This window comes from Coregonus lavaretus (assembly GCF_964263955.1).
Source record: "Coregonus lavaretus genome assembly, chromosome: 4".
NCBI lineage: Eukaryota > Metazoa > Chordata > Actinopteri > Salmoniformes > Salmonidae > Coregonus > Coregonus lavaretus.
The window spans coordinates 25,838,993-25,968,992 of NC_139991.1; the positions used below are offsets into that span (position 1 = coordinate 25,838,993).

Consider the following 130,000-nt stretch of genomic DNA (forward strand, 5'->3'; position numbering starts at 1 on the left):
CCCCCCCCCCTTGGCATATATACCTGGAATTAAATTTGATTTTGGGGGGGGTTTGTACACAACATGCCTACCACTTTGAAGATGCAAAATATTTTTTCTCGTGAAACAAAACAAGAAATAAGAGAAAAAAACAGAACTCTTGAGCGTGCATAACTATTCAACCCCCCAAAGTCAATACTTTGTAGAGCCACCTTTTGCAGCAATTACAGCTGCAAGTCTCTTGGGGTATGTCTCTATAAGCTTGGCACATCTAGCCACTGGGATTTTTGCCCATTCTTCAAGGCAAAACTGCTCCAGCTCCTTCAAGTTGGATGGGTTCCACTGGTGTACAGCAATCTTTAAGTCATACCACAGATTCTCAATTGGATTGAGATCTGGGCATTCCAAGACATTTAAATGTTTCCCCTTAAACCACTCGAGTGTTGCTTTAGCAGTATGCTTAGGGTCATTGTCCTGCTGGAAGGTGAACCTCCGTCCCAGTCTCAAATCTCTGGAAGACTGAAACAGGTTTCCCTCAAGAATTTCCCTGTATTTAGCGCCATCCATCATTCCTTCAATTCTGACCAGTTTCCCAGTCCCTGCCAATGAAAAACAAGGTGTTCTCGGGGTGATGAGAGGTGTTGGGTTTGCGCCAGACATAGCGTTTTCCTTGATGGCCAAAAAGCTAAATTTTAGTCTCATCTGACCAGAGTACCTTCTTCCATATGTTTGGGGAGTCTCCCACATGCCTTTTTTTTTTCTTTAAGCAATGGCTTTTTTTCTGGCCACTCTTTCGTAAAGCCGAGCTCTGTGGAGTGTACAGCTTAAAGTGGTCCTATGGACAGATACTCCAATCTCCACTGTGGAGCTTTGCAGCTCCTTCAGGGTTATCTTTGGTCTCTTTGTTGCCTCTCTGATTAATGCCCTCCTTGCCTGGTCCGTGAGTTTTGGTGGGCGGCCCTCTCTTGGCAGGTTTGTTGTGGTGCCATATTCTTTCCATTTATTAATAATGGATTTAATGGTGCTCCGGGGGATGTTCAAGGTTTCGGATATTTTTTTATAACCCAACCCTGATCTGTACTTCTCCACAACTTTGTCCCTGACCTGTTTGGAGAGCTCCTTGGTCTTCATGGTGCCGCTTGCTTGGTTGTGCCCCTTGCTTAGTGGTGTTGCAGACTCTGGGGCCATTCAGAACAGGTGTATATATACTGAGATCATGTGACAGATCATGTGACACTTAGATTGCACACAGGTGGACTTTATTTAACCAATTATGTGACTTCTGAAGATAATTGGTTGCACCAGATCTTATTTAGGGGCTTCATAGCATAGGGGCTGAATACATATGCACACACCACTTTTCCGTTATTTATTTTATTTTGTATAATTTTTTGAAACAAGTTATTTTTTTCATTTCACTTCACCAATTTGGACTATTTTGTGTATGTTCATTACATGAAATCCAAATAAAAATCCATTTAAATTACAGGTTGTAATGCAACAAAATAGGAAAAATGCCAAGGGGGATGAATACTTTTGCAAGGCACTATATTGTGCTCCCCACAGGTTATAGAAAAGAGCAGAAGCACTGAACTACCCATTCGCACTCCAGTCCTACCTGCCTACAGGTTATGGAAAATTTGCTCTTTTAGTATTTGTCCAGTAGATTGTCAAATATATTTAAACAAAAACACTATAAAAAAAACAGTAATTGCTATAGTATTACAATACTTTTTATAGTATACTATAGTATTTTTTAATATGTGTTGAGTTAGGAACAGCTGCAGGAAGAGAGGTGCATGCCACCAGACAGTACTTTAGGGCCTCAAACAACTTCTCCAACGCAACAGTAACAGCGCCAATGTGCATATCTTATAGACTATGATGAGTTCTAGAAATGTTATCTAATCTGGACACTTGGTATTCCAGTTTACAGAGCAAATAATATCTACACACTAAGTACATTAACTACTGTACTTCAACAAATTATATTGCCTCAAGTCATACGTTCTCATGCAGTATTCAAGTATGCACTAATATGAAATGTAGTGGTGAGCTATATCCTCACAAACTGATTTATGACCAAATCATCTAAACTATCCCTCAATGGTAACATAAAAACTGGAAAAGCCCATTGGTCATTCTGTCTTTCCACTTACCTGAGTATGTTGTTTTTAGGTGAAGGGACTCAGTCACGAGGCCAGGAAACTCAACCAGATCAGAGACTTGGTGCAACTAAGCTGGCTGCTTTGAGATTCATGAGGAAAGCAACACTTTGTTCCAGTGTACAGCCATGTCATAACCCCTCCCATTGCACCTTGGTGTCTTTGTTTCCTTCTCTCCTCCTCTTTTTTCTCATTCTCCTCCTCTCTACTTCCTCCTTTTCCTCTCCTCCTTCTCTTTCTCCTCCTTCTCCCACATAACTCACTCAATTAAAGAAAACAAGTGTTGTTAACCTAATTTTCTGAATGTTTGTCTATATTTTATAGTTTTATCTGTGAATGTCTTAGGCCTTATAGCCTATTTGAATTGTATGTTTACATATTAGACCAATGTATGTATTTGATTGATTATTACCGATGTAGGATCTTAATTTGAGCCAGTTTGCTACAGCAGGAAAATAATCTTGCAGCAACAGGAAATTATAATTTTTATCTGGATTTTAATTAATGGATATTTTTGTAGGGGTTGATACATTTTTCGTAAGGGAAAATCAAGTCTGACATTTTTAAGTGGAAATTACAAACTTCAGAAGCCTTTTTAAACCTCAAATATACTACATGTTTTAAATGTCCTGCATTGCAAGAAAGTTTTCCTGCAACAGGGTGATCAAATTAAAATCCAACATCTGTATGGCTTTTGTTTCAACATAATGTTGAAATTATATTGTGCCTTTTTATTTGACAGTATACTGCAGTTCGGTGTGGCTTCACACAGTCAATGTTATCCTTTGTATAATAAACACAATCCAGGCATTACACTGATCTCACTTCTAATATTGTGGTCTTAATTAGCATGCCTATGTGATGTCTATTCCTTCTCCTCTCATTAATTCCGATAATAGAGTGTTTAACTATAGGCTCTTCAATTACCATAGAAAACATGCACCAAATCTGTCAGTACAATTCATATCACAACTGAATATCTTATTTTCACACCACTCAGACTGAGATGTCATGTTTTTATTTATTTTTCAAGTTCACCCTATCAGCGACCTCATCCGTCTGATATTCCAGACATGCGCATTACAAACTGCAATCTGACCACAAAATCGGGAGAGAACTACAGAGCAGGCAGGACCGCAATGGGACGAGGGTGATTTTATCAAATCTATCAAAAATCGCTGACAAGATGTCCGACGCGAGTAGAAACCCCCAATCGATACGCATCTGGACTTATTGAAGTGGATCCGATACACACAGAACCTGCAGAACTCCCAAAAGTCAATACTTTTTCCAAGGGGAGGAAGTTTGTTGTGTCGAAGGAAATATAATAGCCCGGTAAGGCAGGGAGAGACGGCGGAAAGCGGCCAGAACAGGGGACAGTCAGAATACAAACCCAACCACCCAGTCAGCCATGGAGGAGTTTGGGTCAGCGTTGGAGAAGAATGTGGCCGATTTAACAGTTATGGACGTGTATGACATAGCCGCGGTGGTGGGTCAGGAGTTTGAGCGGATCATTGATCAGTATGGATGTGAGGCTCTGTCCAGGCTCATGCCAAAAGTGGTGCGGGTGCTGGAGATCCTGGAGGTGATGGTCAGTAGGAACAGCGTCAGCCCGGAGACCGAGGAGTTGAGGCTGGAGCTGGACAAACTACGGCTGGAGCGGATGGACCGGATGGAGAAAGAGAAGAAACACAAGAAGGTCATAATTAGCTTACATGATAAGATAAATAATAGGCCTAGTTGTAACCAAACATAATTGATAACAGTAGGCCAAATGATAGGCATCCTAATAGGCTATTATTGGCCTAATAGCCTAATAATGTATGGTGAAGATATGGCAATAATGGTAACAAAAATAGAAAAGTTTAAGAGAATAAGAAGACAACTAATTTGCCATGCCATCATGAAAAGAATGCAATGAGATTATTATAACAATTACTTTGAAAAGTGTACTAGGCATTTTGAAAATATAACTGATATCCCCAAATAAAATAGGACTCTGACATGAATGACACTTGATTGACTGAGGATAGGCTACATTGTTATAATTAGGCCTACCTCCTTGTACCGCTGCTATGCCCGTGCAATGTAGCAGAAATCACTTAAAGATGCTTTGGAGATAGAAAAATGCTCTTATTGAATATATGGTGTCACAACACAACTGTTCCCTTGACTAGTGTATGACAGTGCACAAAAAGGCATAGTAGGGCTATAACGTCTTTACATGAAGGCATGTGCCTCCGCGACAGTCAGTTGGTGCACTAAAAAGAAAAATGTCGTTGCTGGTCTGGTGACAGTGACATGGGGGGAGTTAAACTGGCCTGTCATTGGTTGACTGAGATGTGTCTCCTGACTCAAATAAAGTGTGTCAACGACATAAATGACACTTAGGCCCAGAGAGCCATCTATATTATGGCCCCTGGAAATGCTTAGGATGATATGTTTAAACTTAAAGTTCAAATAAATGCTTTGGAAATGTTCAGTAGAAAGTTTAAGTAAGCCAGAGAAAGTACACACAAAAAATAAATTGGGTTCCTCAAGCATTCTTTGGGAAGGGTGATAGTTCTATGTGGAACCATACTGACCCAAAGAAAAGTCCAGTGTAGCTCAGTTGGTAGAGCATGGCGCTTGCAACGCCAGGGTTGTGGGTTCGATTCCCACGGGGGACCAGTACGAAAATGTATGCACTCACTAACTGTAAGTCGCTCTGGATAAGAGCGTCTGCTAAATGATTAAAATGTAAGAACCCTTTGAGCCCTTCAACGGTTATTTGCAGTTCAAAAAAGGGGTCTTTCCTCATTTATTGATAATTAAATTGTAGTGGCGGTGGCTCATTATAATTTTTTGGGGCGTGGTTTGTTCACAGCTCTTGATGTGCATCCAAGAGTGAGAGTGTCATTCCAGTTTATCTAATCTGTTGTGTTAACGCTATTGTAGCACATGGGGATGTGTGAAACTAACTAAGAGCTTCAGCACTCGGCGCTCCCCTTCTGTGAGTTTGCGTGGCCTACGACTTTGTGGCTGAGCCGTTGTTGCGCCTAGACGTTTCCACTTCACAATAACAGCACTTACAGTTGACCGGGGCAGCTCTAGCAGGGCAGAAATTTGATGAACTGACTTGTTGGAGGAAAGGTGAGATCCTATGACAGTGCCACGTTGAAAGTCACTGAGCTCTTCAGTAAGGCCATTCTACTGCCAATGTTTGTCTATGGAGATTGCATTGCTGTGTGTTCGATTTTATACACCTGTCAGCAACGTGTGTGTTTGAAATAGCCGAATCCACTAATTTGAAGGGGTGTCCACATACTTTTGTATATATAGTGTATATATTACCATGGCCAGTGACAGTGTCTCGTGAAAGACTCGTATGGCCTTGTATCAATTAAGAACGGTTGACAAATAAGTAAGTAGTTCTCAATTCTCTCCTCAGGGACCCCCAGCCGTTCCAGAGCTAGCACACCTGATTCAGCTTGTTAATTAACACAATAATAAAATCTATGGAATTTTTCAATATAATATGGCTATTAAACTAGAATAAAAAACCCTGGATGGTTCTACAAAGAACCTTTGAGATTTAGAAAGATTCTTTATAGAACCATTCTCAATAAAGGTTCTATAAAGAACCATTTATAAGGGTTTTATATAGCCCCAAAAATGGTTGTAAACATAGCAGAACCCTTTTTTTGGTGCTATATAGAACCTTAGGAAAGGGTTCTTTATAGCACCATACAGGTTCCATTTAGAACCTTATGAGCAAAGGCTCCATATACAGTTGAAGTCGGAAGTTTACATACACCTTAGCCAAATACATTTAAACTCAGTTTTTCACAATTCCTGACATTTAATCCTAGTAAAAATTCCCTGTCTTAGGTCAGTTAGGATCACCACTTTATTTTAAGAATGTGAAATGTCAGAATAATAGTAGAGTGAATGATTTATTTCAGCTTTTATTTCTTTCATCACATTCCCAGTGGGTCAGAAGTTTACATACACTCAATTTGTATTTGGTAGCATTGCCTTTAAATTGTTTAACTTGGGTCAAACGTTTCAGGTAGCCTTCCACAAGCTTCCCACAATAAATTGGGTGAATTTTGGCCCATTCCTCCTGACAGAGATGGTGTAACTGAGTCAGGTTTGTAGGCCTCCTTGCTCGCAGACACTTTTTCAGTTCTGCCCACACATTTTCTATAGGATTTGGAAGACCCATTTGCGACCAAGCTTTAACTTCCTGACTGATGTCTTGAGATATTGCTTCAATATATCCACATAATTTTCCTTCCTCATGATGCCATCTATTTTGTGAAGCGCACCAGTCCCTCCTGCAGCAAAGCACCCCCACAGCATGATGCTGCCACCCCCGTGCTTCACGGTTGGGATGGTGTTCTTCGGCTTGCAAACAACCCCCTTTTTCCTCCAAACATAACGATGGTCATTATGGCCAAACAGTTCTATTTTTGTTTCATCAGACCAGAGTACATTTCTCCAAAAAGTACGATCTTTGTCCCCATGTGCAGTTGGAAACCGTAGTCTGGCTTTTTTATGGCGGTTTTGGAGCAGTGGCTTCTTCCTTGCTGAGCGGCCTTTCAGTATATGTCGATATAGGACTCGTTTTACTGTGGATATAGATACTTTTGTACCTGTTTCCTCCAGCATCTTCACAAGGTCCTTTGCTGTTGTTCTGGGATTGATTTGCACTTTTCGCACCAAAGTACGTTCATCTCTAGGAGACAGAACGCGTCTCCTTCCTGAGCGGTATGACGGCTGCGTGGTCCCATGGTGTTTATACTTGCGTACTATTGTTTGTACAGATGAACGTGGTACCTTCAGGCGTTTGGAAATTGCTCCCAAGGATGAACCAGACTTGTGGAGGTCTACAATTTTTTTTCTGAGGTCTTGGCTGATTTCTTTTGATTTTCCCATGATGTCAAGCAAAGAGGCACTGAGTTTGAAGGTAGGCCTTGAAATACATCCGCAGGTACACCTCCAATTGACTCAAATTATGTCAATTATCAGAAGCTTCTAAAGCCATGACATCATTTTCTGGAATTTTCCAAGCTGTTTAAAGGCATAGTCAACTTAGTTTATGTAAACTTCTGACCCACTGGAATTGTGATACAGTGAATTATAAGTTAAATAATCTGTCTGTAAACAATTGTTGTAAAAATTACTTGTGTCATGGACAAAGTAGATGTCCTAACCGACTTGCCAAAAGTATAGTTTGTTAACAAGAAATTTGTGGAGTGGTTGAAAAACAAGTTTTAATGACTCCAACCTAAGTGTATGTAAACTTCCGACTTCAACTGTAGCACCAAAAAGGGTTCTGCTATGGTTATAAGCCAAATAACCCTTATTTTCAACTATATAGAACCATTTGTTTTTAGTGTGTAGGCTATGCAAACAACAGTAAAGCCAGACTATAGTCTATAAGACCAACTATCTTTCAACGTCACGAGGATGAAGACATTCATTGACAGACAGGAGAAAGCAATCGTAAAAGTTCAGGTTGAAAACAAAACTGATGCCTTTCATATAGTCTACCAATGCACATGTTGTAGAAAAAAAGGTGCTATCTAAAAGGGTTATTCGGCTGTCCCCATAGGATAACCCTTTCAAGAAGCCTTTTTGGTTATGTGGAAAGGGTTCTACCTGGAACCACAAAGGGTTATACCTGGAACCAAAAAGGGTTCTCTTATGGGGACAGCCGAAGAAGCCTTTTGGAACCCTTTTTTCTAAGAGTGTACTTACTCAAACAAACCATGGCTCAGTCGTATGTCTGTGGCCAAGTCCTAATATTAGCCCATATGGCTTCTTTTCCTTGTGTGCTTTAAAACCATTGTCCAGAGAGGGCTGAATTGGTTAAAGCAAGCTGGTGGAAACCCCACATTTTAAGGATGTGTTTGTGGCGGGGCTGTGAGCAGACATGTACGGAGAGGAGAGGAGTGTGTGTTTGGAGTGTGTGCGTGCAGACAGGATGTATGGAGTGTTTAACTCTGTGTGTGTGTGTGTGTGTTTGGGTGTGTAGGAGTTGGAGCTGGTAGAGGATGTATGGAGAGGGGAGGCCCAGGACCTTTTGTCTCAAATCGCTCAGCTTCAGGAAGAGAACAAGACACTCCTCACTAACATGTCCATCAAAGACCCCATGAGTGAAGAGGACCTACAGAGGCACGAAGGTACTAAACCCCGAATCCTAAACCCTTTACTCTACACCATACACTCTAAACCCATACACACACACACAATGACAATATTACTTAATTGCCTCTTTGAAAGAATGTTACACATACATATACACTGTATACACGCTGACTCTCTCGCGCTCTCTCTCTCTCTCTGTCGCTCGCTCTCTCTCTCTCAACACACACACACACACACAAAGGAGGCCTTCTTTGTGTTTGAGGCTGAGCCAGGCTCATCACTGCATGAGTGGCTCTGTCGTGATGTCACAGAGGGGCTACAGTCCCCCTGACACACACACACACATGAGGATGAGCACAGAGACAGACCACCCTCAGTGTTTCATACACCTGCTAGACTAGGGATGGACATTTGACATTTTTTGACTGTTCAGGACTCGCATGTTTTTTAATTGAGTACTCCAATAGAAAAAAATAAAATGTTTAGAACAAAAGGCCCGCACTGGAAAACAAATATGTGCGCATTTATCTATATGCTATCAGTGCGAAACAATGCCTAATTTATCATAGCCATTACCGATAACCAATCCTAATTGCTAAATTCAGAAACTATTCACACCCCTTGACTTTTTCAACATTTTGTTGTGTTACAGCCTGAATTTGAAATTGATTAAATTGGGATTTTGTGTCACTGGCCTACATACAATACCCCATAATGTCAAACTGGAATTACGTTTTTTACAAATTAATTAAAAATGAAAAGCTGAAATGTCTTGAGTCAATAAGTATTCAATGCCTTTGTTATGGCAAGCATAAATAAGTTCAGGAGTAAAAATGTGCCTAACAAGTCACAATAAGTTGCATGGGCTCACTCTGTGTGCAATAATAGTGTTTAACATGATTTTTGAATAACTACCTCATCTCTGTACCCCGCACATACAATTATCTGTAAGGTCCCTCTGTCGAGCAGTGAATTTCAAACACAGATTCAACCACAAAGACCAGGGAGGTTTTCCAATGCCTCGCAAAGAAGGGCCTATTGGTAGATGGGAAGAAAAAAAATGCAGACATTGAATATCCCTTTGAGCATGGTGTATTAATTACACTTTGGATGCTGTATCAATACACTCAGTCACTACAAAGATACAGGCATCCTTCCTAACTCAGTTGCCGGAGAGGAAGGAAACCGCTCAGGGGTTTCACCATGAGGCCAACAGTTACAGAGTTTAATGGCTGTGATAGGAGAAAACTGAAGATGGATCAACAACATTGTAGTTACTCCACAATATATACCTAATTGACAGAGTGAAAAGAAGGAAGCATGTACAGAATAAACATATTCCAAAACATGCAGCCTGTTTGCAACAAGGCACTAAAGTAATACTGCAATAAATGTGGCACAGCAATTAACCTTTTGTCCTGCATACAAAGTGTTATGTTTGGGGCAAACACAACACATTACTGAGTACCACTCTCCATATTTTCAAGCATAGTGGTGACTGCATCATGTTATGGGTATGCTTGTAATCGTTTTTCAGGATAAAAAAGAAACGGAATGGAGGCAAAAATGCACAGGCAAATTCCTAGAGGAAAACCTGGTTCAGTCTGCTTTCAACCAGGGAGATGAATTCACCTTTCAACAGGACAATAACCTTAAACACAAGGCTAAATCTACACTCGAGTTTCTTAACAAGAAGACAGTGAATGTTCCTGAGTGGCCGGATTACAGTTTTGACTTAAATCTGCTTGAAAATCTATGGCAAGACCTGAAAATAGTTGTCTAACAATGATCAACAACCAATTTGACAGAGCTTGAAGAAATTTGAGAAGAATAATGGGGCAAATGTTGCACAATCCAGGTGTGCAAAGCTCTTAGAGACTTACCCAGAACAACTTACATCTGTAATCGCTGCCAAAGGTGCTTCTACAAAGTATTGACTCAGGTGTGAATACTTATCTAAATCAGATATTTTGGTATTTAATTTTCAATACATTTGCAAAGATTTCTAAAAACATGTTTTCACTTTGTCATTATGGCGCATTGCGTGTAGATGGGTGAGAGAAAAAATATAATTAATACATTTTGAATTCAGGCTGTAACACAACAGAATGTGGAATAAGTCAAGGGGTATGAATACTTTCACTCAGTCAATAAAAAAAGAAGTGCCATTTTAAGATTAATTTTTGAAACCGCCATATCAACTGGTTATATTAGCCTTTATCGTGGAACACAATCTTCAAAAAGGTAGTAACCTCAGCAGTGGCACTTGCTTGTAGAAGCCTATGGCTGTGCAATGGCATAGCCTTGTTTTGTTAATTTACCAGACAAGACACTTATTTCTCAAGCCCTTATCACAGTCAAGACACACTTATTTTATACTAAAAAAACATGATGTAATATAACAGAATCAAATATAACAAAATCTTTAAAAAGTTGCCAGTGCAAGGTGATGATGATAATGATGTTTTTATTGTCACATACATCGGATAGGTGCAGTGAAATGTGTTGTTTTAGAGAGTCAGCCATAGTGATGCGCATCTCGCATCTGGAACAGTTATTCTCAAAGAGGGATCATTTGAAAGGGGGCTCAATTTGGCGTGTTGAAAGACCATTTTTTTCAGGTATACAAACCAAAATCTATATTTTTTTCGATATAGATGTGAGATTTAGTTTATTCTGCCTGTTCTCTGGAATTTTCTAAATGGATGAACAAGTCCACATTGAACACTGCATGCTGATGAATTGAGGCCATGACATCTGTTTGTTGAGTAGGCCTATAGGCTTAATGATTTTGATGAAAATACGCTTTTTTTCTTTATCATATTTTCAGTGTGGAACCTGCCTATGTTTAGGGGGGTTATAGCCTAGGGCCTAGGCTAACCAATTCTAAATGGCACTAGCAGTTCGCAAGGTAGCCTAAGCGGAAAATAGACGGGATTATTCCAAAAATTATTCTACTTAAATTAAAAACTCAATTTTTTATTTGTGGTAAAACTGTTGTCATTTGGCAAGGAATGTAGCTTGTGTATCCAATCAGTTACAGTGCCTTCAGAAAGTATTCACACCCCTTGGCTTTTTCCATATTTTGTTGTGTTACAAAGTTCGATTAAAATTGATTTAATTGTTATTTTTTGGTCAACGATCTACACAAAATACTCTGTATTGTCAAAGTATTTTTTTTATATTATTTTTTGACAAATAAAACACAAGTACTTTATCTTGATTAGATAAGTATTCAACCCCCTGAGTCAATCAATACATGTTAGAATAACCTTTGGCAGTGATTACAGCTGTGAGTCATTATGGGTAAGTCTCTAAGAGCTTTCCACACCTGGATTGTGCAACATTTGCCCTTTATTCTTTTCTAAATTCTTCAAGCTCTGTCAAATTGGATGTTGATCATTGCCAGACAACCATTTTCAGGTCTTGCCATAGATTTTCAAGCAGATTTAAGTCAAGACTGTAACCTGGCCACTCAGGAACATTCACTGTCTTCTTGGTAAGCAACTCCATTGTAGATTTGGCCTTGTGTTTTAGGTTATTGTCCTGCTGAAAGGTGAATTAATCTCCCAGTGTCTGGTGGAAAGCAGACTGAACCAGGCTTTCCTGTAGGATTTTGCCTTTGCTTAGCTCCATTCCGTTAATTTTTTTATCCTGAAAAACTCCCCAGTCCTTAACATGATGCAGCCACCACTATGCTTGAAAATATGGAGAGTGGTACTCAGTAATATGTCTGGGGCAAATCCAATACAACACAACACTTTGTATTCAGGAAAAAAAGTGAATTGCTTTGCCACATTTTTTGAAGTATTATTTTAGTGCCTTGTTGCAAACAGGATGCATGTTTTGGATTATTTTATTCTGTACAGGCTTCCTTCTTTTCACTCTGTCAATTAGGTTAATATTGTGGAGTAACTACAATGTTGTTGTCCATCTTCAGTTTTCTCCTATCACAGCCATTAAACTCTGTAACTGTTTTAAAGTCACCAGTGGCCAAATGGTGAAATCCCTGAGTGGTTTCCTTCCTCTCTGGCAACTGAATTAGGAAGGACACCTGTATCTTTGTAGTGACTGGGTGTATTGATACACCATCCAAAGTGTAATTAATAACTTCACCATGCTCAAAGGGATATTCAATGTCTGCTTTTTTTTTCTTCCCATCTACCAATAGGCCCTTCTTTGCAAGGCATTGGAAAACCTCCCTGGTCTTTGTGGTTGAATCTGTATTTGAAATTCACTGCTCGACTGAGGGACCTTACAGATAATTGTATGTGTGGGGTACAGAGATGAGGTAGTCATAAAAAAAAAGAATGTTAAACACTATAAATGGACACAGAGTGAGTCCATGCAATTTATTATGTGACTTGTTAGGCTTGCCATAACAAAGGGGTTGAATACTTATTGACTCAAGACATTTCAGCTTCTCATTTTTAATTAAAAAATTGATTTTTTATAGAAAAACATAATTCCACTGACATTATTGGGTATTGTGTGTAGGCCAGTGACCAAAAATATTGATTGAATCCATTTTAAATTCAGGCTGTAACACACCTCTTGACCTTTTCCACATTTTGTGACTGAGGTTTTAAAGTCTGGCTTCCTCCATTGCTGATATTCAGGGCTGTGTGTCAGCCACGGGTACGCCGTTTCTGTGTCAGAGATATCAAGTATGTGTGTGTGCTTGTGAGCCTATTTGCTATTTTAAACCTAGCTAGTCGGGCTCACAGACAGAAACTCTGTTGCTGTGCTCATAATCACTTGATTTATTCTCTAATGCAGTACAAAAGGTGTACAAATAATGCACACACTCACACAGAGTATTCATGTTGTTCTAACTTGGCTCCTTTCTCCTGTGTCTTGGCTGCCAGGTATTTATATTGTTCATCCGTACTTAGTTAACACTCTCTGCTCTGCCATGTTTTCTCTGTTGCGTTGCCAGGTATGTCGGAGCGGGAGCGTCAGGTGATGAAGAAGCTGAAGGAGGTGGTGGACAAGCAGAGAGACGAGATCCGAGCCAAAGACCGTGAGCTCACGCTCAAGAACGAGGACGTTGAGGCAGTAAGGACAGCAGGATGGGTGCTTGCTTGGGGTAGAACTTGTCCCTTTGCACAGACCTAAGATCAACTAACCCTTCCCTAATCCCAACCTTAACCATTAGGAGGTAGAACACAAAGCTGTCCTTAGATCAGTTTCAAGGGGAGACTGGGTTAGGGGTCAGGGGTCAGGGACTGCTTGTAGGCTATGGGGGAATCTGTTTTATTTATTCAAGTGTATTGATTTGACGGATCAATGACCTGAATCTCTCTCTTTCTCTGTTTCCCTCTCTGTTTCATCCCCCTGTACTTCTTCCCTCTCTCTCTTCTCTCTTCCCGACTCACTCTACCACCGTCTCTTCTTGTTTCTACCCCCCTCTTTACCTCCACCCCATCCATCCATTTCCCTCCCTGAATTTCCCTTCCCCTCCACCCCTCCATCTCTCTCTAGCTCCAGCAGCAGCAGTCTCGTCTGATGAAGATAAACCATGACCTGCGCCATAAGATCTCCGTGGTGGAAGCTCAGGGGAAAGCCCTCATCGAGCAGAAGGTTCGAAGCCTTAGGATGTGTAATACATATTTTATTACCCACAGTATTTGCAAAACAAAGTAGTTCAGAAGTACTTCAACAATGTATACTGAACAAAAATATAAACGCAACATGCAACATTTTCAAATATTTTATTGAGTTACAGTTCATATAAGGAAATCAGTCAACTGAAATAAATTCATTACATGCTGGCCATTGGGGAGCCAGGCCCAGCCAATCAGAATGAGTTTTTCCCCACAAAAGAGCTTTATTACAGACAGAAATACTCCTCAGTTTCATCAGCTGTCCGGGTGGCTGGTCTCAGATGATCCCGCAGGTGAAGAAGCCAGAAGTGGAGGGCTGGCGTGGTTACACGTGGTCTGCGGTTTTGAGACCGGTTGGACGTACTGCCAAATTCTCTAAAATGACGTTGCAGGTGGCTTATGGTAGAGAAATTAACATTCAGTTCTCTTGCAACAGCTCTTGTGGACATTCCTGCAGTCAGCATGCGAATTGCACACTCTGCACATTTTAAAGTGGCCTTTTATTGTCCACAGCACAAGGTGCACCTGTGTAATGATCATGCTGTTTAATCAGCTTCTTGATATGCCACACCTGTCAGGTGGATTGATTATCTTGGCAAAGGAGAAATGCTCACTAACAGGGATGTAAACATATTTGTGCACAACATTTGAGAGAAATAAGCTTTTTGTGCGTATGGAAAATATCTGGGATCTTTTATTTCAGCTCATGCAATATGGGACCAACACTTTACATGTTGCGTTATATTTTTGTTCAGTATATTATTATATTTGTATCTTAAGGTGGAACTGGAGGCGGGAGCTCAGGCACGTGTACAGGAAATGGGAGCACTCCGGCAGGAAGTGACACGTTTAAGGGAGCGCCTGCAAGGAGACACGCCTCAGGGTCTAGAGGAGCCTCCTCCCCAGCCCCCCTCCCCCGCACAGGTAATAACAACACCTCCCAAGGCCCCCCTTCCCCGCACAGGTAATAACAACACCTCCCAAGGCCCCCCTTCCCCGCACAGGTAATAACAACACCTCCCAAGCTCCCCTCCCCTGCACAGGTAATAACAACACCTTCTCAGGTCGGCAGAACCAGCCAGGCACACCTGCACAGGTAACTACACAGTTATTACAGGTAGACTTGCCCCCAGCAGCCCTATGTGCTCCATTATAACCCTGGCGGCCGCTGGCAGAGTCACACACACAGTGTGCTGGTATTATCTTTTCTTTCTATGAGAGAATCTTTGCAGCCTGAGTCAGTTTACAGCAGTCTGACTCACAGCCTCCTCGGAAAACATGACCTGGCTATCATATGAGGGGTGGGAGGTGGAGTGGAGTGGAGGGGAGGGGAGGGGCAGGACGGAAATAGCCCCCCTCTCTACCTCTCCACAGCCAGCTAGCCAGCCAAGCACCATGCAAGCCAGAGAGATGTAGAGAGAGACAGAGAGGTAGCCAGACAATTCACAGCTAGCCAGCCAAGCACCATGCAAGCCAGAGAGATGTAGAGAGAGACAGAGAGGTAGCCAGACAATTCAGGACAGCTAAAAGTGACCTGGCAATTACCTTTGTAGTAACTTGTACACCAAACTGATTTTTCATAGACTTCATACAGCAAGTGTAACACATATCACCCACAGTACTCTGCAGCACCATTTATGTTGTCACTTTTCTTTTACAATGACTAACCTCGATAAATAAAGGTACAATAAAAAACTGATCTCCCCCCTACAGCCTGGTAGCCCCTGCTCCTCAGAGGTGGGGGCTCAGGGTGTGGGCTGGCCAGAACCAGACAGACACTACCACCCTGAGCTGCTGTTGGGGGGGTACGATCCCGCCCCGCGCCTCCCGTCCCTGGATGACGATGATGAGGATGTAGAGGAAGAGGCAGTGTTGCTATGGGTAACACCGTTGTGCTAGCTAGCCGCCCCCAGAATGGTGTGTTTGCCGTGACCTCTAACCTTTGCTCCGCCACTGTCCCCCTAAACAGTGTTCTATTGATGCTGGTATCGCTAGAGCACAGAGTTGAGATGCTGCCTCATTCACCTGTACGCGTGTGGGATTGTGATGTTTGATTGCATTTCAAGGACTGTGTTTTTGATTCAGCCAACCTTGAGTCAGTGAACCCTTTTCCCTAACTTTACCACATGATTGTGTGTTTGAGAGAAAGAGGAAGAGTGAGGTTTTGTGTATGCATACAGTGTGTGTGTGTCGGGGTGTGTTTATAAACATGCACAGTGTGTATGTGGGAGTGTGTGTGTGTGTGTGCTCCTGCCTGCAGTTCTACTACCCCAGTGTGAACACCCTAACTGTTGATTTTGACGGCACAGAGCATGTGTGAGTTAAGTATCCCTGTGCCAACTATGTCAGACTGTGTGTGTGTGCGTGAGTGTGAGAATCAACTGTCCCTACACCCACTGGGTCAGACCTTACCACTGCAGCTGTCACCTCTAAACATAGACTGCTCTGACACCCCTGTAACAGCACATGGACTAGTCCAGTACCTTCCCTTTCCCCTGCAACACACATAGCAGAGTATGTAGTTTGCACCAACAGAACTCGGAACACAAGCTCAGCCAGTTACGATTATAGAATGACTGTTCTTAATGCCTCTTTTTTCACACGTAATTTGCTACAGAGTGACTTAAGACTGTTTGCTGCATGACTGACCTCTGTTGGTTGCATGCAGTGAGTTAGTCTGAAGTATCTCAATTTGAGGTGCACTTCTGGCTGTAGGGAATGAAGGAAGGAAGGAGAGAAGGGTGCATTTCTTAAGTATTGGAACAGGGCCCAGTGTCTGACCTACAGTTCTCTTCCTGTGCCACTAGGAGGCGATGTGTGATGAGGACACACCTGCTCTGTTCCAACACTTTACCAAGGTATCCCTCCTTCCTGCCTATCCTCTATTCCTTCCTTTCCTTTCTTCCTTCGTCCCATGGTGTAATGTGGCTGTACCCCACTAGGAGGCGCTATGTGATGAGGAGGGGGGAGGCCTGGACCAGAAGGATCCCAACAGGCCCCGGTTCACACTGCAGGAGCTGAGAGACGTTCTGCATGAGAGGAACGAGCTTAAGGCCAAAGTGTTCATGCTGCAGGAGGAGATCGCCTACTACAAAAGGCAGCCATCTTTATTTTCACCATACAAACAGAACATGTTTAAAAAAAACATAATCAATAAAATGAGATTAACACAAGTTGTCAGGTTAAATTTAAGAAGTTAAAAATTAACAATATTGAAGTCAACAATATTTGACAATGATGATGGTGGAGTGATGACTCTTCTTCCTCTCTCTCCAGTGAAGAAGAGGCGGAGGATGAGACCGGCCCCCCTACTCCTTCCCCTTCTCCCGAACAACTGAGGGCACAGCCCCGACTCAATGCACAGCCCGAGTCAGGAATCAAACGCCTGTACGTACCACACACCCACAGATATGCTCGATTCTGATCTACACTAAACAAAGTGTGGTTTAGAGTAACCACCAGCTGGCAACACACCAGTAACATAGCTACATCTCACAGCAGATGGAAATAAATCAAATGGGCTGTGTTTGATGTGGTCCCTCTCTTCCATCTCCCTTTTTCTCTATCTCTGCTTGTCTGTGCCTTTCTGTGAATGTGTGTGTGTGTGTGTGTGTGTGTGTGTGTGTGTGGGTATATGTGTGTCTATACCTGTGTGTGTGTGTGTGTACCTCTGTGTGACAGGATCTTCACAGCCATAATGCCGATGGTGGCAGCTGGGTTGATTTCAGATGACCCCACTTTACAGCCAATCAGACATCTCATATCCCTTGTACGACACCCGTCATTGGTTGGCCTCTGTGTCACTCACTGTCTTAGCTAACACCTTCTGCCCCCTGTATGTGGTATTGGTGGGGCCAGGAGCTTTTCCTGACTTTGTGATCTGACCAGTAAAAACTCTGGGCCCTGGTTATCGCACCTGCATGGACCCTCCCATCCCCTGTATATGTTTTTATTCTGATTGGCTGACTGTGGGGCTATCTAAATCACTATCCAATGGAAAGGTGGTAGATCATTAGAATCAGCCAGTCAGAATAGGATGTGTATTCACTTCCTGACCCGTTTCCGATTCCCTAACCGATTTTTATAACTATTGCTTTTCCTCTGCTCCTGTTGCTTTGTGCATATAACACTAACCCTGATGCACTTTGTGTCATCTCAGAACTCACTATGTAGAAATGCATCTACATTTTAACCGTTATAACCACAGGACTCTAAAGTCATCAGTCTAAGGAATATGTCTGGAGGACATAAGGCAACAATGACGCTGGGTAGTGAAGTCCACTTTTTTGTCTCTCTTTTCTCTGTCCTCTACTTTTCCATCCTCTCTTCCTCTTCTCTCTCAGGTTTAGCTTCTTCTCTCGCGACAAGAGGCGGATCTCCCAGCGGAATGCACAGTTTGATGACAGCTTCAGCTCGTGGGCGGGGAAGGATGAGGTGTACACAGAACAGGCCCAGGAGGCTTTGCAGCACATATAGGGCACGTTCCTCTGACCAGGCGTTGTTGACGCCTGCCAGATCTTACAAGGCCTGGATAGGTATTTTAGGTATCAGCTAACTACATCATATGTTATAGCAATCTGTCAGGCGATTAAATAGTCAATGACGTGGTACGCAACCATTGGTTGATGCATGCAACGTCTTAGCAGGAGAAAGTGACCGTAGTGATTGGACAGCGCTTTATGATGAGGTCACTCAGAACCATCTCACTGTAACGCCCCGCCCATGCCCACCATGTGAGCTGCAGCAGCACTTAAGGGACAGTTCTAAATTTACTGGGGTGGGGAGTTGGTCCAAAATAGGGGAGGGTTGTCAAACTTATTTATTTGCTTTGGGGAGGGTTGTGTGATTGTTTTATTGGGCACAGGGGAGGGTAGTGTATATTTTCCCTGGTTTACATTCCCCATTTAGCAGGTTTTACTATATAATTTCTTCCATATAGCCACATTTCCTCATCTGCTTGCGTGCACCGCCTCTCTCAAGGTGTTTTGGTACTTCCCTTATGCACTACACTTTTCTGCACGCTTGCTATACAGTCAACTCTATCCTGCCCTCTATACATAGTGACAATAGTGGTAGGTGGATCTGCAATAAGTTAACTAGCAATCATACCACACATCAAATCATTCAAATCTGCATCAATTTTCAATATAAAGAACATAAGAACATAAAGGAATAGCTGATGGGTAGTGGAGAGGCCAGGTGCGTCATTGCGCATGAAAGAACAGTCAAGACATGATATACACAGCTCATAAAGCTCTCCTATTCATCTTGTTTAGGCCATACACATTTTATTTATTAAACAACGGATTCCCCTCTTTACATTTCTAAAAATAGTAAAACATTTAATGAAATAGTGATTCATTTTATTCATATGAATCGATTATTTTTAATCGATTATTTTTGACTAACTGAACGATGTGCTTTGCCATTGTAGTAGTTGGGGTTCAATCGCGGTGAATCGAATCATGGGAATCAAAATAATCATTTGTGAATCGCAAATAGTAAAAGGAAACAATTTAGCTGTAGCCTTCCTTTCGAATTGTGTCGATGCAAAACTCATTTTGTAGATACTTTAAGTTGATTTGGACATTCAATTAATGGGACGTTGCAACTCAATAGATACTAGTAGTCAGCCTGCAATAAACACTTCTAAAGGTAAGATATATAGCCTATCGGCTCTATAAAATCTGCGGTGCATGCTGAAACAGTCATTTTCAACGTTATTCCCCAAAAAACTTCTCAGTTAAACGTTGACTGCAAAGTAGGCCTTCCTGGCAGAATGATATCATGAAGATTTGTATCAATCGGGTGCACATCTGTTTTGCATGCTCTGCCATCACATGTGCAGTACACAAACCTGACAGAAACACCGCTAGCCTAACACAAATATACTGTGAGTAAAACTCAGCTGGGACATGCTTTCAATGATGCTCTCCAACACCTGACACCAACATAGTGGATTAAGGGGGGTACCCTGAGTGGGACTCAAACCCTGGTCCCTGTGACTGTCATTCCAAAACCATTTTACTGTCACAATCCTCGCTATATGAGCCATGATACAATTCCTACCAAGTGGGTTAACCCTATTGGCCCGATGCATAGGGTGTTTGCTTTTCACGCTAGTGACCGGGTTTCACTTCCTTGTCCTGCTGTTTGCTACATTAGTGTCAGAATTGGGAATACCAAGAGGCTAAAATCTCTTGGTGAGGCCGCTAGGTCTTGTACTAAGTTTTTTTTGTATTAATTAAAGGGGTAAAACTTTTATTATATTTTTTACGCGTCACGTAAAAAAATTAATACATCCATTATTCAGGTAATTACATTTGTATGGCCTTGGGGACAATACTATTATCCTACCTAGACTAGCCTACAACAACATAATGCAATGAATATTACATTATTGTTTTCAAGTGAGTACAATTGAGTACAATTCTACTCTAGGCTGTAAACTGCAGTGAAAATGTCATTTGAATAATGGCGCAAAAGCCCTGTTATTTCAATGTTTCATTCCATTTGGATCAGTTGTGGGTCTACTCTCAACAGATCATAAGGTCTACAAAGGCACCGTACAGGACAGTCTGACTGTATTTTTACTTCTGATACTGATGCGCTGTCTGTTGCCGATCATCATTCTCCCAGCAGGCCCACTTATTCAGGAAAGTTTAACATGCGTTCTGCCTCCTTTCCGATCCGAGCAGCTATTCCTCGAACGCTTCAATATAGGCTAAATATTTGTAATTTAACTTTTTAAATGTATTACCTTTTATGTGTGGCATAAACACAACCAGTCACAATGTTTTAATCTGATTCGGCTACTTCAAAAGTCTCCTGTAGGCTACCTGCGCATGTTCATCCACTCCACTCTAATATAATTCCAGCGTCCAAACTGTGCACCGGCCATTTGATCTGTTACAAAACACCAAAAAGTTTCATGACATTCGGAGATTGTCAAGCCAAGCCACCGACACTGAATAGGATGGGATGTATTTTCAGTTTGTCGAGATTTACATACTCTATTTGATTTTGGTGTTGAAAAAGCAAACCATATGCAAATTTGTTGCATATATTATATATAATTATAAATATAGCATCAAAATATTGAAAATCTGATTCCCCCTAGCTGATCATTGTCTGCAGCCGGCTCTGATCGAGTCCGGCAGGGAGAGTGAGCTTGTGAACCCTCAACCTTCTGGCCTGTAGCCCTGCGTGGCATCGACTGTGCCACAAAACCATGCTGAAGTGGTCAAGTCAATATCCATGTTTATAAACACAGGGTTGCTACAGTTATTGTTATTTATGGTGGTAATCATTCTTTTTTAGTTAATTTTCTGAGGGGGGAGGATGTGCAAATACATTTTGAACTGTCCCTAAAGGCATCGCAATGGTCAGCTTATTTCACAGTACAGCTGAGCACAGCACATCGGCTCTAAGTGACAGAGTAATTCAGTCATTCACCCAGCATCTAGAGTAGTGTAACATAACCACCTATGTCAGTAAACTCCTTGCCTTGGGACTGTGGTTAGTGTGCGGTAACGGTGCGTGGGTAAAATCACTGCAGAAGCCAAGACAGAATTATTTCCCATACTACAACCTATGTGTTGTGATAATTGCGTTGTTTGCTCTATAACATGTTAGTTCATATGCCTTGTGACCGTGATATATAGGCCTAAAGGCCGAGACAATAAGAAGACACAGTGGCAGAATAAATTCAACCACACCTTTGTTTCATCACAAAACCAGAGAGCAACCTCTGTCCGGTGAAGTCCACAAAGCATATTGCATGTAGCAAACAGTTACATGACCTACAGCATGGTCAAGCAAGTTAATGTTTCCGACATTTTCGGCCTACTAAACAACTATTGATTTAGAACCACGGAGAGTTACCGCAAGTCGCAAAGAAAACAGGAGCTGCCTCCACTATTCCAGTAACATTACTGCCTGCTGCAGTATAGTGTGATTGTATGACATTGCTGCTTCTAAGTGACAGGACTCCGAGAGAGTTGAGGGTGAAGCGGAGCAGATTCAGTTTGACTTCTGAAAAACAAACAAAAAAACAGAAAACCTCCGTAAAGCCTTTATTTATCCAAAAGTGAAACCCACGAGAATTGACAGATGCACAGAGCGGTTCCCTTTGTGTTAGAACTGGCAGTAGGTGTGTGAGGGAGACAGAGTCAGGCTTGGTAGGTTTGTGGAAAGTATAGAAAGTATGGTTGAGAGGTGAGAGGCGAGTGAGATGGAGGAACCACATGAGACACTCCAGATAGAGAATCATGAGTCACACGTTTTAGAGAAGGAGGAGGAGAGTTAAGTCCAGTAAAGAAACCGAATACGGACCCAGATGTGTTAGACACCGATTCATCTTTCTACCCCCTTGACCTTGAGCTAGACCAGTCATGACCTCAGAGGCAGCTAGGGTGTGCTGTGGCTAGGCCCCTCTCACCAGCATTGGCTAAAAGATGTGTGAACATACAGTTTGTGGTGGCTTTTTTTTAACAGATTGACATTGCACATAAATTAAAAATATGTGTTACTGGGTGTTGAGGTGGGATTTTTTTATTGCACATCTGGAACATCCTGCCTATTCCTTGACTGCATGATCAAACTAGATGGTTGGTTGTTATTGAAACCCTATTCTTAATACAACCCTTTTGCTTCACCAACAACATGCTCTGTCAAATACATACTGTTGGTAGAAGTTTGGGAAGCCTTTTTAGAACAAAATGCCCAATTTAGAGGTTTTATATTTTTCAAATGGTGAATGAAGCACAGAAAGTTATAGTTTTACAATGTCTTATGGAAATAGTATTTTAGTTTTTAATGAATTTAACTAAATGCTACTTGCTGCTGCTTTTTTGTTTTCAGGCATTTTATGCTGCTTTCAGGACTAGCCAAGTGGTGTACATATGAAGCAAAAGTGACAAAGATATCCAAGTTTGGCAAACTGTGTTTGATATATACAATTTATATATAACTTTTGAATGGGTGCCATGTTGGAACCAAACGTCACAAGACAAACAACACTCAAATTACAATGTTGTTGTGGAATATTTGGTTCAAACATGGAGGACAGTTTGCCAAACTCTGTGCTATGGCTGCAAGATGGTTTGTGAGAAGCAAAATGGTCAGTGTGGACGAGGGAGGTTTTGGATCCTGAGGAGTAGTTTTGACTCCGGCAGTCAGACATGATGCTTCAGCCTCACTATGAGAACATTGATACTATTACTATGACTGAAGAACTGTTGAATAATTTATTTTATGATGCAAGAGACTAAATTAAGGTGCAAAACTAGAGCAACGCTTATTGTGACAAAAGGGATTGATAGTCGAGAGAAATTATATATTGTCTGCTGGTGGCAACATCTACACATAAAGGGAAATAAATAGTACAGTATTTTTATTTGAACATGGGCAGATGTGTCACCAAGACATCCCTCTTTTGCCACAAACTTCATGGACCCCCTTCACACCTGGTAGATTTCTATTGTAAGGATTTCAGATTGTCTTCATACAGCTTGTTGCCTTTTATTCAAATATGACCTGTCAATAAACATTGTGATTGCCAAATGTTTCATGTCAACTTTCTTACATTTACAATTTAGTCTTTTAGCAGACGCTCTTATCCAGAGCGACTTACAGTTTAGCGAGTGCATACATTTTTTTTGTTTCATACTGGCCCCCCGTACTTTACATTTACGTTATTTAGCAGACGCTCTTATCCAGAGCGACTTACAGTTAATGCATACATTATTCTTTTTTATTTTCATACTGGCCCCCCGTGGGAATCGAACCCACAACCCTGGCGTTGCAACCGCCATGCTCTACCAACTGAGCTACCTCCCTGCCGGCCATCCCCTCCCCTACCCTGGACGACGCTGGGCCAATTGTGCGCCGCCCCGTTGGTCTCCCGGTTGCGGCCGGCTACAGCAGAGCCTGGATTCGAACCAGGATCTCTAGTGGCACAGCTAGCACTGCGATGCAGTGCCTTAGACCACTGCGCCACTCGGGAGGTTACTTCAAACACATCGAGTCAAAAACATACAAATAAACTTTATTAATTGCATCAATGCTATCCAGTATTTTATAAAAAAGTATGTGTAGAAGTAAGACAACAGTTTTGAGCCGACTTCGCCCTGGGCTTTGAATGGGGCAGCCCGGTTCCAAAACAAATGCAATCAACTTTCACCGGGTGAAAAACACGCCTATACTGGCGCCCGGGCGGCAATTTGTATCGGCATTAGCGCAGTATAAATAATCCCAAATCTAGCTCCAAATCGGCGTCAATTTGAAAAAACAAAAAAGTAGATTGCTGATTTACTGGCACATTAAACCATGTTTTACATTTGACATTTAAGTCATTTAGCAGATGCTCTTATCCAGAGCGACTTACAAATTGGTGCATTCAACTTAGGATAGCCAGTGGGACAACCACCCTTTTTTTTTGTGGGGGAGGGGGGGGGGGGTTCCTCTCTCTCGCCGACTCCCTCTCTCTCGCCGACTCCCTCTCTCTCGCCGACTCCCTCTCGTAACTCCTATTCCACCTCTCTTGGTGGTACTCCCTTTCTCCATCTCGGTCATCTCCTTCCTCTACTCCCCCACTCAGTCTCTCAATTCAATTCCGAGGGGATTTATTGGCATGGGAAACATGCGTTTACATTGCCAAAGCAAGTGGAATAAACAATAAACACAATTGAGAGGACACGAAACAACATCAACAAAATAATAGTCAAATGTAACTGTAAATATTGGACTCAAAAAGGTTTAAAAAAGATACATGTCAAATGTTATATTATCAGCTAGTGTTTTAGCAATTTTCAAATTCTTTGTGGGTCTGTGTGATCTGTGGGAAATATGCATCTCTAATGTGGTCATACATTCAGCAGGAGGTTAGGAAGTGCAGCTCAGTTTCCATCTCATTTTGTGGGCAGTGGGCATATAGCCTGTCTTCTCTCGAGAGCCAGGTCTGCCTATGGCGGCCTCTCTCTATAGCAAGGCTATGCTCACTGAGTCTGTACATAGATTTTCTTAATTTTGGGTCAGTCACGGTGGTTAGTTATTCTGCCACTGTGTACTCTCTGTTTAGGGCTAGACGGCATTCCAATTTGCTCTGTTTTTTGGTTGATTCTTTCCAGTGTGTCAAATAGTTCTCTTTTGCTTTCTCATAATTTTGTTGGGTCTAATTGTGTTGCTGTCCTGGGGCTCTGTGGGGTCTGTTTGTGTTTGTGAAAAGAGCCCCAGAACCAGCTGGCTGAGGGGACTCTTCTCTAGGTTCATCTCTATGTAGGTGAGGGCTTTGTGGTGGAATGTGTGGGCATCGCTTCCTTTTAGGTGGTTGTAGAATTTAATAGCTATTTTCTGGACTTTGATAACTAGCGGGTATAGTCCTAATTCTGCTCTGCATGCATTGTTTTGGGATTTGCGTTGTCCACTAAGTATATTTTTGCATAATTCTGCATGCAGTCTCAATTGGGTGTTTGTCCCATTTTGGGAATTGTTGGTTGGTGAGTGGACCACATACCTCAAAACCATAGAGGGCAATGGGTTCTATAACCAATTGAAGTACTTTTAGCCAGATCCTAATTGGGATGTTGAGTTTTATGTTCCTTTTGATGACATAGAAGGCCATGTCTCTTGCCATGTCTCTTAGATCGTTCACAGTCTTGTGGAAGTTACCTGTGGTGTTGATGTTTAAGCCGAGGTAGGTATAGTTCTTTGTGTGCTCTAGGGCAACGGTGTCGAGATGGAATTTGTATTTGTGGTCCTGGCTACTGGACCTTTTTTGGAACACCGTTATTTTTTGTCTTACAGAGATTCACTGTCAGGGCCCAAGTCTGACAGAATCTGTGTAGAAGATCTAGGTGCTGCTGTTGGCCCTCCTTGGTTGGGGACAGAAACACCAGATAATCTGCAAACAGTAGACATTTGATTTCCGAGTCCAGTAGGGTGAGGTCAGGTGATGCAGACTGTTCTAGTGCCCTCACCAATTAATTGATATATACGTTGAAGAGGGTGGGGCTCAAGCTGCATCCCTCTCTCATCCCACAGCCCTGAGGAAAGAAATCTGTGTGTTTATTGCCAATTTTAACTGCACATTTGTTGTTTGTGTACATTGATTTTATGTCATATGTTTTTCCCCCAACACTGCTTTCTATCAATTTGCAGAGCAGACCCTAATGGCAAATTGAGTCAAAAGCTTTTTTGAAATCAACGAAGTATGAGAAGACTGCTTTTGTTTTGTTTTGTTTTGTTTGTTTGTGCAGGGTGTATACGTGGTTTGTCGTATGGTATTTTTGTAAGAAGCCAATTTGACATTTGCTCAGGACATTGTTTTCAATGAGGAAATCTGCTGTTGATGATACTGCAGAGGATACTCCACCGTAATTATTGGGGTCAAATTTGTCTCTGCTTTTGTGGATTGGGGTGATCAGTCCTTGATTCCAAATATTGGGGAAGATGCCAGAGCTTAGGATGATGTTAAAGAGTTTAAATATAGCCAATTGGAATTTGTGGTCTGTATGTTTTATAATTTAATTTAGCATACCATCAACACCACAGGCCTTTTTGGGTTGGAGGGTTTGTATTTTGTCCTGTAGTTCATTCAATGTAACTGGAGAATCCAGTGGGTTCTGGTAATCTTCAATAGCTGATTGTAAGATTTGTAGTTGATCATGTACAGTGGACAGAACAAGTATTTGATACACTGCCGATTTTGCAGGTTTTCCTACCTACAAAGCATGTAGAGGTCTGTAATTTTTATCATAGGTACACTTCAACTGTGAGAGACGGAATCTAAAACAAAAATCCAGAAAATCACATTGTATGTAATTAATTTGCATTTTATTGCATGACATAAGTATTTGATCACCTACCAACCAGTAAGAATTCCGGCTCTCACAGACCTGTTAGTTTTTCTTTAAGAAGCCCTCCTGTTCTCCACTCATTACCTGTATTAACTGCACCTGTTTGAACTCGTTACCTGTATAAAAGACACCTGTCCACACACCTGTCCAATCAAACAACTGTCTAAAAGGGATTGGATTTGTTGTTGGTATGTTTCTAAACTAGTTTCCTTCCATCTATAGCATTTCTTTTTAGTATGCATTTTGTTCTTAATAATATGCAGTTTGTTCGGCTTTGATGCCTCATGATTGATTATTGCTCTGTTCAAATACCCTGTGATTTTGCTGTGATCTGATAGGGGTGTCAGTGGGCTGACTGTGAATACTCTGAGAGACTCTGGGTTGAGGTCTATGATAATGTAATCTACAGTATTACTGCCAAGGGATGAGCTGTCCCCTCGAAGCCTACCATTGACTGTACAGACTCAGCGTGCGACAGAGTTGCAAGAGTTGTGACCTATTTTTGATAGTTGTTTTGTCGTAGTTGTGCCTAGGGGGGCATATTTGGTAGGGAATGCCGTTACCTCCAGGTAGGTTTGTCCCCCTGTGAGCTGAGAATGTTGGGTTCTTGTCCAGTTCTGGCGCTCTCTCACAGCTCGAGGACCTATCTCTGTCCCTATCTCTGTATAGCGCTCCTCCGTCTCTCCTCCTTCTCTCTCCCACCCCATTCCTAATTCATGGTGGCAGGAAGGTATGATGGGTTTGCGGAAGGGTCTGTCCTTCCCACCGAACTGCATCTGACCAGACTCCTTCTTGCCCCCCTGCCCATCAGCCCAGCCGATGAGCTATCCATCCCTTCGGGGTCTTCTCCTGCCCGAAGTCCACAAACAATTCACTTTGGTCCACCACTAGTTTGTTGGCGTCTCGACTTGCCCTGACCACGGACCGCTCCTCTTTGTATTCATCGAAGGCATAGCCCTTTGAGAACCTAGTCACTCTGTCCCTCACCAGGTGCATGTCCCCGTATTTAGAGAACACTTAATTCAGCTTCTCCTCCGTTGTTTGAGGGTTCAAGCAGGCCATGAACAGAGCAGGTCCCACACCAAGTCTTTGTTGGGTTTGTAGGGGGCGACCATGACCCTCCAGATGGCCTGGTCATGCGGCTCCACGTCGGTGCCATCGATGCTGCCTGCCTTGCGAAGGTGACGGTCGTAGACTTTTGGCACTGGACTCCAGTGATTCATTACTCTCTCTGACACTAATCAATGTGGCGACAGAAACAAATAGCTATAAAACATTAACAATTAATAACCTTCACAGAATGTAATCACGTATCTGAGAATGTATATTTGTTAGATATCCAGATTATTTTTAGGTGGGCCATGGTCATCACTCACGAGTCGTTGCTGCAAGCAAAGATTATGGATATACTAACAAGATACTCCGCCCTAACATTGGAAGTCATCCACAAAGCGTCTCGGTGGCAGTGGCGATTTTAGCATGTAAATCTTGGTGGAGCAAACTAAAAAAATGCTTTGGTTGATGCATGCAAGCAAAGCCACAACACTAAACAATACATTAATTGCACTATAATGGTGACAAACGGTGCCCACAAACTGTTAGGGCCTACATAAAGCTGTCCCAACAGCAGTTTCACACCTTACCACTGCTACACCTGGCTATCAGCGGAGCCTTGTCTGGCAGCGAAACAGTTCATTCAGCCTCATTTACTGCCTTTAAAAAAGACATAGCTGATATGGCTGACTTGCTTAAACAAATGTGTTTTCTACTGACAATTGAGATGTACAAACTATGGCATAAGGGGACGACAAGCGGATAAGAGGCAATCTGTAATTTCAATTAAGACATTAGTAGCGAGCTTGGACGGACGTAGTCAATATAACTATTTGTTCAGCACTTTTGAAATGTATAGTGACAGAACTCAGAACATGGGCCGTTCTTACAGTATTCTCCCTGTACACCAAATCAGAACCGTAGGATAATAAAGGGGGAATATAAACAGACAATGAAAGCTCTTACAATATTCGATGATTACATTCCTCTAAAACAGGCACCACAAAGTCAGAACAGTAGGTGAAATTAAGAGGGGAAAATTGACCAAATTATTAGGGTGAGGCACATGGGCTACTAACAGCTTACTACACAACATACACTTAGTGTTACTTTCTTAGCTACAGTATACATATCTCCCTGGCATATTACATAATTTATGCAGCAGCATACAACACATTTTTGGACACACCTTGTTGTGCTGTGCTCACTTGAACAGGAAGGTGGTGTGGCGGTCCTTCGTGGGCAAATTTTGTCATCAACGTCTGGTATTCTCTGGATTTATGGTGCTTTAAAGACAACTGGGAACTCTGAAAAAAACAAGGTTGATTCATGATGTCAGTGATCTTCAGATCGGAGCTCTAGAAAGAGGCCCGAGTTCCCGATTTACAATTCTGAGTTGGATGACTGTTCAAAACGTATTTTCCCAGTCTGAGCTTGTTTTTTCCCCGAGTTCCCAGTTGTCTTGAACTCACTGAAGTCAGATTTCCCAGTTCCGAGTTTCCAGTTGTTTTGAGTGTGACAGAAGTCATGCTGGATTGACAGCATGGCCAATGTTGAATGTTTATCCTTTTAAGCTTGGAAAAGAGACCCTTAAACCCAGAGTTTGGACCACACATCCACTCCACTGAATAGCAGGCTAGAGATTGCTTTGCAATGCTTGCAGTTAGCCACTGATTTCTTCCAAACCGATCATTGTTGAATTTGCGATTTCCAACTTGTTGTGTAATGTTTATGTTCAATGGCCGATGAGCACCGATACGTTTTATCTATAATTTCACTTCATTATTTCTCTTCATATGACAAGGATTAAAAAGGATTTGCCAGTAGATTGTTGACTTGATTCATGATGATGACTGCTAGCTAAGATTTTGAAAGTATGATGTTGACCTGATCAGTCCAATTAAAGCTACTATAGATATAACCACATCATTTTATCTGTGGCCAATGACCTTGAGCCTGCTTGGATGGGCACTTCTAATGTAACTCTATGGCAGCACCCAAGGGGCTAGAATTTAAGCTCTACCCTTAGATTTGGTGGTGACATAGTGTCCCCACGAGTGACAGAACACTGAGCCAATCACGGTGCAACTAGAGAACATTACCAACCCCTACGCTCCGTATTTTCCGCTGGCTGCTCCACCACCACAGAAAGCACTGAGCTAGGCTGAAACACCTGCATTTTGGAGCTGCCTTACTCAAGAAAGCAGAAAAGAGACCAAGTTTGTATGCAGCTTTATTAACATAATTATTTTTTTTACATTGTTTGCAAACTGATATATGACACATATTAATGACAAAATAACATGCAAAACAGGCAACCCCCCAAAATAAAGTTAAAATGGTGGGGCTCAAAACAGTTGGGGCTCTGCCCTGAATGAGGGGTCGCCACTGCATGGCAGGCTGTTAAGCTCCATATTCCTCTCTTTGGATTGGTGGATACATCTCATTAATTTAATAATTTTTGAATATTCGATGAGGGTTGTTGACATCAAAAGGCCTTATTCAATGGAGAGAGACACTATGCTACTAGCCTCATGTCATGAATATGCATAGCAATCTAGAGACAACTCCTATATGTTTTTTCACAAAGTAGCTGGGATGTCACGTGTCCTACTTATATCAATATTCTCGAAACAACCTAAGCATTAAGAAACGTCTATTCAATCAAATTAACTTCACGTAGCAAATAAGCCATTCAATTTTTTGTTTGACCAAATTCGACAGTCATTGAACTCATACAAACACTCGCTTGGTGAATGAAACAAAACAACGCCACCTGCTGGAGAAGACAGATTTTGGGCTCAGTTGGGCCTCGCTTCGCTTCTTCCTTTCTGCTGCAAGTCGGGATCGGATTCAAAACAAACAAGTGCACATCACTAAAAACAGTCCGTGTGGGAAATGTTTAATTCAGAACGTTCCGTTTGGAAATGTGTCTCACTAAATCCGGTCCTTCCGTACACGTTGCTTTTAAACAGAAACAGCTGTATCTGTACTTTCATCAAACCGTGCATTTATAAAGCCTTTTACATCAATGTGTTTCAGGGCAGGGGCCAACCTCATGCAATCATCATATTAAATATCAGAGGGGATCTGATGCTCTCTGAACTCTCAGGACAGTAGTTACACAAATCATCAATCCATGATCCTCAAATTCAGCTTTGTAGTCAGCAAGGTGTTTAAATGCAAAGATAAGAGTCTGAAGTCATGACAAAAGCAAGCTGGGGTATAATTTGCATAAAACCTGTTTATTCAATGATGCCTCCACCCCAGCATACATATTTATTTAAATACTTCCTCGTGGAGCATTTGGTTGTGGACATTGACAGCTTTGTGTGTTAGAGAGGTACAGATTTGTTCAAGTTCATAAAACAACTCTACAACTATACATAAAATGGCATAAAGTTAACATTTCAAATAAAGTGTGAGTTTCAATGGTTGGAATCCTATTCCGGTTTTCTGAACCTTTTAAAGACGGCTTGTAAGTTTGCATCTAATAGTTCTGCATCAACCAGAAAGGTTTCTGGTACCATAAATATCATTATTGCTTAGCAACTAACTACCATACAACCAATTAAGAAAAATGTTGTATAAAAATGCAGAACACTGAACTACAACCTGCATGCCGTGGAAGCACTGGTCTACCGGTATTACAAAATATACAAAAAGAAATGTGCTGGAGAAAACTAGCATGTTTCATTTAGACTGATAAATATATTAAAAGTATTGATGTCGCCAGACATTTAGAAGGTGTACCTCAATCTAAATGTGTTTAAGTCACTGTAACCTACCCCACCCTCCTTAAACTCCCTCCCCCCTAAGTACACACACAAACTATCCCCTCCCCTTCGAAAAAAATATGTGGTGACACATTCTGTTGCTAAGGCAATTTCTACATTTAAAAAACGATCTATTAAGAAACCAAGGTGTTAGCATTTTCCCTTTTCTTTGAGCTGGATCATGTCTCCATCACTGTTTGAGCCAGGGGTGGGCTGCGATGGAAGCTTTGCTGCGGTCGCCATAGTCGTAGAGCAGCTCCTCGCCCTCATCAACGTCTCGCGATGCCACCAGGATGAGGTGAGGCATCCCATTGATGTCATGGAGTTTGGTTTGACAGTTGCCGTTCTTACTGTGGTTGATCAGACGGCCCATGCGACCCGTTTCTTTCGTGGCGTCCACACTAGAGGGAGAAGCAGTTGAAAAAAGCCCCTGATATTAGGTTAATCTAACAAAGTTATTACATCATGAAACTAAAACAAAGACTGCATTGGTGAGCAGCAAACAGTGAGAAAATTGAAATTGTTTTGCGGCTATACCAGAGATTCCACACACAAATAAGAGAGATAGTGGTTTGACCTACCAGTATGTTTTGCAGAGATACTGAAAGTAGTACATGTAGCAGCCGGTGGCAGGGTTAAGAGCGTACTCAGCCTCCCTCGTTTTGGCGTCGGTGATCTGCAGCAGGTCTCCATGGTACTCCACTACATACTGGCCCTTATGGAAACACTGGGTGGCAAACACTCCTCGACCCTTCCCCTCTATATGCTGCACCTGTACCATTTGGGGAAGAAATATACAGTGCATTCAGAAAGTATTCAGACCCCTTGACTTTTTCCACATTTTGTTACGTTACAGCCGTATTCTAAAATTGATTAAATAGTTTTCAATCTACACACAATACACCCATAATGACTAAGCAAAAACAGGTTTTTAGAAAATGTGGGCAAAGTTATAAAAAGAAAAACGGAAATATCACATTTACATAAGTATTCAGACCCTTTACTCAGGCACACCAGTATTTGGGGAGTTTCTCCCATTCTTCTCTGCAGATCCTCTCAAGCTCTGTCAGGATGGGGAGCGTCGCTGCACAGCTATTTTCATGTCTCTCCAGAGATATTAGATCAGGTTCAAGTCCGGGCTATGGCTGGGCCACTCAAGGACATTCAGAGACTTGTCCCGAAGCCACTCCTGCGTTGTCTTGGCTGTGTGCTTAGGGTCATTGTCCTGTTGGAAGGTGAACCTTAGCCCCAGTCTGAGGTCCTGAGTGTTCTGGAGCAGGTTTTCATCAAGGATCTCGCTGTACTTTGTTCCGTTCATCTTTCCCTCGATCCCGACTAGTCTCCCAGTCCCTGCCAGTTTGGCCGGGCGGCCAGCTCTAGGAAGTCTTGGTGGTTCCAAACCTTTTCCATTTAAGAATGATGGAGGTCACTGTGTTCTTGGGGACCTTCAATGCTGCAGACATTTTTTGGTACCATTCCTTAAGATCTGTGCCTCGAAACAATCCTGTCTCAGAGCTCTACGGACAATTCCTTCGACCTCATGGCTTGGTTTTTGCTCTGACATGCACTGTCAACTGTGGGACCTTATGTAGACAGGTGTGTGCCATTCCAAATCATGTCCAATCAATTGAATTTACCACAGGTGGACTCCAATCAAGTTGTAGAAACATCTCAAGGATGATCAATGGAAACAGGATGCACCGGAGCTCAATTTCGAGTCTCATAGCAAAGGATCTGAGCAAAGGTTTTTTATTTTATTTGCACACACAAAAAAAAAAAAACTGTTTTCACTTCGTCATTATGGGGTATTGTGTGTAGATTGATGCAAAACAATTAATACATTTTAGAATAAGGCTGTAACTTAACAAAATGTGGAAAAGGTCAAGGGGTCTGAATACTTTTCGAATGCACTGTATTGCAATAAAAGTAATTTAGTATCACACTATTTTCCTCTGAAAACTGTGTGATGCATTTCATGATATGTCAGTATGAACAGTATGAACATAGCAGCAAGGTTTTCAAATACAGGGCCTCCCAGTCTGATTGGCTAAGCACTGTGATCAATGAGTGTACCTCCATTCCTTCCTCGATCCCATTTATGATCAGATCATCGATGTGTTTCTTTTGTTCACACTGTAAGAGAATCCAAGCATAGAGGACATGTAATGACCATGTAATAAGACTGTAATAAGAAATTGAAAATTTGGCTCCACATATTTGAAGGAACACAAGTCCTTATTCACAGTTGCTAATGGCATTATAGTTAATCTCATGTTTAATTAACCTTTTTATTTAGAAAGGACAATGTTACACTGCAAAGTTACTAGTGCTGAGCGATTAGTGCTTTGAGGTTGTTTCAGTTTCTTCGGTTATTAAAAAAATGAAATAATGTCAAAATTATTTTAGCTTTTTCATGGAAATTCCAAAGCCAAAAATAGTGAACATTCTCTGTCAGGTCCACATTGGGTAGACATCAATAGAAAAATAGGAAATTACTATGAAATAATACAATATTGCAATAGTGTATATTACTTAGTTTTAGTTTTTATTTGATTACCATTATTTTTCATTCCTTAAAGTCATCATCTAATCTATTCTCTGCTCAGGCAATAGCAGCCAGCTAACACTATCTCTGTGCTCCCCATACTGTAATTGGGCAATTCCACCGATTTTTCACTTAAAATGTATGCCAAACTAAAACCATTGATTTCAAAAGTTTAACAAATCAAACAACTCTATGCACAAGGACTACTTTTAACAATTTACACTGAACATTTTACAAAAACACATTTACTGGAAGAAATGTGCAGATGCAAAGTTTGGTAACAGAATTTAGGTAAAATCTCCCCCAGTTAAAAAAAATTATTAAATATCTGCTCCAGATTAAGATTCAAAAGACGTCTACAGAAATAAATGGGGTGTCAGCTATGACATGACACCTTGACTTTGAAAAACATATATTTTGGTTATTTAACTGCAGTAAGTGAAGTGAATTTACACCTGGTAACAGAATTGCGGTAACAGAATTTCATCTTGGGTCCCTAATCTGTACTACACAGAAATGTATAATTATGGATATGAAAGTCATTCTCTTCATGGCGATACACAACAATAGAAATATGCAATATTGCATATTTGGGTATTATTCTACACACTATTATATTAATTAGCTACGCCGCCAAACAAGACCAAATTTGGTCCAATCATAGACCAAATCTGAACCAATCATAGACGTCCATGTTTCACAAGTTAGGACATATAAAGTACAACACAGTAGAGGACAGTACAGTTCAGTATAGTTCAGTACAGTATAATGTACTCAACTCGTGTGCTCTTGTGTACTGTACTGAACTCTCAGTACTGTACACTGAACTACACTACACTAATTTACTGTACTAGAGCTGGGCCATACGGACAAAAATTAAAAAATTGGAGAAAAAAATGTACGATGATAAATCAGCGATAACGTCCAATAAATTATTTTTCGGGGAGTTGCTAGAGCTTGGGGATATGGATAAAAAGTCATATCGTGATAATGTAACCATTTTGCTCATTAACAACAAATACAACGATAACATTTGTTTTTAATGGACAGTTCCTTTACATTAGCGGCAGGGCTCTAGACAATTATTTCCAGTGCCAAGTAAAACAGCTGGTAGCCTATGATTTAAAAAATACAACTAATTCATCTAACATATCCAGGAAATGCATGATTGATATTTTGATGTGCAAACTATCAAAATACGATCAAGAACGATCCGATTTATTTGGGGAAACTCAAAACACTAAGCTAGTTTGCTAACTCTAAATATGATATTGTTGCTAGATAGCCAGTAAATGTAGACTAATGTCCAACAAAAACTTTCCAGTGCTAGGCACATCAAAACCATACTACACAGCCTACTCCAATTGTAGAGTTGTGCCATGAACTCAATATTAAGAGGTGAGAAATACATTATACTCACAGAAAGATGTGATTCTCCTCTCTGTAACCAGAACAGTAGTTGCTTTGAAAACGGTATTTTCGCCACAATAGCATTTTAAGCAACGGTCATATGCTTGTTCTTCTCAGAATGCAGCTCTCCCTCCTCCGTGTGTAGTCGGAAGAGGGATTGAGTCAGCAGCAAAACAGGGACAGGCAGATACTTACATAGCAGGAATCAACATAAGGCATAGGCCATTACTGTTGACGAAATAATGGTTTTATAACAATCTACAGGAATGTTGTGTAGCAAAATCACTGACCTAAGCGAAATGCTTCGGTAAGAGGAAGGCAATGTCAGTGTCTGTAATTTCCGGTTTATCATCCCAGCTCTATATTGTAGTCTACTGCAGTGGTTCCCAAACTGTGGGGGGCACGAGGGGTCTTTTTTAAAGGAACTCTGTCCGGCGTTAAGCTTATTCTTGAAAGTTGCAATTTCAAAATTGGGTAGTGCATCATCAGTTCCTCTTGTCATGTTAGTCATTGCATACCTTAGAGAGCTATTTATAAAACCTGTCAGAAATGTCCAGATCAACTAGCTCATGTCAGCTAATGGTTTTTATTTTTTTTATTTTTTAGCCCATAGATATTGTTGTAATTCTGTCACTCAAATATCACATTAATACACATTAGACATGGACAAATTTAGAGAATTGCAGGAAATAAGCTTTAAAAATATGCAAAATTCTCTCCACCAACAAGAAGAGTGTGAACAGTTTGTGTCATGAACAGTGCTTGTGCCATAAAAATAGACGTGGCGTGTGCATGGGGGGCGCGGGGCCCCCCAGAGAGAATAGGTTTGGGAGCCCCTGCTCTACTGTACTGTACTGTGCTGGACAAACTTGTGAAACAGACCTCTATGATTAGTTCAGATTTGGTCCAGCGTTATTGCAAACAAAACGATTGCTTAAGATGTCAGGCTTGAACATCCGTTCAGCCATTTTGGCACAGTGACTCACTACCCAAACCAGACTCAAACTGGTTTCAAGTGGCCAAGAGACGTCATGTGATCTACTGCCATCTAGTGCAGGGTTTCCCAAACTCGGTCCTGGGGCCCCCCCTGGGTGCACGTTTTGGCTTTTGCCCTAGCACTACACAGCTAAATCAAATAATCAAAGCTTGATGAGTTGGTTATTTGAATCAGCTGTGTAGTAATAGGGCAAAAACCCAAACGTGCACCCAGGGGGGAACCCAGGACCGAGTTTGGGAAACCCTGATCGAGTGGACGAACTGGGAATCAGACAGGGGATATACACTGAGTATACCAAACATTAGGAACACCTTGCTAATATTGATATATAAAGTAATCCTTCTACCCCCCCCCCCCCCCCCCCCCCAAAAAAAATGTAATGTAAATGTAATTGAGTTGCACCCATGGTCCTCCTTTCACACTAGGTCTGTTTATCTTTCAATAGTCTGTACATTACACTGCTTAATCTTTGGTAGATAACAGCATGGAAGTGGTCAATGCTTTAGTATTACAAGGTAATAAATGCACTTTGCTCTCACCTTCAACTCTTCTTTGCTTTTCCTGGAGCTTCTCCTTATGGGATAGTAGTCTGTTACTTTGCGGTTTTTGGAATTCCTGCTCTCTGCTCTGGTAAGGAAACGTATGAACTGACATTAACAAACAATACCAATTGTTTTTTAATATGGGCACATATGAGCCATGTTCTTGTCAAAGTGAACAAAAAAGCACAAGGTGTCCAACAGAAACACAACCGACATTGCAGCCCTTTGTGGTACATCATTATATATACACACACATACATACATACATATACAGTATCTCACAAAAGTGAGTACACCCCTCACATTTTTGTAAATATTTGAGTATATCTTTTCATGTGACAACACTGAAGAAATGACACTTTGCTACAATGTAAAGTAGTGAGTGTACAGCTTGTATAACAGTGTAAATTTGCTGTCCCCTCAAAATAACACAACACACAGCCATTCATGTCTAAACCGCTGGCAACAAAAGTGAGTACACCCCTAAGTGAAAATGTCCAAATTGGGCCCAATTAGCCATTTTCCCTCCCCGGTGTCATGTGACTCGTTAGTGTTACAAGGTCTCAGGTGTGAATGGGGAGCTGGTGTGTTAAATTTGGTGTCATCGCTCTCACACTCCCTCATACTGGTCACTGGAAGTTCAACATGGCACCTCATGGCAAAGAACTCTCTGAGGATCTGAATAAAATAATTGTTGCTCTACATAAAGATGGCCTGGGCTATAAGAAGATTGCCAAGACCCTGAAACTGAGCTGCAGCAGAGTGGCCAAGACCATACAGCGGTTTAACAGGACAGGTTCCACTCAGAACAGGCCTCGCCATGGTCGACCAAAGAAGTTGAGTGCACGTGCTCAGCGTCATATCCAGAGGTTGTCTTTGGGAAATAGACGTATGAGTGCTGCCAGCATTGCTGCAGAGGTTGAAGGGGTGGGGGATCAGCCTGTCAGTGCTCAGACCATACGCCGCACACTGCATCAAATTGGTCTGCATGGCTGTCGTCCCAGAAGGAAGCCTCTTCTAAAGATGATGCACAAGAAAGCCCGCAAACAGTTTGCTGAAGACAAGCAGACTAAGGACATGGATTACTGGAACCATGTCATGTGGTCTGATGAGACCAAGAAACTGATTTGGTTCAGATGGTGTCAAGCGTGTGTGACGGCAACCAGGTGAGGAGTACAAAGAGAAGTGTGTGGGGGATCAGCCTGTCAGTGCTCAGACCATACGCCGCACACTGCATCAAATTGGTCTGCATGGCTGTCGTCCCAGAAGGAAGCCTCTTCTAAAGATGATGCACAAGAAAGCCCGCAAACAGTTTGCTGAAGACAAGCAGACTAAGGACATGGATTACTGGAACCATGTCATGTGGTCTGATGAGACCAAGAAACTGATTTGGTTCAGATGGTGTCAAGCGTGTGTGACGGCAACCAGGTGAGGAGTACAAAGAGAAGTGTGTCTTGCCTACAGTCAAGCATGGTGGTGGGAGTGTCATGGTCTGGGGCTGCATGAGTGCTGCCAGCACTGGGGAGCTACAGTTCATTGAGGGAACCATGAATGCCAACATGTACTGTGACATACTGAAGCAGAGCATGATCCCCTCCCTTCGGAGACTGGGCAACAGGGCAGTATTCCAACATGATAACGATCCCAAACACACCTCCAAGACGACCACTGCCTTGCTAATGAAGCTGAGGGTAAAGGTGATGGACTGGCCAAGCATGTCTCCAGACCTAAACCCTATTGAACATCTGTGGGGCATCCTCAAACGGAAGGTGGAGGAGTGCAAGGTCTCTAACATCCACCAGCTCCGTGATGTCGTCAAGAGGACTCCAGTGGCAACCTGTAAAGCTCTGGTGAACTCCATGCCCAAGAGGGTTAAGGCAGTGCTGGAAAATGATGGTGGCCACACAAAGTATTGACACTTTGGGCCCAATTTGGACATTTTCACTTAGGGGTGTATTCACTTTTGTTGCCAGCGGTTTAGACATTAATGGCTGTGTGTTGTTATTTTGAGGGGACAGCAAATGTACACTGTTATACAAGCTGTATACTCACTACTTTACATTGTAGCAAAGTGTCATTTCTTCAGTGTTGTCACATGAAAAGATATACTCAAATATTTACAAAGATGTGAGTTGTACTCACTTTTGTGAGATACTGTGTGTGTATATACATATATATACATATACACACACATACAACCGTTCAAAGGTTTGGGGTCACTTAGACATTTCCTTGTTTTCCATGAAAACATACATGAAATTAGTTTGAATAGGAAATATAGCAAAATGCATAGGAAATGTAGTCATTGACAAGGTTAGAAAATGATTTTTAATAGAAATAATAATTGTGTCCTTCAAACTTTGCTTTCGTCAAAGAATCCTCCATTTGCAGCAATTACAGCCTTATAGACCTTTGGCATTCTAGTTGTCAATTTGTTGAGGTAATCTGAAGAGATTTCACCCCATGCTTCCTGAAGCACCTCCCACAAGTTGGATTGGCTTGAGAGGCACTTCTTCTGTACCATACGGTCAAGCTGCTCCCACAACAGCTCAACAGGGTTGAGATCCGGTTACTGTGCTGGCCACTCCATTATAGACAGAATACCAGCTGACTGCTTCTTCCCTAAATAGTTCTTGCATAGTTTGGAGCTGTGCTTTGGGTCATTGTCCTGTTGTAGGAGGAAATTGGCTCCAATCAAGCGCCGTCCACAGGGTATGCCATGGCGTTGCAAAATGGAGTGATAGCCTTCCTTCTTCAAGATCCCTTTTACCCTGTACAAATCTCCCACTTTACCACCACCAAAGCACCCCCAGACCATCACATTGCCTCCACCATGCTTGACAGATGGCATCAAGCACTCCTCCAGCATCTTTTCATTTGGTCTGCGTCTCACAAATGTTCTTCTTTGTGATCCGAACACCTCAAACTTCGATTCGTCTGTCCATAACACTTTTTTTCTAATATTCCTCTGTCCAGTGTCTGTTCTTTTGCCCATCTTAATCTTTTATTGGCCAGTCTGAGATATGGCTTTTTCTTTGCAACTCAGCATCCCGGAGTCGCCTCTTCACTGTTGATGTTGAGACTGGTGTTTTGCGGGTACTATTTAATGAAGCTGCCAGTTGAGGACCTGTGAGGCGTCTGTTTCTCAAACTAGACACTAATGTATTTGTCCTCTTGCTCAGTTGTGCACCGGGGCCTCCCACTCCTCGTTCTTTTCTGGTTAGAGACAGTTTGCGCTGTTCTGTGAAGGGAGTAGAACACAGCGTTGTACGAGATCTTCAGTTTCTTGGCAATTTCTCGCATGGAATAGCCTTCATTTCTCAGAACAAGAATAGACTGACGAGTTTCAGAAGAAAGTTATTTGTTTCTGGCCATTTTGATTCTGTAATCGAACCCACAATTGCTGATGCTCCAGATACTCAACTAGTCTCAAGAAGGCCAGTTTTATTGCTTCTTTAATCAGCACAACAGTTTTCAGCTGTTAAAAATCAGCCGTTTCCAGCTACAATAGCCATTTACAACATTAACAATGTCTACACTGTAGTTCTGATCAATTTGATGTTATTTTAATGGACAAAAAAATTGCTTTTCTTTCGAAAACATGGACATTTCTAAGTGACCCCAAACGTTTGAACGGTAGTGTACATACATACAAATATAGGTGCAACAAATCAAAATATGTTATATTTGAGATTCTTCAAATAGCCACCCGTTGCCTTGATGACAGCTTTGCACACTTTCGGCATTCTCTCAACCAGCTTCATGAGGTAGTCACCTGGAATGCATTTCAATTAACAGTTGTGCCTTCTTAAAAGTTAATTTGTGGAATTTCTTTCCTTTTTAATGTGTTTGAGCCAATCAGTTGTGTTGTGACAAGGTAGGGGGGTGGTATACAGAAGATAGCCCTATTTGGTAAAAGACCAAGTCAATATTATGGCAAGAACAGCTCAAATAAGCAAAGAGAAATGACAGTCCATCATTACTTTAAAAAGACATGAAGGTCAGTCAATACGGAACATTTCAAGGACATTTCAAGTTTCTTCAAAGTGCAGACGCAAAACCATCAAGCGCTATGATGAAACTGGCTCTCATGAGGACCGCGACAGGAAAGGAAGACCCAGAGTCACCTCTGCTGCAGAGGATAAGTTTATTAGAGTTACCAGCCTCAGAAATTTCAGCCCAAATAAATGCTTCACAGCGTTCAAGTAACAGACACATTTCAACATCAACTTTTCAGAGGAGAATGCGTGAATCAGGCCTTCATGGTCAAATTGCTGCAAAGAAACCACTACTAAAGGACACCAATAAGAAGAAGAGACTTGCTTGGGCAAAGAAACACCAGCAATGGACATTAGACCGGTGGAAATCTGTCCTTTGGTCTGAGGAGTCCAAATTTGAGATTTTTGGTTCCAACCGCCATGTCTTTGTAAGATGCAGAGTAGGTGAACGGATGATCTCTGCATGTCTAGTTCCCACCGTGAAGCATGGAGGAGGAGGTGTGATGGTGTGGGGATGCTTTGCTGGTGACACTGTCTGTGATTTATTTAGAATTCAAGGCACACTTAACCAGCATGGCTACCACAGCATTCTGTAGCAATACGCCATTCCATCTGGTTTGCGCTTAGTCCCACTATCATTTGTTTTTCAACAGGACAATGACCCAAAACACACCTGCAGGCTGTGTAAGGGCTATTTGACCATGAAGGAGAGTGACGGAGTGCTGCATCAGATGACCTGGCCTCCACAATCATCCGACCTCAACCCAATTGAGATGGTTTGGGATGAGTTGGAACGCAGAGTGAAAGAAAAGCAGCCAACAAGTACTCAGCATATGTGGGAACTCATTCAAGACTGTTGGAAAAGCATTCCTCATGAAGCTGGTTGAGAGAATGCCAAGAGTGTGCAAAGCTGTCATCAAGGCAAAGGATGGCAATTTGAAGAAACTCAAATATATTTTGATTTTTTTAACACTTCTTTTGGTTACTACATGATTCCATATGTTTTAATGTCTTCACTATTATTCTACAATGTAGAAAATAGTAAAAATAAAGAAACCCTGGAATACGTAGGTGTATACATACATAAGGTGCATTTGGAAAGTATTCAGACCCTTTGACTTTTTCCACTTTGTTACATTACAGCCTTATTCTAAAATGGATTAAATCGTTTTTCCTCAGTCTACTTACAACACCCCATAATGACAAAGCAAAACAGGTTTAGACATTTGTCAAATGTATTATAAATGAAAAACAGAAATAACTTATTTACATAAGTATTTGCTATGAGACTCGAAATTGAGCTCAGGTGCATCCTGTTTCCATTGATCATCCTTGAGATGTTTCTACAACTTGATTGGAGTCCACCTGTGCTAAATTCAATTGATTGGACATGATTTAGAAAACCACACACCTGTCTATATAAAGGTCCCAGAGTTTACAGTGCATGTCAGAAAATTGTCTGTAGCGCTCCGAGACAGGATTGTGTCGAGGCACAGATCTGGGGAAGGGTACCAAAACATTTCTGCAGCATTGAAGGTCCCCAAGAACACAGTGGGCTCCATCATTCTTAAATGGAAGAAGTTTGAAACCACCAAGACTCTTCCCAGAGCTGGCCACCTGGCAAAACTGAGCAATCGGGGGAGAAGGGCCATGGTCAGGGAGATGACCAAGAACCCAATGGTCACTCTGACAGAGCTCCAGAGTTCCTCTGTGGAGATGGGAGAACCTTCCAGAAGGACAACCATCTCTGCAGCACTCCACCAATCAGGCCTTTATGGTAGAGTGGCCAGACGGAAGCCACTCCTCAGTAAAAGGCACATGACAGCCCGCTTGGAGTTTGCCAAAAGGCACCGAAAGACTCAGACCATGAGAAACAAGATTCTCTGGTCTGATGAAACCAAGATTCAAACTCTTTGGCCTGAATGCCAAGCGTCACATCTGGAGGAAACCTGGCACCATCCATACGGTGAAGCATGGTGGTGGCAGCATCATCATGCTGTGGGGATGTTTTTCAGTGGCAGGGACTAGGAGACTAGTCAGGATCGAAGGAAAGATGAACAGAGCAAAGTACAAAGAGATCATTCATGAAACCGTGCCCCAGAGCGCTCAGGACCTCAGACTGGGGCGAAGGTTCACCTTCCAACAGGACAACGACCCTAAGCACACAGCCAAGACAATGCAGGAGTGGCTTCAGGACAAGTCTTTGAATGTCCTTGAGTGGCCCAGCCAGAGCCCGGACTTGAACCCGATCGAACATCTCTGGAGAGACCTTGAAAATAGCTGTGCAGCGACGCTCCCCATCCAACCTGACAGAGCTTGAGAGGATCTGCAGAGAAGAATGGGAGAAACTCCCCAAATACAGGTGTGCCAAGCTTGTAGCGTCATACCCAAGAAGACTCGATGCTATAATCGCTGCCAAAGGTGCTTCAACAAAGTACTGAGTAAAGGGTCTGAATACTTATGTAAATGTGACTTCAGTTATTTTTTTAAGAAAAGTTTTGAAAAACTAGTTTTTGCTTTCTCATTATGGGGTATTGTGTGGATTGATGAGGATTCTTTTTTTGAATAACGCTGTAACGTACTTTCCGAATGCACTGTGTGTGTGTGTGTATATATATATATATATATATATATATATATATATATATATATATATATATATATTTTATTTTTTATTTTTTAACTATATACTTTACAATTCCTAAAACCAAATCGAAACTGTGTAGAACTGATAATGGATCTACATTCATAAATTTTCTTGACTGTCCAGCTCGCTAATAATCACAGAAATGAAAGCTAGACAGTCAGGGAGCATAGAACATTTCAAAAACGATGGATAGAGGACAATTTTTTGCAAATTTTGACGGCGTGGAAATATATCAAATTATTTTCTGAGCAGCCCTCCGGACCTCGTTGAAGGCCGAATGCGGCCCCCGGGGCAAAATGCGTTTGACACCCCTGTTTAAAGACAGTAAGGCCTCTAGTCCATTGGTATCTGAATGCTAGCCTGTTTCTATTTCAGCAAATCTGTAACTGTTGCCAACAGTGGCGTGTATTCATGGATGCGAAGTGAAGCCAGGCTTCCCCCAAAAAAATATGAAATCAATTATTTAGTCTCTCTGTGTTTCATATTTTCCTTCAATTCACAAGAGGCTGAATGTACCTCACCGGAGAAAGCATCCGAGCGAGCGAAACAGCGCCCCTCTGTCTCTGTAGGCCATCGAGCTGATGCTGTATGGTCCAAAAGAGTATGACATTGTTACCGCCTGTAGTATTGAATGCAAGGGAAGCCATCGAGCATTTGGCCAAAAAAAAAGTATAAAATAATAGCCAATCAGCGTTGAGCTAAACTGAGCAAGCTCAACTGTGAATGGTCCTGGCGCACCAAAAAATAAAAATGTCAAGGGAAGCCACTTTGGATTTGGCGTCACTCCTATCAAATCACATTGAGAGCATACGTCACTGACAGAAACAACTTTGTCCTCCGGTGGCTAGCTAGCAAAAATTGGCCCTTTCCTAAATTAGCCATGGAAGGAGATAGGGATTTGGACTTGTGGTTTTACTTAATTCTCCATACTGGCCAATGATTATAACGGCGATTCTGATCCAACTATTAATTCATATATTGTGTCCCTGGCCTGAGAGGAAGGAAGTTGAATATGTAGCTAGATGTAGAAGGCTAATGTTAACTAGCTAACTTTACCAACGAAAGGAAGTTAGGCTAGCGAGCAAGCACTTTAGCCAGGTAACCTACGACAACAAAACATAAAAGCGTGTAATGTATGACAAGAGTCATAGACCATTTCGTCAACATGAAAGAGAGGAAGATGGCATTGGCGTTTCTCTACAGGTAGGGTGAGTCAACATGTTTTTTCTACTTGCACGCACGCACGCATCAGAACCATGGACAGCCACATCATATTAAACTTACGTTGATTGGACTAAACTGTTTTTGGTGTCTTTTAGTTATCACTGTATTAGACTAAGCATAGGTGATTTGATGATGTTGAAATGGTGCTGGAATAGTGGAGGCAGCTCCTGTTTTCTTTGCGACTTGCGGTAACTCTCAGTGGTTCTAAATCAATAGTCATTTAGTGGTCCGAAAATGTCGGAAACATTAACTTGCTTGACCATGCTGTAGGTCATGTAACTGTTTGCTACATGCAATATGTTTTGTGGACTTCACCGGACAGAGGTTGCTCTCCGGTTTTGTGATGAAACAAAGGTGTGGTTGAATTTATTCTGCCACTGTCTTCTTATTATCTCGGACTTTAGGCCTATATATCACGGTCGATTGGCATAACATTTTTTATTTGGGGCTTCCCCAGTGATTTAACACACGCACCATTACTGGTTGCCAAACAAGTTGACAAGTGGATTCTGTTTGGCAAGTCAACAATGTAAGTGTTGTTGAAAGAGGTGATTCCTCACGAAACTAGAACAAAACCGGGCCATGATTTTTGGGATTCTCACAAAATGTAATCCATAGAAGGGTCCTTTGAAGGAAGGATTGTTTACATATATTTGACATTTGTATCTTAAAGCATAATTGAGAAATAATTAATAGAAGTGGGAACATTTGACATTTTGGCCTTACCCAGGCCTCCTTTAAGTCTCCATCATGTTTCATCTGTATGTGCTACAAAAGGGGAAAATTGGCATCATATGAAGCTTTACCGCTTGCTATGTAAAGAGTAGTATTTTCATTTCAATAACAATTCTCACAAAAAGCCACCACTACCTCAAGTTCAGTTCAGTCCACTCCTGATAGGTGCACATGGGAGAACCACAAACTCTGCAGTTCACCAATCCCAATTCAAATACACCCTTTTTACTTAATTATCCACATGATCCAGTTTAGTGCATGCATTTATGACAGTCCCAAGCTATTGTGACAAGTGTTTTTTAGGTATGAAAACACCTGACAAAATTAGATTTTATGTGACATCCAGTGAGAGCTTACATTCTTAGTGTTGACTTCTTCCCTTTGGCCTTGCGTCGGATGTCCCTCCTCTGGTTGGCGAGGTGAGCGGCGGTGTTGGCAAGGAGGGTGTGGGTGATGTTGTTACTGGGGGCAGGAGGGGAGGAGACATCAGCTGGGGAACGGAGGCAGGAGACTGGGGAGAAGTGGAGAAGCTGTTGAGAGGACTGGTGCTGGTTCTCTTCTGTCCTGCAGGGCCACTGGCTGTGGCTCTCTTCCCTGTCTGCCAGCTTCAGGACGCATGCCGCCTCAGAGTTCAGTCTCCTGGCTGCTGGGTGGGGCAAGCAAATAGGAAGTCAGATAAGGATATAACAGCGTGCATGTCAATAGTCTACAGCGGCTTCATCTCGTTCATATTGCTTTTGTACATTTCATGTAAAATGGGCTGTCAAAAACAGAGGAAACGAGAAGAGGAAGTAACTTTAGACTATTGAGATGCCACTTAGACTAAACCCCCAGCTCCTTCTTACTTGTGATGAGAAGATTTTATTTTTGAAGGAGGGGTGAAGTGATGGAGCCTGATGAAGCCAACCTCATCATGCAGCTATGTTTTAGGTTTCATGTAAAACACACATTTGACTCAGTATTCACTAAGCCATATAATGTCTATACACCAAATGTACACATTGATCCAGGCCTACAATGCCTAATCATGGTCAAATTACCGACTAGGGGGCCCCCATTGATTTTGTTAGTCACTCTGAGATATCATATTAAAAACTGCAAACATTTCTCTCCACCCGATGACAAAATGTGTAGAATTGCAGGAAATTAGCTGTAAAACTGCAACCAAATGTAACTTAGGACCCCCAAAAGCTAGGGTCAGCTCTAACTGCATGTATGGGTATGATGTGTGTACGCAGATCCACGAGCCACTGCGGCTCCTCATGATGAGTTCCGATTTTTTTGCGGCCCCCACCCCCATCATCATTGGCCATCCCTGATCTAGGCCTATACAATAAATTAATTTTACATTTTAGTCATTTAGCAGACGCTCTTATCCAGAGCGACTTACAGTTAGTGAGTGCATACATTTTTTTTTTTTTCATACTGGTCCCCGTGGGAAACAAACCCACAACCCTGGCGTTGCAAACGCCATGCTCTACCAACTGAGCTACACTACAATCGAACACTTGCAACTTTAGTGGATAAATAATAATCAAGATCTGTTGCACATTCAACAAGCTAATTAATCAAGCAGAAGAGCTGAATAGAAAGAACAGGACATGCACTGCAGTAGTTCAATGAATAGGCTACTATACACTACATACCATCCCCTTGCCTCTGTGTTTCGTTCTGTATAGAGCAGCGTCCAGCGTACTTTCCTTCCTGTATGAGTTTGATGGTCATCTCTTCAGGTGATTTGGACTTGCTGTGGCCCAGGAGACGGATGGAGTGGCTGTTTAGTACCATGTCCTGTCAAAGGAAGAGGTGGAAACCATCAAGAATTTGTTGTTGGTGTTTTGTGTGTTGAGACGTCATCAAGTAAACAATGTAGGTCACATAAGAATGTTGAAATTAATATTCCACAAGGAAATGTCGAGGACATTCGACCATAACAACTGTTGGGTAATGTCTGGCAGTCACCCAACCTGATCTTATGAAAAAGAGGTGACCTGTGTCAATACACACTAGCAGTGACGCCATCCAGCAACATAATTTGGCTAACTATGACTAAACACACCCGCACAACATACGGGCCTCCTAGTTGTTAGCTAAATCGCTTCACTCATCACATTATTTGTGACAACCATGTTTTCGAGAACATGCAAACGTGTGTGTATATTTGAGTTACAAATCCCTCTTGCCCACTAAAAGCGACGAACTTTTTATTTCGACCGTTCGCTTATTCAACCAATAGGAGTAGCTAGCTGGAGTAGGGAGAATAACGTATAGCTAGCTAGCTAACCATTCTAGCTAGCTAGCTAACATAATGTAATGTTGGACATTCATCAAATAAACAAATAGCTAACTACAATATAAATAACAGTCCACTCCCCTCTATTGTCCTAAATTAATGTAACCTATTTTTTGTAAAATAACAAAAGTACCTATTTGACGAATTGTTACAGTCAACTTACCCCGTTCATTTCTGGATTGTTTTGTTTTTTATATTTTTATGCGAAAAAAGCTTCGGGTCCACTCTTCTGTTGCAGTAAAACAATATCCAGAAGCCGTGTCTCCCCGTATGTCCCCAGCGTCATACAACAGTCATCCCACCTCTCCTCTGCCTTCGTACACACTCCTCCGTCTCCACAAAGGTCACTTTTGTATGTTTTCCTTTGAAATTCTTCAGCACAGGCAGTTTCCACAGTTCCTCCCCTCCGCCATGTTTTAATGTAACTCATTCAAGGGAGGGAGCCATGCAACATTTAAAGGGACGGTAGTTCTAAAGGAAAGCCAGCAGGCGGCGCTGTCTAACATTGTTTTGGGGAGTTGGCTTCAGTGACAAAGCATTTGATTTGATTAATTAATCAACATGAATCATTATCATCAATCATCATCCTCATTAAAGAATTACCTTGTGAAAAGTCTTTCACAGAATCTGAGTAAACAACAAATTGAAAAACTTTCTAAACTCTCTCTCTGTACTTTGGTATTGGTGTGTCATGCTTTGTTTGTGGCTGTTTTATATTTTGTTTTCATGTTTTGTTTGTCAACAAACTTTTCACACTGCCTTTTTACTGTATCTAGACCTCATGATTTTGCAAAAAAATGGCTGTGTATTCCTCATTGTTTCGCTGTATTCTTTTTACAATATTTTTGACTTGCATGGTATAACATTGAATGGTTGTGTAAAATGTTATTTTATTATAACTTATTATAAATCATATCTATTTATCTGTTTATTATTGCTGCTATTAAGAGCATGGCTTAATGCAGCCGGAGGGGTCCTCATCTGAGTGGTTATTTTCAAGGTTTCTACTTTCCAGGGAGATTTTCCTTGCCTCTGTGTTGCTGCTTGCTCTTTGGGTCTCTATGATCTAGACTGGGTTACTATTGATTGATTTCTGCAATATATTGTCGTGGAAATTCTTACACAGGGACACTCAAAGTCAATCTTAAAGGAATCATTGTTTATTATCAGCGCGCTGGAGAGGTTCCAACCAACTCAATGCACCAAGTACATATATCGATCAGGAGCTCTACCCGGGGCAGTCCCGTTAGTTCTCTTATATACAGACAAGTCATATTTGCATGATTTAGCTTATTCATCATTCATAATTGATTCATCATTAACGTTTGCTTCCTTCATGTGACCGACCAATGTCATGCATGTGACAGACCAATACATCACGAGGCTTCTTCTCTCTAAACTGAGACCTTGAAACTGAGATATCCCTTTCTCAAAACAAGGTTCTGGGCATACTGCCAAATTGCAGATACTGATAGTGAGGATTCGTTCAATCAGTCACTTGCATGAACACAGAAATTGGTTATTAAAAAAGCACTAATAACACTAAGATAACCTGCCTAAATGACTACCGACCCGTAGCACTCACGTCTGTAGCCATGAAGTGCTTTGAAAGGCTGGTCATGGCTCACATCAACACCATTATCCCAGAAACCCTAGACCCACTCCAATTTGCATACCGCCCCAAAATATCCACAGATGATGCAATCTCTATTGCACTCCACACTGCCCTTTCCCACCTGGAAAAGAGGAACACCTACGTGAGAATGCTATTCATTGACTACAGCTCAGTGTTCAACACCATAGTGCCCTCAAAGCTCATCACTAAGCTAAGGACCCTGGGACTGAACACCTCCCTCTGCAACTGGATGCTGGACTTCCTGACGGGCCGCTCCCAGGTGGTGAGGGTAGATAACAACACATCTGCCACGCTGATCCTCAACACGGGGGCCCCTCAGGGGTGCGTGCTCAGTTCCCTCCTGTACTCCCTGTTCACCCATGACTGCATGGCCAGGCACGACTCCAACACCATCATTAAGTTTGCAGACGACACAACAGTGGTAGGCCTGATCACCGACAACGATGAGACAGCCTATAGGGAGGAGGTCAGAGACCTGGCCGTGTGGTGCCAGGATAACAACCTCTCCCTCAATGTGACCAAGACAAAAGAGATGATTGTGGACTACAGGGAAAAAAAGAGGACTGAGCACGCCCCCATTCTCATCGATGGGGCTGTAGTGGAACAGGTTGAGAGCGTCAAGTTCCTTGGTGTCCACATCACCAACAAACTATCATTGTCCAAACACACCAAGACAGTCGTGAAGAGGGCACGACAAAGCCTATTCCCCCTCAGGAGACTGAAAAGATTTGGCATGGGTCCTCAGATCCTCAAAAAGTTATACAGCTGCACCATCGAGAGCATCCTAACTGATTGCATCACTGCCTGGTATGGCAACTGCTCGGCCTCCGACCACAAGGCACTACAGAGGGTAGTGCGTACGGCCCAGTACATCACTGGGGCCAAGCTTCCTGCCATCCAAGACCTCTATACCAGGCAGTGTCAGAGGAAGGCCCTAAAATGTTTCAAAGACTCCAGCCACCATAGTCATAGACTGTTCTCTCTGCTACCGCACGGCAAGCGGTACTGGAGTCTAGGTCCAAAAGGCTTCTTAACAGCTTCAACCCCCAAGCAATAAGACTCCTGAACAGCTAATCATGGCTACCCGGACTATTTGCATTGTCCCCCCCACCCCACCCCATCCCCTCTTTTACACTGCTGCTACTCTGTTTATTATCTATGCAGAGTCACTTTAACTCTACCCACATGTACATTTTACCTCAATTACCTCGACTAACCGGTGCCCCCGCACATTGACTCTGTACCGGTACCCCCTGTATATAGCCTCCCTACTGTTATTTAATTTTACTGCTGCTCTTTAATTATTTTATTTTTTTAGTTATCTGTTTTTTACTTAACACTTATTTTTCTTAAAACTGCATTGTTGGTTAAGGGCTTGTAAGTATGCATTTCACTGTAAGGTCTACATCTGTTGTATTCGGCTCATGTGGCAAATACAATTTCAAATCAAATTAAATCAAATGTTATTGGCCACATGCGCCGAAACATTACAGTGAAATGCTTACTTACAGCCCTTAACCAACAATGCATTTATTTTTTAATAAAACAACAACAAAAAAGTGTTGAGAAAAAAAGAGCAGAAGTAAAATAAAATAACAGTAGGGAGGCTATATATACAGGGGGGTACCGGTGCAGAGTCAATGTGCGGGGGCACCGGCTAGTTGAGGTAGTTGAGGTAATATGTACATGTGGGTAGAGTTAAAGTGACTATGCATAAATAATTAACAGAGTAGCAGCAGCGTAAAAAGATGGGGTGGGGGTGGGAGGGCAGTGGAACTAGTTCGGGTAGCCATGATTAGCTGTTCAGGAGTCTTATGGCTTGGGGGTAGAAGCTGTTGAGAAGTCTTTTGGACCTAGACTTGACAATTTTGAGGGCCTTCCTCTGACACCGCCTGGTATAGAGGTCCTGGATGGCAGGAAGCTTGGCCCCAGTGAGCCATGACCAGCCTTTCAAAGCACTTCATGGCTACAGATGTCAGTGCTACGGGTCGGTAGTCATTTAGGCAGGTTATCTTAGTGTTCTTGGGCACGGGGACTATGGTGGTCTGCTTGAAACATGTTGGTATTACAGACTCAGTCAGGGACATGTTGAAAATGTCAGTGAAGACACTTGCCAGTTGGTCAGCACATGCTCGGAGTACACGTCCTGGTAATCTGTCTGGCCCTGCGGCCTTGTGAATGTTGACCTGCTTAAAAGTCTTACTCACATTGGCTACGGAGAGCATGATCACATAGTCATCCGGAACAGCTGGTGCTCTCATGCATGCTTCAGTGTTGCTTGCCTCAAAGCGAGCATAGAAGTGGTTTAGCTCGTCTGGAAGTCTTGTGTCACTGGGCAGCTCGCGGCTGTGCTTCCCTTTGTAATCTGTAATAGTTTTCAAGCCCTGCCACATCCGACGAGCGTCAGAGCCGGTGTAGTACGATTCAATCTTAGTCCTGTACTGACTCTTTGCCTGTTTGATGGTTAATCGGAGGGCATAGCAGGATTTCTTATAAGCGTCCGGGTTAGAGTCCCGCTCCTTGAAAGCGGCAGCTCTAGCTCAGTGCGGATGTTGCCTGTAATCCATGGCTTCTGGTTGGGGTATGTACGTATGGTCACTGTGGGGACGACGTCATCGATGCACTTATTGATGAAGCCAGTGACTGATGTGGTGTACTCCTCAATGCTATCTGAAGAATCCCGGAACATGTTCCAGTCTGTGCTAGCAAAACAGTCCTGTAGCTTAGCATCTGCGTCATCTGACCACTTTTTAATTAACCGAGTCACTGGTGCTTCCTGCTTTAGTTTTTGCTTATAAGCAGGAATCAGGAGGATAGAGTTATGGTCAGATTTGCCAAATGGAGGGCGAGGGAGAGATTTGTATGTGTCTCTGTGTGTGGAGTAAAGGTGTTCTAGAGTTTTTTTTCCCTCTGGTTGCACATTTAACATGCTGGTAGAAATTAGGTAGAACTGATTTAAGTTTCCCTGCATTAAAGTCAATTTGATTTGATTTGATGAATAGAACACAGAAATTGGTTATTAGAAAAGGTCAAACATAAAAATGTCCATCACAATATAAACATGCAGCACAAAGGATTAGACCTTCTTAATGCCTTCATGATTTGAAATCATGACACACAGACCTCTAATAACATTGCTAATGTTTTACCCTGACCTTACCAAAATGGGGGTTCCCAATGACATATTTTGCATAATAAGGAAACGTTGACTGTTCGTCACTTCCTTCAAAAACCTCACGCGGTCACGTGACACGGGTTTAGCGCTCTGTTTCTGGAATCTGTAAGGTTTAAAATTATGCTTGAAATGCCAACATTCTTTTCTTTATCGATCGCTGATCGCCAACGGACGCCCCGCGACCACTTGGAAATCGTTTTTTATCGACGGAGCGCTAGGAATTCGCGCCTGAAAATTACAGCTCTCGGGCTAAACGTCACGTGACCAATACGCGACTCTGGTCGTTTGGTAAAGATGGCGAAAGGTGGTTAGAAAACAACGGAGCGAAGAGGGTAACAGCCCCTGTAACCGCCGCGATAAACGGAACGCCCGTTGACTGCCAAGTGAGTGTTGTTGCAAGGCACAAATATATGTAAATGATGGGTGATTTCCTCAGGATCACGGTGAAGTGTTTATAGTGAGGCTGTGACATGTTGTTTTCGTGAAATTGTATTTTATTGTCCTCTTCCCATTACAACTAACGCGGCAACGTTAGCTGTTAGCTAACGGCGTGACAGAGCATAACACCAAAACAGCTAGCCAGGTAACTTAAGCTAACTACAGTAACGTTAGCTAAATACTTTTGTAACGTCAACTATTATTTTAGATATAATTACCTAGCTATGGCTAATAATGCTAGATAGATAATGTGTTATTTGGGCTGTCTTTTAGCACATTGTTTTGCTTAGTGGAGTCAAGTTCATAACGGGTAGCAGGGGTTAGCAAGTTACTGTAACGTTATAATGTAGTACCTAATGGCATAGTTACCAAGTGAAGTTATCCAGCAAGCTAACTAGCTAAAAGCCAAGCCAACGTTATGCTGCATACAACAAAATGCCAAGGTGAATGGGACTTGTTTACGCTGCTGTCGATTGAATATTAAGGTTGTTTTTCACAGAAATAACAGTTGAATATCGATGTTTCATTGATACCATAGCTAGCTAGTAACTTTACTTATCAAATCAGTGAACAGCTCAGCCAAGTTAACGTTAGCTAGCTAATGGTCAGGTGAGTTTCAAGTAGCTAACGTTAGCTAGCTAATACATTGCAGTGCTATTACCTTTTAGAGGGTGTGTGGTTTCCTAGCTATGTATTTGTACAAGCCACATTAATCATTTAAATGTTTTAGCCTGATCCAACTAGCTAGCAACTGCAGAACATGTTAGATTTGACATTAGCTAGCTACTGTTTGCTAGTCTAGCGAACAACAACGTCACACCAGGAAATTAAGACTACGGTCAGAGTAGCGAGCAAGTCAAATGCAAACACGTGCCGGGGTCCGGGTCACATTGTAACTAGACAAGTTCTCTATATCATACGCCTGGATGTATACCTTGTATTTAAGTGTGTAACTGCGGAATATTCTTGCAGTCTACCTTGACCGATTTGTGTTAAGAGTTGGGACCCACTGTCGAACATTTCCAAACATCCTTGACGCTTGCCGGCAGGTGCCACATGCCAGTCAAGATTCTGTTGCTATCATCTCCTCTGGGTGGGAACGGTTGTATTTTTTAAATGACTAACATCTTCAGCAGCAACCAACCCCATACTTTATTGGTGCACAGCTGGGTAGCTGAGTAAAGATATCTGGTCTGATGGTTGGCTGAACTGTTAGTTTAACAAGGTAAACACAGTCAGTGATCACATGTCTGCCACATGGTGCTGTGCTTTAGAAGGTCCTAATGTATGTTAGAAAAATATTTGTTGCTACTTATTTTACATGAAAGCAGTTGATTCAAAACTCGTAACTATTTTTATAGTGTAGTTTTGAATTCTCTTTGAGTTATTGTGCTTTTATGTGTTGGTGTGAAATGATGTGCTGTATCAGGGTGTGTTACAGACAGGTTACTGTTAAATAAAAGCTGTCAGACAGAGCTCACTGTCTGTGTAGCATAACAAACCAAGTAGTGTAGAAAAATACACTTAACTACAGACACAATTTTGGTTAGATCACTAGCAGTGGATTGCGACGTGTTGCCAACAATTGTCTGTTGCCCTATCTGGCCCCTGCTGTAGTCCCTTACCAATTTGTTTTGCAGATGATGAATCCTGGACAGGATTTGCTCCTGGCAGCCCTGAGCGAGAGCGGCATCTGCCCTAACGACCTGTTCGACTTTGACCCTCAGGATGCTGCTCTTCCCTCTCCCACCCCACAGGTAGGTGAAACACAGGGAGGCATCTTCCCAGTAGTCCAAAGTGGCTTCTAGCTCTTCTGCATCATTTTAGTTTAATGAATGGAAAAGCACTTAACTAATTTAATTTATTATTGTCTCAATAGTTTAGTGACCTCCCAGCATCTCAGTAGTGGCCTTCCCTCCTCTGATCTGCATGAATACATAACTAAAGGACAGCCTGGGAAAGGCTCTACAATGCAACCATTTTACTCGCATATGCGCCTAAATAATTTGCTCTGTGACCTGCGCCCACCTAGAAAAGAATCACCCAGATGATAATTTTTGCAATGGTTACTTCCCTGTACTGCAGCCCCTGAGTGCTGTGGAGAATACACTGAGTGCAGGTTCATGACTGTCATGCTTGCACCATTACCTCAAAGAAAATGGCTTGTTATCTCAAATATTTTTCATTGTGCTCCTAAATTTATTTGTGCTCCTACATTTTTCAACTTAGGCACACACGTGCTCCTTGTAAAAAAGGTCAGCATAGAGCTCTAAACCTGGGTGCCGCTGCTTCAGATGTGTAGTGTTCTCTGGTGCTGATGTGAGTTTTGTTTTTCTCCTCCAGTCCATCTCCATCAGTGCCCTCGGTGTTGGCTCGGGGATGGAGGCAATGGGAGCCACAGCTCCAACCACACCTACAGTCACAATCAGGGTAGGGACTTTATTCAACAAAAGATGGGTTACAGTGTGCTCTTACAAGAAACTTAGTCAGTCAACCGTTTGAAAATGTTTTCTCCTGTTTGTTTCCACTTAAAAAAGACCCCGAATATTTGTGCTGTGCCTACACATTTCGGAAAAAACATATGCCTTGACCTAGTCGTATAATGAATTGTATTATTGTACTGCAGTATAATTTCTGTGTGGTAACATCTCAACCTCTTCCCCCTGTCTCTTTTCTCTCCCCTCACTGGTCCACCAGCACAAGCCGCAGCCCTCAACCACCACATTTGTCTTAAATCAACTGAATCAGTTGCCATCGCTGGGAACAATTGTTGTGACCAAGCCCTCAACTGGAGGCACGGCCAGACACACCATCACAGTCACCAAGGTGGTCCATACCACTCCCTCAGCCCTACGGGGATCCACTTCCACACTTACCTCCTCCACGGCTCTCCCCTCCTCAGTCTCCACAGTGGTTCCTTCCAACAGAGAGCAGGTCAGTGGAGGAAACACTTTTACCCTGGGAATGGCATTGGGAACAAAAATGCAGCAGAAAATATGAAATAAACAAGTGTGTGTGTGCTCTGATTTAGTAGGGGTCATGAGGGCTAAGATGCCCTTCAGTTCCTATGCTGCCATCTGCAAAATAGCGAAGAAATTGAGGGAAAACTTAAGTTAAAGCCTTCCTCGTTATAACATACATCTTTCCTTCTGTGTCAGATCCAGCTGAAGGACCTGTTGAGGACGGGCAGCACCATGAAAAGCAGTAGTCTGGTGGAACTCATGAGGCTCAAGCCGCCACCAGACATCGCCCAGCCGGTCGCCACGGCAACAGCCACAGGCACCAGTGAGTCACAGTACTCATGGAACCCTGGCTGGGTTCCAATGACTCCAAATGGTTTATTTTCTTTTCCCAGTCTTCTTTTGGTGTCTGACACTTGATGTCACTACCATTTGGCTCTCACCTATTCTATACCATTCTCTAAGATCAGAGGTGAACCTGTGGAGGGAAGGAAGCTATTTGAGGATTGGGCTGAAACTGCTCATATGGACAGGTGCAGATCTTGGGTTAGAAGAGACCAGAGCCATATATATAGAGAGAGTTAGACCAGGTTTTAGAACAGCTGCCATTTTAGCGCCCATATAGAACTTTATTCTTAAAATGATGGTGATGTAACAATACGAGAGGGCCTCCGACAGTTCCCTATGAAATGACCCGCTTTAAACAAGCAAAACGGAGCAGCAAATTTAAGATGTTTTTACTGATTAGCATTCGGGATAATGTGTATCCAAGTCTTTACTGTATTGTAGCGTCTGCTTTCACTGGACATTTTCATAGGTTTTTTCACTGGACATTTTCATAGCAACTGCTATGGAGGAAAAAGTGGCACTCTCGGAATGTTCAACCGCATTGGCCTAGCTCACTCTCTATCTCTATTCTATAGATGTGTTTATATAGATAGATAGGTCTGGAAGAGACTGTTGTACATGTCTCATGTAGCCAAAGATGTTTTCTGGCCATGTTATTTTGAGCCCCAGGGTGCAATCCATTCATGCCGTTCCTATCTGTATCTATTTTTGTTTGTCAAATTGTTGCTCTTTAAGTTTGGTTTGGAAAGCGCTGATCAGGATATAACATTTCAAAACCCTTCCCTGTACAATTATTAACTTCACTCACAGGATCGTTAATGTGTACCAAACATGTCCATGCTCAATCAGTGTTCAATGCTCTCATCCTCGCAGAAATGATACTGGTCTCGACAAAGATGATTCATAAACCAGGTATGGACAGGATCAAGATCCGGTATCATCTGATTCCAGTGTTATCGTGTAACACAGGAAAGGGTTGTTATAAATGGGTCCAGTTTTCCCACCTACAAGGCACCCTCAATCACTTTATTTCAGTTGTATGTGGTTGGTTTAGACTTCTATAGTGTATGTGAAACTGAAAGCAGTGAGGTGTCTTTAAAGTGACCTTGCACAAGGGCTGTTCAAGTGAATCATGCCTGCGTGTGTAAAAGTATTTGTTTCTAATGGTCAGTTGGTGTGTCTGTTCTTCCAGTAATAAATTCTGTATTCTTTCTGTACCTCTTCTCACAGCGGAACTGAACAACGGAATAAAGAAGGAGGTGTCAAGTAAAGATGTCGCTCGGATCTGGGTGAACGACGACATGAAAGTGCGGAGCTTCTCACCTACACTAGTGAGTGGTATCATCCAATCACTGACTCTTAACCAAAAGGCAGATGTCGTAGTAGTCCTACTAAAATCTCTACCCGTTCCCCTGTTCAATGACAGAAACTCTAGTATTCTTAGGGTGTTTTCACACAGTTCCGAGCTATAGTTCGAATCAGAGTTCCATTATTTGTTACATTGTATTCTTTTCATTTGGTCCAGTTGGTTTCACATTGCCAAATGTCAAACAAACTAAAATGCCTAAACAAAACCACGTTCATGCAAGTCATTTGTTTATTGGAGAAAAATGCTCACATTTAAATCCATCTATGATTATCAAGAAGTGTAACTTGTGCGTCCCAAACTTAATATTACTTTCGCTTTGGTCTTCCAACAACATGTGGGAGGAAACAGCGCAATACCTGCTCTAACTGCGACATGAATAGGCTATATTCAGTAGCCTATGTCCCCGGTATAGACCCCCGGATGCGCTCATAAATGCGCTGCTACTCACAGAATGTTTCAGAGATATCAAGATATGGTACTGCATTTCATCAAATGCTCGCAGTCAAACAACCAATAATACTCCTTGGTCTTTTCCTGTGTTTGGTCCGGACTGCGTTCTCACCTGCAGCAATCTGCACAATGGTGCTAATGGAATCGGACCGAGACCACCCTTTTTGAGCGAACCACTGTGCGCTGTTTACTTTGCTCCCGAGTGCGGATAGTGTTCATACCAGTCCAAACTAAGGTGGAAGAAGCACCGGAGTAAAAAAAAGAAGAAGCTCCAAACCAATTTGGTGTTGAAGCCCCCTTATCGATAAACGGCAACAACACAATGATTCCCTAATAATTACTATTTTCTTTAGGATTCAACAAAGCCTTCTGAGAATTTAATTCAACAGCCTGTTGAGTTTCTGTGAAATGCTTCAGACAGCTTAATAACAAGTGATTATGTCTTTGTGTAGAAACTCCCAGGGATGAAGGAGGAAGAGGAGGCTGAGGAAGAGGAGGATGAAGAGTTGGGTCATGCTGAGACATACGCTGAGTACATGCCCATGAAACGTAAGCTTTACTCGCAGAGTGCTCTCCAACAATTTAGTTTCCTTTTATGTTTACTGAAGCAGTTAAGTCTTGTTCACACTGGCAGTTTGAAGTGACTCAAACCATATTCTTTGGGCATATCCGATTTCGAATCAGATATTTTTCCTGCAGCCTGAACAACCAGAAATCACATGGAATCGGAGACAAATTCCTGGCCATGAAACTTGTCTGAACGGTCAAATTTGATTTATTTGCCCTCAAGTGGTTTTTAGACTGTTATTTGGCATATATTGTTGTTTGGTAGCTACTCAGTGTTTGACAAGAATACGTGATAGCTAATTAACTTGTTAATTGTTTACAAACAAATTAGTGAATGTGTTAGCGAGCTAAACAGCTAGCTAGCTTAGGTGACTGCTGTGGCTAGCCAAAAAGGACTAATTTAGAATCTCGTTTATCCTTTGAGGCTTTAAGTGTTCTTACACTATGATTTCCAAAGATTCAACGCAATTTGGAGACCTCCATGGTGGGTATTGAAAATGTATGCACTCACTAACTGTAAGTCCCTCTGGATAAGAGCATCTGCTAAATGACTAAAATGTAAATGTATTGTTGTCACCTTAGCTTGCTACACAACAACTTGTGTAGGATTGAGAGGGAGCACGAACACCACCAATCAGCCTACGCCACTGCACCCATCCACCATTACCATGGCAACTAGCATAGCCAGGTCAGAAAATGACTACAGTCTGAGCACGCACACATCCGATTTGGTCACTTGTAACTTGCTGTTTGGACAGTCAGTATTCCAAAACAGATTTTAAAAAACAAAACCGATTTTGAGCTTTAAATCCTGAAGTGTGAACAAGGCTTAATACTCATCATAGTCAAATAATGTTTACCGATGAAAGATGGGTGGAGCCCATGCAGAGGTGCACACTGAGTGTTTGCTTTGAGGGAGCAGCAGAGTTAATGGAAAACAAAGATTTGATTGGTCAGTTGGTTGATTGATCATGTTGATTGATGGTTCCAGTGCGGATCGGGCTGCGTCACCCAGACCCGGTGGTGGAGACCAGCTCCCTGTCCAGTGTGAACCCTCCAAATGTTTGGTACAGAATGTCTATACCAGAAGAGACCGTCGACCGCGGCTGGCTGTCTGCCCTGCAGCTGGAGGCCATCACATATGCTGCCCAGGTAAAGATCCTACACCTTGACACTACTGCTCACCTGGCCAGATAAAGACCCTACTACAGCTTGGCACTGCTTTATGTACTAGTGTAGATGAGCATTCACATACTGAAATGTTTCTTGTCTCCATAGCAACATGAAACATTCCTCCCTAACGGCGACCGAGCGTCCTATCTGATAGGAGACGGGGCCGGAGTGGGGAAAGGCCGGACCATTGCTGGGATCATCTACGAGAACTACCTCCTCGGCAGAAAGAGATCACTCTGGTAAAACTATAACGAGGGTTACATGATACATCCCATCAATGAAACAAGTTGAAATTACACACACATATTCACACACACATACTCACACTCATTGTCACATTTCATAAAAGCTATTCCATCTCCTTCACAGGTTCAGTGTTTCTAATGACCTGAAGTATGATGCGGAGAGGGATCTGAAAGACATAGGAGCAAAGAACATTCTGGTCCATTCACTAAACAAGGTAAGAGGATGCCCGCTGTGTGCAGATGTACTTCTCCATGCGTGTTTCTTACATGGTAATAAATTGAAGAGGATCCTTCACACTGGATATGCTTTTCATATCTGCCTTCCAAAATGACATGTTCACATGCATGTAAAGGTGTTCGCCTTCACTCAAAAACTATTTTGTCTGTCCCAGTTTAAGTATGGTAAGATCTCGTCCAAACACAACGGCAGTGTGAAGAAGGGGGTGATCTTCGCTACGTACTCCTCTCTGATAGGAGAGAGCCAGTCTGGAGGGAAGTACAAGACCCGCTTCAAACAGCTACTCCACTGGTGTGGAGAGGACTTCGACGGAGTCGTATCCTTTCACTGACCAACAGATGACTACTGTAAAAACAAATAATAGAAAGCATAATTGCCTTTGTAACACAATTAGTCCAAATTTATACTGAGTACGTAATCTGGGACTGTGTAACTGCCCTTAGAAGTAGGAGTTCTAGTAACAGGTAGATAAGTGGCAGTAGTTTAGTGGCGATAACACCACCTTTCCTTAACCCAAGCCCTTTTAGATTGTGTATGACGAGTGTCACAAAGCCAAAAATGTCTGTCCCATCGGGTCATCCAAACCCACCAAGACTGGACTGGCAGTCCTGGAGCTGCAGAACAAACTGCCCAAGGCACGGGTGGTGTACGCTAGCGCCACTGGTAAGATACTAACCACCTAGAGAGGAGGCTGCTGACATTTTCATACTTCAAATGTTGAGCAGAGTCCATATTCTATCTGAACCATCTGTCGTGTAGCTCCTACTATATGCACTATATGGAAAAGATGGTGGGAAATATAGTACAAGATATCATACCCTAAATTAACGGAAGTGTTCTCTATCTGTGTGTGTGTGGTCTTTTATTATTATTATTTGATGTATTATTTTTTTCAGGTGCGTCTGAGCCCCGTAACATGGCCTACATGAACCGGCTGGGCATCTGGGGAGAGGGGACACCTTTCAGAGAGTTCAGCAACTTTATCCAGGCTGTGGAGCGCAGGTGAGAGAGACAGACACACTAGTAACTCGTCATAGTGGTGCAGAGTGGACGGCCACAGAATGGAGACAGCAAGTGATCTAGAAGTTATGACTCTTGACAGATGGAATCTGTTGAGGCAGAATGTCCTCGAACTGCTACAAAACAAAAAATCTGTGTTGGTAGGAAAACTTATCCTGCAGAAGTCTTGTTATACCTCCCCTTGGCTATGCCTATTGATACTGTCTAGCATATCACAAATTACATTCTACTTGAAGAGATATCTATTCCAAATAAATATTTTCCTCCCTTGTATTGCCTTGTCCTCAGAGGTGTTGGTGCCATGGAGATAGTTGCCATGGATATGAAGCTGAGGGGCATGTACATCGCCAGGCAGCTGAGCTTCACAGGCGTCACGTTCAAAATCGAGGAGGTTCCCCTGACAACACACTACATCAAGATGTACAACAAGTCTGTACGCCTGGTAAGGATCCCAAACCTTAACACAACCATTTTCCCTGGGGTCTTTTCAGTAGGCTTGAAACAGAAACTGTGTGTGTTTTAACCTTGTCCTCTCTTTCCGTGTTTCAGTGGGTGGCTGCGCGGGAGAAGTTCCAGGCGGCTGCTAACTTGATGGAGGCAGAGCAGCGGATGAAGAAGTCCATGTGGGGTCAGTTCTGGTCAGCCCACCAGAGGTTCTTCAAGTACCTCTGCATCGCCTCCAAGGTCCGCAGGGTGGTGCAGCTCGCCAGGGAGGAGGTCAAAAACGGAAAGGTGGGTGGGATGTTTCAGAATGTAAAAAGATGAGATTGTGTCATTGCAGGAATCTTGATTTTTCTGACATCAGATTTCAGAAGATTAGGAATACTGCCACATTCATAGCATATTCTTGCATATTGGTTTTAGTGTATTGTGGTTCCTTCGGTTGGTTTGAAGAGAGGTGACTGGTGTTCTCGCATATGTTTTTCTGTGAACCCAGACTGTTTGTCTCTCTGTAGTGTGTCGTGATTGGTCTTCAGTCGACAGGAGAGGCCAGAACACTAGAGGCCCTGGAGGAAGGAGGAGGAGAGCTCAACGACTTTGTTTCCACCGCAAAGTAAGTTTTCACCCAGGCTTATGGACACTAGAGGCCCATTTATCTGATTTAAAGGCCTTTATAGGTCTTATGTTTTCAAAGGTCTTTAAAAAATTGTGAAGAAGAGGACTACAGTGTTTCCGTTACATTGTGCCGCTGTTTAATTGTTGCCTTCGCGGCACAAAAAGAAGAGAAATTGAACATTACATAATACGAGGCGCACTTTGAAGATGTTAGTGCGCTTCTGTATGTGCGTGTTCCATTATGCATTACCTGAACATGTTAGATGAAATGGCAAACCTCTTTCATGTCTTACTTTGCACTGGGGAAAAAGTCAGTCTAGAGCCCTCCAACTTAGCTAGCTACCTTCGAAATATAGCCATTTGGTACCTGATCCAATGAATGAGGGAATTATTTTATTAGACTTTTTGATTGTAGGCTAATGTTCTAATATTTACCTCCAAGAGAGCTACAGGGTGTGTAGACTTGTGTTCCAAATCCGCTCCAACACACAAGATTCTACAAATCAACCACTCAACATGACCTTGTTACGCTGACTCGGGTGTGTTTGAGCAGTGCTGGATCAAAAGCCTGCACACCCAGTGGCCTAGCCCTCCAGATGGAGAGTTAACTACATGTTTTATACAGTATATTTGACTTTAAGGCATTTTTTCAGTGGTATCATTATAGCTGGTATTGATAACTGGTCGCACGATTTCCTAGCAACAACATTAAGTCACCATCAGTCGATACTTGTACAAATGTCAATTCTGAACATGCTTACCTGTACCTATGTTTGCACAACAGCGGTGCTGAAATTCATACTTTCAATAAACTTTTATTGAATACAACCACATACCTTTTCCTCATTTGTGATGCTCACTCAGCGCTAATGCGCTTGTCAATTTAATCTGTTTATGTAGTACGTCAAGGCCGCTATGTCTCCAGTTGAGCAACACAAATTAGGAAAAAGTTGGTTGTATTCAATAAAGGTTTTCCTTAAAAGTATGCATTTCATCACCCCACGGAAGGACCGCAGTTGTACAGGACAAAGAGGTACAGGTAAGCGTTTTTAGAATTGACATTTTTACAAGTATCGACTGATGGTGACTCAATGTTGCGAGCAGTTATCAATACTCAACTCTGCCTAATATAAAAGAGAACTTGTTGAGCGTTCCTCAGCTAATTTCTGGTGGGGAATATAAGCAGGTGTGTGGTGCACGCAGACTTCATAATTTGTATTAAATTGCAGTCCATGTGCCATTAAAGGTATTAAGTTCAACTTCATGGAACCTGCAGATACCCTGTATGGAGAGAACATATTGAGAAACAACTTGGAATCTATTAGGAAATTATATTTAACTTTTAACATGGATTGTTATTGTGATACTTTTGTTATTGGTGACATTTAGGCTAGTATTGTACAGCTGTAATGCTAGCTAGCTACATGCCTATGCCAGGTGTATGCTAGTACTATCTATATCGAGGTGTTTGCCCTCTCCCCTCCCAGAGGCGTTCTGCAGTCCTTGATAGAGAAGCACTTCCCTGCTCCAGACAGACAAAAGCTGTTCAGCCTGCTGGGCATCGACCTGTCGGCCAAGAAGACGCCATCTCCCAGCGAGGCCGCCGCAGAGCAAAAGGGCAAGAAGAGGAAAGGTACTGTAGGGCAGGCAGTAGGGATGTAATGATTCACCGATACTCATTGGTCCCTGTTTCAAATATTTAAGGAATGAGCGCATCGGTCCGTGGGATCCCAAATCGATTCGAATGTAGCATGCATCGGTCAGAAAATGTATTCAAACGTTACGAATCGCAGGTTCACAATTTTTTTTGTACACTGCCTTCAGAAAGTATTCATACCCCTTTACTTATTCCACATTTTGTTGTTGTAGCCTGAATTCAAAATGGCTTCTCACCCATCTACACACAATACCCCATAATGACAAAGTGAAAACATGTTTTTAGAAATGTTAGCAAATGTATTGAAAATGAAATACAGACACATTGAATTTACATAAGTATACACACCCCTGAGTCAGTACTTTGTAGAAGCACCTTTGGCAGTGATTACAGCTGTGAGTCTTTCTGGGTAAGTATTTTTTAAGAGCTTTCCACACCTGGATTGTACAGCATTTGCCCTTTTTTATTTTATTTTTTATTTTTTTAATTCTTCAAGCTCTCTGCTAGACAACCGTTTTCAGGTCTTGTCGTAGATTTTAAGTCAAAACTGTAACTCGGCCACTCAGGAACATTCCATGTCTTCTTGGTAAGCAACTGCAGTGTAGATTTGTTTTAGGTTATTTTCCTGCTGAAGGGTGAATTCATTGCACCGAGTCTGGTGGAAAGCAGACTGAACCAGGTTTTCCTCTAGGATTTTGCCTGTGCTTAGCTCCATTCCGTTTCTTTTTTTATCCTGAAAAACTCCCCAGTCCTTAACGATTACAAGCATACCCACAACATGATGCAACCACCACTGTGCTTGAAAATCCAATATCCGTTTATATATATATATATATATATATATATATAATTTTTTTTATTTTTTTATCTAGCAATAGGCACCCTTCTCTCTGAGGCCTTCGAAAACCTCCCTGGTCTTTGTGATTCAATCGGTTTGAATTCACTGCTCGACTGAGGGACATTACAATTATCTGTATGTGTGGGGTACAGAGAAGGTCATTCGTAAATCCTGTTAAACACTATTAATGCACACAGTGAGTCCATGCAACTTATTATGTGACTTGTTAAGCACGTTTTTACTCCTGAACTTATTTAGGCTTGCCATAACAAAGGGGTTTAATACTTATTGACTCAAGACATTTCAGCTGTACATTTCTAAAAACATGATTCCACTTTGACATTATGGGGTATTCTGTGTAGGCCAGTGACAACAAAATCTAAATGTAAATCAATTTTAAATTCCGTCTGTAACAAAACAAAATGTGGAAAAAGTCAAGGTGTGTGAATACTTTCTGAAGGCACTGTAATTATGTTGACAGTCAGTAATTTTGCATGCCGATCAACCCCTGGCAATGTCAGTAGCCTTGTCAAACTGTGTACAGTTTCGCGCTGACCAACGAGATGTAGGCCTATTCCTGATCTGGCACATCTGCGTGTCACCTTCAGCATTCAAATGAATCAGATATACAAGGTAAAGTTGATAATTTCATAACGAGGACAGCAATCACTTTTGCTACCAGCATTGCATGGTTGACGCGGGAGAAGAAGAGAAGCTCATTTGGAGTGTTTTCAGATCAAAAGTATGTGTGGGGTGGTAGATGCCCCGTTCCCTTATGGCTCAGCTCAGGTGCCTTCATACATAATTTACAAACACACACACACAGAAGTCAGCTCAGACTGATCCTGCTCAGAGAGCCCCAGCTCATGAGCTCCATCAGCAACAGATTTTAATTTAGAATGGAAAAATGTTAGTGTGTGGCACCGAATTGCATCGATTCATTCCTCTAACCGCACCGAATCGTTTCAAACAAAAATGTATCGTTCCTGTATCGTACAGTGGGGGAAAAAAAGTATTTAGTCAGCCACCAATTGTGCAAGTTCTCCCACTTAAAAAGATGAGGCCTGTAATTTTCATCATAGGTACATGTCAACTGTGACAGACAAAATGGGAGAAAAAAAATCCAGAAAATCACATTGTAGGATTTTTAATGAATTTATTTGCAAATTATGGTGGAAAATAAGTATTTGGTCAATAACAAAAGTTTCTCAATACTTTGTTATATACCCTTTGTTGGCAATGACACAGGTCAAACGTTTTCTGTAAGTCTTCAAGGTTTTCACACACTGTTGCTGGTATTTTGGCCCATTCCTCCATGCAGATCTCCTCTAGAGCAGTGATGTTTTGGGGTTGTCGCTGGGCAACACGGACTTTCAACTCCCTCCAAAGATTTTCTATGGGGTTGAGATCTGGAGACTGGCTAGGCCACTCTAGGACCTTGAAATGCTTCTTACGAAGCCACTCCTTCGTTGCCCGGGCGGTGTGTTTGGGATCATTGTCATGCTGAAAGACCCAGCCACGTTTAATCTTCAATGCCCTTGCTGATGGAAGGAGGTTTTCACTCAAAATCTCACGATACATGGCCCCATTCATTCTTTCCTTTACACGGATCAGTCGTCCTGGTCCCTTTGCAGAAAAACAGCCCCAAAGCATGATGTTTCTACCCCCATGCTTCACAGTAGGTATGGTGTTCTTTGGATGCAACTCAGCATTCTTTGTCCTCCAAACACGACGAGTTGAGTTTTTACCAAAAAGTTCTATTTTGGTTTCATCTGACCATATGACATTCTCCCAAACCTCTTCTGGATCATCCAAATGCACTCTAGCAAACTTCAGACGGGCCTGGACATGTACTGGCTTAAGCAGGGGGACACGTCTGGCACTGCAGGATTTGAGTCCCTGGCGGCGTAGTGTGTTACTGATGGTAGGCTTTGTTACTTTGGTCCCAGCTCTCTGCAGGTCATTCACTAGGTCCCCCCGTGTGGTTCTGGGATTTTTGCTCACCGTTCTTGTGATCATTTTGACCCCACGGGGTGAGATCTTGCGTGGAGCCCCAGATCGAGGGAGATTATCAGTGGTCTTGTATGTCTTCCATTTCCTAATAATTGCTCCCACAGTTGATTTCTTCAAACCAAGCTGCTTACCTATTGCAGATTCAGTCTTCCCAGCCTGGTGCAGGTCTACAATTTTGTTTCTGGTGTCCTTTGACAGCTCTTTGGTCTTGGCCATAGTGGAGTTTGGAGTGTGACTGTTTGAGGTTGTGGACAGGTGTCTTTTTATACTGATAACAAGTTCAAACAGGTACCATTAATACAGGTAACAAGTGGAGGACAGAGGAGCCTCTTAAAGAAGTTGTTACAGGTCTGTGAGAGCCAGAAATCTTGCTTGTTTGTAGGTGACCAAATACTTATTTTCCACCATAATTTGCAAATAAATTCATTAAAAATCCTACAATGTGTTTTTCTGGAAAAAAAATTCTCAATTTGTCTGTCATAGTTGACGTGTACCTATGATGAAAATTACAAGCCTCATCTTTTTAAGTGGGAGAACTTGCACAATTGGTGGCTGACTAAATACTTTTTTCCCCCACTGTATCTGAGCCCATGTATCTAGATATGTATTGAATCGTCTTGAAAGGGAAAGATGCCCATCCCTAGCAGGGAGCCAACCTCTGTAGGAAATGACAGTCAATGGGTCAGATGGGACAGTAAAGAGTTTGATCTTGGTTTTGTTCAGCTGGTTACTTCAGCAACAAAATCTCTACTTGCCTATCCAGTGTTCTTTTTGTGTGAACATGTGACTCCTCCTAGGTGTTTTATATAATGTTCTGGCTTACTGTTCCACATATGAGACGTGAATCTTTAAAAAGGCCTTTGTCTCCCACACTAATAGTGTTTTGGCTGTTTACCAATTGTAATGTTCCCTCCTCTCTCCCAGCAGGTGCTGAGATAAAGAAACCAGAGAAGCGGAAGAGAAAGTCTGGTGGTCTGTCGGGGAGCAGTTCTGACGACAGCGATTCGGAGGAGTCGGATAAGGATGATGCGGAGAGTGACAACAGCTTCAAGTCCGTCAGCTCGGGAGAAGATGACGAAGATGACTTCAATCCCTTCAAGGATGATTCCAGCGAGAATGAGGAGGATGGTGAGCGAGGGAGTTTGATGATGATGTTTAAGATGTTTGATGATTAGTACCGAACATTGTCTTACACTTTCCGCCTCTTTCAGACCCCTGGCTGTCTGGAAAGAGGAAAGAGGCGAAGAAAGGCAAGGAGAAGAAGAATAAAAAGAAGACGAAGAAGAAGAGCATTGATCCAGACTCTATCCACAGTGCCTTGTTAGCCTCTGGTCTGGGCTCCACCAGGCCTGCTTTCACCACCCCCATAGTCAAGACCTCCAGCACACCTGCCATAGGTGAGTTAGTAGCAACAACGCACCTGCCATAGGTGAGTGTCGTGTCGAACTTCTGTGCAAATCACCTTTTGCCGTCAATGTATTTTCTAAAGTCTGAGTTAGGATTGTATAACCAGTCAGGATGAGCAGATGAAGATATTCAACATTTTACACTCTCTCGCTCTCTCTCCCTCTAATCCCTCCATCAGCCAAGGTAGAAGCAGATGACAGCTGTATGACCAGTCAGGATGCTGTGGAAGATGCTCAGCAGATGAAGAGGGATCTGTTGGACCAGCTGGAGAAGCTGGCTCAGGATCTACCCCCCAACACTCTGGATGAACTCATAGACGAGCTGGGAGGACCCGACAACGTGGCTGAGGTAATGGGTTAAATTAAATATATGGATAGAATAACAATGGCTCAAACGTGGCACAGGAGCTGGACAAAATAAAATAACAATTTAAAGAAACTAAGACTCCACTCATTGTTAACTGCACATTTTTTTTAGGCTAGATATGTAGCAACAACATTTGGACCTTTTGACTATCTTTTTAAATATTTTTGTTAATCCTTTGTTTTGATCCCACATTGTCTCTGCTGTATTCCAGATGACGGGTCGTAAAGGCCGGGTAGTCAGTAACGACGACGGCAGCATCTCCTACGAGTCTCGCTCTGAATTGGACGTTCCTGTGGAGATCCTCAACCTCACAGAGAAACAGAGGTTCATGGACGGAGAGAAGGTAAGGGAGGACAGGCAGATGAGGAGGAGAAACAAATGTTTTATTGTCACATACACCGGATAGCTGCAGTGAAATGTGGTGTTTAGTAGTTTGGCACCACTGTAGCAAATTAGGGTTAAGTGCCTTGCTCAAGGGCACATCAACAGATTTTTTTTTAACCTTTGGCCTTTCGGTTACTGGTGAAGAATCTGTCTGTGCCCTTGAGCAAGGCACTTAACCCTAATTTGCTCCAGGGACACCGTATTACTATGAGAGGCAGAGCCCGAGCCAGCTTCTCTGCTAGTTTACCTGAGAGAAGGACATGGGAGAAGGGAACAGTAATACACCATGATTCTGTCTTAGGCGATGGGTACAAGCACAATAACTTGAGAAATGTATGTTGTGGGGCAGTCTCCTTGTTTGAATCACGAATGTATAGAATCAGTTGAATATATTGGTCACAAACCATAGCACAGAACTATTCCGAATCTTGTTCTCCTCCCTCTCCAGAACATAGCCATCATCTCGGAGGCGGCTAGCTCCGGTATCTCCCTGCAGGCTGACCGGCGGGTGAAAAACCAGAGGAGGAGGGTCCACATGACCCTGGAGCTGCCCTGGAGCGCAGACCGAGCCATACAGCAGTTTGGTCAGTAAACTCTTGTCTCTGTATGGGGGTAATGAAACCACAGCCAATCTCAAGTACTGAGACTTTTGTGAAAATGCTATAAAAATACAATCGGTCTGTCTTCACTCTAGTCTTGTGGGATTTACTTGTCTCTCGATAATGTGGCTCATTGTACTTAATTTACCTGGCATGTCTCTGGGGTTTTCCACTCTGTTACAATGGGAATAGTAGGTATGAGTTATGTGATGTATTTAGAATAATGAAATTATGGGTGTTCTGCTCAATGCTACCATTGTCTGACATCTCGTTCCCTCTCTCTCAGGGAGGACCCACAGGTCTAACCAGGTGACGGCTCCAGAGTACGTGTTCCTCATCTCTGAGCTGGCTGGGGAACAGAGGTTTGCCTCTATTGTGGCCAAGAGACTGGAGAGCCTGGTAAGAACCTGTCCTGTCAGTGGTTCAATTGAACTGACCAGTGGAAAATGTGGTTATTATCCCCCATGTTTGAGTTCTTGAAGTTTTGCAGCTGATGCTACATGTGATCTGTGTGTTCCACAGGGTGCCCTCACCCATGGAGACAGAAGAGCAACAGAGACGAGAGATCTCAGCAGGTTCAACTTCGACAACAAAGTAAGTAGATACGCCACATAGGAATACGCTGTGTGTGTAGGGTTCAGTTTCTAACTTCCTTTCTGCGCCACTCCACAGTACGGTAGAAACGCACTGGAGATCGTGATGAAGTCCATCGTCAACCTGGACTCTCCGTTAGTGAATCCTCCCTCGGACTTCGAAGGGGATTTCTACAAAGGTGAGTCTGGACTGATCTTGTAATATAGTCATCGTCCGGGCAATTCCTTGATAACAGAATGATGCTAAGACTCAGATTTTAACTTTAAAATGTATGCCAAACAAAACCAATAATTGCAAAGTTAAACAAGGCAACAGTAAAAATGCTGTCCCCAACTAATAACGCAGACTTGGGCCAATCAGAATAATTTTGTCATTGATGGATTTCTGTGGCAAGACGCATCATTCACCCAAATTTAGTCAAAATCGGGCCAGTGTTGTCTAAGATCGTGTGGGTTAGCGAGACTCATCCCTGAGCATGTGTGCCAAATTTCATCACTCTGAGTCAAACAGATCGCGACATAAACACGTGCCCGTTATAGCGCCACTGTGTGGTCGATATGAATGTTACTGCATGTGTTGAGTCTTGACAGTGTTTGCAACATGTGTACCACATTTTGTTACAATACCAATATCCTTGACTGTTTCATATACATTTATTTGTCAGACCACACCCACGTGAATGTTTATTGGTCAATAGGTACCTAGTCTGGAGAATATTGCATTGAGAGAGACTTTTGTACATAGATGCCACATATCACGATACCAAAACGAAAATGATACCAACATTTTAGAATACCGTAGTACCGTTTCATATGATACTACCACATTTTTCGGCCCTACCGATCTAAAGAACCGGCTTGCGCTGGTTATAAAATGTTTATAAAGTCAGTTTTGTTTATACATTTTAAGCAACAGCAACCAGTCTCTTGTATGCGCCAGTCCAATAATGTCCTTCACGTTCATGCACATCTCACGTGTAATGAGCCAGCCACATCCCCTACCAGCCGTCACTCGCTTGTTTCTCTTCGTCCGCACTTGTTGTGCCTCTATTCCTCCATCAGTTTTTAAAATAGCCCGAACTGTAAAATAAATATGACCCATATTACCGAACCTACCTTTTGTTCTTCCTGTGCGATTTCGCCCGCATTGTACAGTGGGGAGAACAAGTATTTGATACACTGCCGATTTTGCAGGTTTTCCTACTTACAAAGCATGTAGAGGTCTGTAATTTTTATCATAGGTACACTTCAACTGTGAGAGACGGAATCTAAAACAAAAATCCAGAAAATCATATTGTATGATTTTTAAGTAATTAATTTGCATTTTATTGCATGACATAAGTATTTGATCACCTACCAACCAGTAAGAATTCCGGCTCTCACAGACCTGTTAGTTTTTCTTTGAGAAGCCCTCCTGTTCTCCACTCATTACCTGTATTAACTGCACCTGTTTGAACTCGTTACCTATATAAAAGACACCTGTCCACACACTCAATCAAACAGACTCCAACCTCTCCACAATGGCCAAGACCAGAGAGCTGTGTAAGGACATCAGGGATAAAATTGTAGACCTGCACAAGGCTGGGATGGGCTACAGGACAATAGGCAAGCAGCTTGGTGAGAAGGCAACAACTGTTGGCACAATTATTAGAAAATGGAAGAAGTTCAAGATGACGGTCAATCACCCTCGGTCTGGGGCTCCATGCAAGATCTCACCTCGTGGGGCATCAATGATCATGAGGAAGGTGAGGGATCAGCCCAGAACTACACGGCAGGACCTGGTCAATGACCTGAAGAGAGCTGGGACCACAGTCTCAAAGAAAACCATTAGTAACACACTACGCCGTCATGGATTAAAATCCTGCAGCGCATGCAAGGTCCCCCTGCTCAAGCCAGCGCATGTCCAGGCCCGTCTGAAGTTTGCCAATGACCATCTGGATGATCCAGAGGAGGAATGGGAGAAGATCATGTGGTCTGATGAGACAAAAATATAGGTTTTTGGTCTAAACTCCACTCGCCGTGTTTGGAGGAAGAAGGATGAGTACAACCCCAAGAACACCATCCCAACCGTGAAGCATGGTTGTGGAAACATCATTGCAAACAAAGGTTTCTGTACCAAATATTAAGTTCTGCTTTTCTGATGTATCAAATACTTATGTCATGCAATAAAATGCAAATTAATTACTTAAAAATCATACAATGTGATTTTCAGGATTTTTGTTTTAGATTCCGTCTCTCACAGTTGAAGTGTACCTATGATAAAAATTACAGACCTCTACATGCTTTGTAAGTAGGAAAACCTGCAAAATCCGCAGTGTATCAAATACTTGTTCTCCCCACTGTATATTATTTCTGAAAGTATGTTGTGGGCAGTTTTTAAACTAATCCCGGGTTGCTAATTATTGGTTTGATAAACAATTCAGTCATGTTGGCTAGCTAGCAAACAACCTGCTAACTTGACAGTATGTCTAGGTAAATTTGATTGGCACAGGAATAAAGGAAAAGGGTCTGCTAGTCATGAGATGTGCTTCAAAGGTAGGATTAGTATAGGCCTAATGTAAGCCGAAACTGTACTGACCAAAAATATAAACGCAACATGTAAAGTGTTATTTCATGAACTGAAATAAAAGATCCCAGAAATTTTCCATGTACACAAAAAGCTTATTTCTGAACTTTTGTGCACAAATTTGTTTACATCCTGTTATTGAGGATTTCTCCTTTGCCAAGATAATCCATCCACCTGCAGGTGTGGCATGTCAAGAAGCTGATTAAACAGCACGATCATTACACAGCCGCACCTGTGCTGGTTTTGTCACACAACACAATGCCACGGATGTCTCAAGTTTTGAGGGATTTGGCATGCTGACGGCAGGAATGTTAATTTCTCTACCATAAGTCGCCTCCAACGTCGTACATCCAACCGGCTTCACAACTGCATACCACGTGTAACCACGCCAGCCCAGGACCTCCACATCTGGCTTCTTCACCTGCTGGATTTTCTGAGACCAGCCACCCGGACAGCTGATGAAACTGTGGGTTTGCACAACTAAAATAATTTCTGCACAAACTGTCAGAAACTGTCTCAGGGAAGCTCATCTGTGTGCTCGTCGTCCTTACCTGGATCTTGACCTGACTGCAGTCGTGTGGGCGAGCGGTTTGCTGATGTCAACGTTGTGAACAGAGTGCCCCATGGTGGGGTTGAGGCATAAACTACAGACAATGAACACAATTGCATTTTATTGATGGCAATTTGAATGTAAAATCGTTGAAATTGTTGCATGTTGCGTTTTTATATTTTCTTCAGTGTATATAAAATATCTATCCCTTTCCGGTGCTCCTTAAATTCTGTTTGGTGCCTGTTTTTTACATTTGGGAGTGAGAGCCGTGTGTGTTTTGAGAGGGAGGGAGACCGAGTGTGTCTGTGTTAACTGAAGAGTAAAGAAGGGTTCATGCAGTGTTTTCCCCTTACTGCCACAATGACATGCAGATCATTATGCATGTATATTCATTCCTTCCTCCCATTCCTCTAGCCAAATCACAGGTCGGCCTTTGCAAATATGAGCAAATCAGCCATTCTATGCAGTATTCTATTATACAGTGTGAAGTTAATTATATATTTTGTGTTGAGTAGAAGTGTGAATATCAGTGACAGGATGTTGAAAAAACGGGAACAAGCATCCGGGGGATCGCTATACTACTCAGTATGGTGATACTTGGCCTGGTATCATGTCATTAGTAAAATGTTGGTATCGTGACAACACTTCTTAAAGTACATTTATTTTTGTAAAGTTTTCAGTGGAAATTGTTAAGTAGTCCTTGATGCTGAGTCTCTGCATCATTCTGTTACTGTGGAAGTGCCCATCCCTATTTTGAGCCAGTGGAAATGTCATTCTCCTGCTTGATACTGGGGATTCTTTCATAGTGTCTCTTATCCACACTTGAATGACTCAGGCCAAAAACGGAGTTAACCTATCTGGTGCGTGGCTGTGGTCTTACTTTCATCTGACGTGATCCTTTCTTCATCCTATTCTCTGGCAGAGATCCGTCATGGGTTGATCGGAGTGGGTCTGATCAATGTGGAGGACCGATCAGGGATTCTGTCTCTGGACAAAGGTGAGACTGGCTGTAACTTTAAGACTTGTCAGATTACAATTAAAAAGTATAAGATTGTACGGTTCTTTCGGTACATTACACTATCCTCTCCTTCCCAGACTACAACAACATAGGGAAGTTCCTGAACCGTATCCTGGGGATGGCAGTGCAGGAGCAGAACGCTCTGTTCCAGTACTTCTCTGACACGCTGGCAGCTGTCATACAGAACGCCAAGAAGAACGGACGCTACGACATGGGCATCCTGGGTAAGATTGGAGAGGAACCTTTTTTGTTGTTAAATTAGATTATTGACAGCTACTGTGAATGAGGGACTATACTGTGCATGACACCTGCAGTATTAACTGATTGGAGCTGTGTTTATCTTGTCTTGTAGACCTGGGTTCTGGGGATGAGAAGGTGAAGAAGATCGAAGCCAAGAAGTTCCTGACCCCAGGCTACTCCACCTCAGGACATGTGGAGCTCTACACGGTACGGCTAACCATTTGTTTTTCCCAATAGGCGACAACAGAAACTGGTTTAACCAGGAATTCTTATCTTACGTCTCCAGTGGACTGGTAGCCATTTTCCATGTTGTAAATACTGTCTCTGTATTGTCTGTCAGGTGAGTGTGGAGAGAGGCATGTCCTGGGAGGATGCCACCCACGCCTGGGCCGAGCAGAGTGGACCAGATGATGGCTTCTATGTACAGGTACCAAAAGACCAACAAGATGTTTTCATGTCTTCTCTACTGAGTTTGGCAAACTCTACATTGTGGATCATCAACTAGATTCAGCCACGGATGGTCAGGGGGCTGGAACGTAATTAGACATTTGTAGAGCCTCCCGAGTGGCGCAGCAGTCTAAGGCACTGCATCACAGTGTTGTGGCGTCACTACAGCCTGTGGTTCGATCCCAGGCTGTGTCACAATCGGCCGTGACCGGGAGTCCCATAGGGCGGTGCACAATTGGTCCAGCATCATCCAGGTTAGGGGAGGGTTTGGCCGGGGGGACTTTACTTGGCTCATCACGCTCTAGCGACTCCTTGTGGCGGGCCGGGCGCCTGCAGGCTGACATCGGTCATCAGTTGAACGGTGTTTCCTCCAACACATTGGTTCAGCTGGCTTTCCGGGTTAAGTGAGCGGGTGTTAAGAAGCGCAGCTTGGCGGGTCATGTTTCGGAGGACGCATGACTCGACCTTTGCCTCTCCCGAGCCCGTTGGGGAGTTGCATCGACGAGACAAGATGGAAATCACGATATTGGAGAGAGAAAAGGGGGTGAAAATTACAATAAATAAAAATATAAAAATTGTGGACTGCAAATTGGACCAAGAAGCCCAAACATATATAATATTTGACTAAAACATAATTTCAAACCTTGCATACGTTTGGATATTTTTGACTGCCATAACATTTCTCTAAGAACATTTTTAGTTTTACAAACTCTAGTTGTAACATTGCTGTATTTTGCTGATTCCCAGATAAGGAACAACAAGAAGACGGCCATCTTGGTGCAGGAGGTGAACAGTAAGAAGAGGCTGTTCCTGGTCTACAGACCGAACACGGGCAAACAGCTTAAACTGGAGACTTACGCTGACATCAAGAAGAAGTGTAAAAAGGTGCTGTCAGATGATGCCAAGCAGCATTGGATCGACCAGTACAAGTCTTCAGCTGAGATCTGCGCTCATGCTTACTGGTAGGTGCTGTTTCTCCTATGACTTTAAAGTTGTAGTGGTGGTTTTGGCGGAGTCATCAAGTTCACTACCAGGTCTTACTCTTTACTAGTATAGTTGTATGAACTAGTCAGGTAAGAGGTGAATCATGTGTTTATTAACCCCGTCTCCTCCCTCCCTTCAGGCGTGGTAACTGTAAGAAGATGTCGGTGGGTCTGCAGTGTGAGGTGGGTCTGCGCTGCAGGACGTACTATGTGCTGTGTGGCTCTGTGCTCAGCGTGTGGACCAAGGTGGAGGGGGTCCTGGCCTCCGTCAGCGGAACCAATGTCAAGATGCAGATCGTCCGCCTCAGGACAGAGGACGGGCAGAGGATCGTGGGTAAGTCGATGCTGGAAGAGTTTTGGGCAGAATACATTTTTCTACGCTTTTGAAAATGTTCCCTTTTAATGTATTTTACCGGAGGAGTATTCTACCAAAGTAGAAGCTGCTCCCTCTCCTCCCCAACAAGTGACATTTTAAATGAACAGTCATTGAAATTAGGTTGGACTACGTGGACGGGAGCGAATGTACTTTTTTTTCCTAACGTGGTTATTTCCTATCTCTTTCCGTCTCGTGTCCAGGCCTGATCATTCCAGCCAACTGCGTCTCTCCTCTGACCAACATCCTGTCCTCATCTGACCAGTCTCAGCAACTTGCTGTTCAGCAGCAGCAGAAGTGGCAGCAGCTGCACCCTCAGAGCCTCAGCCACATACACAACACATAGCATGGCTTCACCACCCAGTCCGACCTGATGGGCTTCGACCCCCATCTCCGCCTCCGCCCTGGGTTCTTGACCCAACCTGATGGGATACGACCATATTTCTATTTGGATCTCCACCTCTGCACCACCACCACCACCCCCCCCACCCCCTTCTCCTCCCTAGCTCCCTCTCTGTTCCTCATGAGGAACCTGAGGTGCTGCGAGCTCTGAGTTGTGGTTCTCCCTGTAGCTAAACTGTGGTGGCAGTGTTAAGATTTCAGGGTTTATGTCCAAAGAAGAGACTGTCTCGCTGTTGTTACCAAGAGGAGTTGGCTTGACGACTACTATCCCTCAGATTCAGAGCTGAAGATTTAGAAGAGGCTGTGGTGATAAAGGGGGGAGAGGAGAGGACGCATGTCAGAGTGGAGAAGAGGGGCATTATTAAAATGCCTGACTGTTTTTCTGTTACCTTCTTTCCTCCCCCTCTAAGCTCTGTAAACGTGCCCTGTGCTTTCTGTTGGTGACTTGTTCCTACCACTGCCTTCTCTACTGAAAGCTGGGGGGGCGTCACCTAGGTTTTTGTTTTCTACTGGTGACAGGACAGTGCTCAGGGGTTCATTAAGCTTTACATTGACCCGTTTTTTCAAACAAACTGACATTTTATAAAATGTCTACCTGAGATGCATGACTACACACACGCCAACTGCTTTCTTTCCTCATTTTTGTTTTTACTCATGACTCAAGTCTCAGGCATGACAACTACTCTCACCATTGCTAAATCGAAAATGGCACCCTATTCCCTAGATAGTCCACTACCTTTACGTTGTGCACAATATAACTAATGGGGTGTAATTTCATTGACTAACAGAAGTGTATCAAACATGGGTGTATCCCATAAACCTACAGTTGTGTTTACAGCTTGGCTATTGAGAACTGTGACCGTGTGTGGTGTAAAATACACATTTTATTTTCCTAAATTAATTCCTCTGCATTCAAAAGATTTTTGGAACGGGTTGTTTAATATGTGGCATCAGATTCAACATCTTGTACTATCAAACTCTACGGCAAACTACAGCAAATAACACTCCTGGAGTGGTATTATACAACTGTACTTGAAAGGTCATAGATCTTGTTTGTTGATACAAGCTGTCTAATATACCGCTACAGTAAAAGTTAGTATTCAAGAAAGTGTTTGTTGCTGAACTCCAAACTGACCCCTTGCTTCTACCTCCTGTAGGTGCTGGTGTAGATTTGATAGGTGTATCCAATGTGGTAAAGATGGCACAATGGCGGGTGAGGTGGATCTCATTAGCATATTCACTCATATCTATCTGATCCTTTAGATATCCATGAAGTACCTAGGGGTCAGGGGCCATGGGTTTTTGGGATTGGGCACTTGGTCCCTCACTGATTCTGAACGGGAACCTAACCTCCATTCTCCACCAGTCAGCAACATTACTGCTTGGCCTCTGGTAATTTTATATCTGATTTCGTTTTTTCCTTGAGACATGATGCACAGGGGCTGAATACTTTCTAAAAGCTTTTCTTGGTTTAGAGTGCTGTAAGAAGTTATGACGGGTCGGCCTGTTGAGTTTAGGATACTCCTTTGCTATACCAATGTGTATATTGTCATATCTGGAAATAAGAAACCAGTTTTTTGCTTAAATACCTGTTTGTTAAACACTTGAACAGTGTTTCATCCTTGCACGAGTTGCACTACGGACTGATTTGTTGTACAAATAATCTGTATTAAATGATTTAACTGAGTGCAAGATTTCTACCTCTTGCATATGACCAATAAATCCCAAGGAGAAAGTTTGAATCCAGTTTCACTGTTTAAAAATGTAATTCCTGATTTATATTTTATGTATACTTTGCATTGTTATACTTTTTATTTTATGTGCTATTAATGACAGAAGCATCTTTATAAATGCCCAAGAAGACATGTTTGTAAAAACATCACTCTGAGGCAATCATGTCCCCGCTACTTTTTTATGTGTTTAGATCTCAGGCCATCACTTGGGGGTCAGTACTCTCCCACCATGTCCTATGGGTAATGACGCTGAAAGCTATGATTGGGGCATAGAACGTGGCCGCTGCCGGTCCACCAATGGTCAAGAGACTGACCGCGACCTCTCGAATTGGAGAGGGGTTACATCGTATCAGCATGGGCCCAATAACAGCTTTGGCAAGAGGACGGGAGAACGTTCAGAAGACAGGCTTCCAGTGCACGTGCCTTGTAGTGGAGATTTCTGCTGTTAATATTTAGAGCAGAGGGACATTCTGGGAGGGGAAAGTGTGAACAATTGCGCAACAATGGATGCGTCTCCCAGTCCCCAGACAAAGACGGGTAATCTTAAATGTTTTGTTTTCTGTTCAATTTCCTCTTCCGTTCTGCTATGGTGGTCTACTACAAAGAAGTGTTGCCGAGCAAAAGCAATACTGTTGCATGAGTCACCATCTGAGTAACAGTGTAACTGGATGGGTCTATAGGCTAGATTTTACACACACTAGTATCACATGTAGGAGCTTTTATAGGCAAATTACATTGTTTTAAACTTTTATTTGGTTTTTCTGAGTAATGGAATTGAGACGAATTAATAAATGTTCAAGAAGTTAATTAAATAGTTGCATTACGCTTGAAATTCGACCAAAATGTAAGTTCCACGTGGTCCAGAGATATGGCAACAAAGTGTCCCATGTGTTCTGTGGTGCCGTAGGATTTACCATGTATTTCAATAAAAAGAGGGGGGGTTCAAACGTGAATTAATACTTAATGTAATTTAACTATAAAACTTAAGTATATTTTAAAGTATTGAAATCTGTGTTTTGAAGCATTTTCGGTCATAATATCCCAAATTGACTATTGAGGTGATAGAATATATGCATTGTGGGTGTCAATATAAAGTGACGGCCATATTTGCCGGGTGCCGTTGCTGTAAACAAAAAGTGAGAGACAGACGCTTCACCGAATTTCGGGTCAAATTTATTTCTTTAATTTACAATGTCTCTGGGAATGTCTTACAAACCCAATGTCCACCAGCACATTCCAGGAACTTCCGGGAACCAGGGTAAGGGAAAAATATCGGTTAAAATCCAACCATCCATCCGTTAAATCGAGTGTTAAAATCAGGGTTTCGGAGAATACCTGCAGAAAGACTGTCTGTAGTTTTTGTCCAGTTACATATATAGGGTCAGATCCTGAGAGCTAGGCTAATTCATATCCGCCATTATTACTAATGTAAAAAAGCTCCATCCTCAACTGCATCGGCTAAACAAGGGCAGAGGTGCGGAATTCCATATGTTCCGAAAAATAATCCCCGTTGTTCTGTGTCCTATTCCATCCTGGAGGGTATCGTTACGTTGTGACAAAAATTTTTATCACTTTGGCTTCTTAAGTCAGCCCTTTTCCGCTTCCTCCATGATATTCTCTCGCGGAGCTGTTGATTGATCTGCCAGGGTATTCTTTTATGACCCTTCGAGGACATCTAGTGTTTGACGACGCTTATTGCATTGGGAAAAACATGCCCACTACAACTGTGGGCATTGTTGGCAATGTGAACATGCAATATCTAGAATGTAGAATTTGTACTAACTTATTTTCCTCCTCTTTTATACTATCTGCTTAACTGTAATATCATATTTGACCCTAGATATGTTTGTATTTGTCTCCTAACAGTTGGAAACATCCAGGGAAACATCCAGTCTCCGTCAGCAGCCAACTTGGCCACTTTGCAGTCCTACAGGCCGCTGGTGAATGACGTTTACGCACCACCCTCCTTGGGCTTCTCACAGGTACAGGAATTCACAAAACGATAGACAGAAAGAATGACAGACGGACACCCACATTGCGTCTGCTACTTCTACAATGCAGGAAAAAAATTGACATGTTATTAGAAATGCATTGTTAAATCATATGTATCTCCTTTGGTAAAGTGTCTCTCTCCTGTCCCTGTGTGTGCAGGGATCCAGCGGCAGCCAGGTGCCCCAGAGTAAGTATTCAGAGCTGCTGGCCATCATTGAGGAGCTCGGAAAGGAGATCCGGCCCACCTACGCCGGCAGCAAGAGCGCCATGGAAAGACTAAAACGAGGTAATGTGGAAACCTCTGTAGTAATACAATACTTCTATTGTGTGTTGAAACGAACTCCATATTCTAGACTAGACTACACAATAGTCCTCTTCCTAACTTGGTTAGAGAGTTATCAGTCAGTGAATGACAGTTCATTTTGGTGTGTCCTCTTCCCCAAAGGTATCATCCATGCCAGGGGACTGGTGCGGGAGTGCTTGGCAGAGACTGAGAGAAATGCCAGGTCCTAGCTACAGAAGCATTACCCTCTCCTGCAGAAGAACCAACACCCTCTCTCACTCACTCACCATGTAAAAGACTGTTGCATGGCACATCCTCTAAAAAGAGGAATAAAAAAAAACCAAGGGATGGTTAAAAAGGTCAAGAAAATGTTTCTGACAGGTTAAGATTTGAGAAAGGGAGGGAGAGGGGACACCAGAATACAATTCAGAATTAGAAGGATTTGGTTTTTCTTCATGCCCCATTTTGGGGTCATAGTTTCCGGTCTTCATATTTATAACAAATAGTGATTTTAGCATGCAAACGTACGGGTCCACCATGGCCTTTGGTTAATTGTAGACATTGCATGGCTTGTACAGGGTTAGACTAGGAGATTCTCTTTTTGATAGACGTTGGTCTGAATTCCAGACCCTTTTAACACACATGGGTGAGCAAGTGAAGGACAGAAAAGTGCCAAATACATTGGTTCATTCATGTTGAGGTTCTTTTTTGATATTAATGATGAAAATGCTCTTGTGTAACGGAGTTAAGAACATACCGTAAACTCACTCCACAGCTAGCTGGAAATGTCGCCGATGGAGCCATCCAAGGGGTACCTTTTGTATGGCTCAATAGGTTTGCACGTTTACAAGGAGGGCAGTCAGGTGCGTTTGCGAAGCAGAGGATCACTGGTTCTAGCCCAGTATGGGGTAGTCGGACAGTGGAGGAAGCTAAGCTGTTAGCAGCACACTGACCCCTGTAACACTTGCATCTTTGTATGTATTTATTACTCAGTGTAATAAAATGTATTTTCAATACAAATGTCATTGTTTGGAAAATAATGTGAAAATGTGTTAAAATAATCCAAGTGGTCTCATAATCCATATTTTCCTCCTGAGGAGCAAGGTTATATGTCCCCACTTGAATAGATTAGAGGGTCAATATTGAGATATTAGACAGTCAGTGTAAGGTCAAAGTTTGTCTTGGTTGAATAGAGGGAATAGGATGGAGATATCTGGGCAATAGTAGTACAGCAGAACCATTGACCATTAATCTTCATCTTGTTCAGGAAGTGGAGGGCCAGATCGCTCAGAGCATCTCTGAGGATGGACTTCTGGATGAGCAGGACGTTGCAGCCCGCCTTCTTGATCTGTTTGACAAGGTTTATGATGTAGGGGAAAATAGTGATTAATTCCTTGAACATTGCATAACCCCTACAGCAAGACTAAAACAACAAGCACTATTTGAACTGGTGACGAACAGAATACATGATGTAGTCTAGGGTAATGAATGAACCGGGTCAGAGAGACATTTAATATTTACCATAAAAATATGGGATTTAACTAGGTAAGGCACATTCAGTAGAAGTAGCTATCAATGTTACAATCGCAGACCGGGTTGGGGAGTAACTGATTACATGTAATTTTATTTTTTACGAACTAATCTGTTTCGTTACTAGCAAAAATATTGTACTCACATTACAGATACTTTTGAAAAACTAGATTACTTCTTGGAATACTTTTAAATTCAGAAAGGATGTTTGAGGAAAAAAATACATTATGACACCTTTCTGTTTTCTCAATGACATTCAATTCATCATTGAAAAAAAAGCCAAGTTTATGTTTGTTCCATCTGAGCAGGTCTATGACCACAAGTCAGAGACCACTATGATGACACACCAAATGCGTTTGATGAATCCTTTTTGTCTTCTAATGCCTCTTAAAAAATATTTTTTGATTGTGTTATATCATATTGCACAACAGCTGATGAAACTAACACTGTAAAAGCGTGAAAATTGATCAGTGTTATTTCCAGATAATACGGGGAAATACAATCTACACAGGACCTTGTAATCAGCTGGTTTGCATGGGTGGGAGTTTTGGCTTTCCATGGTGACACCACTGTGCAGTAAATTGGTTAATTGACCAATAACAAAGAGAGTTCCAAACTTAAACCAATAACAACTAGTTTTCCAAATTCTTGCTTGAGAAATCGTTTTTTGCTAAAAAGTTATTTTTGCCCATTTTAATGGAAATGTATTACACTAAGGTACTTAATTGTTACCCAGAAATGATATAAAGACAGCTGCATTGGGCCTTTGGGTGATCTCTGTAGCAGAAGTGAGTAGGACTTTCTATGCGTGTTAACCCTTGCAAGGCTACCGGCCCGGACAGGATACCAAGCCAAGTCCTCAGTGCATACACAGACCAGCTGTCTGGGGTGTTTACGGACATATTCAACCTCTCCTTATCACAGTCTGTTGTCCCTACTTGCTTCAAGATGTCCATCATTTTTCCTGTACCCAAGCAAGCTAAGGTAACGGAACTAAATGGCGTCTGCTAAATGGCATATTATTATAATTATATTATTATAAATGACTCGCCCCGTAGGACTCATCTCTGTCATCATAAAGTGCTTTGAGAGGGTAGTCAAGGACCATATTACCTCCACCTTGCCCAACACCAAAGACCTACTACAATTTACATACCTTACCAACAGATCCACGGACGACGCAATCGCTGTTGCACTGCACACCACCCTATCCCACCTGGACAAAAGGAATACCTATGTGAGAATGCTTGCTCCCTGTGCAACTGAGTCCTAGATTTCCTGAAGGCCAAACCCAGGGGTTGAGAGTAGGAAACAACACATCTACCACGCTGATCCTCAACAAGTGGGCCACCCAGGGGTGTATGCTCAGCCCTCTCCTGTACTCCCTGTTCACCCATGAATGCGTGGCTACGCACGACACCAACTCAATCATCAAGTTTGCTGATAGCCTGATTACCGATAACGATGAGACAGCCTACAGGGAGGAGGTTATAGCCCTGGCGGACTGGTGCCAGGAAAATAACCTCACTCAACCTAAAAAAAAAAAAAAGGAGCTGATAGTGGACTACAGGGGACAGAAGAGGGAGCATGCCCCCACCCACATTAACGGGCACAGAGGAGAGGGTCAAAAGTTTCAAGTTCCTTGGCGTGCACATCACTGATGACCTGAAATGGTCCCACCACACCGACACTGTGGTGAAGAAGGCGCAACAGCGCCACTTCAACCTCAGGTGGTTGAAGAAATTTGGCATGGCCCCTAAGACCCTAACAAACTTCTACAGATGCACCATTGAGAGCATTCTGTTGGGGTGCATCAACGCCTGGTAAGGAAACTGCACCGTCCTCAACCACATGGCTCTCCAGAGGGTGATGCGGTCAGCCCAACACATCACAGGTGGCACGCTGCCTGCCCTCCAGGACATTTACAGCACTCTGTGTCAAAGGAAGGCCAAGAAGATCATCAAGAACCTCAGCCATGAGCCACTGTCTGTTCACTCTGCTACCATCTAGCAGACAGAGACGGTACAGGTGCATCAGAGCTGGGACAGATAAGACTTGAGAAACAGTTTATTTTCTATCTCCAGGCCGTCACTGTTGAACAGCCATCACTAGCCGGCTACTTGCCCGGTACTCTGCCCTGTAACATATTTGAACAATGTCAAAGTAACTAGTGGAGATATGAAACAGTTGTTTATATTGTAGCTAAAACTTAGCTTTTATATTCGTTTATTTAGCTATACAAGCAAGATAAAACTGCACACCTCTGAGAGCCAGCCATCTAGACCAGCTGACAGCTAACTATGCTAGCTAGCTAAATCAAGGGGAAGGGAAACAACAGTATATAAACAGCCTATGAGGTCACGTTCAATGACTTACATATTGGGCATTAGTCTAAACGTGCGGGTACGTGTCATGTAAAAATCTTCCCAGCGTGAAATAGTTCCCAATCGTTCTGTAATTTAGATTTGCTCACACTGTGAAAATGTTCAGGAATTGCACGTGCGTTTCTAAAGTGGATGCCTCTCTCTCACACCCTCCTTACTGTGTATGTATCTGTATTCTCGAAATAGCTAATATACCTACTACTGTACATACCATTTTCTTTCCTAATTATATACTGTCTGTACACACCACGTATTTATATTCGGACACATGCTCACTCATATCTACTCTGGATTGTTCATTGGACTCGTTCTCTCATTTCTATATTTTTTTGTTTCGATTTTGGGATTATTTGTGTATTTGTATTGTGTTTACGTGACATTCTACTGCACTGTTGGATCTAGTAACATATATATTTCACGAGTTTGGATAATCCAAAAAGTATGTGACGGATTAACATTTAGACAGGTAACTAACTAGTAACTGTAACGGATTACATTTAGAAAGTAACCTACCCAACCCCGATTGCAGATAACAATTTAACAATCGCATATTTGTTAGATTGTAACAACAGTTTTGTATCCCGCGTGTTAAATTGAATTTCTCTACCACACTGCAGCGAATGTATAATTTCCTATAAATTCTACCAATCATGTCCACTGCACTGTGCATCACAGCAAATCATAAGGGATGAATGAGAGAGACAGCCAATCAGATAACTAGTTTTCGATTTCATTCGGCCAATTAGACATTGCGTAATGTTTTGCCGTTGAACGTTGTGCTGCTGCACTGCTAGCTAGCTAGCTAACGTTAACTGCAGTAGACTAGCTAGCTAGCTAGCTAGTATTGTTGAAGATAAAATATGGGTGAAGTTACGTTACAAGTTAACTGGTAAGTTAAAGCTAGCTTTATTCAAATTCTTATTAATCTACTTTACATATTAACTATGAATCGATTATGTGCTTATTGAGCCTAACGAAGGCGCTAGTTTCAATCATTTTCAAGATGTAACGTTACTGTTAGCTAGCTAATCGTAAACGTTGATGCTTGCAAACCTGTCAGTTAGGCTAGCATGTTTAATGCTGGTTAATGCCCATGTCAGCTATATCTTGCAAGGCTTCTGCTCTAATCTGATCCAGCAAGTGTATGCAAGTTATTCTTTGAATGAAACTGCCACAGTTAAAGTGAAAGTTTGATTATGATCACCAAAGGGTCTAGCCACTCACATCACAGCCCTGGTCAATATATTTAATGTCTGTACTCTGTATGGAGTTTAAAGGGACAGTTCACCCTGAAACAGTTGGTCAATTGTAACTTCAGACCTTTCCCCTCTTATCTCCTGCAAGTATTAACCCTGTAGGTTAAGGGAGAACTGTCTCCCTCCTTCCACTTATTGATTGTCCCCCTCTATCTCCCCTGTAGGTATCAGACTCTCCCCCAGGTTGCGGGCCCATAAGCATGTCCACAGATGACAGTATCTCTGAGGATGTGTCCAGCCTGGGGGCCCTGAGCCACTGCCATGCCGATGCCAACGGGGAAGGGGGTAAGGAGAGTGAGTCCTCAGAGGGCACCTCAGCAGCCTCTGGCCTGGGGCTGGGACTTGAACTTGGGTTGGGGCTGGCCAGGACAGAGGAACGCAACACCACGTCCAAGACTGCAGGGGGAACCGTAGATGGGAGAGCTGAAGACATCACACCAGCATGCAGTCTCCCCAACAAGATCAGGTGTGTGAAGACTGTGGACTCTGACTAGAGGTGTCAGTGTAGGAGGTTTCGAAATAAGTGTGCTACATTGAGTAATCCAACCTAGTCCCTTTTCCTGACTCCTGTGTACTGTGTTCCCTAGGAGCCTGTGTCTGAGTACGGAGGAGGCCTTTGGGCCTGGCAAGAGCCTCCCCTTCATCAACCCCTCCTCCCTGGAGACCCTCAGAGCCTTGGTCCAGGAGATCCAGAGTAGTGGGGAGACTGACCCGGAGATGTGGAAGGACTGTGAGGTAGGAATGTGTCTGTGTTCTTGTGTAACTGCAAGGGTAGGATGGACAACAGACAAATCAATATATAGGATACTATATATTTAGTGTGGAAGGGCTGCCAAGTAGTAATACAGCCACTGATAGAGAAATGTCTGTGGCAGTTAGTATGTCAGAGAAGTTTGTGTGATTGTGTGTGTGTGTGTGTTCTCTGAACTACTCCCTGCGAAGGGTGATGCTGGGGTTAGCTGGTGTGGTCATTATTCTCCTGCAGCACGTTGGGCAGCCGGCAGTCTCATCCCTCCTCTGTTGCTTCTGCTGTCCCTGTGGATCTCAGCTGACAGCACACACACACTTGGTCCCCAGACTGCACACAACACACAACTGCAGCTGATCTCTTCAGACAGGACATGATTTGTGGGGAATAGACAACGGTGAGGCTGGCAGCAGTGCCACCTCATCTCACACAGAAGAAAACACACTGGAGAGAATGTACTGTATTCCCCAGCTTTAAATACAGGGATCTAAATCAGGGCGATATGGACAAAAATCCATACCGTGATAAATTACCTGAACTGATCCGATAACAATAAATAGAACGATAAGTTTATAACATTAATGTGCACCACTTTTATTTATGTATTACCCTTTAAACTACTACTACTAGTTTGATTGTTGTAGCCATCAATTGTTCCATTAACAATCACCAATATTAGCACATTTATTTCATTTCCAACTTCACATTTCACTTGTATAGGCTACTTGTCGTAATGATCGATATCAGCAAAATGCCTGCATCCCAGCTCTACAGGGATCTTTCCCAATTACCTTAATAACCTCCTGCCCTCTTTTCTCATTCATCTTTCCTGATCTGAAAACACAGGCTAGATTACTTTTGAGATGCAACCCATACCCAAATCTGTTACTGTGCCCAGAAAAGATGAACATTTAACCTATATATGAATATGTGCAAACAGCTGAGTCTCATAAAAAGGGAATCGGTGAGTTTCTTATGGGCTGTAATATCAGCTCCCTGGGTGCTTGGCATAGTACAACTTCTTCACCTTTCTCACATCATAACTGGAGCACCCCCCCCCCCCCCCCACACACACAGACCCCTGCTGCGAGCCTAACTCACAGCTGTGACACTTCTTCCCTCCAATCAGAACATTTTACTGTTTTCCATATTCACATTCACACTGGAAATGTGCCCAAAACTCGTAAGAGGAAATCTTTTCAAATGCTTTCTGGATTTCACTGTACTATACAGACCTTATGTTGAAGATGTGTATGTGTCTTTGTTCAACAGGGCCGATGGCTGCATCTGTTCCAGCTAGTAGAGAAACAGTACCAAGAACAGATCCTGGCTCAGCAAGAACAGTACCAGTGCCAAATACAGGTCTGTATTACTATTTGAGTGTGTGTGACTAGTGCCAAATACAGCTCTGAACTATACTTCAAGAATCCCTGAAAATACATGTTATGATGCCTGTTTACACTGTGATTATTTTCCTCCTCCAGCTGATTCAGGATGAGATCAAAGCCTTGGTTCAGCTCCAGAACCGCCAGACCAGCACACAGATGCACCACGATTACCCATATACCCCTACTGCTACCACTAACACACAGACACATCACAATTACCCATCTACTCTGTCTACTGTCACACAGACACACCCAGACTACACCTCTTCCCCTGTTGTTACTACCAACCACCCTTCACCCTCCACGGACCTTCCCAATGGGAACTCGCCTCTCTCTGCTCCCCCCACCTCCCTCTCTGCCCCACAACCCGTTCTGAGCCTCACCTTCCCTCTACCCCCATCCCCTCGGCCAGGGCCGGTCACCCCAAGAGAGAGGTGGGCTGAGGGGGCAGGGACGGTGCTGAGCAGTGGGTACGGGACCCTGTCAGCCTGGGGGTCATGGCTGGAGGGGACAAAGACTCCGGGGGGAGTAGAGGAGAGAGGCCGGGGTATAGAGGAGCCTGGCTGGTCCCTTCACCTCCAGGACTACACAGAGACCATTCTGATTGGCCAGGAGGGTCAGCAGAGGAGTGCCTCGGCCAATGAGGTGGCTCCTAGAGACAATCCTAGTACACCACCTGAGCAGCAGAGAACCTCCAGCCAACCGCTGACCACTTGGGCTCAAAGACAGAGACGCAGCAAACCCAAGAAGAGCAGGGTGGGGCAGGCCCAACCTCCCCTGGCCTCCCCCTCACCCCTCCAGGCCCCGTCCCCGGGCCAGAGCGGCCCTCAGACCTCTTCCTCCCAGGAGCAGCAGCCCTGCCCCAGGCAGAGCCCTAGAGACAGCCCCCTGGAGAACACTGACCTCCAGGACCAGGTACACCTAACACCAGACAACACACACCTGCCAGTTCCGTTTTAATTTATAGTAGCTGGATAAAATGATGTAAAACTCTTTGGATTACTAGACTCAGTATAGTGCTCTGGCATTTTGTTTCATCACCTTGTATTTTGTCTGTGTGTGTCACTGTGTTTGTCCGGCTTTATATGGGTCACAGTCAGTTGAAACAGGATTCCTTGTGGGGAAGCATTTTGAAAAGGATAAGAGTAAAGACTGGAGTAAGCTTTGGGTCTCATTCTCTCTCCTCTCCTCTGTTCATGTCTCTTCGCTCTGCTTTCAGCATGGGTCGGCTGCTACCTTCAATAACTCCTTCCCTCTGAAGAGAAGTGACAGCCTCATGTCCGAGGCCTCAGGTAACGACACACACACACAGACACAGGCCTCTTTGTATTCGCTTTAAACATTGGCCTACATGCTGAGAGCTCTTGTCACCTTGTTGAATAACACTGTTGCCTTTGCTTGAGCAGCAGTTCTGAAATGCGGTCAAAGCAATAATGCTAAGTGCTTGTAGTAACGTAGTTATAAAGCAGAATAGTATTTAGGTATTTTATCAGGATCCCCATTACATTTTACATTTACGTCATTTAGCAGACGCTCTTATCCAGAGCTTTTGCAAAAGTAGCAGTTACTCTTCCTAGGATCCACACAAAACATGAAACATGACATAATACAGAATATTACTAGACAAGAACAGCTCAAGGACAGAACTACATAAAACATTTTAAAGGTTGTTATAATGTAGTAATACGTGTCTGCTTCTTGTCCTTCAGGTCTGACGTACTGGCGCCTGGATGAAAGTGAGCTCTACCGCCCCCTACCTGACAGCTTCGACAGTGGAGCCTACCTCCTGCTGCAGGAGGCATCTATCAGTCTGGTAGGTGAAGGACAAAAAGACAACCCAAACTTGTTCCATCTAAATACAGTGTTTGTTTTCATTGTGCTGAAAAAGTTAGTCTCTTCAGCATCTACATTAGGGGAATCCCACAAATGTGCAGACCTCAATCCCAAGTAAATAAAAACAAATTGGACCACCTCCCTCCATTGTATTAGTTTGTTGTGTGTCTCTCTCTGTGTCTCCCAGACCTCTCCAGAGGACCAGAAGCTGTCTCTCAGAGAGATCTACCACAACAAGCAGAGAACTACTGAATCTAAACATTGGGACCGCTCTCTCACCTGCAGCCCCACGTCACCACAGGTATACACATACACACACCGGGGTTGGGCGGTATCCAGATTTTCATACCGTTTCTGTACCATACCAGGGTATAAGGTATTACCATAAGTGCACACAAGGGGTGCTATAAAAAAAGAATCAAGCTATCTAGTTACAGTGCCTTCGGAAAGTATTCAGACCCCTTGACTTTTTCCACATTTTGTTACATTACAGCCTTATTCTAAAATGGATGAAATAAAACAATTTCCTCATCAATCTACACACAATACCCCATAATGACAAAGCGAAAATAGGTTTTTAGATTGTTTTGCAAATTTATTAAAAACAAAAAACAGAAATACCTTATTTACATAAGTATTCAGACCCTTTGCTATGAGACTCGAAAAATGAGCTCAGGTGCACCCTGTTTCCATTGATCATCCTTGAGCTGTTTCTACAACTTGATTGGAGTCCACCTGTGGTAAATGTAATTTTAAATGATTTGGAAAGGCACACACCTGTCTATATCAGGTCCCACAGTTGACAGTGCATGTCAGAGCAAAAACCAAGCCATGAGGTCGAAGGAATTGTCCGTAGAGCTCCGAGACAGGATTGTGTCGAGGCACAGATCTGGGGAAGGGTACCAAAACATTTCTGCAGCATTGAAGGTCCACAAGAACACAGTGGCCTCCATCATTCTTAAATGGAAGAAGTTTGGAACCACCAAGACTCTTCCTAGAGCTGGTCGCCTGGCCAAACTGAACAATCGGGGGTGAACAAGAACCAAAGGCTCATTATTGGGTATTGTGTGTAGATTGAGGACATATCTTTTCTTAAAAATCCATTTAGAATAAGGCTGTAACATAACAAAATGTGGAAAAAGTAAAGGGGTCTGAATACTTTCCAAATGCACTGTACATCTACAGTGGGGAGAACAAGTATTTGATACACTGCCGATTTTGCAGGTTTTCCTACTTACAAAGCATGTAGAGGTCTGTCATTTTTATCATAGGTACACTTCAACTGTGAGAGACGGAATCTAAAACAAAAATCCAGAAAATCACATTGTATTATTAAGTAAGTAATAATTTGCATTTTATTGCATGACATAAGTATTTGATCACCTACCAACCAGTAAGAATTCCAGCTCTCACAGACCTGTTAGTTTTTCTTTAAGAAGCCCTCCTGTTCTCCACTCATTACCTGTATTAACTGCACCTGTTTGAACTCGTTACCTGTATAAAAGACACCTGTCCACACACTCAATCAAACAGACTCCAACCTCTCCACAATGGCCAAGACCAGAGAGCTGTGTAAGGACATCAGGGATAAAATTGTAGACCTGCACAAGGCTGGGATGGGCTACAGGACAATAGGCAAGCAGCTTGGTGAGAAGGCAACAACTGTTGGCGCAATTATTAGAAAATGGAAGAAGTTCAAGATGACGGTCAATCACCCTCGGTCTGGGGCTCCATGCAAGATCTCACCTCGTGGGGCATCAATGATCATGAGGAAGGTGAGGGATCAGCCCAGAACTACACGGCAGGAACCGGTCAATGACCTGACGAGAGCTGGGACCACAGTCTCAAAGAAAACCATTAGTAACACACTACGCCGTCATGGATTAAAATCCTGCAGCGCACGCAAGGTCCCCCTGCTCAAGCCAGCGCATGTCCAGGCCCGTCTGAAGTTTGCCAATGACCATCTGGATGATCCAGAGGAGGAATGAGAGAAGGTCATGTGGTCTGATGAGACAAAAATAGAGCTTTTTGGTCTAAACTCCACTCGCCGTGTTTGGAGGAAGAAGAAGGATGAGTACAACCCCAAGAACACCATCCCAACCGTGAAGCATGGCGGTGGAAACATCATTCTTTGGGGATGCTTTTCTGCAAAGGGGACAGGACGACTGCACTGTATTGAGGGGAGGATGGATGGGGCCATGTATCGCGAGATCTTGGCCAACAACCTCCTTCCCTCAGTAAGAGCATTGAAGATGGGTCGTGGCTGGGTCTTCCAGCATGACAACGACCTGAAAACACACAGCCAGGGCAACTAAGGAGTGGCTCCGTAAGAAGCATCTCAAGGTCCTGGAGTGGCCTAGCCAGTCTCCAGACCTGAACCCAATAGAACGTCTTTGGAGGGAGCTGAAAGTCCGTATTGCCCAGCGACAGCCCCGAAACCTGAAGGATCTGGAGAAGGTCTGTATGGAGGAGTGGGCCAAAATCCCTGCTGCAGTGTGTGCAAACCTGGTCAAGACCTACAGGAAACGTATGATCTCTGTAATTGCAAACAAAGGTTTCTGTACCAAATATTAAGTTCTGCTTTTCTGATGTATCAAATACTTATGTCATGCAATAAAATGCAAATTAATTACTTAAAAATCATACAATGTGATTTTCTGGATTTTTGTTTTAGATTCCGTCTCTCACAGTTGAAGTGTACCTATGATAAAAATTACAGACCTCTACATGCTTTGTAAGTAGGAAAACCTGCAAAATCGGCAGTGTATCAAATACTTGTTCTCCCCACTGTATATACAGTACCAGTCAAAAGGTTGGACACACCTACTCATTCCAGGGTTTTTCTTTATTTTTTACTATTTTCTACATTGTAGAATAATAGTGAAGACATCAAAGCTATGAAATAACACATATGGAATCATGTAATAACCAAAAAACTATTAAACAAATCAAAATATATTTGAGATTCTTCAAATAGCCACCCTTTGCCTTGATGACAGCTTTGCACACTCTTGTCATTCTCTCAACCAGCTGCATGTGGTAGTCACCTGGAATGCATTTCAATTAACAGGTGTGCCTTCTTAAAAGTTAATTTGTGGGATTTCTTTCCTCCTTAATGCGTTTGAGCCAATCAGTTGTGTTGTGACAAGGTAGGGGTGGTATACAGAAGACAGCCCTATTTGGTAAAAGACCAAGTCCATATTATGGCAAGAACAGCTCAAATAAGCAAAGAGAAACAACAGTCCATCATTACTTTAAGACATGAAGGTCAGTCAATCCGGAACATTTCATGAACTTTGAAAGTTTCTTCAAGTGCAGTCCCAAAACCATCAAGCGCTATGATGAAACTGGCTCTCATGAGGACCGCCACAGGAATGGAAGACCCAGAGTTACCTCTGCTGCAGAGGATAAGTTCATTAGAGTTACCAGCCTCAGAAATTGCAGCCCAAATAAATGCTTCACAGAGTTCAAGTAACAGACACATCTCAACATCAACTGTTCAGAGGGGACTGTGTGAGTCAGGCCTTCATGGTCGAATTGCTGCAAAGAAACCACTACTAAAGGACACCAATAAGAAGAAGACTGGCTTGGGCCAAGAAACACGAGCAATGGACATTAGACCAGTGGAAATTTGTCTTTTGGTCTGGAGTCCAAATTGGAGATTTTTGGTTCCAACCGCTGTGTCTTTGTAAGACGCGGTGTGGGTGAACGGATGATCTCCGCATGTGTAGTTCCCACTGTAAAGCATGGAGGAGGAGGTGTTATATGTGGGGTTGCTTTGCTGGTGACACTGTCTGTGATTTATTTAGAATTCAAGGCACACTTAACCAGCATGGCTACCACAGCATTCTACAGCGATACGCCATCCCATCTGGTTTGGGCTTAGTGGGACTATCATTTGATTTTAAACAGGACAATGACCCAACACACCTCCAGGCTGTGTAAGGGCGATTTTACCAAGAAGGAGAGTGATGGAGTGCTGCATCAGATGACCTGGCCTCCACAATCCCCTGACCTCAACCCAATTGATATGGTTTGGTATGAGTTGGACCGCAGAGTGAAGGAAAAGCAGCCAACAAGTGCTCAGCATATGAGGGAACTACTTCAAGACTGTTGGAAAAGCATTGCAGGTGAAGCTGGTTGAGAGAATGCCAAGAGTTTGCAAAGCTGTCATCAAGGCAAAGGGTGGCTATTTGAAGAATCTCAAATATAAAATATATTTTGATTTGTTTAACACTTTTTTGTTTACTACATGATTCCATATGTGTTATTTAATAGTTTGGATGTCTTCACTATTATTCTACAATGTAAAAAATAGTAAAACATTTTTTAAATCCTGGAATGAGTAGGTGTGTCCAAACCTTTGACTGGTAGTGTATATATATACTTGTTTTTTGTTGTTTCTCAAAACAATTTGGGCAACAGGGATCTTTATCCAGGAGGGGATTGAATGTCTCTGCTGTACCCAAGAAGGTTGATCTTGACATCCATCCACTAGCAAGTTAGCAAACTAATTCATAGCTGGAGCCCTGAACTGGATGTAATTTATTTGACAGATCTTCAATTTCTTTTAGTTATACTTAACTTATAGTTATAAACAGTGGCGTAGCACACGCCCTCACAGCCACCACGAGGCGGGGGTGTCCCCAACCCACAGTTTTGAAAATCCTACTGTCGGTATTTCAAAATACCCCGGTATATGATATAAACGTGATATAGCCTAACACACACACACACACACACTTAACCCTTCTCTCTGCTCCTCTCTCTGTTCTAGGTGTTAACTCTAGATCCCAGCATTCAGCTCCGTCAATCAGATCGAACCTCCGGTTTCACCTCGCCCTCCCACTTCAGCAGCCCCTCTTACCCCACCCAGCCGCACCTCTACCCCCGCGTTGACACCTCCGTCAGCCCAGACAGCATGGCCGAGGGCAGTGCCAACCCCGGGGACACAGACTGCACCTCCAACGCCTCCAGCCTCTCTGCGGTCGCACCTAACCTATCCAGAGTGGCCTCTGCTCGGATAAAACTGGCCCTGTCGTCCCCCTCAACCTCCAAGCCCAGCAGCCAGCAACGTAAGGCCTTAGCCACTCAGGCCAGCGAGGAGGAGGGGAGCCGCACACACACCAGCACCCTGAAGCAACTGTCTGGGAGGCAGACGCACTCACACACACTCTCCCAGGGCAGCCCTCGTATGGAGAAAGCGGCGTCACTGGAAGACCCTGTGGTTGTCTCTCTGTGAGTGTCCAGAGGGCTGGTTATGTTTTTATATTTTGGCTCACACGGGTGTCATGCACCCAAAACATATGAGGGGCACAAAGTCCCTGAGGATAGCTGGGGGGGTGGAGAAGTTGCATTTTTCAAACACATGAAACGTTTTTTTTCTGCAATCAAGAGCCATAACCATGCTTAATTTTATGTAAAAAAATATGTTTATTTTTCTGCATATCTAAGCATACCTCTTGAGCTGTGTGTATCCTCCTGACTGGTGGTTATTTTTTTAAAGAAACTAAATTGTGAACCTATCTGGGCTAGCTATAGCCAACTTCCATAAAATTGCTATATGGCTAGTAGTATTACAGAGAATCAACAAATTAAACCCTTTAAAAAGAAACAATTTTATTCGGCAAATCAGAGGGGGCACGTCGCCTCTGGGGCCACACTAATATTATTCTAAAATTGATTAAATAAATAAAAATTCTCAGCAATCTACACACAATACCCCATAATGACAAATCAAAACAGGTTTTTAGAAATGTTTGCAAATTTCTAAAAAATTAAAAACAGAAATACCCTATTTACATAAGTATTCAGACTCTTCACTATGAGACTCAATTGAGCTCAGGTGCATCCTGTTTCCATTGATCATCCTTGAGATGTTTCTACAACTTGATTGGAGTCCACCTGTGGTAATTTCAATTGATTGGACATGATTTGGAATGGCACACACCTGTCTATATAAGGTTGACTGCATGTCAGAGCAAAAACCAAGCCATGAGGTCGAAGGATCTGGGGAAGGGCACCAAAAAATTTCTGCAGCATTGAAGGTCCCCAAGAATACAGTGGCCTCCATCATTCTTAAATGGAAGAAGTTTGTAACCACCAAGACTCTTCCTAGAGCTGGCCACCTGGCCAAACTGAGCAATCGGGGGAGAAGGGCCTTGGTCAGGGAGGTGACCAAGAACCCAATGGTCACTCTGACAGAGCTCTAGAGTTCCTCTGTGGAGATGGGAGAACATTCCAGAAGGACAACCATCTCTGCAGCACTCCACCAATCAAGCCTTTATGGTAGAGTGGCCAGATGGAATTAACTCCTCAGTAAAAGGCATATGACAGCCCGCTTGGAGTTTGCCAAAAGGCACTTAAAGACTCAGACCATGAGAAATAAGATTCTCTGGTCTAACGAAACCAAGATTGGACTCTTTGGCCTGAATGCCAAGCGTCACGTCTGGAGGAAACCTGGCACCATTTCTACGGTGAAGCATGGTGGTGGCAGCATCATGCTGTGGGGATGTTTTTCAGCGGCAGGGACTGGGAGACTAGTCAGGATCGAGGCAAAGATTAATGGAGCAAAGTGCAGTCGTGGTCAAAAGTTTTGAGAATGACACAAATATTAATTTTCACAAAGTCTGCTGCCTCAGTGTTTATGATGGCAATTTGCATATACTCCAGAATGTTATGAAGAGTGATCAGATGAATTCCAATTAATTGCATAGTCCCTCTTTGCCATGAAAAATGAACTTAATCCCCCAAAAACATTTCCACTGCATTTCAGCCCTTCCACAAAAGGACCAGCTGACATCATGTCAGTGATTGTCTCGTTAACACAGGTGAGAGTGTTGACGAGGACAAGGCTGGAGATCACTCTGTCATGCTGATTGAGTTAGAATAACAGACTGGAAGCTTTAAAAGGAGGGTGGTGCTTGAAATCATTGTTCTTCCTCTGTTAAGAGGCGGGTGGACAAACAAAAACCCACAAATTCTGACAAACTCCAAGCATTGATTATACAAGAATGGGTTGTCATCAGTCAGGATGTGGCCCAGAAGTTAATTGACAGCATGCCAGGGCGGATTGCAGAGGTCTTGAAAAAGAAGGGTCAACACTGCAAATATTGACTCTTTGCATAAACTTAATGTAATTGTCAATAAAAGCCTTTGACACTTATGGAATGCTTGTAATTATACTTCAGTATACCATATTAACATCTGACAAACATATCTGAAAACACTGAAGCAGCAAACTTTGTGAAGACCAATACTTGTGTCATTCTCAAAACTTTTGACCACGACTTTCCAGAGTTCCTTGATGAAAACCTACTCCAGAGCGCTCAGGACCTCAGACTGGGGCAAAGGTTCACCTTACAACAGGACAACGACCCTAAGCACACAGCCAATACAATGCAGGAGTGGCTTCGGGACAAATCTCTGAATGTCCTTGAGTGGCCCAGCCAGAGCCTGGACTTGAACCCGATCTAACATCTCTGGAGAGACCTGAAAATAGCTGTGCAACAACGCTCCCCATCCAACCTGACAGAGATTGAGAGGATCTGCAGAGAAGAATGTTAGAATCTCCCCAAATGCACATGTGCCAAGCTTGTAGCGTAATTCCCAAGATGACTCGATGCTGTAATCGCTGCCAAAGGTGCTTCAACAAAGTACTGATTAAATGGTCTAAATACTTATGTAAATGTGATATTTCCGTTTTTGCTTTGTCATTATGGGGTATTGTGTGTAGGTTGATGAGGGAATAAAACCATTTAATCAATTTTAGAATGAGGCTAAAACATAACAAAGTGGAAAAAGTCAAGGGGTCTGAATACTTTCCGAAGGCGCTGTATATCAGAGGAACTAGTAGTAGAATAACCCATGTAATTGATACATACTGAGTACTACTAATCTCCTTTCTCCTCCTCCCATTCACTCTCATTCCCATCTTCCTCCTCTTTTTCCGTTCTTTCTATCCTCCCCTCTTTCTCCAGGCTGAGAGAGAAGCTGAGGGAGAAACACTCTCGTCATGTAGCCGATCTGAAGGCTTACTACGAGGCAGAGATCAAAGTCCTCCGGGACAAACTGGACCTGAGAGACCTGCCTCACGACCTGGAGCAGAGCAACAACACACTCAGACAGAGGTAGTGGTGGAGAGTGTGGGTGGGTGGGTGTGTTTGGGTGAAGGTTGGTGTGTGTGTGTGTGTGATCTAAGTCGTGGTTGTTGTATTACCAGGTGTGCTCAGCTAGAGCGAGCTCTGTCTGAAGCCAGCAGCCGTATCCAGGAGCTGGAGAACAAGAACACCATCCTGGAGAAACAACTGGTAGGATACTGTTATACCCTTAGGTGTGTGTGTGTGTGTGTGTGTGTGTGAGACAAGCTCTGCTGTCTCTTTCAGGCTGACTGGCCGGAGCGCTACGATACAGCCTGCTCCACGGCAACGTCCCTGCAGCAGCGATTGGACGAGAGCAGGCAGTCAGGCAGGGAGAAGGACTCCTCGGCCGGCCGCCTCAGGACCCGTGTCCGGCAGCTAGAGGAGGCCTTGGAGAACGCCTGCAGAGAAACACAAGAGAAGGAGGCCAGGAGGGAGAGGGAGTACAAGATGCTGCAGGACGTGAGTTCTGACGTTATACTAGACTAGCTAAGGAAACCAACCGAAGTCTCTGGTCTCTGACCCTCTGGGAAAGACTCCTTTCTGGGTGTTGTAGTTTGGGTAATGTCCTGCAGAACATCTGGAGAACTGTACCTCTACGTCTCCTACACCAGTCTTTTTTTTTTAGCAACTCTTTTAGTACCTGCTGATTTGTGGAAGGGACCTGGTAATAGGCTATTTGGCTGTAGCTCAAGGGTTTAATAGATACACTCAGGTGTGTGTGTGTGGTCATGATGACTCGGGTTGTGTGTGTTTTTGTCTTCCTAGCTTCTGGGAGAGTATGACTCTCTGAAGAAAGACCACGAGGGGGTTAAGGTAACTGATCTATTCTATTCTATTAGTATAATCTATTCTCCTTTTCTGTGTTATTCCACCTCAAGAATAACAGATGACACGTTGTACTGGGACTAATATTCTAAAGTTTTTTCTCTATCAACAGGACAACCTGGTGTCTACAGAGAACAAGCTGTGTAATGCTAATGAGCAGATTTCTGAACTAAAAAGGTAACATCAAGCATCCAACACCAAGACCGGAAAACCAACATCTACAGGATAGATATTCTAGATGAATCATGAACAGACCTGGGTTCAAAAACAGGCGTATTTTAAGTATTTTGAAATAATGTGGCCGAAATCAACTAGTTCTATTGGAAGTATTTGAAGGTATTTTCAAAGAATGTCCTGAAAATATAAGCGTCTGTGTATTTCCAAATACATTCCAATATTCAACTACTTGTATTTTCAAAGAAGAAATATCCAAATACCTAACCTGTTAAGAGTTACCAGCAGGGGTTTTGATAATAGAAAAATGCAGTGAGTCAGTGGTTCCTCCTCCAGAAGCAATTGCTTTGGAGTTGTTAAAATAATGTTTTGATATTTCTATATGATCACTCCATAAATAATCTAGACCTACACGCTTTTCAAAATGATTTCACATGTGGCCTATTTTATATGATATGCCTAAATACTTATAACCACTAGGCTAATAAATAAACATGTTTTTCTTTTGATTATTTAATTACCTACAGAAACTATTCGTACCCCTTGACTTATTCCATATTTTGTTGTTACAGCCTGAATTCAAAAAGTGTTTAGATTTTTTTGCCCACCCATCTACACACGATACCCCATAATGACAAAGTGAAAACATGTTTTTTGAAATTTTAGCAAATGTATTGAAAATGCACTGTCTTAAAATTATCCTAAAACCTACTCTGAGCAGGGAGTTTTTGTTGTTGTCTTAAAACAAGTTTTAACATGATTCCTATGACCTTTTCTAAGATGCTTTGTTGATACGGGCACAGAGTGACAGATTGAAGAATCCCTTTTGACTGAGAGAATAGTTATTCTCTTCTCTTGTTATGACCGTCTATTTTGGCAAACAAAGAATAGATGTATCGTGTGCCAGCTTTTCTTTATCAGTGTGTTTTGTCCCAGCACCGGTGGAGATACTGTATTTGGCATGTGTCTATCACCCACACACTCTTCCCTGTATCTGTCTGTGGCCCTCTCCTCCTCAGGGTGATATGTAAGCTGGAGAGCCAGGTGAATCAGCTTGAGCATGAGAACCAGGCCAGGAATCGCCAGGCTGTCCACAACCACACACAGCCCTCTGGAGCCGGGTAACGGTCTCCTCTCCTCCACATATGCATCCATGTTGTGCTGATATTAGGTCCCAAAGCAGGTCTGACAGTAGCTGTTGTTACTGTTAACCCTCTCCTGTCTGTCTGACTGTAGCTGCTGTTACTGTTGTTAACCCTCTCCTGTCTGACTGTAGCTGCTGTTACTGTTGTTAGCCCTCTCCTGTCTGTAGCTGTTGTTACTGTTGTTAACCCTCTGCTGTCTGACTGTAGCTGCTGTTACTGTTGTTAACCCTCTGCTGACTGTAGCTGTTGTTACTGTTGTTAACCCTCTGCTGTCTGACTGTAGCTGCTGTTACTGTTGTTAACCCTCTGCTGTCTGACTGTAGCTGCTGTTACTGTTGTTAACCCTCTCCTGTCTGTCTGACTGTAGCTGTTGTTACTGTTGTTAACCCTCTCCTGTCTGACTGTAGCTGCTGTTACTGTTGTTAGCCCTCTCCTGTCTGTAGCTGTTGTTACTGTTGTTAACCCTCTGCTGTCTGACTGTAGCTGCTGTTACTGTTGTTAACCCTCTGCTGACTGTAGCTGTTGTTACTGTTGTTAACCCTCTGCTGTCTGACTGTAGCTGCTGTTACTGTTGTTAACCCTCTGCTGTCTGACTGTAGCTGCTGTTACTGTTGTTAACCCTCTCCTGTCTGTCTGACTGTAGCTGCTGTTACTGTTGTTAACCCTCTCCTGTCTGACTGTAGCTGCTGTTACTGTTGTTAACCCTCTCCTGTCTGACTGTAGATGTTGTTACTGTTGTTAACCCTCTCCTGTCTGTCGGTCTGTCTGACTGTTGCTGTTGTTACTGTTGTTAACCCTCTCCTGACTGTCAGACTGACTGTAGCTGCTGTTACTGTTGTTAACCCTCTGCTGTCTGACTGTAGCTGCTGTTACTGTTGTTAACCCTCTGCTGACTGTAGCTGTTGTTACTGTTGTTAACCCTCTGCTGTCTGACTGTAGCTGCTGTTACTGTTGTTAATCCTCTCCTGTCTGTCTGACTGTAGCTGCTGTTACTGTTGTTAACCCTCTCCAGTCTGTCTGACTGTAGCTGCTGTTACTGTTGTTAACCCTCTGCTGTCTGACTGTAGCTGCTGTTACTGTTGTTAACCCTCTCCTGTCTGTCTGACTGTAGCTGTTGTTACTGTTGTTAACCCTCTCCTGTCTGACTGTAGCTGCTGTTACTGTTCTTAACCCTCTCCTGTCTGACTGTAGATGTTGTTACTGTTGTTAACCCTCTCCTGTCTGTCGGTCTGTCTGACTGTTGCTGTTGTTACTGTTGTTAACCCTCTCCTGACTGTCAGACTGACTGTAGCTGCTGTTACTGTTGTTAACCCTCTCCTATCTGACTGTAGCTGTTGTTACTGTTGTTAACCATCTCCTGTCTGTCTGACTGTAGCTGTTTTTTCTGTTAACCCTCTCCAGTCTGTCTGACTGTAGCTGCTGTTACTGTTATTAACCCTCTCCTGTCTGACTGTAGCTGTTGTTACTGTTATTCCCCTCCAGTCTGTACCACCATCCGGACCTGCTGCTGTCGCCCAGCAAACACCCTTGGCAACCAGAATCCTCCTATAGAATTTCTCCTTGCCCTCGAACTGACCAATCACACAGCACTAGGAAGTCTCCCTGTCCTCAAGCCGACCAATCGCAGAGTTACAGGATGTCCCCTTGCCCTCAAACTGACCAATCAGGCAGCTCGGGTCACTTTACAGACCACACTGGCAGCAGGAGGTATGATTGTGGTTGCAGTGTTAATTTTGGAATACCTCCTCTTAATCCCCTTTCCCCCTTGATTTAACCCTGATAAAAAATCTGACCAGTTTAACACTCACCCATGTCCTGTTTTGTCCTGTAGGTGTTCATCCCCTCCAGAGCGTGAACAGGACCAGGGTGAGGGTGTGAGGGAGGCTCGGGGGCCTCTGACCCCACTGATGAGGGCCCTGATAGAGCTGGATGAGAGCAGGACCACTGAGGACCAGGCCCCCTGTAAGACCAGCCACAGTACCACTGACTCACTCTCACTGGCCTCCTGTAAGACACACTCCTCATCCCACAGCAGGCCCTCCACTCACTTACTAACTCATTCTCTTCACTCCGTCCTCAGCACTGGGCTAGAACAGTGTAGCATAACTCAGTCATTGGCACCAGTCACACAGTTTCTGCTAACTTTAGCTTTTACCATGGAGGTTGTATTTCCCCTAGCCTCAGCCTTTTGGATATGTGTTTTTTAGTTAATCTGAAACCAGCATTTTAAGATTTTCTGTTTCATGAAAATTGAGTGATTTGCAAACTAACATGATCTTGGCAGTTCTAAGAAACTTTGCAGCTCTAAGCTGAAACAACGTTTTTGATTCTCTAGTCTACTCTGAAGTCTTTTGCCTGTTCGTTCGTATGTCTTTCAATGAGGTTCACTCTGAATGCAAGTGTTTTTCTCAAATGTATCGGTCATTACGTTTGCTCATGTTAGTCTGTTTTTGAGCTATATACTTTAACTTATGTGGTGATGAGATGCAAGACAGATTTCCCAAAAGGGACACAATACAGAATTATTATTAACTAGCTGTCTCTATGTATCTGTCTGTGTTGCAGGGTTGGGCAGCCGGAGGCCTATTGTTGGCTTTATAGAGAGAAACAACAGAGAACCACCAACACAGGACGGGGGCAGGGCTGTGGAGGACAGGGGCGGGACTGGACATGAGAGTGGTGCTGCCGGATCTGAAAGAGGCATGGTCTGTCTGAATAGAGGCAGGGATGGACCGCCCCAGGGTGTGGCTTCTCCTGGAAGGGCTGTGTCTGGGACATTCAGGGGTGTGTCTCTGCTAAGAGCCCAGAGAAGTCTGTCTCCAGAAGGCCACAGGTCCTCCTCTCTGCCCCCCCGCGCCCAGAGGGTCACCTTCCCCCCTACTACACCCAGTACGTCATGTCATTTATTTTCTCTTCTCTCCTTTCACTGCTATTTCCTAGTGTAGTTCATTGTGTTGTGTTATGGAACTAATCTAGTGTTATGTTGTTCTAGCTAAGAGAGAGACTCTGATGATGCCTCTGTCGGCTAAATCCAGCCCCAAACGCTGTCCTACAGAGAACTACTCCACTGCCTTTGGCAATCCACCACCACGACAACAGCAGCTACACAACAGGTACAGGTTTAGTACCCCTGGACTACAGGACCGGTCCTTAGCTGAATCTATGCACCCTTGATTTGTTTTCCTACTGTTCATTACAGGTGTGTCTTCTCCAGCTATTGTCTCATTTTCGATTCCTGACGCATTTTCCCTACAGTATTTTATATGTTTTAGACTGAGTTCAGGTTTGTGATTGTTTGTTTCAGGTTTGACGTGGCGTTAGACCAGAGACGCCACTCCTTCCACAACTCCAGCCCCAGGAAGAGACTGTTTTCAGATGGTAACATAAACAATATTGTTTTACATTCCTGACACCTGGTTAGTGTGTTCAGTTGAATAGTTCCCTAACAATACTACCCTCTTTCTCTCTCCTCCAGCCACCCAGCGGTCATCTGGTGGTTCAGTGGAGTCATCGGGAAGTGTTGAGCCCCAGGAGGGTGTGTGTGGGCTGGGCTGGGAGGAGCAGGGGGCTGGGGTGTCAGGCTCAGACCTCCAGGACCCCGGGACAGACCTACAGACCAGGCTCCACTCCCTGGCCGACGCTGAGAGGCTGTTTGACGAACTCACTATGGAGAAACAACAGGTGAGACAGACTTTTACAAGGCTCTTGTTATTAGTTTAGACACTCACAAGACCAAGCACAAAAGGCATTTTACCATGCCTTTTACCCATACCTAAACCCCTAGCCCTACCCTGAGACACCTGTAGATCTGCAAAGATTGGATGGCCATAAGCAATGTAGTGGAATTGGTCTATCAGAGCAATATTACCATATAGCTCATATCCATCCAAACCCTTTCAAATCTACTGGAAGTTCCAAGGCACTGGGGCTAGGAGTTGAGTTTTAGTAACGTTGATTCTATTATTGCACTGCACTGCTTCAAATCATAGTTTATTGGTTGAATACATATATTTAGCAGATGTTATTGCAGGTGTAGCGAAATGCTTGTGTTCCTAGCTCCAACAGTACAGTAATATCTAACAATTCACAACAATACAAACAAATCTAAAATTACAAGAATGGAATTATGAAATATATAATATTAGGACGAGCATTGTCGGAGTCCAGAGTATAAATACAGTATATATAGTACCAGTCAAAAGTTTGGACACACCAACTCATTCAAGGGTTTTTCTTTATTTTTACTATTTTCTACATTGTAGAGTAATAGTGAAGACATCAAAACTATGAAATAACACATATGGAATCATATAATAACCAAAAAAGTGTTAAACAAATAAAAATATATTTTAGATGTTAGATTCTTCAAAGTAACCACCCTTTGCCTTGATGACAGCTTTGCACACTCTTGGCATTCTCTCAACTAGCGTCACCTGGAATGCTTTTCCAACAGTCTTGAAGGAGTTCCCACATATACTGAGCACTTGTTGGCTGCTTTTCCTTTACTCTGCGGTCCGACTCATCCCAAACCATCTCAATTGGGTTGAGGTCGGGTGATTCTGGAGGCCAGGTCATCTGATGCAGCACTCCATCACTCTCCTTCTTGATCAAATAGCCCTTACACAGCCTGGAGGTGGGTTGGGTCATTGTCCTGTTGAAAAACAAATGATAGTCCCACTAAGGGCAAACCAGATGGGATGGCGTATCGCTGCAGAATGCTGTGGTAGCCATGCTGGTTGTGTGCCTTGAATTCTAGATAAATCACAGACAGTGTCACCAGCAAAGCACCCCCACACCATCACACCTCCTCCTCCATGCTTCACGGTGGGTACCACACATGCGGAGATCATCCGTTCACCTACTCTGCGTCTCACAAAGACACGGCGGTTGGAACCAAAAATCTCAACTTTGGACTCATCAGACCAAAGGACAGATTTCCAACGGTCTAATGTCCATTGCTCGTGTTTCGTGGCCCAAGCCAGTCTCTTCTTCTTATTGGTGTCCTTTAGTAGTAGTCTCCTGAGTGGCGCAGTGGTCTAAGGCACTGCATCGCAGTGCTAGCTGTGCCACTAGAGATCCTGGTTCGAATCCAGGCTCTGTCGCAGCCGTCCGCGACCGGGAGACTCATGGGCAGCGCACAATTGGCCCAGCGTTGTCCAGGGTAGGGGAGGGAATGGCCGGCAGGGATGTAGCTCAGTTCATAGAGCATGGCGTTTGCAACGCCAGGGTTGTGGGTTCAATTCCCCCGGGGGACCAGTATGAAAAATATATATATATATATATGTATTCACTAACTGTAAGTCGCTCTGGATAAGAGCGTCTGCTAAATGACTAAAATGTAAATGTAAAATGTTTCTTTGCAGCAATTCGATCATGAAGGCCTGATTCACACAGTCTCCTCTGGACAGTTGATTTTGAGATGTATCTGTAACTTGAACTCTGTGAAGCATTTATTTGGGCTGCAATCTGAGGTGCAGTTAACTCTAATGAACTTATCCTCTGCAGCAGAGGTAACTCTGGGTCTTCCTTTCCTGTGGTGCTCATCATGAGAGCCAGTTTCATCATAGCGCTTGATGGTTTTTGCGACTGCACTTCAAGAAACGTTCAAAGTTCTTGAAATCTTCCGGATTGACTGACCTTAATGTCTTAAAGTAAAGATGGACTGTCATTTATTTTTGCTTATTTGAGCTGTTCTTGCCATAATATGGACTTGGTCTTTTACCAAATAGGGCTGTCTTCTGTATACCACCCCAATTTTGTCAAAACACAACTGATTGGCTCAAACGCATTAAGGAAAGAAATCCCACAAATTAACTTTTAAGAAGGCCACCTGTTAATTGAAATGCATTCCAGGTGACTACCTCATGAAGCTGGTTGAGAGATTGCCAATAGTGTGCAAAGCTGTCATCAAGGCAAAGGGTGGCTATTTTGAAGAATCTCAATTATAAAATATATTTTGATTTGTTTAACACTTTTTTGGTTACTACATGATTCCATATGTGTTATTTCATAGTTTTGATGTCTTTACTATAATTCTACAATGTAGAAAATAGTAAAAATTAAGAAAAACCCTGGAATGAGTAGGTGTGTCCAAACTTTTGACCGGTACTGTGTGTACATACATTTACATTTTACATTTACATTTTAGTCATTTAGCAGACGCTCTTATCCAGAGCGACTTACAGTTAGTGAGTGCATACATTTTCATACTGGCCCCCCGTGGGAAACGAACCCACAACCCTGGCGTTGCAAGCGCCATGCTCTACCAACTGAGCTACAGACAGACAGACAGTTGAAGTCGGAAGTTTACATACACTAAGGTTGGAGTCATTAAAACTCGTTTTTCAACCGCTCCACAAATTTCTTGTTAACAAACTATAGTTTTAGCAAGTCTGTTGGGACATCTACTTTGTGCATGACACAAGTAATTTTTCCAACAATTGTTTACAGACAGATTATTTCACTTATAATTCACTGTATCACAATTCCAGTGGGTCAGAAGTTTACATACACTAAGTTGACTGTGCCTTTAAACAGCTTGGAAAATTCCAGAAAATGATTTCATGGCTTTAGAAGCTTCTGATAGGCTAATTGACATAATTTGAGTCAATTGGAGGTGTACCTGTGGACGTATTTCAAGGCCTACCTTCAAACCCAGTGCCTCTTTGCTTGACATTATGGGAAAATCAAAAGAAATCAGCCAAGACCTCAGATTGTTTTGTTGTTGTTGACATCCACAAGTCTGGTTCATCCTTGGGAGCAATTTCCAAACGCCTCAAGGTACCACGTTCATCTGTAAAAACAATAGTACGCAAGTATGAACACCATGGGACCATGCAGCCGTCATACTGCTCAGGAAGGAGACGCTTTCTGTCTCCTAGAGATGAACATACTTTGGTGCGAAAAGTGCAATTCAATCCCAGAACAACAGCAAAGGACCTTGTGAAGATGCTGGAGGAAACATATACAAATGTATCTATATCCACAGTAAAACGAGTCCTATATAAACATAACCTGAAAGGCAGCTCAGCAAGGAAGAAGCCACTGCTCCAAAACCGCGATAAAAAAGCCAGACTACTGTTTGCAACTGCACATGGGGACAAAGATCGTACTTTTTGGAGAAATGTCCTCTGGTCTGATGAAACAAAAATAGAACTGTTTGGCCATAATGACCATCGTTATGTTTGGAGGAAAAAGGGGGTTGCTTGCAAGCCGAAGAACACCATCCCAACCATGAAGCACGGGGGTGGCAGCATCATGCTGTGGGGGTGCTTTGTTGCAGGAGGGACTGGTGCACTTCACAAAATATACTGCTCCAAAAAATAAAGGGAACACTTAAACAACACAATGTAACTCCAAGTCAATCACACTTCTGTGAAATCAAACTGTCCACTTAGGAAGCAACACTGATTGACAATACATTTCACATGCTGTTGTGCAAATGGAATAGACAATAGGTGGAAATTATAGGCAATTAGCAAGACACCCCCAATAAAGGAATGGTTCTGCAGGTGGTGACCACAGACCACTTCTCAGTTCCTATGCTTCCTGGCTGATGTTTTGGTCACTTTTGAATGCTGGCGGTGCTTTCACTCTAGTGGTAGCATGAGACGGAGTCTACAACCCACACAAGTGGCTCAGGTGGTGCAGCTCATCCAGGATGGCACATCAATGCGAGCTGTGGCAAGAAGGTTTGCTGTGTCTGTCAGCGTAGTGTCCAGAGCATGGAGGCGCTACCAGGAGACAGGCCAGTACATCAGGAGACGTGGAGGAGGCCGTAGGAGGGCAACAACCCAGCAGCAGGACCGCTACCTCCGCCTTTGTGCAAGGAGGAGCACTGCCAGAGCCCTGCAAAATGACCTCCAGCAGGCCACAAATGTGCATGTGTCTGCTCAAATGGTCAGAAACAGACTCCATGAGGGTGGTATGAGGGCCCGACGTCCACAGGTGGGGGTTGTGCTTACAGCCCAACACCGTGCAGGACGTTTGGCATTTTCCAGAGGACACCAAGATTGGCAAATTCGCCACTGGCACCCTGTGCTCTTCACAGATGAAAGCAGGTTCACACTGAGCACATGTGACAGACGTGACAGAGTCTGGAGACGCCGTGGAGAACGTTCTGCTGCCTGCAACATCCTCCAGCATGACCGGTTTGGCGGTGGGTCAGTCATGGTGTGGGGTGGCATTTCTTTAGGGGGCCGCACAGCCCTCCATGTGCTCGCCAGAGGTAGCCTGACTGCCATTAGGTACCGAGATGAGATCCTCAGACCCCTTGTGAGACCATATGCTGGTGCAGTTGGCCCTGGGTTCCTCCTAATGCTAGACCTCATGTGGCTGGAGTGTGTCAGCAGTTCCTGCAAGAGGAAGGCATTGATGCTATGGACTGGCCCGCCCGTTCCCCAGACCTGAATCCAATTGAGCACATCTGGGACATCATGTCTCGCTCCATCCACCAACGCCACGTTACACCACAGACTGTCCAGGAGTTGGCGGATGCTTTAGTCCAGGTCTGGGAGGAGATCCCTCAGGAGACCATCTGCCACCTCATCAGGAGCATGCCCAGGCGTTGTAGGGAGGTCATACAGGCACGTGGAGGCCACACACACTACTGAGCCTCATTTTGACTTGTTTTAAGGACATTACATCAAAGTTGGATCAGCCTGTAGTGTGGTTTTCTACTTTAATTTTGAGTGTGACTCCAAATCCAGACCTCCATTGGTTGAAAAATTGGATTTCCATTGATAATTTTTGTGTGATTTTGTTGTCAGCACATTCAACTATGTAAAGAAAAAAAGTATTTAATAAGATTATTTCATTCATTCAGATCTAGGATGTGTTATTTTAGTGTTCCCTTTATTTTTTTGAGCAGTGTAGATGGCATCATGAGGAAGGAAAATTATGTGGATATATTGAAGCAACATCTCAAGACATCAGTCAGGAAGTTAAAGCTTGGTCGCAAATGGGTCTTCCAAATGGACAATGACCCCAAGCATACTTCCAAAGTTGTGGCAAAATGGCTTAAGGACAACAAAGTCAAGGTATCGGAGTGGCCATCACAAAGCCCTGACCTCAATCCTATTGAAATGTGTGGGCAGAACTGGAAAAGCGTGTGCGAGCAAGGAGGCCTACAAATCTGACTCAGTCACACCAGCTCTGTCAGGAGGAATGGGCCAAACTTATTCACCCAACTTATTGTGGGAAGCTTGTGGAAGGCTACCCGAAACGTTTGACCCAAGTTAAACAATTTAAAGGCAATGCTCCCAAATACTAATTGAGTGTATGTAAACTTCTGACCCACTGGGAATGTGATTTAAATAAATAAAAGCTGAAATAAATCATTCTCTCTACTATTATTCTGACATTTCACATTCTTAAAATAAAGTGGTGATCCTAACTGACCTAAGACAGGGAATTTTTACTAGGATTAAATGTCAGTAATTGTGAAAAACTGAGTTTAAATGTATTTGGCTAAGGTGTATGTAAACTTCCGACTTCAACTGTACATAGGGCAGCAGTCTGTAAGGTGATTGGTAGAGTGACCGGGTGGTAGTCGGCTAGTGACAGTGACTAAGTTCAGGGCAGGGTACGAGATGGAGGCCGGCTAGTGATGGCTATTTAACAGTCTGATGGCCTTGAGATAGAAGCTGTTTTTCAATCTCTCGGTCTCAGCTTTGATGCACCTGTACTGGAGAAGTCCACAGACCCACTCCAAAAGTCTTTCGGAGCCATTATCGACTCAGTGGGTTTTGTCCAACATGTCTCTGGACCTACTCACTGCCACAGTCATACTCTGGACCTAGTTTTGTCCCATGGAATAAATGTTGTAGATCTTAATGTTTTTCCACAAAATCCTGGACTATCGGACCACCATTTTATTACATTTGCAATCGCAACAAATAATCTGCTCAGACCCCAACCAAGGAGCATCAAAAGTCGTGCTATAAATTCTCAAACAACACAAAAATTCATTGATGCCCTTCCAGACTCCTTCTGCCTACCCAAGGACGTCAGAGGACAAAAATCAGTTAACCACTTAACTGAGGAACTCAATTTAACCTTGCGCAATACCCTAGATGCAGTTGCACCCCTAAAAACGAAAAACATTTGTCATAAGAAACTAGCTCCCTGGTATACAGAAAATACCCGAGCTTTGAAGCAAGCTTCCAGGAAATTGGAACGGAAATGGCGCCACACCAAACTGGAAGTCTTCCGACTAGCTTGGAAAGACAGTACCGTGCAGTACCGAAGAGCCCTCACTGCTGCTCGATCATCCTACTTTTCCAACTTAATCGAGGAAAATAAGAACAATCCAAAATTTCTTTTTGATACTGTTGCAAAGCTAACTAAAAAGCAGCATTCCCCAAGAGAGGATGGCTTTCACTTCAGCAGTGATAAATTCATGAACTTCTTTGAGGAAAAGATCATGACCATTAGAAAGCAAATTACGGACTCCTCTTTGAATCTGCGTATTCCTCCAGGGCTTAGCTGTCCTGGATCTGCACAGCTCTGCGAGGGCCTGGGATCGGGAGAGACACTTAAGTGTTTTAGTACTATATCTCTTGACACAATGATGAAAATAATCATGGCCTCTAAACCTTCAAGCTGCATACTGGATCCTATTCCTACTAAACTGCTGAAGGAGCTGCTTCCTGTGCTTGGCCCTCCTATGTTGAACATAATAAACAGCTCTCTATCCACCGGATGTGTACCAAACTCACTAAAAGTGGCAGTGATAAAGCCTCTCTTGAAAAAGCCAAACCTTGACCCGGAAAATATAAAAAACTATCGGCCTATATCGAATCTTCCATTCCTCTCAAAAATTTTAGAAAAAGCTGTTGCGCAGCAACTCACTGCCTTTCTGAAGACAAACAATGTATACGAAATGCTTCAGTCTGGTTTTAGACCCCATCATAGCACTGAGACTGCACTTGTGAAGGTGGTAAATGACCTTTTAATGGCGTCAGACCGAGGCTCTGCATCTGTCCTCGTGCTACTAGACCTTAGTGCTGCCTTTGACACCATCGATCACCACATTCTTTTGGAGAGACTGGAAACCCAAATTGGTCTACACGGACAAGTTCTGGCCTGGTTTAGATCCTACCTGTCGGAAAGATATCAGTTTGTCTCTGTGAATGGTCTGTCCTCCGACAAATCAACTGTACATTTCGGTGTTCCTCAAGGTTCCGTTTTAGGACCACTATTGTTTTCACTATATATTTTACCTCTTGGGGATGTTATTCGAAAACATAATGTTAACTTTCACTGCTATGCGGATGACACACAGCTGTACATTTCAATGAAACATGGTGAAGCCCCAAAATTGCCCTCGCTAGAAGCCTGTGTTTCAGACATAAGGAAGTGGATGGCTGAAAACTTTTTACTTTTAAACTCGGACAAAACAGAGATGCTTGTTCTAGGTCCCAAGAAACAAAGAGATCTTCTGTTAAATCTGACAATTCATCTTGATGGTTGTAAAGTCGTCTCAAATAAAACTGTGAAGGACCTCGGCGTTACTCTTGACCCTGATCTCTCTTTTGACGAACATATCAAGACTGTTTCAAGGACAGCTTTTTTCCATCTACGTAACATTGCAAAAATCAGAAATTTTCTGTCCAAAAATGATGCAGAAAAATTAATCCATGCATTTGTTACTTCTAGGTTAGACTACTGCAATGCTCTATTTTCCGGCTACCCGGATAAAGCACTAAATAAACTTCAGTTAGTGCTAAATACGGCTGCTAGAATCCTGACTAGAACCAAGAAATTTGATCATATTACTCCAGTGCTAGCTTCCCTACACTGGCTTCCTGTTAAGGCAAGGGCTGATTTCAAGGTTTTACTGTTAACCTATAAAGCGTTACATGGGCTTGCTCCTACCTATCTTTCCGAGTTGGTCCTGCCGTACATACCAATACGTACGCTACGGTCACAAGACGCAGGCCTCCTAATTGTCCCTAGAATTTCTAAGCAAACAGCGGGAGGCAGGGCTTTCTCCTATAGATCTCCATTTTTATGGAACAGTCTGCCTACCCATGTGAGAGACGCAGACTCGGTCTCAACCTTTAAGTCTTTACTGAAGACTTATCTCTTCAGTAGGTCATATGATTGAGTGTAGTCTGGCCCAGGAGTGTGAAGGTGAACGGAAAGGCTGGAGCAACGAACAGCCCTTGCTGTCTCTGCCAGGCCGGTTCCCCTCTCCACTGGGGTTCTCTGCCTCTAACCCTGTTGCAGGGGCTGAGTCACTGGCTTGCTGGTTCTCTTTCATGCCGTCCCTGGGAGGGGTGCGTCACTTGAGTGGGTTGAGTTACTGACGTGATCTTCCTGTCTGGGTTGGCGCCCCCCCCTTGGTTTGTGCTGTGGTGGAGACCTCTGTGGGCTATACTCGGCCTTGTCTCAGGATTGTAAGTTGGTGGTTGGGGATATCCCTCTAGTGGTGCGGGGGCTGTGCTTTGGCGGAGTGGGTGGGGTTATATCCTTCCTGTTTGGCCCTGTCCGGGGGTTTCTTCGGATGGGGCCACAGTGTCTCCGGACCGCTCCTGTCTCAGCCTCCAGTATTTATGCTGCAGTAGTTTATGTGTCGGGGGGCTGGGGTTAGTTGGTTATACCTGGAGTACTTCTCCTGTCTTATCCAGTGTCCTGTGTGAATTTAAGTATGCTCTCTCTAATTCTCTCGTTCTCTCTTTCTCTCTGAGAACCTGAGCCCTAGGACCATACGTCAGGACTACCGGGCATGATGACACCTTGCTGTCCCCAGTCCGCCTGGCCTTGCTGCTATTCCAGTTTCAACTGTTCTGCCTGCGGCTACGAAACCCCTACCTGTCCCAGACCTGCTGTTTTCAACTCTTAATGATCGGCTATGAAAAGCCAACTGAGAGACCTGAGCCCTAGGACCATACGTCGGGACTACCGGCCGTGGTGACTCCTTGCTGTCCCCAGTCCGCCTGGCCTTGCTGCAATTCCAGTTTCAACTGTTCTGCCTGCGGTTATGGAACCCCTACCTGTCCCAGACCTGCTGTTTTCAACTCTTAATGATCGGCTATGAAAAGCCAACTGAGATTTATTCCTGATTATTATTTGACCATGCTTGTCACTTATGAACATTTTTGAACATCTTGGCATGGTTCTGTTATAATCTCCACCCGGCACAGCCAGAAGAGGACTGGCCACCCCTCATAGCCTGGTTCCTCTCTAGGTTTCTTCCTAGGTTTTCGCCTTTCTAGGGAGTTTTTCCTAGCCACCGTGCTTCTACACCTGCATTACTAGCTGTTTGGGGTTTTAGGCTGGGTTTCTGTACAGCACTTCGAGATATTAGCTGATGTAAGAAGGGCTATATAAAATAAAATTGATTGATTGATTGATACTGACCTCGCCTTCTAGATGATAGCCGGGTGAACAGGCCGTGGCTCGGGTGGTTGATGTCCTTGATGATCTTTTTGGCTTTCCTGTGACATCGTGTGCTGTAGATGTCCTGGAGGGCAGGCAGTGTGCCCCCGGTGATGCGTTGGGCAGACCTTACCACCCTCTGGAGAGCCCTGCGGTTGCGGGCGGTGCAGTTGCCGTACCAGGCGGTGATACAGCCTGACAGGATGCTCTCAATGGTGCATCTGTAAAAGTTTCTGAGGGTCTTAGGGGACAAGCCACATTTCTTCAGACTCTTGAGGTTGAAGAGGTGCTGTTGCGCCTTCACCACGCTGTCTGTGTGGGTGGACCATTTCAGATTGTCAGTGATGTGTACACCGAGGAACTTGAAGCTTTTCACCTTCTCCACTGCGGCCCTGTCAATGTGGATGGCCCAAGGCCCCGAGCTTAATGATGAGCTTGGACGGTACCATGGTGTTGAAGGCTGAGCTGTAGTCGATGATGTAGTCATATTTTATTGATGGTGTATATCTATCAACGACAGAGGCAGTCCTTTGACATCACACCTCACTAATCTCTATTGGATCTGTTATACAGTATTACCTGGCTTTATGATTTTACAACCACTCCTCTCTCAATTACTTCTATTTATAGCTGGGTTCATATATTCCCCCTCTTCTTTCCTGTCCTACTCTGTCCCACTCTGCTCTGTCCTGTCCTCTCCTGCTCTGTTATGACTGAAGGGTGCTATCTTCTTTCTCCGCCCCTTTACCCTTCAAAAGCCTTAAATATACTCCCGCCTCTGCCTTGCGCAACACATACACACACAACTCAGCGCCTGCTTGGTTAATCTGAGTGCTGTGAAATTGTTTGTGCGTTGGTTAGTTAATATATTTATTTATTGTTGTTATTAATTAATTAATTAATTCATTATGGTGTGTTTTGTGCAGATTGAGTCAGCGTTGAGCCGGATGCCTGGATCTGGTGGGAGGGTGAGCCTGCAGACCAGGTTAGATGAGGTAAGGTCACAGTCACACCAAACCTGCAAGGCCTCATTACATATTAGTGAAGCGCGATTGGGTCTAAATGTCATCTTTTTGTTGTTATGAACGTGTTTGTTTGATAAAGTGGACTCTTGTGAGGTAATTGAATAGTATTTTCAATCGAACACAACGTAGATGGGATCTTTGTGTACAGTATGTGTGAATGTTTATGCTATTCCAGCTAAATGACTGTTCCTCTACTCCCAGGTGGCCTTAGAGAACCGTCTAGAGAGTGTAAATCGTGACCTGGGTTCCATCCGCATGGCCCTGAAGAGGTTCCACGTTCTACGCTCCTCTGCCAACATATAGCAATGTTTTTATTAGATGACGTCATAGGTAGGGTCTAGGGTTTTTCCTGGTCAGATTGCATGGTCAGGAAAAACTCCTGTTCCTAGTTATAGATGAATAAATGTCACAGTTTTCTGTGAAGTAGTTTGATAAAGAACCCTGATTGTCCTCTCTTAATTCGCAGGTTGGCATTTATTGAGATGACTCATGTACTCGAGCAGCTCTGCAGAGTGGTCACACTAGCTGGCACATCCACAATGTCATAAAATCTGATTTAAAACCTAACCTTAACCACACTGCTAACCCTAATGTCTAACCTTAAAGGGACATTTCAAAAATTTTTGCTAACCCAACATCAACATATGTGAAAATTGCGCGTTTCTATGTTTTGTAGTAAAAAAGAGAGGAAGATAAGTGTTTCCAATGACATCATCGGTGTGCATCGTGGGATTATAACCAATTGTGAGTAGGTGTTGCCTACTAATTGTGTACTATTGGTTGATGATGTCATTGGAAACACTTATCTTCCCCTATCTTTTTTTATACAAAACATAGAAACGCGCAATTTTCACATATGTTGATGTTGGGGTGGTGCTGGAGATGATGAATATGAAGTTCAAATTAAGACCAAAAAGCTATTTTTTGTTTTCATACATTTTTACGATATAGCTAATTTTGACTTTGCAGCTGGCCCATCTAGCGGAAACCGTTCTGTTCTGCCTCCAGGGCAAAACTCATGACAATAAACGTCAACCTGCCCTTAAACTCTCTCTGTATCATAGATCACTTGTACATGACCCACAGAGTCTTTTCTACACATATAACTCTGGGATATTTTTCTATATGTTTGGAAGAGCTCACAATTTGTGGAGTATATTTTTAGAAATGCACAGATTTGTAAAGTCGTTTACTTTTTTAGATGTTATAAAAAGAGATTATATGCTTTACTTGCCATATTCAGGTAAATTATTTAGATTTTTTTTATCAGCTATCAATGGATCAATATGAATGGCAGAACATCCTAATATCCAGCAGAGACATTTAATCATCTGGAATGTACCACTGCCATCTCCGTCTAGGTCTACATTTTTATGCATCGTTTTGACATGTTTTTATTCCTCGTACACTTCATCAAATTTTATTTATTAAATTTTATTTTTATGTGTTCATTACAATGTTTATTCCTGGTGCATTAAAAAAAATAATTGATAGCCTGCAACGTTCAATTGTAAAAAAATGTTTGACCAAGCCATTGTTTTCCCATTTCCATCATTACTTTAAAATCTTTTACAAAAACCTTGTAAAAGTTGCTTGCCTTTTTCCATTTTTTAAATTTTTTTAAAATCTCCTTTGAACAGTCCATTGTTTTGTGTTAATTCCATGTTGTGAAGGGAAGGATTCTACCAGTGCCCAACCCCCCTCTCTTCGTAGTATACTATGGACCTCCTGCAAAAATGAAACCAGCACACATTTGAAATATTACACACACAAGTACACTGCTCCACAAATGGACATTGCTTGAAGCAAAGTCTTATTGTAATGCATGGAATTTATACAGTATTTGCACTGTTTCTATTTCTTCTGCCATGTAGTGTTTTTTTGCAGTTGGCAATGAATGACTTGACATGAACCTCACTGGAACTAAAATGTACTGTTGTTCTCTCAATAAATACTGCTTACATTATTACAACACCTGGGTCTCTGTGGGTTATCATGAAAATCAAAGCCATCATCTATATACAATAAATAGTTTGTTACACATCATTCATTCAAAGATTGTATTTGGCCTTCAGTGTCCAAAACTGGGTGCATGACTACTTTGTTGATTCGGCACAGAAGTAGTCTGTACTGTAGGCCTACATGTTTTATAAACCACCTTGTACAGTTACAGTGCCTTTAGAAAGTATTCATACCCCTTGACTTGTTCCACATGTTGTTGTGTTACAGCCTGCATTCACCCATCTACACACAATAACCTATAATGATATTGAAAACAGGTTTTTAGAAATGTTTATTGAAAATGAGTATACACACCCATTATACATTTACGTCATTTAGCAGACGCTCTTATCCAGAGCGACTTACAAATTGGTGCATTCACCTTATAGCCAGTGGGATAACCACTTTACAATGTTTTTTTTTTTTTTTTTTTGGTGGGGAAAGTGGGGGGTAGTAGGATTACTTTATCCTATCCCAGGTATTCCTTAAAGAGGTGGGGTTTCAAATGTCTCCGGAAGGTGGTGAGTGACTCCGCTGTCCTGGTGTCGTGAGGGAGCTTGTTCCACCATTGGGGTGCCAGAGCAGCGAACAGTTTTGACTGGGCTGAGCGGAAACTGTGCTTCTGCAGAGGTAGGGGGGCCAGCAGGCCAGAGGTAGATGAACGCAATGCCCTCGTTTGGGTGTAGGGACTGATCAGAGCCTGAAGGTACGGAGGTGCCGTTCCCCTCACAGCTCCGTAGGCAAGCACCATGGTCTTGTAGCAGATGCAAGCTTCAACTGGAAGCCAGTGGAGTGTGCGGAGGAGCGGGTTGACGTGAGAGAACTTGGGAAGGTTGAACACCAGACGGGCTGCGGCATTCTGGATGAGTTGTAGGGGTGTAATGGCACAGGCAGGGAGCCCAGCCAACAGCAAGTTGCAGTAATCCAGACGGGAGATGACAAATGCCTGGATTAGGACCTGTGCCGCTTCCTGTGTAAGGCAGGGTCGTACTCTCCGAATGTTGTAGAGCATGAACCTACAGGATCGGGTCACCGCCTTGATGTTAGCGGAGAACGACAGGGTGTTGTCCAGGGTCACGCCAAGGCTCTTCGCACTCTGGGAGGAGGACACAACGGAGTTGTCAACCGTGATGGCGAGATCATGGAACGGGCAGTCCTTCCCCGGGAGGAAGAGCAGCTCCGTCTTGCCAAGGTTCAGCTTGAGGTGGTGATCCGTCATCCATAATGATATGTCTGCCAGACATGCAGAGATGCGATTCGCCACCTGGTTATCAGAAGGGGGAAAGGAGAAGATTAGTTGTGTGTCGTCTGCGTAGCAATGATAGGAGAGGCCATGTGAGGATATGACAGAGCCAAGTGACTTGGTGTATAGCGAGAATAGGAGAGGGCCTAGAACTGAGCCCTGGGGGACACCAGTGGTGAGAGCACGTGGTGCGGAGACAGCTTCTCGCCACGGCACTTGGTAGGAGCGACCGGTCAGGTAGGACGCAATCCAAGAGTGAGCCGTGCCGGAGATGCCCAGCTCGGAGAGGGTGGAGAGGAGGATCTGATGGTTCACAGTATCAAAGGCAGCAGACAGGTCTAGAAGGACAAGAGCAGAGGAGAGAGAGTTAGCTTTAGCAGTGCGGAGAGCCTCCGTGACACAGAGAAGAGCAGTCTCAGTTGAATGACCAGTCTTGAAACCTGACTGGTTTGGATCAAGAAGGTCATTCTGAGAGAGATAGCAAGAGAGTTAGCTAAAGACGGCACGCTCAATAGTTTTGGAGAGAAAAGAAAGAAGGGATACTGGTCTGTAGTTGTTGACATCAGAGGGATCGAGTGTTGGTTTTTTGAGAAGGGGTGCAACTCTCACTCTCTTGAAGACGGAAGGGACATAGCGGTCAAGGATGAGTTGATCAGCGAGGTGAGGTAAGGGAGAAGGTCACCGGAAATGGTCTGGAGAAGAGAGGATGGGATAGGGTCAAGCGGGCAGGTTGTTGGACGGCCGGCCGTCACAAGTCGCAAGATTTTATCTGGAGAGAGAGGGGAGAAAGAAGTCAAAGCATAGGGTAGGGCAGTGTGAGCAAGACCAGCAGTGTCATTTGACTTAACAAACGAGGATCGGATGTCGTCAACCTTCTTTTCAAAATGGTTGACGAAGTCATCCACAGAGAGGGAGGAGGGGGGGGAGGGGGAGGAGGATTCAGCAGGGAGGAGAAGGTGGCAAAGAGCTTCCTAGGGTTAGAGGCAGATGCTTGGAATTTAGAGTGGTAGAAAGTGGCCTTAGCAGCAGAAACAGATGAAGAAAATGTAGAGAGGAGGGAGTGAAAAGATTCCAGGTCCACAGGGCGTCTAGTTTTCATCCATTTCCGCTCGGCTGCCCGGAGCCCTGTTCTGTGAGCTCGCAATGAGTCATCAAGCCACGGAGCTGGAGGGGAGGACCGAGCCGGCCGGGAGGATAGGGGACATAGAGAGTCAAAGGATGCAGAAAGGGAGGAGAGGAGGGTTGAGGAGGCAGAATCAGGAGATTGGAGGGAGAAGGATTGAGCAGAGGGAAGAGATGATAGGATGGAAGAGGAGAGAGTAGCGGGAGAGAGAGAGCGAAGGTTGCGATGGTGCATTACCATCTGAGTAGGGGCAGAGTGAGTAGTGTTGGAGGAGAGCGAGAGAGAAAAGGATACAAAGTAGTGGTCGGAGACATGGAGGGGAGTTGCAGTGAGATTAGTAGAAGAACAGCATCTAGTAAAGATGAGGTCAAGCGTATTGCCTGCCTTGTGAGTAGGGGGGGATGGTGAGAGGGTGAGGTCAAAAGAGGAGAGGAGTGGAAAGAAGGAGGCAGAGAGAAATGAGTCAAAGGTAGACGTAGGGAGGTTGAAGTCCCCCAGAACTGTGAGGGGTGAGCCATCCTCAGGAAAGGAACTTATCAAGGCATCAAGCTCATTGATGAACTCTCCAAGGGAACCTGGAGGGCGATAAATGACAACGATATTAAGCTTAAATGGGCTAGTGACTGTGACAGCATGGAATTCAAATGAGGAGATAGACAGATGGGTCAGGGGAAAAATAGAGAATGTCCACTTGGGAGAGATGAGGATTCCTGTGCCACCACCCCTCTGACCAGATTCTCTCGGGGTATGCGAGAACACATGGTCAGACGAGGAGAGAGCAGTAGGAGTAGCAGTGTTTTCAGTGGTAATCCATGTTTCCGTCAGCGCCAAGAAGTCGAGGGACTGGAGGGTAGCATAGGCTGAGATGAACTCTGCCTTGTTGGCAGCAGAACGGCAGTTCCAGAGGCTGCCTGAGACCTGGAACTCCACGTGGGTGGTGCGTGCAGGGACCACCAGGTTAGAGAGGCAGCAGCCACGCGGTGTGAGGCGTTTGTATAGCCTGTGCGGAGAGGAGAGAACAGGGATAGACAGAGGCATAGTTGACAGGCTGCAGAAATGGCTACAATAATGCAAAGGAGATCGGAATGAAATGAACTAAACATCTGGGAAAGGAGAGAGCGGGGCCTCCCTCACCACAACACCCAAATATAACTCTCCCAACGTCCACCTCAGAAACTATAATTGTTGTAAACTACAGCGGTTCAATGTTTTCTAGGAATATACTAACTTAGGTTATTCAGCTAGCTAACTAGGTACAGTATTCTTCTGTGAAAATCGTCCAGGGCACCTAGTCATAAGACGCCACAGCCAGCTAGCATGCCGGACTCCAACAACACGGTTTAGCACCAATACTCGGCCACAACAAACCACCAGTGTGTCAACACGCCAAGCAGATCGTTTGTGTCCGTGTCTAACGTTGTGGGTTAGTCCCGACAGCTTGAGCGAGTCCGTCGTCAACTTATTCAGCCAGTTAGTTAGCTAGAATAGTTTAAATGCATCCGGTTTAAAACAAGGCACTAGAGTAATACTGCAAAAAAATTGGCAAAGCAATTAACTTTTTGTCCTGAATACAAAGTGTATGTTTGTATGTATGGGGCAAATCAATACAACACATTCCTGAGCACCACACGGCCTGTTGTGACACAGCCTGGGAACGAACCCAGGTCTGTAGTGAGGCCTCTAGCACTGCAGAAGAAGAACCGTTGGCAGCGATTACAGCTGTGAGTCTTTCTGGGTAACGCTTTGAACACACCGACTGCGTCATTGCGCAAAATAGTATGCAGCATCATCTAGATATGTGTGCAACAAAAGTTCAACATTCACCTTCTGCTACTATTTCTGTCAACCCGTTTACGCATACAGTTTGACGCATACGTTCGATAAATCCAATGTATGCACCACACAGAATGCACTGCAACTGCCACTGCAACGCAATGCTGGAAGGCAAACGCAGCGTTCCATTGGAAATGAATGTTCTTCTGGTGTACCAAAACGCAATAACGCAGTCGGTGTGTTCGAAGCGTAAGTCTTGAAGAGCTTTCCACACCTGGATTGTGCAACATTTTCCCATTATTCTTTTTTAAATTCTTCAAGCTAGACAACCATTTTCAGGTCTTGCCATAGATTTGAAAGGAGATTTAAGTTAAAACTGTAACTCAGGGGGCCTCCTGAGTGGCGCAGCGGTGTAAGGCACTGCATTGCAGTGCTAGAGGCCTCACTACAGACCTGGGTTCGTTCCCAGGCTGTGTCACAACAGGCCGTGTGGTGCTCAGGAATGTGTTGTATTGATTTGCCCCAAACATACACTTTGTATTCAGGACAAAAAGTTAATTGCTTTGCCACATTTTTTGCAGTATTACTTTAGTGCCTTGTTTTAAACCGGATGCATGTTTTGGAATATCTTTATTCTGTATTTATTTAGTCCTTCTTTTCACTCTGTAAAATTAAGTTAGTATTGTGGAGTAACTATAATGTTGTTGATCCATCCTCAGTTTTCTGCTATCACATCCATTAAACTCTGTAACTGTTTTAAAGTCACCATTGGCCTCATGGTGAAATCCCTGAGCGGTTTCCTTCCTCTCTGGCAACTGAGTTAGGAAGGACGCCTGTATCTTTGTAGTGTCTGGGTATATTGATACACCATCCAAAGTGTGATTATTAACTTCACCGTGCTCAAAGGGATATTCAATGTCTGCTACCGCATGGCAAGCGGTAACGATGCACCAAGTCTGGAACCAACAGGACCCTGAACAGCTTCTAGTCCCAAGTCATAAAACTGCTAAATAGTTAGTCCGGGTAGCTATTGGTGAACTATTTAACTATCTGCATTGACCCTTTTTGCACAAAATCTTTTGACTCATAACATATGCTGCTGTTACTGTTTATTATCTATCCTGTTACCTAGTCACTTTCTCTCTACCTACAGTGCATTCGGAAAGTATTCAGACCTCTTCTAAAAACCTGTTTTATGGGGTATTGTATGTAGATTGATGAGGGAAAAAAACTATTTAATCCATTTTAGAATAAGGCTGTAACGTAACAAAATGTGGAAAAAGTCAAGGGGTCTGAATACTTTATGAATGCACTATATATGTACATATGTACCCCTGCACATTTATATTATTCCCTTTTATTATTTGTATATTATTTATCTTTTTTTCTTTCTCTGCATTTTTGGGAAGGGCCCATAAGCATTTCACTCTTAGTCTACACCTGTTGTTTACTAAGCATGTGACAAATAACATTTGATTTGAAAAAGTAAAGTGGTGTGAATACTTCCTGAAGGTACTCTACCAATCTACTGTAGAGATAGCCTGCAGAGCTCTATCATACTATCCAGGTCTGTGCCCAAACAGTTTGAGCTTCTACTTCTTAAAATCCACCTTTCCAGAAATCTCTCACTGTTGCCGCTTGCTACAGACCCCGCTCAGCCCCCAGCTGTGCCCTGGACACCATATGTGAATTGATTGCCCCCCCATTTATCCTCAGAGTTCGTACTGCTTGGTGACCTAAATTGGGATATGCTTAACACCCCGGCCGTCCTACAATCCAAACGAGATGCCCTCAATCTCACACAAATTATCAACGAACCTACCAGGTACAACCCTAAATCCGTAAACATGGGTACCCTCATAGATATCATCCTGACTAACTTACCCTCTAAATACACCTCCGCTGTCTTCAACCAGGATCTCAGCGATCACTGCCTTATTGCCTGCGTCCGTAACGGGTCCGCGGTCAAACGACCACCCCTCATCACTGTCAAATGCTCCCTAAAACACTTTAGCGAGCAGGCCTTCCTAATTGACCTGGCCCAGGTATCCTGGATGGATATAGATCTCATTCCGTCAGTAGAGGATGCCTGGTTGTTCTTTAAAAGTAATTTCCTCTCAATCTTAAATAAACATGCCCCATTCAAAAAATACAGAACTAAGAACAGATATAGCCCCTGGTTCTCCTCAGACTTGACTGCCCTTGACCAGCACAAAAACATCCTGTGGCGTACTGCATTAGCATCAAATAGCCCCCGCGATATGCAACTTTTCAGGGAAGTCAGGAACCAATATACACAAGCAGTTAGGAAAGCAAAGGCTAACTTTTTCAAACAGAAATTTGCATCCTGTAGCACTAACTCCAAAAAGTTTTGGGACACTGTAAAGCCCAGCTGCCCACTGCACTGAGGCTAGGAAACACTATCACCACCGATAAATCTACAATAATCGAGAATTTCAACAAGCATTTTGCTACGGCTGGCCATGCTTTCCACCTGGATACCACTACCCCGGCCACCAGCTCTGCACCCTCTGCTGCAACTTGCCCATGCCCCCCCCCGCTTCTCCTTCACACAAATTCAGACAGCTGATGTTCTGAAAGAGCTGCAAAATCTGGACCCCTACAAATCATCTGGGCTAGACAATCTGGACCCTTTCTTTCTAAAACTAGCCGCCGAAATTGTCGCAAACCCTATTACTAGCCTGTTCAACCTCTCTTTCGTAACGTCTGAGATCCCCAGAGATTGGAAAGCTGCCGCGGTCATCCCCCTCTTCAAAGGGGGTGACACTCTAGATCCAAACTGTTACAGACCTATATCCATCCTGCCCTGCCTTTCTAACGTTTTTGAAAGCCAAGTTAACAAACAGATCACCGACCATTTCGAATCCCACCGTACCTTCTCCGCTATGCAATCCGGTTTCCGAGCTGGTCATGGGTGCACCTCAGCCACGCTCAAGGTCCTAAACGATGTTATAACCGCGATCGATAATATACAGTACTGTGCAGCCGTCTTCATCGACCTAGCCAAGGCTTTCGACTCTGTCAACCACCGCATTCTTATTGGCAGACTAAATAGCCTTGGTTTCTCAAATGACTGCCTCGCCTGGTTCACCAACTACTTCTCAGATAGAGTTCAATGTGTCAAATCGGAGGGCCTGTTGTCTGGACCTATGGGGGTGCCACAGGGTTCAATTCTTGGGCCGACTCTTTTCTCCGTGTATATCAATGATGTCGCTCTTGCTGTTGGTGACTCTCAGATCCACCTCTACGCAGACGACACCATTTTGTATACTTCTGGCCCTTCATTGGACACTGTGTTAACAAACCTCCAAACGAGCTTCAATGCCATACAACACTCCTTCAGTAGCCTCCAACTGCTCTTAAACACTAGTAAAACTAAATGCATGCTCTTCAATCGAACGCTGCTGGCACCCGCCCACCCGACTAGAATCACTACTCTCGACGGGTCTGACCTAGAGTATGTGGACAACTACAAATACCTAGGTGTATCCAAAGTTAAATCTAGAATCGGCTTCCTATTTCGCAACAAAGCCTCCTTCACTCATGCTGCCAAACATGCCCTCATAAAACTGACTATCCTACCGATCCTTGACTTCGGCGATGTAATTTACAAAATAGCCTCCAACACTCTACTCAGCAAATTGGATGTAGTCTATCACAGTGCCATCCGTTTTGTCACCAAAGCCCCATATACTACCCACCACTGTGACCTGTACGCTCTTGTTGGCTGGTCCTCACTACATATTCGTCGCCAAACCCACTGGCTCCAGGCCATCTATAAATCACTGCTAGGCAAATCCCTGCCTTATCTTAGTCATTGGTCACCATAGCAACACCCACCCGTAGTCTGCGCTCCAGCAGGTATATCTCACTGGTCATCCCCAAAGCCAACACCTCCTTTGGCCGCCATTCCTTCCAGTTCTCTGCTGCCAATGACTGGAACGAATTGCAAAAATCTCTGAAGCTGGAGACTCTTATCTCCCTCACTAACTTTAAGCATCAGTTGTCAGAGCACCTTACCGATCACTGCACCTGTACACAGCCCATCTGAAATTAGACCACCCAACTACCTCATCCCCATATTGTTATTTATTTTGCTCATTTGCACCCCAGTATCTCTATTTGCACATCATCTCTTGCACATCTATAATTCCAGTGTTAATACTAATTGTAATTATTTTGCACTATAGCCTATTTATTGCCTTACCTCCATAACTTACATTTGCACACACTGTAGATATATTTTCTGTTGTATTTTCGACTTTATGTTTTGTTTTACCCCATATGTAACTCTGTGTTGTTGTTTTTATCGCACTGCTTTGCTTTATCTTGGCCAGGTCTCAGTTGTAAATGAGAACTTGTTCTCAACTGGCTTACCTGGTTAAATAAAGGTGAAATAAAAATATAAAAATATATATATTTATACACTAGATGACTAATAGGAGGCGCTGTGTTGAAGCCACCGAGCCTCCATCTTGGCACTCCCTTGCCGTTGCAAAAAAATATTTTGGAAGCTATAGAAATGCATTTATTAATGCCTACATTCGTTTCTGCTACGTTTATTCTATTACAGACACCTTGATGCATACTTTTCAATTATATTATGTGAGCTAAACATACAAATACAAAAAAACATTTTCCCTAAAGTATAATTTTTTTGAGATTACTAATGTTGCTGTCCCCACTACAACAACAATAATTGTTGTAATTTTGTCCTTGAAACATTTCATTGAAATACTGTAGAATTCCATTCATTCCTATGGAGGACTGATCCTACTGGGGAGTGCAAATATGGCCGACCGGGGGCTTCAAAGCCTCTCAATGGCCAATACATAGTATCAGCAATCCAGGTTTTATATCAGAGAGGAAGAGGAAGAGAGAGGCCCTCCCTCCAGCAGGTTTTTTTTTTTTTAGCCCACTAAGCAAGGACTTTTTGTATGGAGGTCAATGAGTATTGAATTTGGTCAACAAAAAACGGAATGTCTTATTTGCTACGTGAGTTTTATTTGATCGAATAGAAGTTTCGTAATGCTTAAGTTGTTAAGAGTGTACTGATATAAGTAGGACAAGTGACATCCCGGCAACTTTGAGAAAAAACACTTTATATCGTAGTTTTCTCGAGATGGCTATGCATAGCCTATTCATGGCATTAGGCTAGTAGCATAGCAGCTCTCTCCATTGAATACAGGAGCTTGACGTCAACAACCTTCATCGAATTTTCAGAAAATTATTACAATAATGAGATGTATCCACCAATCCAAAGAAAGGGTAGGCGGGAGCTAGATAGCCCGCTGTGCCGCTTTGTGGACAACGACTCCAATTGTTAGGGCGGAGAGACATGTATTTTGTCAGTATATCCATAATCTTTGTTAATATACATAATTGCACACTGTACGTAGTAGAGGCACAGTTCAGGTCTGCGATTACAGTGTATAGCCACTGGGGGGCGCTTTCTGTCCAGCCGACTGTACAGGACAGATATGAAGTCAGAGGCATATGATGTGGATGGGCAAGGAACATAACCTGTAGCCTACGACCACAACTGGTGATTTGTTACGTAATTTTGCAGAAGGAGAATGTCCCTAGGCCGATGTTTTAGCTGTCATTGAAAAGCAGAGAGAGACAGAAGGAACATTCGCTGTCAGCTTTATTCTCAAAGGGGAAACAGCAGGCGGACATCCAAATAAGTGTAATGACATGAGAGCATCGCGATGTCCGTTGAAGAATGTAGCTAGGTAATCTGGTTTTATTAGCGGCATTCAGACTAGATTGGCCGGACAAATAGGCTATGTCAACCGAACTTTGATGCGGAGAGGTCTTGGGGATAGATATTTGTGTTCCTCTATTCGGTGCGAGTCGTGATCAGGCAAGACAGTGAACCAACAGGACAGTCGATGTATTGACAGCAGTGCCGCTATTGGAGGAAAGACGTGGATGGATGCAGAATTATTTGCAAATTTGCTGGGGTAGCATGTCATTTGATGTATGTCATTGGTTATAGTAAAGCCATTTCTTAGCCAATAGACCGTGTTGCGTGTATTTTGACAAATTCCAGGAAATCCAACAGCGCGTTGGAGAATTGCAGTGACGAATTTCCATATTGCAGGTGAGTGTTTTTATAATCTTGATTTGGTGTTTGGTTGAGTACAGCCGCTTGTGTGGTGAGGCATAGAATGGTGAGGATGAAAGATGTCCAGGTAGCGACAGATGTTGCTAGGAAACCGGTTTACATTGTTACCTTCACTGGCTGGGTGGGTGGGTGCTAACATTTGACTCGAAACAATAGCAAAAAGTGTAGGAGGCGCGTCCAATAGGCTACTTAAAAGTAAATTGAATGAAATACCAAAAGTATATAATTGCTCCTGTCTATACAGAAATTATTAAATCATTACAATTACTACACCAGAGAGCATGATTTAACCTTTTACATGCACACTAATAATTAGATATTAAACTGATTATGGCAGTAGGCCGGTTATGGGATTGGTCAACCAAACACTTTACTCTGTTTATCATAATGCGCGTAAAGTCATAATCGAAGTAACCATACGCCGATTAAAACACCTGGTTTTCTGAGCAATCTTTCCCCTTAATCAGAGTTATAGGGTCATAGCTAGAAGGGATCCAGCTTTTGTCAGAATTGACTTGTCATAGCAGGTTTAGGAGAATTTACACAGCAGGTTAGGAGAATTAACGTGGCAGGTTAGGATAATTAGGGTAAGGTTAAGTTTCAAGTCTTAATGTCACATGCACAAGTAGGCCTACAGTGAAATGTGTTTCTTGCAAGCTCTAACAATGCAGTAATCAATATCAATGTAGTACTAAAAATAACATAAGGTAGAACAAGAACACACAAGATATAAAAATAAGAAATAAGAAGAACACGAGAAGTAAGTAAGCATACTATATACAGGGTCAGTTCCAATATCATATTTACAATGTGCAGTGATACTGGAGTGATAGAGGTAGATATGTATAGGAGTAGGGTGATTAGGCATCAGGATATATGATAAACAGAGGAGCAGCAGCGTATATGATGATTGTACACTATATATACAAAAGTATACACCCCTTCAAATTAGTGGATTTGGCTATTTCAACCACACCTGTTGCTGACAGATGAATAAAATCGAGCACACAGCCATGCAATCTCCATATACAAACATTGGGAGTATAATGGCCTTACTGAAGAGCTCAGTGACTTTCAACGTGGCACCGTCATAGGATGCCACCTTTCCAACAAGTCAGTTCGTCAAATTTCTGCCCTGCTAGGTCAACTGTTATTTAGAAGTGGAAACGTCTAGGAGCAACAACGGCTCAACCGCGATGTTGTAGGCCACACAAGCTCACAGAATGGGACCGCCAAGTGCTGAAGCACGTAGCGTGTAAAAATCGTCTGTCCTCGGTTGCAACACTCACTACCGAGTTCCAAACTGCCTCTGGAAGCAACATCAGCATAATAACTGTTCGTCAGGAGCGTCATGAAATGTGTTTCCATGGCCGATCAGCCGCACACAAGCCTAAGATCACCATGCGCAATGCCAAGCGTCGGCTGGACTGGTGTAAAGCTTGCCACCATTGGACTCTGGAGTAGTGGAAACGCGTTCCCTGGAGTGATGAATCACGCTTCACCATCTGGCAGTCCGACAGACAAATCTGGGTTTGGCGCATGCCAGGAGAACGCTACTTGCCCAAATGCATAGTGCCAACTGTAATGTTTGGTGGAGAAGGAATAATGGTCTGGGGCTGTTTTTCATAGTTCGGGCTAGGCCCCTTAGTTCCAGTGAAGGGAAATCTTAACGCTACAGCATACAATGACATTCTAGACGATTTTGTGCTTCCAACTTTGTGGCAACAGTTTGGGGAAGGCCCTTTCCTGTTTCAGCATGACAGTGTGTGTGTGTGTTAGAGTGTCAGTGTGCGTGAATGTGTAGAGTACTGTGATTGTGCATATAGACTGCAAAAATTAAAAAATAAATTACAAGGGTCAACTCAGATAGTCTGTGTAGCCATTTTGTTAGCTATTTAGCAGTATTAAGGCTTGGAGATAGAAGCTGTTCAGGAACCTGTTGGTGGCAGACTTGATGCACCGGTACCGCTTGCCGTGCGGAAACAGAGAGAACGTTCTATTGCTTGGGTGGCAGGAGTCTTTAACGATTTTCCGGGCCTTCCTTTCACACCGCCTGATAGGAAAAGGGTTAGGGTTAGCTAAAATGAAGAAAAATATATGTAAACACTGAGTGTACAAAACATTGTACAAAACATGTTCTTTCCATGACATAGACTGACCAGGTGATTCCAGGTGAAAGCTATGATCCCATATTGATGTCACCTGTTAAATCCATTTCAATCAGTGTAGATGAAGGGGAGGACACAGGTTAAAGAAGGATTTTTAAACCTTGAGACAATTGAGACATGTATTGTGTATGTGTACCATTCAGAGGGTGAATGGGCAAAACAAAATATTTAAGTGCCTTCTAACGGGGTGTGGTAGTAGGTGCCAGGCGCACTGGTTTGAGTGTGTCAAGAACTGCAACGCTGCTGGGTTTTACATGCTCAACAGTTTCCTGTGTGTGTTAACAATGGTCCACCATCCAACTTGACACAACTTTGGGAAGCATTGCAGTCAACATGGGCCAGCATCCCTGTGGAACGCTTTCGACACCTTGTAGAGTCTATGCCCCGACAAATTGAGGCTGTTCTGAGGGCAAAAGGGGGTGCAACTCAATATTAGGAAGGTATTCCTAATGTTTTGTACACTCAGTGTATATCAACAGAGATGGGCAGTATTTGATATGATAACTTTAACTATGAGGTTAATATTAATAATATTAAAGTGCAGACTGTCAGCTTTAATTTGATGGTGTTTTCATTCATATTGGGTTTACATGCTTTGCAAGAAGAACTATTTCCCTAATAATCCTGT

General features: G+C 43.2%; 5 protein-coding genes and 1 pseudogene across 12 annotated transcripts; 4 read left to right on the forward strand and 2 right to left on the reverse strand.

The window, feature by feature from the left end:
• Positions 1-3,555: 3,555 nt before the first annotated feature.
• On the forward strand, positions 3,556-23,440 carry LOC311128491 (RILP-like protein 1; the record flags this gene model as incomplete). The annotated part of the gene is made up of 10 exons (XM_084160662.1): positions 3,556-3,843; positions 8,167-8,314; positions 13,219-13,337; positions 13,764-13,862; positions 14,666-14,809; positions 15,599-15,766; positions 16,693-16,743; positions 16,828-16,982; positions 17,162-17,272; positions 18,229-23,440. 10 exons carry the CDS (start codon positions 3,556-3,558, stop codon positions 18,359-18,361), a joined length of 1,416 nt encoding a protein of 471 aa, XP_084016788.1. The 3' UTR covers positions 18,362-23,440.
• A 3,766-nt stretch (positions 23,441-27,206) lies between these two features.
• Positions 27,207-27,965, reverse strand: LOC311128602 (U11/U12 small nuclear ribonucleoprotein 35 kDa protein-like; annotated as a pseudogene). Its single transcript has one exon. The product of its transcript is annotated as a U11/U12 small nuclear ribonucleoprotein 35 kDa protein-like (transcript).
• A 3,056-nt stretch (positions 27,966-31,021) lies between these two features.
• Positions 31,022-48,399, reverse strand: LOC311127348 (N-lysine methyltransferase KMT5A-A-like). Of its 3 annotated transcripts, none has more exons than XM_084159179.1 (7): positions 48,126-48,399; positions 47,316-47,460; positions 46,027-46,312; positions 37,063-37,150; positions 33,645-33,704; positions 32,153-32,343; positions 31,022-31,972 (listed from the first exon to the last, which is right to left on the reverse strand). In XM_084159179.1, the coding sequence occupies exons 1-7, from the start codon at positions 48,132-48,134 to the stop codon at positions 31,762-31,764; spliced, it is 990 nt and encodes a 329-aa protein (XP_084015305.1). In that variant the 5' UTR covers positions 48,135-48,399; the 3' UTR covers positions 31,022-31,761. The 3 variants fall into 3 exon arrangements, with proteins under 3 accessions (XP_084015305.1, XP_084015304.1, XP_084015306.1); XM_084159178.1 differs by having other exon boundaries at positions 46,027-46,315; positions 48,126-48,390; XM_084159180.1 differs by lacking the exon at positions 33,645-33,704 and having other exon boundaries at positions 46,027-46,315; positions 48,126-48,390.
• A 4,659-nt stretch (positions 48,400-53,058) lies between these two features.
• LOC311128149 (protein strawberry notch homolog 1-like) lies at positions 53,059-78,815 on the forward strand. 4 transcript variants are annotated; one of them, XM_084160133.1, is made up of 33 exons: positions 53,077-53,156; positions 54,852-54,968; positions 55,555-55,641; positions 55,909-56,145; positions 56,370-56,496; positions 57,393-57,431; positions 57,750-57,850; positions 58,791-58,887; positions 59,897-60,057; positions 60,184-60,317; positions 60,448-60,538; positions 60,716-60,877; positions 61,089-61,224; positions 61,458-61,563; positions 61,870-62,023; positions 62,131-62,313; positions 62,538-62,635; positions 64,125-64,270; positions 68,070-68,273; positions 68,357-68,542; positions 68,731-68,900; positions 69,130-69,261; positions 69,751-69,886; positions 70,188-70,300; positions 70,424-70,495; positions 70,574-70,673; positions 74,533-74,607; positions 74,706-74,852; positions 74,981-75,075; positions 75,209-75,295; positions 76,063-76,277; positions 76,439-76,632; positions 76,875-78,815. In XM_084160133.1, exons 2-33 carry the CDS (start codon positions 54,852-54,854, stop codon positions 77,015-77,017), a joined length of 4,245 nt encoding a protein of 1,414 aa, XP_084016259.1. In that variant the 5' UTR covers positions 53,077-53,156; the 3' UTR covers positions 77,018-78,815. The 4 variants fall into 4 exon arrangements, with proteins under 4 accessions (XP_084016261.1, XP_084016262.1, XP_084016259.1 ...); XM_084160134.1 differs by having other exon boundaries at positions 68,073-68,273; XM_084160135.1 differs by lacking the exon at positions 57,393-57,431 and having other exon boundaries at positions 53,059-53,156.
• Positions 78,816-79,225: 410 nt separating this feature from the next.
• On the forward strand, positions 79,226-82,105 carry LOC311128150 (cyclin-dependent kinase 2-associated protein 1-like). Of its 2 annotated transcripts, none has more exons than XM_084160138.1 (4): positions 79,226-79,343; positions 80,673-80,788; positions 80,958-81,084; positions 81,244-82,098. In XM_084160138.1, the coding sequence occupies exons 1-4, from the start codon at positions 79,310-79,312 to the stop codon at positions 81,309-81,311; spliced, it is 345 nt and encodes a 114-aa protein (XP_084016264.1). In that variant the 5' UTR covers positions 79,226-79,309; the 3' UTR covers positions 81,312-82,098. The 2 variants fall into 2 exon arrangements, with proteins under 2 accessions (XP_084016264.1, XP_084016263.1); XM_084160137.1 differs by lacking the exon at positions 79,226-79,343 and adding an exon at positions 79,923-80,064 and having other exon boundaries at positions 81,244-82,105.
• A 3,695-nt stretch (positions 82,106-85,800) lies between these two features.
• Positions 85,801-116,887, forward strand: LOC311128220 (M-phase phosphoprotein 9-like). The gene is made up of 23 exons (XM_084160254.1): positions 85,801-85,884; positions 86,416-86,717; positions 86,839-86,986; positions 88,272-88,361; positions 88,484-89,302; positions 89,607-89,679; positions 90,097-90,200; positions 90,408-90,521; positions 94,998-95,458; positions 98,200-98,349; positions 98,442-98,529; positions 98,605-98,820; positions 99,127-99,174; positions 99,299-99,363; positions 100,380-100,481; positions 101,988-102,212; positions 102,337-102,512; positions 103,071-103,394; positions 103,498-103,618; positions 103,810-103,883; positions 103,981-104,186; positions 114,815-114,883; positions 115,115-116,887. Exons 2-23 carry the CDS (start codon positions 86,452-86,454, stop codon positions 115,214-115,216), a joined length of 4,041 nt encoding a protein of 1,346 aa, XP_084016380.1. The 5' UTR covers positions 85,801-85,884; positions 86,416-86,451; the 3' UTR covers positions 115,217-116,887.
• Positions 116,888-130,000: the final 13,113 nt, after the last annotated feature.

What these genes read in the sequence shown, in the direction of transcription:
- LOC311127348 (XM_084159178.1), bottom strand. An exon ending in AACACAGAGGCAAGGGGATG is followed by an intron (nt 46,316 to 47,315) that starts GTATGTAGTGTA and finishes TGCCCCACCCAG; the next exon opens with CAGCCAGGAGACTGAACTCT. An exon ending in AAAGCAAAGAAGAGTTGAAG is followed by an intron (nt 33,705 to 37,062) that starts GTGAGAGCAAAG and finishes ATTCTCTTACAG; the next exon opens with TGTGAACAAAAGAAACACAT.
- LOC311128150 (XM_084160137.1), top strand. Translation starts at nt 79,998, where the DNA reads ATGTCTCTGGGAATGTCTTACAAACCCAATGTCCACCAGCACATTCCA. An exon ending in CCTCCTTGGGCTTCTCACAG is followed by an intron (nt 80,789 to 80,957) that starts GTACAGGAATTC and finishes CTGTGTGTGCAG; the next exon opens with GGATCCAGCGGCAGCCAGGT. An exon ending in CATGGAAAGACTAAAACGAG is followed by an intron (nt 81,085 to 81,243) that starts GTAATGTGGAAA and finishes TCTTCCCCAAAG; the next exon opens with GTATCATCCATGCCAGGGGA.
- LOC311128220 (XM_084160254.1), top strand. Translation starts at nt 86,452, where the DNA reads ATGTCCACAGATGACAGTATCTCTGAGGATGTGTCCAGCCTGGGGGCC. An exon ending in AGGAGGCATCTATCAGTCTG is followed by an intron (nt 90,201 to 90,407) that starts GTAGGTGAAGGA and finishes TGTGTCTCCCAG; the next exon opens with ACCTCTCCAGAGGACCAGAA. An exon ending in CTTCCCCCCTACTACACCCA is followed by an intron (nt 103,395 to 103,497) that starts GTACGTCATGTC and finishes ATGTTGTTCTAG; the next exon opens with CTAAGAGAGAGACTCTGATG.
- LOC311128149 (XM_084160133.1), top strand. Translation starts at nt 54,852, where the DNA reads ATGATGAATCCTGGACAGGATTTGCTCCTGGCAGCCCTGAGCGAGAGC. An exon ending in CAGCGAGAATGAGGAGGATG is followed by an intron (nt 68,274 to 68,356) that starts GTGAGCGAGGGA and finishes CGCCTCTTTCAG; the next exon opens with ACCCCTGGCTGTCTGGAAAG. An exon ending in GGACGGGCAGAGGATCGTGG is followed by an intron (nt 76,633 to 76,874) that starts GTAAGTCGATGC and finishes TCTCGTGTCCAG; the next exon opens with GCCTGATCATTCCAGCCAAC.